General features: G+C 42.2%; 1 protein-coding gene across 7 annotated transcripts; it reads left to right on the top strand.

Annotated features, from left to right (window-relative positions):
* Positions 1–54,943: 54,943 nt before the first annotated feature.
* Positions 54,944–132,288, top strand: LOC109889749 (tyrosine-protein phosphatase non-receptor type 20). 7 transcript variants are annotated; one of them, XM_020481417.2, is made up of 42 exons: positions 54,944–55,299; positions 64,175–64,279; positions 64,408–64,483; positions 67,363–67,516; positions 68,210–68,281; positions 68,481–68,655; positions 69,008–69,143; positions 69,263–69,401; positions 77,833–77,985; positions 78,398–78,583; positions 80,126–80,288; positions 80,381–80,639; positions 80,998–81,074; positions 81,232–81,309; positions 81,467–81,574; positions 82,877–82,993; positions 89,188–89,390; positions 99,975–100,076; positions 100,521–100,614; positions 101,098–101,183; positions 101,664–101,826; positions 102,248–102,462; positions 103,342–103,440; positions 103,580–104,010; positions 104,220–105,048; positions 105,657–105,827; positions 105,923–106,097; positions 106,619–106,829; positions 106,931–106,968; positions 108,086–108,150; positions 108,608–108,769; positions 110,801–111,209; positions 112,477–112,613; positions 112,715–112,800; positions 123,730–123,866; positions 124,099–124,247; positions 124,390–124,480; positions 125,982–126,138; positions 126,396–126,573; positions 126,922–127,137; positions 130,147–130,209; positions 130,716–132,003. In XM_020481417.2, the coding sequence occupies exons 2-42, from the start codon at positions 64,255–64,257 to the stop codon at positions 130,884–130,886; spliced, it is 6,756 nt and encodes a 2,251-aa protein (XP_020337006.1). In that variant the 5' UTR covers positions 54,944–55,299; positions 64,175–64,254; the 3' UTR covers positions 130,887–132,003. The 7 variants fall into 7 exon arrangements, with proteins under 7 accessions (XP_020337006.1, XP_020337002.1, XP_020337003.1 ...); XM_020481413.2 differs by lacking the exon at positions 64,175–64,279 and having other exon boundaries at positions 130,716–132,288; XM_020481414.2 differs by lacking the exon at positions 64,175–64,279 and having other exon boundaries at positions 81,235–81,309.
* The last annotated feature ends 11,891 nt before the right edge of the window (positions 132,289–144,179 follow it).

The following is a 144,179-nucleotide window of genomic DNA, read 5'->3' as shown; positions in this document are numbered from 1 at the left end:
CTGGTAGGCATATCACAGTTCCTATCTTATGAAAGAGAAGCCAAACATCCCCATGACCTGCCATGACTTGCCTGTCCAATAAAGATCCTTTTTCTGTTGCTAAGAGGAGAGTAACGGGGGAGGATGAATATGAATCAATACTGCCACCTCCTGGATATTAAGTCTAATAACTCACAAACCTTTGAATACTCCTGGGGCTTTCTCAATTCTCTTCTCTAACCTCCTCTCCTTTTGTCTTCACTGATTTGAAATCACAGTAGAGGTGAAAGAAATAAAGTCACCTTCTCAGTGCAGAATCAGATTAAGGAAAGGAAACGGGGACTGCTGAGAAAGTTATCAGTAGTACTACTGAGAATCAATCAGTTCTTCCATTTTGTTTTACAAGGCAAGTCAGTTAAGAACAAATTCTTATTTACAATGACGGACTACCCCAGCCAAACTATTAACCCAGTCAATGCTGGGCCAATTGTGCGGCCAGTTGTGATACAGCCTGGAATCGAACCAGGGTCTTTAGTGATGCCTCTAGTACTGAGATGCAGTGCCTTAGACCGCTGTGCCACTCGGGAGCCCCATCCTTCTCTCATAAATGAGAAAAATCCATACAATTCTCAGGCTTTTAACTGATCTGAAGCTGGGACTGGAATAGCACCATGTTGACCCTGCTCTGTCCTGAAGATGGCTGTTAGGGCTATTGATAGCTGCATTGTGTGCATGAACATAGCAATGCACAGTCAGAACCCAGAGTAGACAGACAAACCTCAATCAAACTCTAAGATATCGCTTTAAGAACAGTTCGAATGGTTACAGATCGTGGAGGCCGATAGGAGAATTGGACAATGTCGACTGTAGAGATACAAAGTCTTTCTGTGCGTCATGCTGTGGCAATCATTATAGGCATTTCACAAGACTCTAGTGATAATATAAACAATGGTGGTGAAATCTACTTTGGCTGGCCCTAAACTGAACTGTGTTTTCTTTCAATACTACCAAAATTATCTCAGCAACCATTCAATCTTGGTATTGTTGCTCTGGATTTTATACTAGTGTTACTGTAATTTAATTATACCAATGTGTTTTCATTAATTGAATTCCCTTAATCTATTTTATGAGAATTTGTAAGATTCTTGTTTGCATAAAATAGACGGAGACCAGTCCTTTCAATGATAGGTAACAGAATTTATTCTCGGAACGCGCTCCCACGTTACCATGAGCAACAGTTTATATACAATAACATGACGTCATTTCATTGCTTAAAAAATTAATCTCCTCCTCTTGACCGAGACAAAGGGAACTTTAAAAGTTAATTCAAAGTTCATTCTGACCCCCTAGCACATACACAGGACACACAACAAAACTGAATTAACTTTTGACTCCTCACCATTATCGATCACCACTTAGCTGACAGTTCTAACTAACAGAAAACCTAGGAATGCACTCACTGTCTTATCTTAAACACCCCAGAGCTCAGTTTCGTCGGTTCAACCATAGGGTCGTTAACCTATCTGCTTACTTAACCCACAACCCATTCCTTTCTCCCTAGTTCATTAACTTTAATTACTCCTTGTCCGTGTCACACAATCCCTTCTTATGAACTCATATTGTTAATCAGATATAATAAAACAGAGTATAAGTTTACTTAGTTACAGTTCTATTTAAAATGAGGATATTTTTTATTCATTTATTCATAATATTTCTAACAACTAGGTTCTTAGGGACAAAGTCACAGATCATCTCTACCTCTCCCACTCTTTCACACCCTCTGTCTCTCACTCTCTCTCTCTCTCTCTCTACCGAACCCCGATATAGCTCCTGTCTTCATCATAAGAGCTCCCTGCCTGCTGTTGTTGTGGTGTGTTGTGGGCAGTGTCAATTCCAGAGTAGACTGCCTAATAAGGTAATTTGACCCAGATGATAACAGCTTTTTCCTTCTTATAGGAACTGATTGTGCTATTGGTATCACAAGCATGGCTCTCTAGGGATATGTTGTCGGAGTCGGTACAGCCACCGGGTTTCTTCATGTGTCGCGCTGACAGAAACAAACCTTATCTCTCTGGTAAGAAGATGCTCAAGTTCTTTTGTTAACCTGACGTAAAATTCCTTACAATCAAATGCCGACCACATTATCTCCCAAGAGAATTCTCTTCGATTACAGTCACAGTCGTATATACCCCCCCCCCCCCCCCCCCCAAGCTGATACCTCAACAGCACTCAAGGAACTTCACTTGACTCTATGTAAACTGGAAACTATATATCCTGAGGCAGCGTTTATTGTAGCTGGGTCTTTTAACAAAGCTAATTTGAGAACAAGGCTACTTAAATTCTACCAGCATATTGACTGTAGCACCCGCGCGGGCAATACACTGGACCACTGCTACTCTAACTTCTGCGATGCATACAAGACCCTCCCACGCCCTCCCTTCGGCAAATCCGACCATGACTCCATCTTGCTTCTACAGTCATGACTAGAACGTGACTAGAACCATTCAACGCTGGTCTGACCAATTGGAATCCACGCTTCAAGATTGTTTTAATCACGCGGACTGGGAAATGTTCCTGGAAGCCTCAGAGAATAACATTGATTTATACACTAACTCAGTGAGTGAGTTTATAAGTAAGTGCATTAGATATGTTGTACCCACTGTGACCATTAAAACCTACCCTAACCAGAAACCGTAGATAGATGGCGGAATTTGCGCAAAACTGAAAGCATGATCCACTGCATTCAACCATGGAAAGATTTTGGGGAATATGGCCAAATATAAACAGTGTAGTAATTCCCTCTGCAAAGCAAATGATGGGGGTCACCTTGGGGTCATGATAGGGGCTGCACCAAATGATTGATGTATTATAATAATTGATTATGCTTATGTTGTATTAATAGAAGGGGAAGGCTATAAGACCCTCCTCCACTACATTTATAGGGTCCTGGACCACAGATTAGCAGTATATGCATTATAAGGTTTAATACCGTTCCACAGTTATTTTCTAGTCTCTGCCTCTTATAAGAAACGGTCTGAGCAGATGTGTGAGCCACTGGAGTCAAAACAGGGTGTCTGTGAGAAAGCACCTCAAGGCTAAAAGAGATACATAGACACAGACCCCTGCATGGCAGATAAGAGACAAGTCAGACGTGAATGGAATGGAAAATGGAAAACTACTGCTGAGCCCTTAGAAAACACTGGACTATTGTTCTCTCCTGTAAGTTTGTATAACTGTATATGCATGGGCTTGGTCTGATGAGTAGAAGGTGTTGATGTAGGCAATTACATCACTAGGGGTTGAATGCAAGTATATTAAAGCAACTTTGACCGTTTTTATATTGCAGAACTTACTCTGAAACATACGTGCTGTGTTTCCGTTGTCAACTTCTGTCTGCAATTGCATTAATAAAGGTTTGATTTACTTAAAGAAGATATTGTCTGATTGCTGATTTCACCCATAAGCCAATGATTGACAAGGAACAAGGAACCTACCCCAACACAATCAAACAAGCTAAATTCTCCAGGGTATGTTGTAGCATTTAGCTAGTGTGCTGTTAGCTTGCATCTCCCTATCTAGCATAGTGTTAGTTAGGACCGTTAGGACACATGGCCGAATCTGGACATGTGCTGGTTAGTTAAAATGCATTTAGTCAGCATGGAATTAGATAGCACGTGGTCGGAATTGCATATGTGCTGATAAAAGCTGCTTGTTGGCTGGCTTGGAAATAGTTTGATAACCTGCATAATAGTACAAAGGAAATATGTTTGCTAGCCATGCTTCTAATTAGTATTGGTTTTTAAACCCTTATTTTTTCCAAAATATATGATTTAAAAATGTAAGAATATTCTAAAGATGAATTAGCCTAATATGGCAAGTAGTAATGTTAGTATATATTTAGTTTTTTCACAATTGTTAGTTTGGGTTTAATTAGATTTTATGTTAAACAAACCATGTTATAAAAATGAATTTCGCAGTTAGTAAACAGGTTTACCTAGTCAGCCCTTATATCTTGAATTTTTTATTAATTTCAGAATCATTTCTTAATAATTAACATATTAACTAATGTGAATAAAAAATGTTTATGCAAACATAATTTTTTAGATTCTTGGAAATCCAAAAGCATTATTCCTTCAATGGATGAAGTGGAACTATAAGTACTGCAGATTTGACACATAAAGTCAACGCATCCTTATTTTTTATTTTACCTTTATTTAACTAGGCAAGTCAGTTAAGAACAAATTCTTATTTTCAATGACGGCCTAGGAACAGTGGGTTAACTGCCTGTTCGGGGGCAGAACGACAGATTTGTACCTTGTCAGCTCGAGGATTTGAACTTACAACCTTTCGGTTACTAGTCCAACACTCTAACCACAAGGCTACCCTGTCGCCCCTGGTTTATTAGACATTACAAATTGAAACATGGACATTATGCAAGAACCTGCTCATTAACATGTAACCATCAAGACTGTCTGTGCACCTTTAAAACCGAAATAGCACTCAAGAAGCATTTGACTCAACACCGAAGAAATGTTCATGAAACAGTTACTGCTTGAATAAAATGTGACCTCTGTAATTTTTCTGAGCCCTGTAATGTTAACCAGTACTTTTCTCGTTTCGAGAAGTCGTTTCAACAATAAGGATTATATGCAAGAAGAGATTCAGTAAATAAGTCCTGAGTGGGTAACTGTTGATGCAGCAATGGGGACTACTTTCTCATTAAGAAGAAAGGAGATTGTGGAAGATGAGCCCCTTGTGATTGACATCAAATCTAGATGGCCAGCGCTGTTCACAGACAGACAAGTAAGTGCTTATTAAAATCTGCAAAAGATCCAATTAAATTTTCTGTGATTGTTGAAAAGAATAATATACCTCGTTTTTCATACAGTACCTCAAGAGCTTGTCTCCCTTCCGACCTTTGTGCATTTTGAGATGAAGGCGATTAGAGGACACAAGGAACTACATAACTTATTAATGTAATACGCTTTCCAAAAGTGTATTCCTTTTATCTGTAGTGCTCTTAGGCTGGCTGTAAAAATCATAACTCTGACTGTTTATAGGTCACAAAAATGCAGGTCTCTATACAGTCTAAGCGTTTCACTCACATTTTCTGATGTCAATTATAGCTATAAACCATTGTTGTTTTCAAAGTATTTCTGTCATTTAGTTTCATAGCTTGACTCTGAATCCCTTAACTTGATTTAACAATGAGCGCAGTGGCGGTCACAGGCTGTCATAGATACATTTTAAATGATCCCAAATGAGACTTAGCCAGTTTTCATGTTTCTTAGCTATGTATATATTCATTAACAATGGTGTAAAACAGTCAATTGTGCTTTTGTTGTTAGAGTTCCAATCAAAGGAAGAGAGAAGCTGTGCTCCAAGGCTTGCCATACTTGAGGTATACAACCCTACAACATAACCTTATGCTTTCTCCCAGGAGTGACATTTCCTGTGAATCATGATGCATTGTAACGTTCAATGGAGTCAAGTTGAATGTCTGTCGCCATCTGAAGTGATTTTAACACACAGGCCAAATCAAATATACAGTATATAAGGAAATCTCTTCCACCATTGTTTTATTTGTTTTTGCTTTTGCTCAACCTTTCGCCCTTGCTAGACATTCAGTTGAGAATAGTGATTTAGCATTTTGTCCAGAAGAAACAAAATCTTGGACTGCAAAGTAAAAATCAGGACCATACATTAAACACAATACTAGGTTTGGGCGATAATACCTAACTACCATGTAAACAACTATTGATAGCTGTTGTTGACAGTTGTGAAATGTAAGTATGCTCAAGTTTGAGCATATTTGAACGTATCACACATCCCTGGTGTATGGCAGCACACAATACTGCAGTGCCCTTAGTGATGTGTCTAATTCCCTATTGTTAGACAATTAACATAATTAAATTGGCAGTGTGAGGAATTCCAAATTCTATACAAAAGCTGTAAAAAATCATATATATTTATTGTTTTTTAAAAAATGTTAAAGCGATTTTGACAGGACAATTAATCCCTACACCATGCAGTGCTGATTTTTCCATTTGAACAGGAATTGCAATCAGCTTTGCTGTTTCAACATTGTTCGTCAGTGGGCTCGTGCCAGTCCATCTTCAATATAAACTTTGCATTTAGGCTGTGCTTTTGTGTAACAACTTAATTGCTTATTGTAGGGTATCATTGTCCTATCTAAACGGTTGATATATTTTTTAATATCTAGAAATATAGTTTTGACAGCTTTTGTAAGCTGGCCATATAAAAAGAAAGTAGTAGAGGCGGAATTCTACACAGGGCAACTTTAATATAATGAATGTTGATTTCCCCCTCATTTTCAGTGTTGGATGACTATGGGCCTTTGCGGCACTATAGCAATACATTTTTGCAATCAATTTTTGTTTAGACTTCTTTATTGTCTGAACATGAATTTCGCTCGCATGCCCAGGGATCCATGAACTTCACAATGTCCCATATGCCTTTACCACTTTGATTGTTCTTCTTTATTGTCTGAGTATGAATTTCGCTCGCACGCCCAGAGATCTCACCTTGCCTTCGAGTCAACCCGGATGCCTCCGGCAGTCTCGTTGCCGAGGGGACCCGAGGCTTCCTGACCTGCCCCGAGGGCTGCTGAAGACGGCTGAGACATTGATTCCTGAGACTATGCCACTAGGCAGAGCTGGGCTGTCGCCAGCAGAACAGCAATACAGGATCGACACAGAGTTGTCTGTATTGCAGGACTCTTGGTCATTTCTTGTCCTTGTGGTGGAGGCCGATGCTTCAGAAGTCGGAGTGGGGCTGTCCTGTCTCAGCTTTCTGCCTGTGACCTCAAGGTACATCCCTGTGCCTTCTTCTCCCATCGACCTGATAACTGGATGTTTGTTCCCGACACTGTCTGCTCCTATGGGCCCACTCCTCCAGGCTGGCCTGCCACCTCGGCACCTGCCGGACACTGGCCTTTGTGCGACAGTGCTTATGGTGGCCTTCCATGGTCCCGGATGTGTCCACATTTTTTGCCGCTTGCACAGTTTGTGAACAGAACAAGACTCCTCGGCGAGCTCCTGCTGGTCTCCTCCAACCACTGCCTGTCCCCCACTGTCCCTGGTCTCACATCTCCCTAGACTTTGTCACTGGTCTTCCCCCGTCTGATGGCAACACCGCCATCCTGAACATGGTGGATCGGTTCTCCAGAGCTGACCACTTCATTCCTCTCCCCAAACTACCTTCTGCCAAAGAGACGGCCCAGCTCATGGTGCAGTACGTCTTCCAGATTCATGGACTGCCCGTGGACATGGTCTCCGACCCGGGGTCCTCAGTTCTCATCCTAGTTCTGGAAGGCGCTCTGCATCCTGATTGGGTTGTTGGCCAGCCTGTCCTCCGGGGTCCACCCCCAGTCCAACGGCCAGTCGGAGCGAGCTAACCAGGACCTCAAGACCACCCTTCGCTGTCTGGTCTCCACCAACCCCACCACTTGGAGCCAGCAGCTTGTCCGGGTCAAATATGCACGCAACACCCTTCCCTGCTCAGCCACGGGCCTATCTCCCTTCGAGTGTTCCCTGGTGTATCAGCTCCCGCTCTTCCCTGAGCAGGAAGAGGAGGTTGGCATACCTTCTGCCCAGATGTTTGTCCGTCGCTGTCATCATACCTGGAGGAGAGCACAGTCGGCCCTGAAGAACACCTCCAGGTATCCACGACAAGCGGATCGCCATCGGACCCCGGCTCCCTGGTATCATCTCGGACAGAAGATATGACTCTCCAAATTCAAATGCCCCTCCGGATGGACTCTTGCAAACTCTCCCCCCGGTTTATAGGCTCTTTCCCCATCCCCAAGGTCAATAGTCCCTCTGCTGTTCGTCTTCTGTTGCCCCGTACCCTTAGTATTCATCCTACATTCCATGTGTCTAGAATTAAGCCTGTCTCACAACCCTTTTGTCTTCTTTTTCCAGGCCCACCCCTCCTTGGAACAGTGGTTCTCAACTCCCAGGAATCCCGGTTCCACAATAAATGTTTGTTTTGTTCAATAAAGTCCATAATTTATGTCCAAATACCTCCTTTTTGTTCACGTGTTTAGTTCACAAATCCAAACTCAGGAGGTGCAGGCAAGTCCAGGCGAAAGTTCAGAAGTAAAGTTATATTACAGTTCGTAGAAACATGTCAAACGATGTATAGAATCAATCTTTAGGGTGTTTTTAATCATAAATCTTCAATAACGTTTCAACCGGAGAATTCCTTTGTCTTTAGAAATGCAATGGAACGCAGCTAACTCTCACGGGCGCGCGCGAGACTGAGCTCATGGCACTCTGCCAGACCTCTGGTTGAAACAGATCTCATTCTCTCCTCCCTCACAGTAGAAGCCTCAAACAAGGTTCTAAAGACTGTTGACATCTAGTGGAAGCCTTGGGAAGTGCAATGTGACCCCATAGACACTGTATATTCGATAGGCAATGACTTGAAAAACCACAAACCTCAAATTTCCCACTTCCTGGTTGGATTTTTTCTCAGGTTTTTGCCTGCCATATGAGTTCTGTTATACTCACAGACATCATTCAAACGTTTTAGAAACTTCAGTGTTTTCTATCCAAATCTACTAATTATATGCATATTCTAGCTTTTGGGCCTGAGTAGCAGGCAGTTGCGCAAGTCCAGAGCACTTAACATGTCATGTTATCCTAACTTACACAATTTTGTTATGTAAACTTTAACTGTGTTACTACTTATGATAACTTTATTAAAAGTTGACATAACAAAATTGGAAAAAGACTAAACTTAGAGTAGTAAGTTATAATGGCAAATGTTTAACTCTTTTATAAATTGAAGTAACTGGCTTTAGTTCTCTTTAAGGTTTAAGCTTTAAGGTTGTTTCAACTTGTTATTTCCAGTCATCTAGTTGCGTGGCCTTTTCCAGCTCAGAGCATTTAACATGTCATGTTATCAAGTTATCCTTGCATAGACCATTTTGTTATGTAAACTTTAAATGTAGTTATGATAGCTGTATTACTAGTTAAAATAACTTAATTGAAAGTTGACTTAAAACTTCTTTGGGACAGGGGGCAGTATTTTCACGTCTGGATGAAAAGCGTGTCCAAAGTAAATGGCCTGCTTCTCAAACCCAGAAGCTAAGATATGGATAGTATTAGTATATTTGGATAGAAAACACTCTGAGGTTTCTAAAACAGTTTGAATCATGTCTGTGAGTGTAACAGAACTTATTTGGCAGGCGAAACCCTGAGGACAAAACCCAGAGGACCATTCAGATTTTTTGTTTTTGAGGTCACTCTCTTTTCAATGAGGTTTCATTGGGAATCCAGATTTCTAATCGACTTTCCTGCCGTTCCTGTCGCTTCCACTGGATGTCAACAGTCTTTAGAAATTGGTTGAGGTTTTTCCTTTGAGAAATGAAGAAGTAACACTGTTCAGGATGAGGCTCGAGGGAATTGTACTCTTTGTTAGAGGCGCGTGACCTGAAAGCACGCTCCACTTTGTTTTCCTCCGGTATTGAACACAGTATATCCCGTCTTCAATTTTATTGATAGTTTATGTTAAAAAATACCGAAAGGTTTATTACATAAGTAGTTTGAAATGTTTGGACAATGCTTACAGGTAACTTTTTAGATATTTTGTAGTCAATTTTGAACTGGTGTTTTTCTGGATCAAACGCGCCAAATAAAGGGACATTTTGGATATGTATAGAAAAGGACCATTTGTGATGTTTATGGGACATATTGGAGTGCCAACAGAAGAAGCTCGTCAAAGGTAAGGCATGAATTATATTTTTATTTCTGCGTTTTGTGTCGCGCCTGCAGGGTTGAAATATGCTTTTCTCTCTTTGTTTACTGGGGCGCTATCCTCAGATAATAGCATAATTTGCTTTCGCCGTTAAGCATTTATGAAATCTGACACGTTGGCTGAATTCTCAACAAGTGTAGCTTTAATTTGGTATATTTAATGTGTGATTTCATCAAAGTTGAATTTTTATAGTAATTTATTTGAATTTGGCGCTCTGCATTTTCACTGGATGTTGGCCAGGTGGGACGCCACCATCCCACATATCCCAGAGAGGTTTTAACAAAGTGAAATTAATTCACCTAAAAATGGTTGGTTACACTGACATGATGATCTGGAATTAAATTTAAAAAATATTTGTCAACATAAATGTTTCTTTAGCTATGATAACTCAACATTTATTGTTGACGTAATAAATATTTAAGTTGAATCAAATGAGAATAGTACGTTACACTGAAAAATGATGCAGTGGACTTAACTGTCACTTATTTGTCAACAATAATGTAGCTTTAGTTGGTAGAACTCCACATTTATTGTTAACATAACAAAGGTGAAAGTTGATTCAAATACTAATATCAAGTTAAATTAACAAACATCAAATTAACTGTCTATTGTTCGTCAAAATACATTTTATAAAAGCTAGGATAACGTGAAATGTGAAGTACTCTGAGCTTGAAAAAGGCCACGCAACTAGATCCCTGGAAATAATAAGTTGAAACAGCACATTGTTTTTTTTGCAGTGTAGGGGTAATGTAAGTGAAATGTTAAAAATAATATAATGTATAATGTTAATGTACGCATTAAACTGCAGTAAACCTTTTTAATACAATCAAAGGGAAAATTCACAATGTAGAATAAATGGTTTTACAGCACCTGTAAGTGTAATTACACTGTACTTTCAATGCAATTACATTTCACAGGATATATCAAAATGTCAGTTATGTTATAAAGAAAAGTATCCTAACTACAATGTTCCTACACAGGAACAAGCAACTGAATGTAAAGTGAAGCACATTGATTACTCATGTGATTACTATGTTGCAACAATGGCAGACACCCAATACATTATTTGTGATCAATGGAAGTCCATCTCAATCTAGGAAGAATGTTGGGACAGCACCTTTAAGTGTAATTACTATCTACTTTCAATATTATTAACCATTTTGCATGGTATACCACTATTTCAATTTTTACAATGTCATTATAAAGAAAACTATTTCTACACAGGAACAAGCAACTTAATGTACAATTAAACGCATTGTGAATTACTCAAGTAATTACTATGCAGTTGCAACTTAGGCAGACACCCAACATAGTACTTGTAGTTGTGATCAATGGGAATCCATCTCAATCTAGGAAAAACATTGTTTACAGCACCTTTAAGTGTAATTACTTTGTACTTTCAATATTATACACTTTTGCAGGGTATATAAAAATTTCAGCTACTACAATGTTTCTACACAGCAACTTAATGTAAAGTGAAACGTACTGTAAATTACTATGTAGCTACTATGTTACAGCTATGGCAGACACCCTATACAGTACTTGTAGTTGTGATCAAAGGGCATCCAACTCAATTTAAGAAAAAATGTTGTTACAGCACATTTAAGTGTAATTACTATATACTTTCAACATCATTCAATATTTTGCAGGGTATATCAACACTTGTTATTACAATGTCATTTTAAAGAAAAGCATCATAACTACAATGTTTCTATACAGGAACGAGCAACTTAACGTAAAGTGAAACACATTTTATTTACTCATGTAATTATGTAGTTACCACGTTACAAAGTGTTTTTGATTGTAGTAGGTGAAGATTGGTAATACACATGCTTGAGGGTTGGTGCATAGCCTGTTGATCAGACAGTGTCTTTTGTGTTTGACCTCCATCATTCCAAACACCCAACACTGTCTTCTCCACGTTGGCCCCGTCCTTCCACGACTGTACTGAAAGATAGGAACAAGTGCATATTGTTATTTTGTGACAGGGAGTTGGCCAGTGGTTAGTCACGCCTTGGAATGGCGGGGATCAGTAAATCCATGGGAACTAGTGTAATGTCACTTATGACACAAGCTAAGGTCTGATGGGAAAGGTTGTATAATGTTGAAAGACCCGAAACATGATCCTAAGAAACATCACTGATTACGTGTCCGAGAGCACATTCATCAAATAATTCAGTATATGAAATGGGTAAGGCCTCTATTTTTTTTTATCCATATCATTATATCTGCTGAGGAGTACTTTAAAAGGCAACTGATTACTTTAAGTGAAATATATCAACAAATGATCTCTCAGTTACCAAGCCCAGATAATGAATGTTACTATAAAAAAAATGTATAATGCTGTACCTTTCTCTTGTGAGAGAACTTTGATTAATCTATCACCACCAATCTCCGTAGAGAACTTGATCCAATTTGGAAACCCGTCCTCCTCTTGAACCTCCTCAGTGTTTTATTGCAGACAAATGATAGTGATATGAGAAGACTTGAGTGCCCCAGGGAGGCATGGCCATCAACACCTATAGGAGGGGCACCGAAATGAAATCTCACTTAGGGTTCTAAATCGTCTTGAGCTGAAACTGTGCCTGTCTCATGTGGAAATAAACTTTATTGGATGTTGTCACAAAATAACAGAGTTTGAGTTTGTCTGTTGTTGCTACTTGCACTTTGATGCACTGTAAACATTTTAATATTTGATAAAACACTCAGGCTATATTCAGTCAGCAAAACAGGCTTTTTAAAAATTAAAACAAATTGAGTAATAACTGACATATAGATTATCGGAATAGTTGTTAGTTGCAGCTCTAAAAACAGTACTCAAAACACATTTGTAACAGCTTTTACTTCATTTGCCTGAATAGTGTAGGCTCACAAGAATAATAAATTAGGGCAGCAACAGTGGTGCAAGACACCCCAGTCGAGCCTTTCCACAGAGGGTTCTACATGGAACTCAAAATGTCTCTACCTGGAACCAAAAAGGGTTATACTATGGGGACAGCTGAAGATCCCTTTTGGAACTCCTTTTTTCTAAGAGTGTATCTAGTTGTTGTTCTAATGCAATGTCCATATTACAGCCACAACATGATGAGCATGTAGTCAAGCATCTGAAGACCATCGAGGATTGGAAAGCCTGCTTTGGATGAGCAAGCTAGAACAACAACAACTAGCTACAGTGCTTTGCGAAAGTATTCGGCCCCCTTGAACTTTGCGACCTTTTGCCACATTTCAGGTTTCAAACATAAAGATATAAAACTGTATTTTTTTGTGAAGAATCAACAACAAGTGGGACACAATCATGAAGTGGAACGACATTTATTGGATATTTCAAACTTTTTTAACAAATCAAAAACTGAAATGGGCGTTCAATAAATGTCGTTCCACTTCATGATTGTGTCCCACTTGTTGTTGATTCTTCACAAAAAAATACAGTTTTATATCTTTATATTTGAAGCCTGAAATGTGGCAAAAGGTCGCAAAGTTCAAGGGGGCCGAATACTTTCGCAAGGCACTGTACCTTAGGGTGCTTTTTTAGTCAATTAATTTTAAATTGTTATTCTTTTGTTGTTTCTTGTGTAGTAAATAATTATGTTTTTATTTTCATAGTTTTTTCCTGTGACGTGCATTGTGTTCACATTCATGTCTGAAAAGTGCTATATAAATAAAACCTGATTTGATTATTTACTTTGTTCCAGAATAAATGGGCTTTGGAATGACCTAGGTTCTTTTTCCACTGCAGCTTCCTCATCAGTTTATTAATTCCTTTGTAGAAACAATCTTTTCATCCAGGCTTTGTGTCTTGGAATTTGTTTTCACATGGACTTATAGCTTGTTACTTCAGAGGCAAAAGTTTTGATGTATATAAATTAAAAAGATCAACTGAATTCGTGGCATTGAGCTCCAGAACAGTTGAAGTCGTAAGTTTACAAACACCTTAGCCAAATACATTTAAACTCAGTTTTCACAGTTCCTGACATTTAATCCTAGTAAAAAATCCCTGTCTTAGGTCAGTTAGGATCCCCACTTTATTTTAAGAATGAAATGAAATGTCAGAATAATAGTAGAGTGATTTATTTCAGCTTTAATTTCTTTCATCACATTCCCAGTGGGTGAGAAGTTTATATAGACTCACTTAGTATTTGGTAGCATTTTCTTTCAATTGTATAAGTTGGATCAAACGTTTTGGGTAGCCTTCCACAAGCTTCCACATCATTTTCCTCCCTCATGATGCCATCTATTTTGTGAAGTGCACCAGTCCCTCCTGCAGCAAAGCACCCACACAACATGATGCTGCCACCCCCGTGCTTCACAGTTGGGATGGTGTTCGTCAGCTTGCAAGCCTCCCCCTTTTTTCTCCAAACACAACGACTGTCATTATGGCTAAAACGTTATATTTTTGTTTCATCTGACCAGAGAACATTTCTCCAAAAAGTATGATCTTCTTCCCCATGTGCAGTTGCAAACCGTAGTCTGGCTTTTCTATGGTGGTTTCGGAGCAGTGGCTTCTTCCTTGCTGAGCGGCCTTTCAGGTTATGACGATATAGGACTCGTTTTACTGTGGATGTAGATACTTTTGTACCTGTTTCCTCCAGCATCTTCACAAGGTCCTTTGCTGTTGTTCTGGGATTGATTTGCACTTTTCGCACCAAAGTACGTTCATCTCTAAAGAGACAGAACGCGTCTCCTTCCTGAGTGGTATGATGGCTATGTGGTCCCATGTTGTTTATACTTGCGTGCTATTGTTTGTACAGATGAACATGGTACCTTCAAGCATTTGGAAATTGCTCCCAAGGATGAACCAGATTTGTGAAGGTCTACAATTTTTTTTCTGAAGTCTTGGCTGATTTCTTTTGATTTTTCCATGTCAAGCAGAGGCACTGAGTTTGAAGGTAGGCCTTGACATACATCCACAGGCACACCTCCAATTGACTCAAATGATGCCAATTAGCCTATCAGAATCCATGACATAATTTTCTGTAGTTTTCCAAGCTGTTTAAAGGCACAGCCCTCAGCCCTCTCACCTCATCTCCCTGGTGCAGGGAGCTGGCTGGATGTACTGGTGCCCCCTGGTGGCCGTGGGTAGAGGTTGGCACCCCTCTCCGGGGGTCGTGCCCCCCTCCCTGGGTCAGCCTCAGCCCTCTCTGGCCCCTCCCCCATATCCCCTCTGGATCGAGATTCTAGACAGAGTCTCTGAGTTAGAGCATTAACATCACCTGTTAATGCACACTGAACAGGTGCAATGAATGCTTATAAAAATGACCATAACAAGCATCCTAATCACCTGTAAATGCACACTAAACAGGTGTAATGAGCGTGTGTACAAATGATCATAACAAGCGTTCTAATCACCTGTGAATGCACACTGAACGCGTGTAATTAATGCGTGTATAAATTACCATAACAAGCATTCTAATTGCCTGTAAATGCACACTGAACAGGTGTAAAGAACACGTGTACAAAAAAATGAGGTTTGACACTTGAAAAAAGCAATTGAAAAATTATAATTACAATTGTTAAGACGTGTTCCGGTTACGACGATTTGAACCTTTTGGCCTTCCATACTGTTGCCTGTAAAACTGTGCTGTGTGTAATCCAATTGAGTTCTTAGTGCCAGGGCGGGCTAATAATAGTGGTAATTTACAGAAAGAAAAAAATGTTTCGAAACACCGTAACATTCCAAGGCTGGATTGAGGCACTGGCAGGGAGTACAGTTTGGTGTCTGTAGCTCCTATTTACAGAGAGGACACCAATATAACATCCAATGATCACAAGGATTATATTGGAGCGTTGTCGAAGAGGGTGAGGACATTACTAAAGGTTCGAGTTCTTCACATATCGAATACGACCAGGTAATACGCTGCCAGCATAAACATAATGTTTGTCTTTCCTTTTAATTCCTGAAGTGTAATTCGGCCTTTGACTATCCCAATAATGGACTAAAGGGAGCTCCTTATAGTCCAAGGACATTACATGTTCTGTTTAAAGGCGAACTGGCTCTGGAAGCCAAAATAGCCAAATACTCCATCTAAACGTGAATCGATTCTCAATTGTGGTATTGTTCTAGAAATATAAATCCCTGAACTTCCATATCACATAAAAATAAAAGCAAAATACACACTTAATGTACAATGTTTTAACTGGGTTTAACACGGTTGCAGCCAACAGTACTTTTCCGTGACACTTTTGTTGCTTCTGTCTTCCATTTACACGCAGGTGTTCTTCTTCTTTGGAGTTTAACGGCAGTTGGCATCCAATATGTTGCATTACCGCCCCCAACTGGACTATAATATGAATCCATTATACCTTGTGATACAAAATGGAATCCCAGGTGTTCGTAGACGCATATAGCACAAGCAGACCACTCTGTCTTCCGTCTGTTTTCTGTAAACTAGCGCAGTAACATGGCAATAAGTCTGTGTGGGAACACTAACCCTACAAAGGTGTGTCAATTGAACCTTTTGTTTTTTGAAAATTATTTATCGCTGATATGAAAGATAACCCACTGGGCGTACACTGGTTGAATCCACGTCATTTCAATAAAATGTTGACCCAACTTGGAATAGACGTTGTGCCCACTGTGCCCAGTGGGAAGGTCCTTATTCTTCCAAAACCACACCACAAGCGTTGCGTGTTGATGTTCAGACCGAGCGTCGGGGCTCTTAATAAAAACCCCCGTGCAGAAGACGCCTTTGTCCAATGACTCTTATGTGTAATGTAATGGAACTGAGAGTCATGATCAAGGGCTAGTCCAGCATTTCCCAAACTCAGTCCTGGAGACCCCAAGGTGTGCACATTTAGTTTTCTTCCCCCTAGCACTACACAGCCGATTCAAATAATCCAAACTTGATGCTGAGTTGGTTTCAGCTGAATCAGCTGTGAGGTGCACCCCTTGGGGTCCCGAGGACAGAGTTTGGAGAACACTGGGCTTGTCTATCCCCTGCTAATACAATTAGATAATTGGATAGTTAGGGCCTGTTCTGTATCTCCGGTTGTAAGCCCACTGTATCTCATTTTTAGATAAAAGTACTCCTAAACATTATAAGCTATATGTTGCCATGTCCATGTAGGCTACTTGCCAAATAAAATACCAAAAGGTAGGCTTACAGTTATGGGCTTATGGAGGCTACTCTACAACTACATACTGACTAGTGATGTTCAGTTCAGGAACGATTTGTTCTTTTTGAACAACTCTTCTTACTGACTTGAGAGTCGTGATTTGTTTTTCTGAGTGACTCGTTCATTTCAGTACTTTGTTGTTCTGACCTGCTGGCCACAATGAGTCCTACTGCAGTATTGATACACGCTCTTCCGGCTCAGCGGGTCCAGAGACGTGCTCCGACCAACAAAAGTCTGTCATATTCATTAGCGCAGGAAAATAGATAGTTCTGCAGGCGGCATAAAGAAGAAAAAGACATTCTTAGAACTGATCATTGATCGCATGGTGCAAGAATGAATTAAATGAATTGATTATTGAATGTTTTGATGGACAGCTTTATAGAACCAGCACATACACAGCCTCTGCTCAACAAACTCAAACTGCAATTCGCAAACTAGATTGTGCGTACCACCCTCACGAGAGTCAAGCAATGCATTCTGCCAAATGCCGTTCACAATCTAGTCCGGTTGCGGCTACAACTAGACCTTGACCTTATTTGTATTCCTAGCAATCAACAAATGTACATAGATTAAAGCACACAAGTCTGTTACAAATGAGAGCTTCAATAAGCCAATATGTCTTGTAGAATCATGACTCTTTTGAGTTTTCAGTTCATTGTTCTAAGGTGGTCCTGGACATTACTAACTTGAACGAACAAAATAAATCAAAAGATTTGTTCTATTGGCTGAACGAGTCAAAAGGATCTGAGTCGGTAAAAAGGGCCAAACTTCCCATCACTAATACTTACTTCCAGTATTTGCCTTTGTAGGTTATCCAGATACTCACCCTAAAGTGTTGAAAGTATGCACGAAAGTACATTTCTGCGTCTGACTGCAATTTGATATTCCTCCTAATTTCTGACACACTAATTGAAAATATAATTCAAAGCGTGTCTTTGTTATGCACATGAGGTACAGTCAGTGTCACTCTGCTACAGTGAGAAGAGCATGGGTCATCTTCCCTGCTCCAAGAAGTTTATACAGCAGCCATTACTTTATGTCATTGTTTGTCATGATATGTGAGATTGTTGGCATGTATAGTGCCTTCTGAAAATTTTCTGACGCCTTGACTTTTTCCACATTTTTTTATGTTACAGCCTTAATCTAAAATATATCACTTTTTTAAAAATCCTCTGCAATCTATACACAATACCCCATAATGACGACGCAAAAACAGGTTTTTAGAAATTTTTCACATTTACAAAAAATGTAAACAGAAATGCCTTTATTTAAATAAGCATTAAGACCCTTTGCTAGGAGACTCGAAATTCCCAATCAGAGACAACGATAAACAGCTGCCTCTAATTGAGAACCAATCTAGGCAATCATAGACATACATAAACACCTAAATGGTAAACAACCCCATAAACCTACAAAACCCATAGACAGTACAAAAACACATACATCACCCATGTCACACCCTGACCTAACGAAAATATAAAAAGAAAACAAAGATTACTCAGGTCAGGGCATGACAGTACCCCCCACAAAGGTGCAGACTCCGGCCGCAAAAACCTAATCTAAAGGGGAGGGTCCGGGTGGGCCTCTTTCACAGCGGCGGCTCGGGTGCGGGTTGTGGTCCCCGCTCTACCTAGTCTTTGCCCACATAGGTGGCGCCTCAGGAGCGGGGACCCTCGCAGCGGGCCCTGGACTGAAGATCATCGTAGAGAGCGGAACAGAAAGGCGCCTCTGGACTGAGGAGCGACTCTGGCAGCTCCAGACAGGAGGGAGATGGCTCAGGACAGACGGGAGACTCTGGCGGCTCAGGACAGACGGGAGACTCTGGCGGCTCAGGACAGACGGGAGACTCTGGCGGCTCAGGACAGACGGGAGACTCTGGCGGCTCAGGACAGACGGGAGACTCTGGCGGCTCAGGACAGACGGGAGACTCTGGCGGCTCAGGACAGACGGGAGACTCTGGCGGCTCAGGACAGACGGGAGACTCTGGCGGCTCAGGACAGACGGGAGACTCTGGCGGCTCAGGTCAGACAGAAGGCTCTGGCAGCGCTGGGCAGAAGGAAGGCTCTGGCAGTGCTGGACAGGCGGGAGCAGCTGTAGGGATGAGACGGAGAGACAGCCTGGTGCGGGGGGCTGCCACCGGAGGGCTGGTGCGTGTAGGTGGCACCAGATAGACTGGACCGTGAAGGCGCACTGGAGATCTTGAGCACCAAGCCTGCCCAGCCTTACCTGGTTGAATGCTCCCCGTAGCCAGGCCAGTGCAGCGAGGTGGAATAGCCCGCACTGGGCTGTGCTGGCGAACCGGGGACACCATGCGTAAGGCTGGTGACATGTATGCCGGCCCGAGGAGACGCTCTGGAGACCAGATGCGTAGAGCCGGCTTCATGGCACCTGGCTCGATGCCCACTCTAGCCTGGGCGATACGAGGTGCTGGAATGTACCGAACCGGGCTATGCACACGCACCGGAGACACAGTGCGCTCCACCGCATAACACGGTGCCTGCCCGGTTCTTCTCTCTCTCCAGTAAGGTCTCCTACCTGGCTTCGCCACACTCCCTGTGTTCCCCTCCCCACAATACATTTTTGGGGCTGCCTCTCAGGCTTCCAGCCACGCTGCTGCGCTGTCTCCTCATACCGGCGCCTCTCTGCTTTCGCTGCCTCCAGCTCTGCTTTGGGGCGGCGATATTCCCCTGACTGTGCCCAGGGTCCTTCGCCGTCCAGAATCTCCTCCCAAGTCCATGAGTCCTGCGTTTTTTGTCGCTGCTGCTGCTGTCCGTTACCACAGTGCTTGGTCCATTGTTGGTGGGTTATTCTGTCACGATCGTCGTAGTGAGGAGACCAAAGCGCAGCGTGATGTGAAAGACGGACAAACGCGAAGTACACTAAACAAACAAACAAACGAAATGACTAGATGAACGTGACCGCGATCAAAACTGAGTGCAAACATGCAACATCACATAGACAATAACCCACGAAATACCCAAAGAAGATGGCTGCCTAAATATGATTCCCAATCAGAGACAACGATAAACAGCTGCCTCTAATTGAGAACCAATCTAGGCAACCATAGACATACATAAACACCTAGATGGTAAACAACCCCATAATCCTACAAAACCCCTAGACAGTACAAAAACACATACATCACCCATGTCACACCCTGACCTAACCAAAATATATAAAGAAAACAAAGAATACTCAGGTCAGGGCGTGACAATCCTTGAGATGTTTTTACAACTTGGAGTCCACCTGTGTTGAATTCAATTGATTGGACCTGCTTTGGAAAGGCACACACCTGTCTATTTAAGGTCCCACAGTTGACAGTGCATGTCAGAGCAAAAACCAAGCCATGAGGTCGAAGGAATTGTCCCTAGAGCTCTGAGACAGGATTGTGTCGAAGCACAGATCTGGGGAAGGGTAGCAACAAATGTCTGCAGCATTGAAGGTCCCCAAAAACCCGGTGGCCTCCATCATTCTTAAAGTGAAGATGTTTGGAACTAAGAAGGCTCTTCCTGGAGCTGGCTTCCCGGCCAAACTGAGCAATCCGGGGAGTTTGGAGTTTGTCAAAAGGCACCTAAAGACTCTCAAACCATGAGAAAAAGATTGGCCTGAAGAAACCAAGATTGAACTCTTTGGTCTGAAAGCCAAGGGTCACGCGTGGAGGAAACCTGGCACCATCCCTACGGTGAATCATGGTGGTGGCAGCGTCATGCTGTGGGGATGTTTTTCAGCGGTAGAGACTGGGAGACTAGTCAGGATCGAGGCAAAGATGAACGGAACAAAGTACAGAGAGATCCTTGATGAAAACCTGATCCAGGACCTCAGACTGGGTTGAAGGTTCACCTTCCAACAGGACAATGACCCTAACAGAGCTTGAAAGGATCTGTAGAGAGAAACTTTCCAAATACAGGTGTGCCAAGTTTGTAGTGTCATACCTGTCGTGACCTGACTACCATTTATGCAATGATGGCTATTCATCGAATAATTACATACCACGTTCAATTATTATGCAAATAAATTAATCATAAAACAATGAATTAAGCACCAGTCATTTGCTCCTATTTCAGTCTCATTCTGAACGTCAGAATATCCTAGTCTCCATGATGAATTAGCTTACACAAATTTGCTTAATTATTTACTTACTATCTAATGAAATAATCACACAGAAATACATAAACGCACACACAGTATAGTATTGCATATTAACATAATGCAATGAAAAATCGCTAGTGGACTAACCCTATATAACAGCTGGTTACATAATGAAAGGGGGTGGGGAATGAAAGAACGTGAGAAGGAGAGACATGCAAATTATTTGACATGATTGTTGTTTAGAGCCCCACCAATCATTTCCTACATTATTTACATTAGAAATATTGTTTCAATCTCCAACCTTTGGATGTTAATGTCCAACCTTTTGATGACATTCCATATTCAATACTACAGAGCCCAAAGACAGAGTTTCTGCAAGGTATTTACGATCCAGTTATTTACTTCATCCCACTCCCCCTCTGCGGGAGAGAGGGTGCTGTAGAGCTGACCCACAGTAACCCAATCCTTCAGATCCTCACAGAAGTCTCATGACATACCCAAGAAGCCTCAATGCTGTAATCGCTGCAAAAGGTGTTTCAACAAAGTACTGAGTAAAGGGTCTTTTTGCTTTCTCATTATGTGCTATTGTGTGTAAACTGATAAGGGAAAAAATAATGTAATAAGACTGTAACGTTAAAAAATACTTTCCTACGGCATTGTATATCCACCAGTGCACGGTTTGAATCTGACACACTACTATTCTATCACATCTTCTCCTTCTACTTTTCCTGCCAGTCTTTCACTCTATTCCTTACACATGACTGTGAATACAGATATGCATCTGTTGGTCACAGATACCTTAAAAAACTATTTAGGGGCATGGATCAGAAAACCAGTGAGTAACTGATGTGACCACCATTTGCCTTATGCAGCGCAACACATTTCCTTCGCATAGAGTTGATCAGTCTGTTTATTGTGGCCTGTGGAATGTTGTCCAAGTCTTCCATGGCTGTGCGAAGTTGCTGGATATTGTTGGGAACTGGAACACGCTGTTGTTCACGTTGATCTAGAGCATCCCAAACATGCTCAATGATTGACATGTCTGTGAATATGCAGGTCATTTTCAGCTTCCATGAATTGTGTACAGATCCCCGCAACACGGAGCTGTGCATTATCATGCTTAAACATGAGGTGATGGTGGCGGATGAATGGCACGACAATGCGCCTTAGGATCTCATTGCAGTATCTCTGTGCTTTCAAATTGCCATTGATAAAATGCAATTGTGTTCATTGTTTGTAGCATATGCCTGTCCATACCATAACCCCATCGCCACTATGCGGCCTCTTTTCACAACGTTGACATCAGCAAAACCGCTCGCCCACACAATGCCACGCACTTCTCCAGCATGCCAGTGGCCATCAAAGGTGAGCATTTACCCACTGAAGTTGGTTACAATGCTGAACTGCAGTCAGGTCAAGATCCTGGTGAGGATGATGAGCACGCAGATGAGCTTCCCTGAAACGTTTCTGACGGTTTGTGCAGAAAATCTTTGGTTTTGCAAACCCACAGTTTCATCAGCTGTCCGGTTGGCTGGTCTCAGACAATCTGCAGGTCAAGAAGCTGGATGTGGAGATCCTGGGCTGGCGTGGTTACACTTGTTCTGAGGCCGGTTGGACATACTGACAAATTCTCTAAAACAACATTGGAGGCTGCTTATGGTAGAGAAATTAACATTGAATTTGCTGCCAACTGCTCTGGTTGACATTCTTGCAGTCGGCATGCCAATTTCACACTCCCTTAAAACTTAAGATATCTGTGGCATTGTGTTGTCACACATTTTAGTGTAATGACTATGCTGTTTATTCAGCTTCTTAATATGCCACATCTGTCAGGTGGATGGACTATCTTTGCAAAGGAGAAATGCTCACTAACAGGGAAGAAAACACATTTGTGCACTCAATTTGAGAGAAGTGTGATTCATCACCTGGATTCGGGCTTATGTACCAAAATTTGAATAGGTGTTTTTTACATTGGATAAAAGTAGAGACTCACGGCTACAAAATGGTATATCGTACACTGCATTTTTGAGGAACAAAGGGAAAGTAATTCTGCTTTGAAAGTTGATAAACTTGTAAACTCACTTTTGAGAAAATGGCCTTTGAATGTTTTGGTATGGAGTGAAGAGCTCCTCTTTCTCTAAACGCATTCAGCATCGTTCAAACCCTCTTAAGATTTAGCCCCTCAAATGTAGTTTCGCTCTCGCAGCGTTCAGAGCGCACACTTGACTCTCTGGCCAATGATTTGTTTACCACTGGATAACATAAACAGCCTAACCAGGTCTGCTGGCAACAATTTCATTCCCTTTTTAGCCGACGTTTACTGACACCGGCCATATTCAATAAGTGTTGTACACTTTAACTTAAGACATGTAGCTAGCTAGGTAAATAATGAACCTAGCTAGGTAAAAAATGTGTCATGTAACTTTAGCTAATGAGCCAGCCAGCTAACATTAGCTAATTAAACAACAATGAACACAGTGCAAATCATGTCATGCCTACCTTACATGAATCTGCAGGGAGTCAACTAACCAGGTTCAATGTTAGGTAGCTAACATTAGCCTCTAACTAGCAAAGCAAATGGCTCTGGGATATGAATAATAACGTCATACACGTAACGTTAGCTAGGGAGCCAGCCAGCTAACGTTAGCTAGCAAGCTGACAATACACTTTAGCTTGAAACGAACCCACTTTCTGTCAAAATTAGAAATGTGTAAAATATGAAAATGTATCTAGCTATCTTACCCATACATCATCATGCATGATGGAAGCATCTCCTTGTCACGGGTGCCATGCCACGGTTGCGCTTAGTTTGAAGACGTAATCCGAAGATACTGTTGAAGTTGAAAGTTTACATACATGAAGGGCACTTTTTGGCATTTACTGTATGATCGATGAGAAACTCCATATTGCAAATGTACAGTCCCTTGATAGACGTCCGCAAATGTTTTAAAATTTGCAGACGGCGGCGGGCCGTGCACCGGGGCCAGATATTCCGGGAAGTCATTGAACGAAGTCTCTCGGTTTCCGTTTTATAAAATGTTCAAATTCTGGTCATTTTTCCGCTGTCCCAGTAAATTCCACCAGATGGCGAATGGAATCTTATTGCAAATGTACAACGCATCACCAATCACGACATGGCCATTTCTCCTGAACGGAAAAGACATCGAAGACGAAACTTGGTAAGCATAGGTTTGGACTAATCGGTGGTTAGCCCCGAAAAAGATGGAGTTTTTGAGTTAAGGCCATTTTTCTGTAATTAAAGGTAAAAAATGAAAACAGAGCGCTAATTTGACTGCTTCAACGCAAGGTACATGAACCTATGGTGTCAGGATAAAAAGAACCAGACATGTGTCTATCGTAATTTAAGAGAAATCGTACAATGTGATGGTGATGCTTTTTTTTTTAAAGTTACGAATACGTTAATCTTAGGGATATTGAGACGCTAGCATCTCATGTGGCCAATAGCCTCGGGAAATGCATAGCGATAAAACTCAAACTTTCATTAAATCACACATGCAGGGTACTCAATTAAAACTACACTCGTTGTGAATCCAGCCAACATGTCAGATTTTAAAAATGCTTTTCGGCGAAAGCATGAGAAGCTATTATCTGATAGCATGCACACCCCTGAACCAGCTGATCCAGTTGTAAACAAAAGAACTAGTGTTAGCAGGCGCTACACAAAACGCTGAAATAAAATATAAAACATGCATTACCTTTGACCAGCTTCTTTGTTGGCACTCCAATATGTCCCATAAACATCACAATTGGTCCTTTTTTTTCGATTAATTCCGTCCATGTATACCCAAAATGTCCATTTATAAAGCAGGTTTGATCCGGAAAAAAACAGCTTTCCAAAACACAACGTCATTACAAAACATTTCAAAAGTTGCCCATAAACTTTGCCAAAATATTTCAAACTACTTTGTAATACAACTTTAGGTATTTTTAAACGAAAATAATCGATCGAATTGTTGACGGGCGATCTGTATTCAATAACAGCAAGTAAACAATACATGCACCATTTTCCCTCTTGCGTAACTATCAACAGTGTAACGTTCTTCCAGGAAGTGCCTCTTCTTCATTTCACCAATGATTAACTTCAACCCAATTCCAAAGACTGGTGACATCCTGTGGAAGTTGTAGGAACTGTAAAATGGGCGCTATCTAATTTCCCTTGACAAAGACAAATCAGGGAACTGTCAGAGGGATTTTTTTTTCTTTTTCTGAACATTTTTTCCAAGGGGTTTTGCCTGCTACATAAGTTCTGTTATAGTCACAGACATGATTGAACCAGTTTTAGAAACTTCAGAGTGTTTTCTATCCACACCTACTAATCATATGAATATACTATATTCCTGGCATGAGTAGCAGGAAGTTGAAATTGTGCACGCTATTTATCAAAAAGTAGAAATGCTGCCCCCTATCCTTTAAGAGGTTTTAAGGTGGGTTTCGGAAGCTCTGCGAGATTTCTGTGATTTTCTGAAATCACACACTCTTTCAACCCTCTGTAAATCAGTCAGTTCTTAACGTAAAGACTTAGAACTCAGAATTCTGTAAGAGACTACCCCGAGGAGGATATGTGTTCTCTTTCAGCTTCCTGTGTCAACCGGAAGGGCCTGAAATTGGGGTCATAGGGGCTGTTTCGAAGGGTTAAAAAGGTCAGATCTTTTCAAAACTTCCTATGTGTGATTAGGCAACCCTCGAACTGGAAATCAGTCATTTCTCCCAACAGATGTCAAAGAAAAGCTCTCTCTCACACACATACACACACACACACACACACACACACACACACACACACACACACACACACACACACACACACACACAAACACACACAAACAAACAGCAGGGATGGAGTGACACAGTGCAGGGCTTAAAGACACACAGAGCCTGCAATGGCATTACCATAATCTCTAGGCTGTGCCGAGTTCAACGAGATGCCCCGCTTGACCGTAGCTCGCTCCGTGAAAGAAAGTAGGCTCATAATGAAGCCTGGCCCTAAATTTCAGGTGCTTTTGGGTGACAGTGGGCGAGCCGTTAGGGTTAGAAGCACAAGTCCTCCCGATCTGTGCAAGCCTAACCTTGACCATGTGGCATTAACCCTTAACAGTGAAAAAAGGTGTTTACATCAAACCATTTGCAATGACTTCTCTCCCCATAGGAATACATTGCCTGCTCCCCTAAATTCAACCTGAAGCCTATGTGGGTTAAGAATGACTTATGAACCTGTCTTCAATGACAAGTCATCATTCCACTATGAGGTCTACCTGTGTTGATTCTAAGCTTCCTGGAGCAACCAAAAGTGGTTAAATTCACCCTAAAGGTGTTTTGATGTACCAAACCTGCAGTTTGTGAAAATCACTGCATTCAACCCTGTGTAAATCAGTCAATTCTTAACGTAAAGACTTTAAACTCAGGATTCTGTAAAAGCCTACCCCAATGAGGATATGTGTTTACTTTCAGCTTCCTGTGCCAACCGGAAGTCTCTTAAATTGGGGTCATAGGGGCTGTTTCAAATGGTTAAAGGAGTCAGATCTTTCCAAAACTTCATATGTGTGAATGGGCAACCCTCATGAACTGTAAAACAGTCATTTCTCCCATCAGATTTCCAAGAAAAACTCACACACACAGCAAGGATGGAGTGACAGAGTGTGGGGCTTACAGCCACACAGAGCCTGGAATAGTTACCTTCGTTCGAACTATCAAAGAACCGTCAGACCTAGAGCTCTGAAACTTTGGAAACTTGTTCTAGAGCTCAAGTCGATAGTGCGTGGTGAGTTATGTGGCTCTAGATGGTTCTCAGACCGAGAAACAGCCCTGTACATACTTAAATTCATTTTGACCATCACAAAAATGACGACATTTAGATAAGTCCCAGAGTCGCAAGATTGGGTGCATTGAAACCGCCTCGGAGCATAGAGACGGACCCCAAAGTTTGTGTCCGATAGCTCATTCAAGGACCCCGTAGTAACGCCCAGAAAAAGTAGATTTTCAGCACCAATTAAGGTCATTGATCGGGCACCGAATGACCTATCGAGCCGAAACTCGGGATTCGGGGTCGCCTCAGCTAGGCCTACATATAATGTCAGAACTGGATCCACAGCTAGAACGTAACTACGTGTTTTATGTTTTTGTTATGGTTTAAACCAAAGACACTGAATTTTGGGCCTGCTCTGAAATATGTGATAGTTAGCTTCTAAACGAGTTGGAAAAAGTGGGTGTGGTGTCAGTTTGTATCAGTTTGGTGTCAGACTGATATCTAATTGACTGATGGACGATGAGTTGCTGGCTGACTTTTGTCCATTTGCAATATGTTTAAACAGTGATAGACCATCACCAAATTGACATTCTGAAATCAACACCAATGAGCGATGGAGAGAAACCAGAATCACTGCCCAGCCATCCCGAGTTCATTGGGCCAGTCAATTTCAATTTTGAGCATGTCAAATTTGTGATGGTAAATCCCCATTGAAACATATTACAAATGGACAGCCGGGCGCCTGGTGATTGGAACGGGTTACCAGGAGCGCATTTTTAAAATGGTTGTAATACCGTTAGGGGGGTGCAAGGGGTCCACGGTTGGGTAGGGAAAACTTTTCAAAACCCCCACCCGTACCTATCCAATAGGGGGTGCCACTGGTCATTTTGGACATTTTTTAAAAAATGGTTAAAAAACAACAGAATCCCACATCTCTCATGTCAACATCGAGTGATGGAGAGGAACCACTATCACTGCCTGGCCATCCCAAGGTCATCGGGCCAGTTTAGAATTTCTGCAGTATTTTGGAGCATGTCAAATTCATGATGGTAAATGCCCATTGAAACATATCGAAAATGGACAGCCTGGTGATTGGAATGGGTTACCAGCAGCACATTTAAAAAAAAAAAAAATGTAATGCCTTTATGGGGGTGCAAGGGGTCTACGGTTGGGTAGGGAGCACCCACCACCTGTGCCATTCCAATTCCCTGGTAATTTTTTTACGTTTTTAAAAAAATCATTAAAAACAACTTCTCCCTCGTCATGCATGACAAATAGACCATCTAGATGGATTCATGGCTTAACATAGTGCTACATATAATTTGGGCAGTATAAATGCCATTTTGACTTTTGGGTTTGGAAACTGACTTCCTATGATCGTACATGGTAAATGGCCATAACATCCTGATTTGGCACTTTCAATACTTTCATATTGCATTTGGACATTTCTTATGGCATTTGGCAATGGTTCACTGACTTCTGACTTCCTATGAAATCATATTGCAAATGGAAAAAAAACATATGCCATATGGACAATTAAACAAATATGTCAATACAATATGACAAAAGTATGTTCTTATACATGTATAATTGACAAAGAAAATCTAAAGAATTTCAAAAAAAACGGTCCAGAGAGCACTCTTTTAAGGAGGTAAAAAGTTTTTGCATTTTGTTTTTAAATCTTCAAAATTTGACCCTTGGGTCTTGACTTGATGAGCGCTTGCCATCTATTGGATTTTTGCTGTGTGACACTTGGCATTTGACATATGGTATTTGCAATAAGTTTTGAATGAAACAACGTACATTTGAGTGGTATTGTACATCGTGTTTATGTTTCGTATGGTGCCAATAAGTTCCCATTAATTTTTGTATTCCCTTACATACACTTAGGTTGGAGTCATTAAAACTCGTTTTTCAACCACTACACAAACTTCTTTTTAACAAACTATAGTTTTGGCAAATCAGTTAGGAAATCTACTTTGTGCATGACACAAGTAATTTTTCCCAACAATTGTTATCAGACAGATTATTCCCCTTATAATTCACTGTATCACAATTCCAATGGGTCAGAGGTTTTCATACACTAAGTTGACTGTGCCTTTTAATAACAGCTTGGAAAATTCCAGAAAATTATGTCATGGCTGTAGAAGCTTCTGATAGGCTAATTGACAACATTTGAGTCAATTGGAGGTGTACCTGTGAATGTATTTCAAGTCCTTCCTTCAAACTCAGTGCCTCTTTGCTTGACATCATGGGAAAATCAAAAGAAAAAAATTGTAGACCTCCACAAGTCTGGTTCATCCTTGGGAGCAATTTACAAACGCCTGAAGGTACCACGTTCATCGGTTCAAACAATAGTATGCAAGTGTAAACACCATGGGACCACGCAGCTGTCATACTGCTCAGGAAGGAGACACGTTCTGTTCTGAGATTAACGTACTTTGGTGCAAAAAGTGCAAATCAATCCCAGAACAACAGCAAAGGACCTTGTGAAGATGCTGGAGGAAACAGGTACAAAGGTATCTATATCCACAGTAAAACGAGTCCTATATATTGACATAACCTGAAAGGCCGCTCAGCAAGGAAGAAGCCACCGCTCCAAAACCGCCATAAACAATCCAGACAAAGGTTTGCAACTGCACATGGGGACAAAGATCATACTTTTTGGAGAAATGTCCTCTGGTTTGATGAAACAAAATAGAAATGTTTGGCCATAATGACCGTTGTTATGTTTGGAGGAAAAAGGGGGAGGCTTGTAAGCCGAAGAAGACCATCACAACCGTGAAGCTCAGGGGTGGCAGCATCATGTTGTGTGGGTGCTTTGCTGCAGGAGGGACTGGTGCACTAAACAAAATAGATGGCATCATGAAGTTGGAAAATTATGTGGATATATTGAAGCAACATCAAGACATCAGTCAGGAAGTTAAAGCTTGGTCGCAAATTGGTCTTCCAAATGGACAATGACCCCAAGCATACTTCCAAAGTTGCGGCAAAATGGCTTAAGGACAACAAAGTCAAGGTATTGGAGTGGCCATCACAAAGCCCTGACCTCAATCCTATAGAAAAATTGTGGGCAGAACTGAAAAAGCGTGTGCGGTCAAGGAGTCCTACAAACCTGACTCAGTTACACCAGCTCTGTCAGCAGGAATGGCCCAAAATTCACACAAATTATTGTGGGAAGCTTGTGGAAGGCTACCCAAAACGTTTGACCCAAGTTAAACAATTTAAAGGCAATGCTACCAAATAATAATTGAGTGTATGTAAACTTCTGATCCACTGGGAATGTGATTAAATAAATAAAAGCTGAAATAAATCATTCTCTCTACTATTATTCTGACATTTCACATTCTTAAAATAAAGTGGTGATCCTAGCTGACGTTAGACAGGGAATTTGTACTAGGATTAAATGTCAGGAATTGTGAAAAACTGAGTTTAAATGTATTTGGCTAAGGTGTATTTAAACTTCAACTGTAGCCGTTTTCTCAATCTCTTTAGCTATCATACTTTAATTCCACAGATTTCAAAACTCGACCCTCAAAGTGGAGAGCAACACTTATGCAGCTCCACTACACAATACATTTTTTAAAGAGCCGCGTTCGATAGGATTACCAACACAGACTGACCAGCTCAAATAGACAGTAGCCTTCTACTGTATATGGCAGACCAATCCGAACTCCTTTCTCGGCATGTTCCAGAAAACTCATTATCTCAGCCAATCATGGCTAGTTAGAAGGTTGCTGACTTTTTCTGTGGCTTAACCAACAAAGCTCGTAATTTAACAATTTTATTCGTATTTACAGATGGCCTACAAGTTTGTTATTAAGGCACATGATAGTTCAAATGTTCCAGAAGGCATTTCTGCCAAGAAGTCGCAACATATGCCTAGTTTCCTGAAACGAGCCACAAATAAGCTTTTTGTGCATATGGAACATTTCTGGGATCTTTTATTTCAGCTCATGAAACATGGGACCACACTTTACATGTTGTGTTTTTTTTGTTCGGTGTAATAAACATATGGGTAGGAAGATGGTTCAGAGGTGTCACCCTCTGTTATCATATTCTCTATCAATATTTTCTCTCTCCCTTTCGTCCATCCTTCTCAGTCAATCAGTCCATCGAAATGTACAAAGCTATTCAGTTGAAGTCGAAAATTGGCAGTACGTCCAACTGGCTTTACAACTGCCAACCACTATGCAACCACACCAGCCCAGGACCTCCACATCAAGCCTTTTTACCTGCGGGATCATCTTAGACCAGCCACCTGGAAAGCTGATGAAACTGTCTGTAATAAAGACCTTTTGTAGGGAAAAACGAATTATGATTGGCTGGGCATAGCTCCCCAGGGAGTGGGCCTGGCTCCCAAGTGGGTGAGCCTATGCCCTCCCAGTCCCATCCATGTGAAATCCATAGATTAGGGCCTAATGAATTTATTTCAATTGACTGGCAAGAAGACCACATTCAATGAGCTGTATATGGGCATAAGCAAACAAGAAAATGCTCATCCAGAGGCGGCGCTCCTAGTGGCCGGGGACTTTAATGCAAGGAAACTCAAATCCGTTTTACCTCATTTTTATCAGATTGTTAAATGTGCAACCAAAGGGAAAAAACTCTAGACCACCTTTGCTCCACACACAGAGACGCATACAAAGCTCTCCCTCCATTTGGAAAATCGGACCATAATTCTATCCTCCTGTTACCTGCTAACAAGCAAAAACTAAAGCAGGAAGCATCAATGAATTGGTCAATAAGAAAGTGGTCAGATGAAGCAAATGCTAAGCTACAGGAAAGTTTTGTTAGCACAGACTGGAATATGTTCAGGGACTCTTCCGATGGCATTGAGGAGAACACCACATCAGTCACTGGCTTCATCAATAAGTGCATTTATGATGTCGTCCCCACAGTGACCGTACGTACATACGCCAACCGGAAGCCATGGATTACATACAGGCAACATCCGCACTGAGATAAAGGGTAGAGCTCCCGCTTTCAAGGAGCGGGACTCTAACCCGGAAGCTTACAAGAAATCCCGTTTTGCCCTCCAACGAACCATCAAACAGGCAGAGCTTCAATACAGGACTAAGATCAAATAATGTTACACCGGCTCTGACACTCGTCGGATGTGCCAGGGATTGCAAACCATTACAGACTACAAAGTGAAGCACAGCCGAGAGCTGCCCAGTGACACAAACCTACCAGACGAGCTAAACTACTTCTATGCTCACTTCGAGGCAAATGATGCTTGACAGCACCAGCTGTTCCGGAAGACTGAGTGATAATGCTCTCCGCAACCAATGTAAGACCTTTAAACAGGTCAACATTCACAAGGCCGCAGGGCCAGACGGATTACCAGGATGTGTACTGCTAGCATGGGCTGACCAACTGGCAAGTGTCTTAACTGACATTTTCAACCTCTCCCTATCGGAGTCCGTATGTTTTAAGCAGACCACCATAGTGCTTGTGCCCAGGAACACTAAGGTAACCTGCCTAAATGACTACCGACCTGTAGCACTCACATCTGCAGCCATGAAGTGCTTTGAAAGGCTGGTCATGGCTCACATCAACACCATTATCCCAGAAACCCTAGACCCAATTCAATTTGCATACTGCCCCAACAGATCCACAGATGATGCAATCTCTATTGCACTCCACACTGCCCTCTCCCACCTGAACAAAAGGAACAGCTATGTGAGAATGATATTCATTGACTACAGCTCAGCGTTCAACACCGTAGTGCCCTCAAAGCTCATTAATAAGCTAAGGACCCTGGGATTAAACATCTCCCTCTGCAACTGGATCCTGGACTTCCTGACGGGCCGCCCCCAGGTGGTAAGGGTAGGTAACAACACATCCGCCACGCTGATCCTCAACACAAGGGCACCTCAGGGGTGCTCAGCCCCCTCCTGTACTCCCTGTTCACTCATGACTGCATGGCCAGGCACAACTCCAACACCATCATTAAGTTTGAGATGAAACAACAATGGTACGACGAGACAGCATATAGGGAGGAGGTCAGAGACATGGCCGTGTGGTGCCAGGACAACAACCTCTCCCTCAACGTGATCAAGACAAAGGAGATGATTGTGGACTACAGGAAAAGGAGGACTGAGCACACCCCCATTCTCATCAAAGGAGCTGTAGTGGAGCAGGTTGAGATCTTCCAGTTCCTTGGTGGCCACATCACCAACAAACTGACATGGTCCAAGTACACCAAGACAGTCGTGAAGAGGGCACGACAAAACCTACTCCCCCTCAGGAGACTGAAAAGATTTGGCATGGGTACTCAGATCCTCAAAAGCTTCTACAGCTGCACCATCGAGAGCATCCTGATTGGTTGCATCATTACCTGGAATGGCACCTGCTCGGCCTCCAACTGCGAGGCACTACAGAAGGTAGTGCGAACGGCCCCGTACATCACTGGGGCCAAGCTCCCTGCCATCTAAGACCTCTATAACAGGTGGTGTCAGAGGAAGGCCCTGAAAATTGTCAAGGACTCCAGCCACCTAAGCCATAGACTGTTCTCTCTGCTACCGCACAGCAAGCGATACCGGATACCTCTGTTATCATCTATGCATAGTCACTTTAATAACTCTATCTACATGTACATATTACCTCAACGAACCGGTGCCCCCCCACATTGATCCTGTACCGGTACCCCCCTGTATATAGTCTCGCTATTGTTAATTTACTGCTGCTCTGTTATGATATTGTGTTTAGAGGTAGGTGAAGGAGTGAAGCGCAGGAGAGCAGAGATGTCAGAGTAGTGTTTTTTAATAGCCAAGTCCACAAACATATAGGTCAGGTACAATACCAAAATAAACGCCCTCAACAAAAGAGAAACCAGTTACTCACAGAAGGAGGAAAACAACGCTCCTAAACTTATACACACACTCGGTATAATACGGGAAATTAAATAAAGCGCAACCTCAACGAGCAACATGACACAAATAATTCCGCACAAACCTAAGCAGGCAACAGGAGTACACACAGAAATTAAAGCAAATGAAACCAGGTGTGAAAAAACCAAAGACAAAACAAACGGAAAAGGACAAAAGGATCAGTGATGGCTAGTAGGCCGGCGATGCCGACCGCCGAGCACCACCCGTACAGGGAGAGGTGTTGACATCATACAAGGCATTCTGGTTGTTACATAAGCGTCTGTCAGACCAAAGATTTTATAATAAAACGAGATGAAGGGACAACTTCTACTTCTTTGTGGACAACTTGGAACTCGGTCAAATCATGAGGTCGGAAAGTTGAATCTCTAGAAAGAGGCCCAGGGTTCCTGAGTTTGAATTCCGAGTTGGATGACCGTTCAAAACGATTTTTCCCAGTCGGAGCTAGTTTTTTTCCCAGAGTTCCCAGTTGTCTTGAACGTGGCATCAGATTGTAACTATGGTACTTCAGGGTAGCCAGCTCAGACCCCCCTTTCCAGAGGTTTTATTTTTATTTAGCTTACAAACTTGTTTTCCCCCCATTTAGTGATAAATCCCCCATCATAGTAATATTTCCTGCATATCCCTCAACGATACCTTCCCCCATTTCTTCATCCCATGGACTTGAAAACCACCCATAAATGAAATATTATTTAGACTGGTTTATGGAATTAGTTTTTTTGTGGATGTGTTCTGTGTGATGTTTGGATAATCTTTTACAATTAAAGGTTGAATTAAGAAATAAAGTTGTAAATACCTTTATTTACTATCAGCACAAAACATTGTTTAGATGCTTTTCAGACAACAATGCTGTTTTAGACATGTTTGTTTCTTCATACGTTCTGTTGCTATTGTTCCAATCACATTTGCGATGGTACGCTGCAGGGAACACTCCACAATGATACCCTCAAACACCAAGTTAGGCATACCGAATTTCAAAATAGACCATCATCACTGTCAATCGTGACTGATATTTCTTAACGTTTTACCAGTGAAACTGAATCTGCATGCCAATAATTTGTGTGATTGGCATACCAAGAAGGAGAGTGATGGAGTGCTGCATCAGATAACTTGGCCTCTACAATCACCCGACCCAATTGAGATGGTTTGGGATGAGTTGGACCGCAGAGTAAAGGAAAGCAGCCAAGAAGTGCTTTTCAGTCAACAAGTGCTTTTCCAGGTGAAGCTGGTTGAGAGAATGCCAATAGGGTGCAAAGCTGTCATCAAGGTAAAAGGTGGCTACTTAGAAGAATCTCAAATATAAAATATATTTTAATTTGTTTAAAACTTTCTTTGTTACTACATGATTCCATATGTGTTATTTCATAGTTTTGATGTCTTTACTATTATTCTAAAATGTAGAAAATAGTATGAATAAAGAAAAACCCAGCAATGAGTAGGTGTGTCTAAACTTTTGACTGGTACTGTATACAGTATATCAATCAATCAATCATTTGTTTGTATGTATTTTTAGATATAGGAATATTGTAAATGTGTATTAGTTTCGTCACCATCATTGTTGCAAAAATAAATACAAGTACAAACATAACTTTAAGCCACATATTATTTTGACAAAGGTAATGACCTGTCCATTGACCAGCACAGCAATTGATAAAACAGGACCATGCTTGAAACACAAGTGGTTCTGAGCTTAATTCAATATTACACAGGTAAGATAACAGCTACAGAAATCAGAAATGCATACAGGCTCTAGCTAACTGAGCTTCTGGGTCCAATACACCACCACCTGTTGTTCTGTTGGGCACCTACTTAACACATTTATTTGGTATGTTTTTTGGGGGCTAAAATAAAGGTTTAAGGAAATGCAGGCATGCACCACATTACTACAAGACGAAACAGCCCAATCAAGCCTGATGGTGTTGTAAGTATAAAAGCAAAGCTTGCATTGATTTAATTTTAAAAAGCATGAAAGGGTAGCATAATGGGAGAATGTCTTATTGTGGTGTGTGAGGAATCCAATACTTGGCCTTGAATGCGGTACAAATCACATTATTGTGGAAGCACCTCTAAGACTATGAATTAGGTTGTTTGAGAAGGTTTGAATCCTAAGCAACCTGCCTACACATACTTTGAAGTACAATACCAACATAGCAACTACAGTAAGTCAAAGCTGTGTGCTTGAAAACCTTGGTAGTGCATGGGTGGAATTTGTGGCGCTTGAGAATTTCCTTTCTTTTTCGGCCTCTGATCAATGCCTATTCTCCCTTAAAACATACTTTGTTTTGTTTTCAATAGTCTTTTAGAGTCCAGTCCACCTGATCTGTGTGGCTCAAGGAAAGCTCATTATGTCCAGACAAACTGATTGTGGGCCACTGAGAGGATGATCTGTCACAGATCTGAACAGCTAACAACATCTAACTGATGAAATCCAATCACACTTCACTAAACACTAGTACTGGAAATGCTGTTTGGATGAGCTGGCACTAGGATGAGCGGGCTCTGTTTCTGAGCATTGGCTCAGGGACAGACCGTACAGTAAAAGGCTCAAAGGAGAGAGTGTGGCTGAGATTTCAAATTAACAATTGGAGAGGTTTATTTTTGTTTAGTTGCAAATTCTTCCCTGTTATTTACAATGGTAAAATATATATATATATATATGTATATATATATATATATATATATATATACATATATATATATATTGAATATCCTGGTTCGGACTTCCTTGTTTTATCTCCATCCCTGGATTTATTTATTATCTCAGTGGGGTGACTGCACATCAAACAGTTGTTCTTCACTGTCCTGTGCTGCTAAACTGCAGAGGTCTGCTTCAGTGGTGCTGAATCACTGCTATTGGCTGTTTGTTTACTTTCGCACCATCAGACCTCAGTGACAAAATCACCACAGATAGAGGGAACCCTAATTGTTAAAACTTACTGGAGGAACTGTGGAAACTCAGGATACTAACTGTAATGGCTAAAATGTTAATGTTATATGGAGGGTATGCAGTAAACAGACATGAGGCCAGAGATGAATAAATATGTTGAGCAGTGCAAATTAAATCAGTCTTAAAGGCATTCGTTTTCTAGACTGATCCCTAGTTGATCACCTGCTCAGTTGTGTGTGTAGTGTGACAGACTGATTGATTGTTTGTTTGATTGATGTGTCTGTCTCCCGGTGTGTATGTGTGTGGTGTGTGTGCAGGATGAGCAGCACGTTTGTGACGCTAGCGGAAGTGTTGGAGTGTCGAGGAGGCCCTCTTCTGGAGGACGAGGTGTGGTCCCTCCTCCTGGGCACTGCAGAGTCCCTGGTCGACGTCTCATACAAAGGTACAGTAATACTACTGATGTACTTACTAATGTAGTAACTCAATATACACTGCTCAAAAAAATAAAGGGAACACTTAAACAACACAATGTAACTCCAAGTCAATCACACTTCTGTGAAATCAAACTGTCCAATAAAGTTCACATGCTGTTGTGCAAATGGAATAGACAACAGGTGGAAATTATAGGCAATTAGCAAGACACCCCCAATAAAGGAGTGGTTCTGCAGGTGGTGACCACAGACCACTTCTCAGTTCCTATGCTTCCTGGCTGATGTTTTGGTCACTTTTGAGTGCTGGCGGTGCTTTCACTCATGGTAGCATGAGACGGAGTCTACAACTCACACAAGTGGCTCAGGTAGTGCAGCTCATCCAGGATGGGACATCAATGCGAGCTGTGGCAAGAAGGTTTGCTGTGTCTGTCAGCGTAGTGTCCAGAGCATGGAGGCGCTACCAGGAGACAGGCCAGTACATCAGGAGACGTGGAGGTGGCCGTAAGGAGGGCAACAACCCAGCAGCAGGACCGCTACCTCTGCCTTTGTGCAAGGAGGAGCAGGAGGAGCACTGCCAGAGCCCTGCAAAATGACCTCTAGCAGGCCACAAATGTGCATGTGTCTGCTCAAACGGTCAGAAACAGACTCCATGAGTGTGGTATGAGGGTCCGACGTCCACAGGTGGGGGTTGTGCTTACAGCCCAACACAGTGCAGGATGTTTGGCATTTGCCAGTGAACACCAAGATTGGCAAATTCGCCACTGGCGCCCTGTGCTCTTCACAGATGAAAGCAGGTTCACACTGAGCACGTGACAGACGTGACAGAGTCTGGAGACGCAGTGGAGAACGTTCTGCTGCCTGCAACATCCTCCAGCATGACCGGATTGGCGGTGGGTCAGTCATGGTGTGGGGTGGCATTTCTTTGGGGGGGCCGCACAGCTCTCCATGTGCTCGCCAGAGGTAGCCTGATTGCCATTAGGTACCGAGATGAGATCCTCAGACCCCTTGTGAGACCATATGCTGGTGCGGTTGGCCCTGGGTTCCTCCTAATGCAAGACAATGCTAGACCTCATGTGGCTGGAGTGTGTCAGCAGTTCCTGCAAGAGGAAGGCATTGATGCTATGGACTGGCCCGCCCGTTCCCCAGACCTGAATCCAATTGAGCACATCTGGGACATCATGCCTCGCTCCGTCCACCAACGCCACGTTGCACCACAGACTGTCCAGGAGTTGGCGGATGCTTTAGTCCAGGTCTGGGAGGAGTTCCCTCAGGAGACCATCCGCCACCTCATCAGGAGCATGCCCAGGCGTTGTAGGTAGGTCATACAGGCACGTGGAGGACACACACTACTGAGCCTCATTTTGACTTGTTTTAAGGACATTACATCCTTAAAATGGATCAGCCTGTACTGTGGTTTTCCACTTTAATTTTGAGTGTGACTCCAAATCCAGACCTCCATGGGTTGATAAATTTGATTTCCATTGATAATTTTTGTGTGATTTTGTTGTCAGCACATTCAACTATGTAAAGAAAAAAGTATTTAATAAGAATATTTCATTCATTCAGATCTAGGATGTGTTATTTTAGTGTTCCCTTTATTTTTTTGAGCAGTATACTATACATACTACTTCTTAATATTAATAATATACTAAGGGGATATGGATTTGTGGAGACACATGACTTATTTAGAGACATTTATCAGGTATTACATGTAATTTCCACAGTATGTATTTCTATTCACTTTTCAGGACATAACAGTATGTGTAGCATCATAAGCCCCACCTCCCTGCTGCTCTCGGCCACTGGAACACTGGCGTTTAAGAACTGCACACTATCAGATGAGGCATGCACCTTCACCGCGCCAGAGATGCTGCAAGGCCGTGCCTCCTCAACCAAACCTGCTATAGAGAAGGTTAGCATACACACATTGTGCCCAAGCCCCAACTCCAATTAGACATTTCGTAGGCAAAGTCCTAAGGTCAGCTTACCCTCAACAAATCCTATCTATATATATCAGGTGTAAATGTAAACCTGACATTAGATTTGCCTCTATCACGATGTGGTTTCTGATGTTGACATTAGTAGCAGTTCTGCTGTTGAGCGGTGTAAGTGTGGATTATCTTGGTTCACTACAGACAGAGAGAGGATTTATGATGTAATCCATCTCTCACATGGCCTTGGGCCAGCACCACTAACTAAAAGCATTAACACTGCTGCAGTAAGCTAAGTCCCTGCACTGAAGCTAATACACAAGGGGGCAGCACTAACATGCTGTGTGTGTGGGGGGGGGGAGCACTAACACAGCAATGAGCCTCAAGTAACTTGAAGCAAAGATAACACACATATCGCCATCCAGTGGTGCTAGAGAGGAAATACATTTTCGTAAGTGCTGCCCTTGTGTAGACAATGCTTTGCCTGTGTAAACCAAACCACAATACACAAAGATACACCATCTGTGGTGTTAATGTGAATTGTTTTGGCATGCAGGTTTTTTTCCCAGAAGGATTTAATGTCTGACTCATATTGAGTGTCACACTCTAATCTCTCTGTCTTCTACCAGATGCTGGTGTATTCACTTGGCATGACTCTCTACTGGTCTGTCGATTATCATCTACCTCAGAATCAGGTGGGTCCATACATTACCGTGGCCTTCAACATTAATTGACATCAAAATTGAGAAACTTGTTGAACAAAAAAAACTTGTTGAACAACAACTCGTTCTCTCAAGACTTTCTCTCAAGCATGTTCAGTCCTTCAGTGATTCCGGGCAACCCCATCACACTTCTCTTTTTCCCTCCGTTGATATTGATACCTGGAGAGATATTGATACCCGGTCTTTCATCTTTATTCTTGTCTCTCCCAGCCGGTCCAGTTGAGTGACCACCTTAACAGCCTGCTACTGAGCATGTGCGAGGACCTGGCCCACCGCAGGGTCAATCTCAACAGTATCTTGGAATCCTGTGAGTCTCAGCACAAAGCCTCTCTCCTGCCTCCGCCCAACAGAGTCATAGGACAACTGGTGGAGGATGTCTTTCACAAAGCTGTGAGTGTGTGTTGGGGGTGGCGGGGTGGCAGTGTGTGGGTGTGTCTGTCTTTTACCAGTGGAATGCTTTTCTCTCAGGTGGACCATGGCTCTGTGCCAGAGCCCTTTGCCCCGCTGAGTGGGAGGAGTCAGATGGTCAGAGAGAGGCTTCATGGTAAGGACTGCCTCTAAACGGCCTCTATATCCCTCACAGCAAACCAGGAACATTCCCCAGGACATTAGGCAACATTCCCCTTAAGTTGTAGGTAGTATGAAGAAAAAAATAATTAGTATAAATAACATCCCACAAACATTCAAAGAATGCTTTGATCACCCGACATTTTTTTGAAGAAAATGTTTGAAATTAAATATCCTTGGAATGTTCTCGTAACATTCACTAAAATGTTGTTGACAACCTTTTTTAAAAACTGCCACAGAACGTTCCCCTAAGAATCTTATTAGGATGCCATGGAATGTAATAACACAATATTCCGGTAATGTTCTGCCACAATATAATGTGGGAGCAATAGAAGTGGTTCTGAGGAAACATTACACGAACGTTCTGCTAATGTTGATGGATATGTTATTGTAAACACCCATACTAACAAGCAGGGACTATTACTTCAATGGTCCCAAAAAGCTATAGTGTTACGTTATGACATGATGATGTAAAAACATTCCCAGAACATACTTCAGCAAATATATCTGGATTCAATTCAATTGGTTCTGAGAAAACATTACAGGAACGTTCTGCTAATGTTTATGGAGACATCATCCAAAACAACATGCATGGAACATTCCCGCAAGATTTTGTAATGTTATGACAGGATGTTCTAAAAACTCACTTTAAAAATAATGGAATCAGTTATGAAAACATTGCTTTAATGTTCTGCTAATATTAATCGTAGTGTAACCAGGGCTCTAAATAAAATGTAAAAAAAAATCTATGGTAACATTGGTGTGCCTGACCGAAAGTAAGGAGCTCAACATAAATTCTTGGAGCACAAGATACAGTATGTATATTTTTACATTGACTGAGATATATAGCATTTTTTAAGCACATGTGGTGCTCTAGAAACTAATATTTTACCCTGTAAAACATCTGTTTATTATAAAAAGCTAAAATGTTGATACAAAACTCTGTCATTGAAATTAGTCGGTTGTGGAATATTAGTGCTTTTACACAATGTAGAAACCTAACTTTGAGATGCATTACATTGAAAGTGCTACACTGTTTCTTTAAGAGCACCACCGTTTGTGAGTGATGACCATGAAGCCTATCATGCAAGAGATCAGTCATTCATTCATCACTATGATCACTGATTTTCTAAATAAGGTATCCCATTTTCTTTCGTTCTGCCTAACAACCTGGTAAAGTAACCAGGTTGCTAGCTAGCTAGCTAGCTAATGATGTAACATGACTGAACAATGTGTAAACAAATACCTGTGAGGGGTTTTGGAATGACCCATGACATGGTTTATGAACAGTGCCTAAAAATGTACTTTTTGGTCTACCAGCCACTGTAGCAGGTAGATGAAAAAAGTATACGAGCCACTCAGAATTCTTACCAGCCAATACATTTATTCGCCATAATGAAACACACATAAAAAAATAGTGTTTTTGTTTTTCCAGGTTTTGGATTTCTCCCAGTTGTTTTCTCAGATTTTCACTATTATTCAGACTTTTGTAATAGAAAAACAACTCAATTTGATCTTCTAAATCCTCAACAATGCTTAAACCACATCAGTAGACCACTTTTGAGGTTTGGGGAAGATAATTGAGTATCATTTGAGCATGTCAAGAGACTGGTGTTTGTCTGGCTGTGTTTCTGTAATGCATGCACAAAAGCAGAGTTTGCCTAAACAAAATACCACCCGATTGATACAAATCATCACGATACCAGTTAACTTTGCAGTTAACATTTAATTTGGAACATTTTATGGGAAAGCCTTTAGAAATGACTGTTTGGACATCACCAACTGGCTACACAAAGTAGTAGACACAGGCATTCCCATGCAGTTACGTCCTCACAAAGTTGAAAGAAATTCAAATCACTAATGTATTCTTTACACGTCGACTTTGGATTGAACTAATCTGCGCTAACTTTGTTCTCTAAGGCACTCAGAAGCAACTACACAGGGAAGCCTATCATTACATCAATTATTATCTGGGTGTTTTTTTTCCCTGGTCGCACTGGTTGCTCCCAAAATAAAATGTCAGGTTGCACAGCAAAATATCTAGTAGCATACGTGACCAAAATGGTCTCACTTTAGAGCCCTGAGTGTAACATTATTATAGGAACTTGCCAAACTTTTGAACAATTTTCATTTCAATCTTCTTACATCATGATATTTTATTAGACTATTGACAAAACATCATTTTTTTTTTAAGAAAGTCAAATCAAGTAGATTTAAACCTGCGATCTGACATCTTCCAGCCCTTTAGGCTGCTTAGTGTGCAGCGCCAACAGGATCCTAATGCTTCCAGTAGATTTCTCTTTACAATGAAATTGATAGAGGGGCTGATCTTACCGATTCTGCCTGGGCTTTTCTGCTGCTCATTAAGAAACATTTGAATTGCATCTTGGGGGTGTGGTTCGATGTAGGTGTGTTCGCTACATCGTACCCTGACAGTTATTTGGGGTTCACAGCAAATTTAAATTTACATTTTTTGATTCCTTAACATGGTAAAATAAGTCAAGTATTGGTAACTTTATTTTCTAATTTGGCACACAAACTAGATGCATGAGTAACTTGGCCAAAAAGAATGGCACCAATGGCCTAAAGGGGGTTCTGTTATAAGCAGTTTCACTTAAACCTCATATCCATCACCTGTTTGACCTAGAGATATGAATTTTATTAAATGTTTTTCAATTCATTTTTTTAAAGGACCCATAAGGTACATTTTTTGAAAACCTTTCAAAAACATATTGTGAACCACAAGTCCAAATAACACTTCGGTATATAGACCCATGGTACATGTTTTAACTTCTCAAACTAAGGGATTGGATAAGAGATATTATTATTGATCAGGAAATAGGATTTTACATGTCCATTTAAATCCTTTGTAAATCCACTTCACAAAAGCCTATCAATGTGCAACTTTTTAGGGTCATCAATGACATTAAGTTTGGCATCGATATCTTTAAAAACACGGAAATGATTAACAATTCACTTTGACTATGTAACGCTATTGCTTAAAATAACCAGGATAAATCTTCTCATAGCCTACAAGTCAGATGCACTCCAAATGTGTTATTTTGACTCATCACAATACTCCCTAATGAGTTTGAGAAAGCAGCATTGATGCAATTGAAGATGGCCACACTAAAGCAGTAGATGCATATTAGCACATATGCTAATACGCTAAAATATGTTGGCCCATGATACATGTCTTAACAAAAATCAAACCACTGTAAATCCACTCCACATTGGCCTATTACTTGAAACGTGTCATTGTTATCATGGACCTCAATGAACCACAATAAATGTGGTTTTAAAAAACAAGGAAACTATTAACAACTGAATGATTACCTACTGCATTCAAAGATAACCAACCTACAGCACTAGACTAAACTTTGTCAACTATGAAACATTTGATCCCATTAGTTTTCTGTTCCCAAAACTAGAATCAGTTACAGAGTGGACCAAGTTTTGTAGACTTTACCCTTTGACAAAGTAATTAAAAAAAATATTGTGCAAGGGCAAATTTTGTTATTGCAGATTAGGCATTACCTAATGGAACTATGCAAATATATGCTAGAAAGTGCCAATAGCTTCTCCCTAGCTCGTGCTTGGCTCTGCCCTCCTTGCTTGTTTGATTGATTTGCTCCCATTACAAACGACATGCTGTGGTCTAGTTTGAGTTAGTTAAAATAATCGTGTGCTTTATTTACAATAGCAAAGCTACACGCTGTTTATCAATGCCCAAATTCACTAGCTAGTAAGGCCAGGACAATACCAGTATTACGATACTTTTTTATTTTTGTGTAAACAAAAAACTACGCGAATGTATCTTCTTTAGGAGAACAGCCCTATCATTATGTTGTCATCTATTTATCATCTATCTCGTTGCATTTATTAATTTTCCAAGCTATAGCACATAATCATTTACCTGGATTTTGTTTTGCGATTCTAGTATTGCCCCTGTTATGTTTTAAATGAACCGAGTAAAATCTCACGGACGATTATTCCCAAACTTCTGGGAGATATGTCAAGTGTTTTCTGTCTGTTATAAATGGGGGAGAGATTAGTGGCGTTGAAAGCGTATCCAGCATAACAACACTCTGAGTCACATGTTGGTTAATCACTCTCTGCAGTAGATGTGATGCTATTATTACAGCAGACCTCCCTTCCGGTGACATGGCCTCCTTTATACAGGGATCTGTGGCTATTCTTTCAAACGTTGTGCCTACTTTGATAAACCCATCACTGAAAAGTGGACACTATCTCTGCCAATCGCCATGATCTGGGCATGTGTGACGTTCAATTTAACGTCATGGTAGTCCCTATATTGTGCATAATTCGCTACATTCCCTCTCCTACGAGCAATCCCCTGTAACAATAAACATACATGATTGGTATCATTCCCCAGAGATTCTATTGCCATTTCCTTAATTTATTAGCCACACAGATCTCAGCCCCAGTCACATTCCAATCCATCTAACCCATAACACGTTAGTCACTACCACTAATCCACTTCTATAGTTATAAACATACTAAAACATTTTCAAATCAATTAGTCAATTTCCACCAATCCCTCCTCTGGAACAAACATCACACTTATGTTCCACGACGCTTAGAAACGTATCGACTTGAACAGGGAAGAGAGAAAATACATGTTTATTCATTTTACACCACCCTTGATGCGATTGAGATTGGGGATGCTAATGGGATGCTGGTCTCCATGCCAGTCTCCTTCATCCTCAGGTGTTAAACGCAAGACACAGACTATGGGTTTGAATGTAATTAATTGTACTGTATCATCCAGCAATCCATATGTATTAATGCGCTTTAACATTAGGATTCTGATGACATGGTAAAACAAAAACCCCTTCATGGATGACCCAAGTGGGTTCTCTAATAACCTCCCTCTCGGAGGACACTAAAATCTAAGGTTTCTAGGGAGAAAACCACTCCCTAGACCCAATAGATTTGAGCAGTGCACCCTCCCCTCATGTTGTGCTCTCCTCACAGCATTGGAGCTCTCTCTCTCTCTGTCTTTGTCCACTTTCCGAATCATAATTAAAACATTTGATGAATTATCCAACCAACATTTTGAAATGACAGTCCTTAGTGCTTTACGTTGAGTCTATCACTCGAATTCAAGCCCCTCAACTCAGCACACATTGTCATGGTTAGAGTGTACATTTACAAATGGGACCATATATTACCAGTATTAAATGTTCTCATTATGGCCTTTGTTTGTCCCCGTTTACCTGTCGCGAGTGGCATATTTATGACAGATCTGTATCTCAATACATTTATTACCTAAATTACCATGAATTTCCTAGTGTGTAGACCTCCAAAAGCAACCTGATACTCCAAATAAACAGTTTAGGGCAACCCTAAATCAATGTACGGGCACAGTTGAACCTGCCCCCCACACATCTTCCCGGCACTCATCTTCTGGCGTATCTTCATTTTCTTCTTCAGATAGCGTTACAGTTCATCTTCCCAACGGCACATATGTAACTCATGCCTGTCACAGTTGATGGCCCATGATAATGTCCCGGTTTCAATATCTGGGAAATAATCACATTTTCCCAAGCTCACAATTCTCTCACCTGAGCCACCACCACTACCATGTTCTTGGTCAAATGATCCCTTCCATGCATCAAGACACCATCTGTGTTCACCTTTGCATTACTCGAGAGAGGACAGAGAAAAAACAACAGTTTAAGACATTTCTGATTCTGGAAATCCAGACCATCTATTCATCACATGACAATGTATTACATTCCCAATATTCTTAATACCAAAATGTATCAGACAAATGTCAAAGACCATTACAACACACTGCTGAAACAATTTTCCAAATTGGCTTATACTCCCTTATCATACTGGCGACCTCACCACAGAGTTACCAGGTCAAGGAGTTAGAGCGCTAACCCTTAGGGAGAAATCCCGACAATACAGCAGACCCAAGCTGATGAGATTTGTATCGAAACAAACTAAATGAACGAAAACAACAACAGTACACATATCACCCAAGGTGGGGAAACCCTCAATCCATTTGGAGTAGCTGTCAACCATTATCCACATATATTTTATTTTTATGTTCTCTTTGCATATTTACCAAGGCCAGGGCCCCAAGGAACTGGTAATTGCCCCTTTGAACATATGACTCACATCGTGATTCAAAAACAAACACTGCCTATTAATTAAAAAATAAACAAAATTAGAATAACACATCAAATTAGAATTACAACTCTTGATAACTCCATAAGGAAATAATTGTGTCCCATAAGGTAATGGTAAAATAGAGACAAGTGTCCCTCATTCATATTATACTTAAATCTCAGTTAACGTCTCGATCATTTCTAGTGAGGTTGATCGAGCTTCACCAGAAAGTCAGGACAAAGGTAATTCAACACCATCAAGTATGTTCTTTCCTTTTTCTTCAGAAACCATTTAACAACATTTCAAACATTTCCATAATTCGGCATACCCAGTTTAAAACCAAATTAAAAAGACCCCACACACAATAAATCAAACACGGTATTAACACCACTAACACATATTCATAACTGGTGAATTGTGTGTGCATGCGTGCTGGTGTGTGTGGTAAACCGTTGTGCAAAAACACACAAATGGCCAGGCCTTACTTATCTGGGAGCTCCCTTATGGCTGTATGCGGAAACCTTGTACTTTATAAAACTGCAGAATTTCACTAACTGCTCTCTGAAGACAGTCTTGGGAAACATTTCAAAGAGAGATAATGACACCCCATCCACTCCTGGAAGAGAAAGTGCACATTTTGTTAGTATTCACTATTCTAATCTTAATCAGCAAACCAAAAGTTTTAATTACAAACAAAACATGATAAGTCCACTGTCTCCCCTCCAATCGTTAATTTTAATCTACACAAACATTTATGTATCCTTTACTTAGCATTTATCTTGCCACCAAGTCTAACGTATATGACTGGTCTTTCTTTTCCCCATGATTTTCAGTATCCGACGCACCTCAATGCCCATCATGTTCATGAACAAAAATGTTAAGTTAATTTTGGGTTTGGTAACCCAATGCTGTCGCTTGACAGAATTGCTTAATTAAAACTCCACCAACACTTACTCAATATATTAACTCCAATCTGATTTCTCGTGACCCCTCCTCCCTTTCGTCACTTCTATAAATCTATTTCAGAATAAGACTACATCAAATGTAAATAATAAGACTATATTAAAATGTCTCACAAGATTAAACCCCCCCCCCAAACATTTTCTAAGTTTGTAAGGAGTGTTTGGCCTGGTAATTTTAAACCTTTTAGAATCTAATCCCTTGGCATTTCGCATAGATTCTACAACCCCAAAATCGGCTTCACTTTCATCGCCATGTAAAATGATCTGGATATTGTTATTGGTGCTATGTTTAAAGACAGGTAGCAGTCGTATCCCTCTTGATGCTGCCCCTGTTACCTTGCTAAATGTAACACTTTTCCCTGTCGTAAATGTAGCCTATTTCTCATCGTAAGGAATCAGTGATATTTGATCCCAGGCATCTATTAGAAAGTTGAGTGAGACTGGCCTCCTACGTCTCCCATCACATAGAAACTGTCATCTATATGAACCACTATCGATCGAACCGAGGCCATACAACGCTATGTGAGAGTTTCCTGCCACGTTGCGCTCAAGATTGTTTGCTGCTGGGGTTTTTTCAAAGATGCAAACGCTTACATCACCGCATTCTCTCCGAATGCAGCGGGTGCAGTAGGCTCCATTACCATTTATCTGACCAACTGCCCCACATCTAACAGGGCTTTGATGATTTGCCCTTTCCTCCGTTTCTTTGTCTTGGGCCATTAAAACCACTGATAGTGACTTTCACTGTAGAGGCATTAACCCCTCGTTCGGCTGCAAAGTAATCGGAAGTCGATTTCACTCTCAAAGAATTGTGCTCTATTTCATCCCAATGAAAATGTTGGTCCACTACCTCCGCAACTGCCGTTTTGATAACAGGTTTCTAACCTGCCATCAAAACAGATGTACACATTCTATCAATGTACCCAGTCTTTTTGCAGCGGAGTACATCTACGAATTTTGGGTTTATCGGTTTGTCTTTTTTGTATTGAGCTTTTGCTTTTATTTTATGTTATTGTCACAATTGCATCTCAGAATTCTTCATTAGATTGGAATTTTCCGTCAGTTTGGCAGTACTTCCAGCCAGCCTCACATCCACAGACTGTGTGTAACCATGCAAGCCCAGGACCTCCACATCCGGCTTATTCACCTGCGGGATAGTCTGAGAACGGCCACCCTGACAGCTGATGAAACTGTGGGTTTCTACAACCAAATCATTTCTGCACAAACTGTCATAAACCGTCTCAGGGAAGCTCATCTGCATGCTCGTCGTCCTCATCAGGGTCTGCAGTTCAGCGTCGTAACCAACTTCAGTTGGCAAATTGTCCCCTTCAATGGCCACTGGCACAATGGAGAAGAAGTGTGCGCTTCATGGATGAATGCCAGTTTCAGCTATACCGGGCAGATGGTGTCGTTTTGGTGAGATGTTTGCTGATGTCAACAGAGTGCCCCATGGTGGCGGTGGGGTTATGGTATAGGCAGGCATAAGTAACGGACAGAGAACACAATTGCATTTTATTGACGGCAATTTGAATGCACAGACCTACCGTGACAAGATCCTGAGGCCCATTGCCATGCCATTCATCCACTGCCATCACCTCATGTTTCAGCATGATAATGCACAGCCCCTGGTAGCTGAAAATGTCCCAGTACTTCCATGGCCTGCATAATCAGACATGTCACCCATTGAGCATGTTTGGGATGCTCTGGATTAGAGGTCAAACGATTATGATTTTTCAATGTCGATACCAATACCGATTTTTGGAGGACCAAAAAAAGCTGATACCGATTTAAAGATATATATATATATATATATATATTATATATATACCCATACAGTTGTCGGACATTTACATAGACCTTATCCAAATACATTTAAACTCAGTTTTTCACAATTCCTGATATTTAATCAGAGTAAAAATTCCCTGTTTTACATCAGTTCGGATCACCACTTTATTTTAAGAATGTGAAATGTCAGAATAATAGCAGAGAGAATGATTTATTGCAGCTTTTATTTCTTTCATCACATTCCCAGTAGGTCAGAAGCTTACATGCACTCAATTAGTATTTGTTAGCATTGCCTTTAAATTGTTTAACTTAGGTAAAATGTATCGGGTAGCCTTCCACAAGCTTCCCACAATAAGTTGGGTGGATTTTGGCCCATTCCTTCTGACAGAGCTGGTGTAACTGAGTCAGGTTTGTAGGCCTCCTTGCTCGTGCATGCTTTTTCAGTTCTGACCAGACATTTTCTATAGGATTGAGGTCAGGCTTTTGTGATGGCCACTCCAATTCCTTGACGTTGTTGTCCTTAAGCCATTTTGCCACAACTTTGGAAGTATGCTTGGGGTCATTGTCCATTTGGAAGACCCATTTGCGACCAAGCTTTAACTTCATGACTGATGTCTTGAGATGTTGCTTCAATATATCCACAATTTTCCTTCCTCATGATGCCATCTATTTTGTGAAGTGCCCCAGTCCCTCTGGCAGTAAAGCACCCCCACAACATGATGCTGCCACCCCCGCATGCTTCACTGTTGGTATGGTGTTCTTCGGCTTGCAAGCCTCCCCCTTTTTCCTCCAAACACAACAATGGTCATTATGGCCAAACAGTTCTATTTTTGTTCATCAGACCAGAGGACATTTCTCCAAAAAGTATGATCTTTGTCCCCATGTGCAGTTTCAAATCATAGTCAGGATTTTTTATGGCGGTTTTGGAGCAGTGGCTTCTTCCTTGCTGAGCTGCCTTTCAAGTTATGTCGATATAGGACTAGTTTTACTGTGGATATAGATACCTTTGTACCCGTTACCTCCAGCAACTTACAAGGTCCTTTGCTGTTGTTCTGGGATTGATTTGTAATTTTCGCACCAAAGTACATTCATCTCTAGGAGACAGAACGCGTCTCCTTCCTGAGCGGTATGACGGCTGCGTGGTCTGATGGTGTATATACTTGCGTGTACAGATGAACGTGGTACCTTCAGGCGTTTGCTCCCAAGGAGGAATCAGACTTGTGGAGGTCTACAATGTTTTTCTGAGGTCATGGCTGACTTCTTTTGATTTTCCCATCATGTCAAGCAAAGAGGGACTGAGATTGAAGGTAGGCCTTGAAATACATACACAGGTACACCTCCAATTGACTCAAATGATGTCAACTAGCCTATCAGAAGCTTCTAAAGCCATGATATCATTCACTGGAATTGTGATACAGTGAATGAAAGTGAAATAATCTGTCTGTAAACAATTGTTGGAAAAATGTCTTGTGTCGCACAAAGTAGATGTCCTAACCGACTTGTCAAAACTATAGTTCGTTAACAAGAAATGTGTGGAGTGGTTGAAAAACAAGTTTTAATGACTCCAACCTTAGTGTATGTAAACTTCCAACTTCAACTGTACATTCTATACATTGTCAAGCTAAGCTTTTCTAGCTATAATATTCAGCTATCTAGCTTTTCAAACATTTGCCTAGCTAGCATCACATTTAGGTGATAGAAAAGGGATCTTTGGTTTTAAAATGGGGGGGTGTAAGGTCCTGTAAGGAGTCATGACAGGGGGACATAAAATGGGAGGACCCCCACCAAGTTTGGGGGCATCTAAAGCTCATTACCTGCATTTCTACACAATATAATATGACCCATAGCACTTTTAGCCGTCTCTATTAAGAACAACATAAGGTAAGCAAAAATGCCCAGTCATCAAGCTAGGTGACTGTAGTAGCTTTAGTTTAGAAGACAGATGTTTATTTTTTACAGGATAAATACTGTTAAATTACTTTTGATGCACTCGTAGTTATAACTAGCGAAAAACTGGAAACAGTACATCCCATAAAATCCCCCCTAATTTAGACCCCCACACACCCCTCCTCGCCATGAGATACAGGCCTCTGAGTCTGGATCTGATCACCTCCCTGATGATTTTTAGAATACAAAGACATTAACTGTTCTGGTCTGTCCCAGAAACCGATGGGATGGGCCTGAGCAGGAACACACATGGGTAAAACAGTGTTTTGAAATTTAGTCATGCGCCTTGATACTCTCAATGGTTAGAAATGATACAATTGCTGATTACTTTGTTTTGTTCAATACCACTCATTTTGACATCACCTCAAACTACTTCAATGATGGAAGTCTCAGATTTCAGTACAGTATGCAGTGAACAATAGAGCAGCGGAATAATTCAGTTTGAGTCATCAGGCAAGGTAAGAAGCTTCAACATTGCCAACATGTCGTAGGCTATTAAATAAGGACCTACCTGATGATACAGTGAGGAGAACAAGTATTTGATACACTGCCGATTTTGCAGGTTTTCCTACTTACAAAGCATGTAGAGGTCTGTCACTTTTATCATAGGTACACTTCAACTGTGAGAGACGGAATCTAAAACAAACATCCAGAAAATCACATTGTATGATTTTTAAGTAATTCATTTGCATTTTATTGCATGACATTAGTATTTGATCACCTACCAACCAGTAAGAATTCCGGCTCTCACAGACCTGTTAGTTTTTCTTTAAGAATCCCTGTTCTACACTCATTACCTGTATTAACTGCACCTGTTTGAACTCGTTACCTGTATAAAAGACACCTGTCCACACACTCAATCAAACAGACTCCAACCTCTCCACAATGGCCAAGAGCAGAAAGCTGTGTAACGACATCAGGGATAAAATTGCAGACCTGCACAAGGCTGGGATGGGCTACAGGACAATAGGCAAGCAGCTTGGTGAGAATGCAACAACTGTTGGCGCAATTATTAGAAAATGGAAGAAGTTCAAGATGACGGTCAATCACCATCAGTCTGGGGTTCCATGCAAGATCTCACCTTGTGGGGCATCAATGATCATGAGGAAGGTGAGGGATCAGCCCAGAACTACACGACAGGACCTGGTCAATGACCTGAAGAGAGCTGGGACCACAGTCTCAGAGAAAACCATTAGTAACACAGTACGCTGTCATGGATTAAAATCCTGCAGCGCACGCAAAGTCCCCCTGCTCAAGCCAGCGCATGTCCAGGCCCGTCTGAAGTTTGCCAATGACCATCTGGATGATCCAGAGGAGGAATGGGAGAAGGTCATGTGGTCTGATGAGACAAATCAAGCTTTTTGGTCTAAACTCCACTCGCCGTGTTTGGAGGAAGAAGAAGGATGAGTACAACCCCAAGAACACCATCCCAACCGTGAAGCATGGAGGTGGAAACTTCATTCTTTGGGGATGCTTTTCTGCAAAGGGGACAGGATGACTGCACCGTATTGAGGGGAGGATGGATGGGGCCCATGTATCGCGAGATCTTGGCCAACAACCTCCTTCCCTCAGTAAGAGGATTGAAGATGGGTCGTGGCTGGGTCTTCCAGCATGACAACGACCCGAAACACACAGCCAGGGCAACTAAGGAGTGGCTCCATAAGAAGCATCTCAAGGTCCTGGAGTGGCCTAGCCAGTCTCCAGACCTGAACCCAATAGAAAATCTTTGGAGGGAGCTGAAAGTCCTTATTGCCCAGCGACAGCCCCGAAACCTGAAGGATCTGGAGAAGGGCTGTATGGAGGAGTGGGCCAAAATCCCTGCTGCAGTGTGTGCACATCTGGTCAAGAACTACAGGAAACATATGATCTCTGTAATTGCAAACAAAGGTTTCTGTACCAAATATTAAGGTCTGCTTTTCTGATGTATCAAATACTTATGTCATGCAATAAAATGCAAATTAATTACTTAAAAATCATACAATGTGATTTTTCTGGATTTTTGTTTTAGATTCCGTCTCTCACAGTTGAAGTGTACCTATGATAAAAATGACAGACCTCTACATGCTTTGTAAGTAGGAAAACCTGCAAAATCGGCAGGGTATCAAATACTTGTTCTCCCTACTGTATGTGACCACTGTGTTGAAAAACAACCAGCTTTTTCTCTAATCTATTGATGATCAGATACTTCAGTTGTAACTGTGGCTCTGTAGTGCTCATGTTTTACAGTTGATAGACAACTTTTCCACTTTTTCAAACATGAACTCTTTCAAATTTTTACATTAGCCTATAAAAATCAAAAGCTGTTGCTGCATGGGCTCATTCCTTGTCTTGCTGTCAATTACACAGGCTGTGTGACCAATATCTTGGTCGACTCATGTCGGCATCTCTGTGCATCAGTGATGGGTTAGGCTAAATAAATACAACAGAATACAGTGCATTCCGAAAGTATTCAGACCCCTTGACTTTTCCCCCCAAAACGTATGTTAGTTTTATTCTAAAATGTATTAAATCGTTTTTCCCCCCTCAATCTACACACAATACCCCATAATGATGACACAAAACAGGATATTTGAATATTTTGCAAATTAAAAACTTAAATTACATTTACATAAGTATTCAGACCCTTTACTCAGTACTTACCACCTCGAGTCTTCTTGGGTATGACGCTACAAGCTTGGCACACCTGTATTTGAGGAGTTTCTCCCATTTATTCTCTACAGATCTTCTCAAGCTCTGTCAGGTTGGATGGGGAGCATTGGTGCACAGCTATTTTCAGATCTCTCCAGCGATGTTAGATTGGGTTCAAGTCCGATCTAGACAAAGACTCCTCCCCAGTCTGAGGTCCTGAGCGCTCTGGAGCAGGTTTCCATCAAGTATCCCTGTGTACTTTGCTCCATTCATCTCCTCCCAGTCCCTGCCAATGAAAAACATCCCCACAGCATGATGCTGCCACCACCATGCTTCACTGTAGAGATGGTGCCAGGTTTCCACCAGGTGTGACGCTTGGCATTCAGGCCAAAGAGTTCAATCTTGGTTGCATCAGACCAGAGAATCTTGTTTCTTGGTCTGAGAGTCCTTTAGGTGCCTTTTGGTAAACTCCAAGCGGGCTTCCATGTGCCTTTTACTGAGGAGTGGTTTCAGTTTGGCCACTACCATAAAGGCCTGATTGGTGAAGTTCTGCAGATGGTTGTCCTTCTGGAAGGTCCTCCCATCACCACAGAGGAACCCTGGAGCTCTGTCCGAGTGACCATCAGGTTCTTAGTCACCTCCCTGACCAAGGCCCTTCTTCCCCAATTGCTCAGTTTAGCTGGGTGGCCAGCTCTAGGGAAAGGTTTGGTGGATCCAAACTTTTTCCATTTAAGAATGATGGAGGCCCCTGTGTTTATGGGACCTTCAATGCTGCAGACATTTTTTTGGTACCCTTCCCCAGATCTGTGCCTTGACACAATCCTGTTTCGGCGCTAACGGGCAAATTCCTTCAACCTCATGGCTTGGTTTTTGCGCTGACATGCACTGTCAACTGTGGGACCTTTATATAGACAGGTGTGTGCCTTTTCAAATCATGTCCAATCAATTGAATTTACCACTGGAGGACTCTAATCAAATTGTAAAAACAGCTCAAGGATGATCAATGGAAACAGGATGAACCGGAGCTCAATTTCGAGTCTCATAGCAAATGGTCTGAATAATTATGTAATTAAGGTATGTTTTTTATATTTAGTTTATCAATTTGCCAAAAAATTGAAACTCGTTTTCGCTTCGTCATTATGGGGTATTATTTGTTGCTGATGAGGAAAACAATGTATTTAATCCATTTTAGAATAAGGCTGTAACATAACAAAATGTGGAAAAAGTCTAGGGGCCTGAACGCTTTCCGAATGCGCTTGTATGGCGAATTAAAAGAACAGTGACGAAGGAAACAAAAAAATCCTGGGCAGAGCATGCTCTGAGCACTTGGCAGAGCGGGACTGGAGCGAGAGAGAAAGCAGACGTGCCAATATTTGTTCAATCCGCTCCACGCTCCAGCCAAATTCTGCTCCTCTCCAGCTCCAGTACTCCACTCACATCCTCTGATTCACATGGCACCAACGGAAACCCTTGTTTTTGTCTTCTGTTGCAAAACCTTTTGCTATGTATTAATGAACTGTCTTCATCTGGTGTTCTACCTGGTTTCACCTGGTATTGTGCTTGGTATTTCACCTGGTGTTGTACCAGGTAAGCGTGATCGGTATCCTGACTACAGTGAGGGCAGCGCGGCTGGAGCGGAGAGCAGACGGTACTCTAACGACTCCACCAAGTCAGGTAAAATGCACGTGTTAAATGTTGAATCATGTTTGGTTGGAACAAAATAGTTTTTTGGTAGCACTTTAGTTTACAGTGCTGAAATAACAGGAATTGGTCCGGAAAGTAACAGTAAACAGGGAAATAAGATGGCAACATCCAGGTAAGAATGCAGGAATAACACAAAGTTAGTATGTAGCTGCTAAATACTGATAAAGTGTGATGTATTTTCCTTATGCAGAAAATGTGTTTCTGAAAACTATCAATAAGAGGCAAAAAAGCAGAAGTAGAGGCCATTTCCCCTCTTCTTGCCAGCACCGTCCAAACGTATTAATCTACTTGAAACGATTACGAGGCGCATTCGTGTACCGATAGGATGCATAGGGTGTGTGAGTAGCTCCGTTTTGTACCTACAAAACTTTGGTTTATATGTAGAAACTAGACAAAAGTTTAAAATCAAGCCTCTAAACGTGACCAATCAATATATCCGGAAGCAACTGGGAGAGTGTGAGCGATTAGGTTTGTACAGCAGTGAAGCAAACAGTTGGTAAAACACCTCAGCCGCACGAATCTAACAGAACATGGCCTCCTTCAAAAGAAAAGGAAAAGACAAAGGGCAACTTTGCCCTTTTCCTTGTGGAAACTTTTCCACTCGAAGGCCTACAAACATTAAGCGTAATGGAGACCTCCACGGACAGAGTGGAGCCCCCTGCACTGAGAAGACGGAGTGGGAAGAAGCGATCTACGCAGGCTACATACAGTGATACTTAAGACGTGCTTATCGTACATTGTGACAATATTATTGTCCCCTCCCCAAACACAATCTATAATCTACTTTCCCCAAGTAACTGTTCATCTCTGTGACGTAATGATGGAAGTAGCCGATGCCAACAGGCTACATGGACACTGATAAGAAAATTAAAAGGGGGAAATATAGCATGACATAGACTGATCAGGGGAAAGCTATGATCCCTTATTGATTTCACCTGTTAAATCCACTTCAATCATTGTAGATGAGGGGGCGGAGACAGGTTAAATAAGTCTTGAGGCAATTGAGACATAGATTGTGTATGTGTGCCATTCAGAGGGTGAATGGGCAAGATAAAATATTTAAGTGCCTTTGAACTGGATATGGTAGTAGGTGCCAGGCGCACCGATTTGTCAAGATAGACTGCAACGCTGCTGGGAATTCTCACACTCAAAAGTTCCCCATGTGTATCAAGAATGGTCCACCACCCAAAGGACATCCAGCTAACTTGAAACAACCGTAGGAAGCGTTGGAGTCAACATGGGCCAGCATCCCTGTGGAACGCTTTCGACACCTTGTAGAGTCTGGCTGTTCTGAGGGCATGTCAATAGGTGTTCCTAATGTTTGGTATGCTCAGTGCATGTCAATAGCTGTTCTATGGATGGGTGTGTGTGTGTGCCCATGAGCGTGCATGCTCGTGTATATGAATGGATGTGTGAGGAAGGGTGAATATGTATCTGAAGGCAGGATAGAATGGGTGTGTGGATGCATAAGGTATATGTTGTATGTGAATTAATGAGAATGGACAGGTAAGTGGATGTATGAATGTGTGTAAATGTTTCTGAGAAGAGGGGAGGGTGGAAACAAGGGGGGAAGCTTGGCTTGGGAAAGATGGAAGGATTTATCTATACTACAATGTAATTTTATTTATTTTGCAAACCTGCTGTAAAATTAGTAAATTCTGGCCAAATTAGGACAGATTGTCAAGCCATTATTATTCCTTGTGTGTTGTTATAGCTAAAATCCAATGGTGGTTATTGGTGAGAGTGGCGATGGGCTTTATGCCAGGGATCGGGGGGGCAGGGAGCTGGTTGGGTATCAGACACTTCGTGAAGTATGTGTGGTGCCTCCACTCATTTCACTTAGTTTTTTCGGTGGACACACTCTCCCTAAGTAGAGCCCCACCAGCCACTATACTTTAATTTAATTCACAAAGTATTATAAACTGACCGCACTAGTTAAGTGGCAGTCTTTCATGTATTTACAATTACATAATCCACAAAATGTTGGTACATTAGGAGAGGAGTTGGCGCTTAAAAGCCCTAAAAAGGAAAAGTGTCTCAAAGTACAAACTAGTACTTGATTTATGTTTTTTTGTGTGTTCTTTGTCAAATGTTTACTCAGCCTACATTCTATACAGTACCAGTTAAAGGTTTGGACATACCTACTCATTCAAGGGTTTTTCTTTCTTTTTTTCTTTTTTTTACATTGTACAATAATAATGAAGACATCAAAACTAAGACATGGTGATTGGAACTAATAAGCTCAAATTTGGACTCATCAGACCAAGGACAGATTTCCACCAGTATAATGTCCATTGCCTGTGTTTCTTGGCCCAAGAAAGTCTTCTTCTTATTGGTGTCCTTTAGTAGTGGTTTCTTTGCAGCAATTTGACCATGAAGACCTGATTCACACAGTTGATGTTGAGATGTGTCTGTTACTTGAACTCTGTCAAGCATTTATTTGGGCTACAATTTCTGAGGCTGGTAACTCTAATAAACTAATCCACTTCAGCAGAGGTAACTCTGGGTCTTCCTTTCCTGTGGCGGTCCTCATTAGAGTCAGTTTCATCATAGCGCTTGATGGTGTTTGCGACTGCAGCTGAAGAAATGTTAAAAGTTCTTGAAATGTTCCGTATTGACTGACCTTCATGTTTTAAAGTAATAATGGACTGTTGTTTATCTTTGATTATTTGAGCTGTTCTGGACTTGGCCTTTTACCAAATAGGGCTATCTTCTGTATACCACCTCTACCTTGTCACAACACAACTGATTGGCTCAAATGCATTAAGAAGGAAAGAAATTCCACACATTAACTTTTAACAAGGCACATCTGTTAATTGAAATGCATTCCAGGTGACTACCTCATGAAGCTGGTTGAGAGAATGCCAAGAGTGTGCAAAGCTGTCATCAAGGCAAAGGGTGGCTACTTTGAAGAATCTCAAATATAAAATATGTTTTGATTTGTTTAACACTTTGTTGGTTACTACATGATTCCATGTGTTATTTCATAGTTTTAATGTCTTCTTCTATTATTCTACAATGTAGAAAATGGTAAAAATAAAGAAAAACCCTTGAATGAGTAGGTGTGTCCAAACTTTCGACTGGTACTATTTGAATTAAACCAAAAATACTGCAAAGACACAAGATGTAACACCGATCAATCCAAACTCATCTCTCGGCATGTCCAGCCCATTCATTATCTCAGCCAATCATGGCTAGCGGGAAGGTTGCTGACTTTTTTTGCTGTGGCTAAACCAACTAGACTCGTAATTTAACAATTTTATTTGTATTTACAGATGACAAAGAAGTTTGATATTAAGGCACATGAAAGTTCAGATGTTCGAGAAGGCATTTCTGCCAAAAAACACATTTTGATAAAAAATATATATTTTTACGTTCAAAAGGATCTCCTGTGAAGTCGTAACTTGCGACATACACCTAGTTTCCTGAATCGGGTCACATTTATGTAGTGATAAAATAAATGGATCCAAGTATGTTGGTAATTCATGTCATGTCCGACTACGGCTTGTCATGTGCTAGCTAACAGCAACAAACCCAGATGAGCTAAATGAAAACTTCCAGTAGAGATCAGCTACTCATTAGCTAGCTAACGTTGGCTATATTATAGTGCTAATGCATAATGTTTACTGTTAATGTTTTGGAATAAGATATATTTATTTGATTGTACAGTTGTAGTCGGAGGTTTACATACACTTAGGTTGGAGTCATTAAAACTCATTTTTCAACCACTCCACAAATGTATTGTTAACGAACTATAGTTTTAGGACATCCACTTTGCATGACACAAGCAATTTTTCCAACAATTGTTTACAGACAGATTATTTCACTTATAATTCACTGTATCACAATTCCAATGAGTCAGAAGTTTACATACACTAAGTAGACTGTGCCTTTAAACAACTTGGAAACTTCCAGAAAATTATATCATGGCTTAAGAAGCTTCTGATAGGCATAATTTGAATCAATTGGAGGTGTACATGTGGATGTATTTCAAGGCCTACCTTCAAACTAAAAGCGTCTTTGCTTGACATCATGGGAAAATCAAAGAAAATCAGCCAAGACCTTGGAAAGATAATTGTAGACCTCCACAAGTCTGGTTCATCCTTGGGAGCAATTTCCAAACACCTGAAGGTACCACATTTATCCGTGCAAACAAAAGTACGCAAGTATAAACACCATGGGACCACGCAGCCGTCATACGGCTCAGGAAGGAGACGCGTTCTGTCTCCTAGAGATGAACGTACTTTGGTGCAAAAAGTGCAAATCAATCCGAGAACAACAGCAAAGGACCTTGTGAAGATGCTGGAGGAAACGGGTACAAAGGTATCTATATCCACAGTAAAACAAGTCCTATATTGACATAACCTGAAAGGCCACTTAGCAAGGAAGAAGCCACTGCTTCAAAACTGCCATAAAAAGCCAGACTAAGGTTTGCAACTGGACATGGGGACAAAGATCGTACTTTTTGGAGAAATGTCCTCTGGTCTGATGAAACAAAAATAGAACTGTTTAGCCTTAATGACCATTGTTATGTTTGGAGGGAAAAGGGGGAGGCTTGCAAGCCGAAGAACACCATCCCAACTGTGAAGCATGGGGTGGCAGCATCATGTTCGTGGGGTGCTTTGCTGCAGGAGGGACTGGTGTACATAACAAAATAGACGGCATCATGAGAAGGAAAATGATGTGGATATATTGAAGCAACATCTCAAGACATCAGTCAGGAAGTTAAAGCTTGGTCACAAATGGGTCTTCCAAATGGACAATGACCCCAAGCATACCTCCAAAGTTGTGGAAAAATGGCTTAAGGACAACAAAGTCAAGGTATTGGAGTGGCCTTTTTATTTATTTTTTACCTTTATTTTACCTTTATTTTACTAGGCAAGTCAGTTAAGAACAAATTCTTATTTTCAATGACGGCCTAGGAACAGTGGGTTAACTGCCTGTTCAGGGGCAGAACGACAGATTTGTACCTTGTCAGCTCAGGGATTCGAACTTGCAACCTTTCGGTTACTAGTCCAACGCTCTAACCACTAGGCTACCCTGCCGCCTTGACAAAGTTCTGACCTCAACCCTATAGAACATTTGTGGGCAGAATTGAAAAAGCGTGTGCAGGTATTGGAGTGGCCTTGACAAAGCTCTGACCTCAATCCTATAGAACATTTGTGGGCAGAATTGAAAAATCGTTGGATTCTTTGATTCTATACAACAAAGACCAACAAAATCCAGTTCATTACATAGATTAAGGTTATTGAACATTTAAAGAGATTGTCAGCAGATGTGGATTTTCTGCAAGAGTTACGTCAGAAAAGCAGAAATGTAATATTTAAGGAGGAGCTCGGTTGGAGAGGCCTATGCTGCCACCTACTGTAGTAACTGTAGGTGTAGGTAGTCTGATAAACAATACACCCTTTTCCCTTATGTCCCAGCACACGGACCAAGAAGGATGTTTTCTAAATTTGTATTGTACCTTAACATGGCGAAAAATATACATTGATTTCATTGTATATCCTCTAGTGTTTTTAGATATTATTCAAGCTATATACGATCAAACACAGACTGGAACTAATATTTTAGCAGGTGACCTAAATCACACATTCAGCAAGTTAAACAGACATAGCAATAAAAAAAAGGCAAATTCAAGGAGCCTCCAAAGAGGCTGAAAAATTTAATCTCTACAAATATTTTACAGGACACCTAGAGGTTGACTTTTTACAACTACAAAAGACTGCTCCTTTTTTCTCAAAGTAAGAAAAGCTCTTTTAAAATGGAGTACATTTTTTTAAAATCTCCAACAATATACTGGGTTAAAAAATATATCATATCATTTGGACATCAGAGCAATGTTGAGGGAATTTTATTTGTGTCCGAAAAGGATACCCCGTATGAACTTAAGATATACAAAGCCTATCCAACTGCCAATCTCTTACAAAACATATAAATTATTCTAACCAAGACATCAAAAGAACTGATATTGGCACAAGATGGAAGGGATTATTGGAACCTAGGTAATGAATATATCAAAATGCACAAATTCTATAGCACAAGGCAGAGTAATGTCTTAAGTGTCAAGCTAACAGGACTCAATGATTCATGCTTTCTGTGATTGCTATTAAGTTCAAAAGTTATGGGCGGAATTAGAAAGTTTGCTGTCAGAAGTTTTACTGTAGAAATGTACTTTTAATCCGTCTACTTGCATCTTTCAAGACTTGTCAAATGAGGGTGCGGTGAGATACCCAATGAGTTGGTCTGTACTTTTTCTCGTCAATCATTTTGAAAAAACATTTGCTTAAAAACTAGAAATCAATTGACCCTCCATCATTAAGACTGTGGATGAATCAAATGCATTATTATTTAAATATGTCTTTTTTTAAATGGGCTACAGAGAGAAAAAGAATAGTGCAACTGGATGTCATATGGCATAGAGAAGTGGTCACCAACCGTTCCTGAGTCAAGATCACTTTCTGAGTCAAAATGCTCAGATTATTTTTTATACATAACTTAAAAAAGACAAGTTGTTTGCAACATTAACCAATTAAATCCAGTTCTGTAGCAATGAGGTTTGTGCAGTAGGCTATAGGCACAAGAAATTATCACTTCAGAATGGCTGTGCTTAAATTACCCTGCCAATGTTGTTCTTCCCAGAACATTCTGAAAGTATATTTCAACATTTTAGGTATATGATCACACTGGTTATATATAGTTGGTAGTATTACTCGTGAGGCACCTTTACTAGACTGATGGCCTGCAACTGATGGTCAGTCTAAGGGGAGGGAGCAGCGGTGAGATTGCCTCTCATGAAACTCACAGACCCTCCTCTCTCTCTCCCTCTCCTCTGAGAAAAAGGGACACAGTCTTCCAGCTGATGGCGAAACTAAAGCTGCACTATTTCTACCTCATGCACCAATTCATGTTACCCCTATGACCAGAGAAGGTGAAATATTCCTCGATATTAATAATAATAATAATAATACCGAAAGTTTGACGAAACATTTTGCTATACTCACTCGTAGCAGCTGCAGTTCTGGTTGTAGTGTGAGTGGAAGTAGGGAGAACGCGCATTTTATGCATTATAAAAGTGTTGAACAAAGTGTTGACAGTGCTGAATAACAACTTAAACATGAACTCACTCATAAAAACAGCAGCTCTTTCCTGTATTCGCTGAATCTGTTTAGTCATGGTTTTAATCTCACATTAAGAACTTTGCTGTGCGTTCAAGGCTTATTTTTAGTCTATGGTGCGAGGAGGAAACTGTGCAGACACGGTGATCTGAGCATTCTGATTGGCCAACAGTAGGCCTATAAGTGCACTTGATTTGCTCTTTGGGCCTGCCGAGTAGGCGGAGCATGAAATGGTTCAAATGGGAACACTTTGCCTTCCCGGCGCTAGGGCTTCTGAATCAAACGCACCTACTTAAATAAAACAGCTTTATCGTTGGATTTGTTTAACAGAAATGTTTGTTGATCAACTAGGAATGCCTGTCAACCAGTTATAGATCACTGGCATAGTCTTACAACCATTAGAAATTGAATGGGTGGAAACATGTGGGTCTGAGCACGCATTGTCTTTTGTCTATGTATGGTTTGTATTGTTAGATTTTATTTTTATCTAAAAAATGGAAGAATGTACTTGGAACTTTTGTAGAAGCCCCAGAACCCCAGAACTCATGCTGCACAACATTTCTATTGGCTATACAATTGCGTGAGAAAACAACATAGTTTTGATGGCCTGTATTAAAAAAGGGAAGGATCCCTCCGCTCTCGATAGGCTAGGCCTAATGTATTTATTTCTCAACCTTCCATAATATTAAGTACATTGCTTCTCTTTACAAAAGGAGTAAAGCCTACATGGCTGGTAGGAAAATGAACCATGGGAAAGGCGTGATTCATTCGCTACTTAAGTGCATAGATGACATGTATATTTTTTCCCCTGCACCTGTTTTTTGAGACTGGTGCATGCTAGTGGTCCATTCTAAATCCAAACAAATTTCACACACAAAGTGCATTCGGAAAGTATTCAGACCTCTTGACTTGTTCCACGTTTTGTTACGTTACAACCTTATTTCTAAAATTGATTTTTTTTTAAAGTATCCTCATCAACCTACACACGATAAGTGAAAACAGGTTTGTAGAAATGTTTGCACAAAAAAAAAGATTACCTTTATTGACATTAGTATTCAGACCCTTTTTCTTAGTACTTTGCGGAAGCACCTTTGGAAGCGATTACAGCCTTGAGACGTCTTGGGTATGACGCTACAAGCTTGGCACACCTATATTTGGGGAGTTTCTCCCATTCTTCTCTGCAGATCCTCTCAAGCTTGGCTGTCTTGGCTGTGTGCTCAGGGTCATTGTCCTGTTGGAAGGTGAACCTTCGCCCCAGTCTGAGGTCCTGAGCACTCCAACATCTAGTGTGTTCCAACGTCTAGTGTAAAGCCTTCCCAGAATAGTGGAGGCTGTTCTAGCAGCAAAGGGGGAACCAACTCCATACTAATGGCTATAATTTTGGAATGGGATGTTCGAATAGCAGGAGTACTTTTGGTGATTAGTTTATCTTTAACAGGTTCTTACTACATTCTTACCTGGTCGTTGCAGTGTTATTTACTGTTTACTATTACTTTCTGGATGTTACCGTTATTTCAGCACTGTAAACTAAAGCGCTACATTTTTGGTTTTTCATGTTTAGTGACTCATGGGAAAAAAACTTATTTGTGTGACTTAATTCGGGATTTGCAGAGGAGTAGCTCGACAGCTCTGTGTTTTTCATGATATTTGTTAATCCTGTGTTTCATTTGTTGAAGGATGTTCTAGATGATCTTAAGCACTCCTAATGGTTAATTTGCTCTTTACAGTTAATGAGATAAATGTTGCTGTGGAATGTGGAAGCTGCTGACATGCATCCAGAGGGAAAGGTTCCTCTTCTTAGTGTAATATGTGTAAACTGTTGCTTGCAATAGGTATAACAGTATAATGTGTGGCATGTTTAAAATATTTAAGTATCTTTGAACTGAACAAATGTTTGTACTAGGCCTATTTATTCCTAAAGTATCTGTTCTATCAGTGTTGTTTGATATTTGTGTTACAGAAAGTTTACTTCACAAACCCTGGAGACAGAAAGCCAGGAGCTCGCCCACCCCTGCATACCCACCGAACATAGACCGGTATATATACCTGGAAATGTTGCGTACATGGCTAACGAAGCAGATGAATACACACACACACACAAACACACCTACCTGTGGGACTGACCTGTGTGTATCCTCAGACTTTAAACAACCAGATAGACTCTGGGAAATATGCACGCCCTCATCCGTTACTGTATCCTACAGTCTTTGGAAAAAAAGTGCTATCTAGAACCTAAAAGGGTTCTTCTCCTGACTCCATTGGAGAAATGTTTGACGAACCCTTTTTGCTAAGATTATACATGAAAATGGACACAAATTAATGATTTTATGTTGTCTACAACGAACTTGATAATGAGCAACTAATGCTGTAAAAGTATTGGAAAATGTAACAAAAAAAAGATTGTTTTGGAATAAGTCACAAGATTAAAGCCTGTTGTGAAGGAAATTTTACTTTGAAGAAACAGTCTTGAAAATATTAATTTTGTCTTTCCCTCGCGCTTCATAAAATGCGTCACCGCTTTTCCATGCAGATCCCCACTGGAAAGCTCCACAGGCAGAATCAAAGCAAGTAACGACAAGAGAATCATAAAAGATGCATATGGGGCAAGAAGAGAGCCCCTGCTCGCAGCACCAAGTGGAGTTTCTTACACAGGGACACAAAGTCCATCTTAAATGAATCATTGTTTATTATCAGCGAGCTGGAGAGGTTCCAACCAACTCAATGCACCAAGTACACATGTTGATCAGGAGCTCTAATGGGGCAGTCCCGTTAGTCCCCTTATATACTGGTTACAGACACGTTAAATAGGCATAGTTCATAGGGTTGGTTCTGGCATGTGTCTGGCACCGTCTCCTATCTTAACTTAACAAACATATTCTGGGTGTTCCACCAGATAGTCCTCAGGAGAAGGTCATGACTCCCCCCCCCCCCCCCCCCCCCCCTCTCTCCCCACCCCTCATATCCTCACCAGACTTAGGCAGAAACCAAGGATTGTTTTTGACACCAAAGACCAGATTAACATTTCAAGACTGTTTCTTCACAAAGTAAAATTTACTTCACACGCTCTTTCTGAACCTTCTATACACAGTGCCTTGCGAAAGTATTCGGCCCCCTTGAACTTTGCGACCTTTTGCCACATTTCAGGCTTCAAACATAAAGATATAAAACTGTATTTTTTTGTGAAGAATCAACAACAAGTGGGACACAATCATGACGTGGAACGACATTTATTGGATATTTCAAACTTTTTTAACAAATCAAAAACTGAAAAATTGGGCGTGCAAAATTATTCAGCCCCTTTACTTTCAGTGCAGCAAACTCTCTCCAGAAGTTCAGTGAGGATCTCTGAATGATCCAATGTTGACCTAAATGACTAATGAGGATAAATACAATCCACCTGTGTGTAATCAAGTCTCCGTATAAATGCACCTGCACTGTGATAGTCTCAGAGGTCTGTTAAAAGCTCAGAGAGCATCATGAAGAACAAGGAACACACCAGGCAGGTCCGAGATACTGTTGTGAAGAAGTTTAAAGCCGGATTTGGATACAAAAATAATTCCCAAGCTTTAAACATCCCAAGGAGCACTGTGCAAGCGATAATATTGAAATGGAAGGAGTATCAGACCACTGCAAATCTACCAAGACCTGGCCGTCCCTCTAAACTTTCAGCTCATACAAGGACAAGACTGATCAGAGATGCAGCCAAGAGGCCCATGATCACTCTGGATGAACTGCAGAGATCTACAGCTGAGGTGGGAGACTCTGTCCATAGGACAACAATCAGTCGTATATTGCACAAATCAGGCCTTTATGGAAGAGTGGCAAGAAGAAAGCCATTTCTTAAAGATATCCATAAAAAGTGTCGTTTAAAGTTTGCCACAAGCCACCTGGGAGACACACCAAACATGTGGAAGAAGGTGCTCTGGTCAGATGAAACCAAAATTGAACTTTTTGGCAACAATGCAAAACGTTATGTTTGGCGTAAAAGCAACACAGCTCATCAACCTGAACATACCATCCCCACTGTCAAACATGGTGGTGGCAGCATCATGGTTTGGGCCTGCTTTTCTTCAGCAGGGACAGGGAAGATGGTTAAAATTGATGGGAAGATGGATGGAGCCAAATACAGGACCATTCTGGAAGAAAACCTGATGGAGTCTGCAAAAGCCCTGAGACTGGGACGGAGATTTGTCTTCCAACAAGACAATGATCCAAAACATAAAGCAAAATCTACAATGGAATGGTTCAAAAATAAACATAGCCAGGTGTTAGAATGGCCAAGTCAAAGTCCAGACCTGAATCCAATCGAGAATCTGTGGAAAGAACTGAAAACTACTGTTCACAAATGCTCTCCGTCCAACCTCACTGAGCTCGAGCTGTTTTGCAAGGAGGAATGGGAAAACATTTCAGTCTCTCGATGTGCAAAACTGATAGAGACATACCCCAAGCGACTTATAGCTGTAATCGCAGCAAAAGGTGGCGCTACAAATTATTAACTTAAGGGGGCCGAATAATTTTGCACGCCCAATTTTTCAGTTTTTGATTTGTTAAAAAAGTTTGAAATATCCAATAAATGTCGTTCCACTTCATGATTGTGTCCCACTTGTTGTTGATTCTTCACAAAAAAATACAGTTTTATATCTTTATGTGTGAAGCCTGAAATGTGGCAAAAGGTCGCAAAGTTCAAGGGGGCCGAATACTTTTGCAAGGCACTGTATATCTCTCACTACTTGTTGTCTTTGACTCTGAGCAACAATGACACTGTGAGTGTCACTCATCTCCCCTGTCCCCTTCTGCAGATTGTCCTTGTTTATTTCTCTCTCTCGCTCTCTCTTTCTCTCCTTCCCTCTCTGACTATCTCTATTTCTTTGAATCTCTCCATCTCTCTCTGATTCTTTCTCCCCTGTCCTTCAAGACTGCCACAGGGTCTCAGACACAGAGAAAGTAGTAGTAGCTGGCTGTGCCAGAGCCCCTACATTGGCGTCCCCTCAAAGGGCGCACCCCAATCCCCCAGCCCCTCCATCACTTTCAGCGACTCCTCAGCCAGCCTCACCCAGAGGAAAGCCAAGGTAAGTCTGTCTGTCCATCCGTACCTACAGCCATACCTACATCCGTCCGTCCGTTTGTCTATGATCTATCTATGACACCCTGTGATGTTGGCTGAGACCCATGGAGTTATTTGCTGGGCTCTGGGGGGTAATAATACACATGCATGACTCTAAATCATAGATTCTATAGACTGTGTACTACTTATTATTCTCATAGTTTGTCCTATGAGGCATATGGCTCCTATACAGTTTAAGCTAGAATCCCAGTTTCTTAGATCATTTGGATTGATTTGTATGTTACTCAAAGTACATTCAAGGTTTTTTACAGGAAAAATAGTTTTTCTTTGATAACTAGGATGTGTACATGCAGCAAATTGTGTGTGGGGATGAAATGAAGATACAATAAACTAGGTTCAGTCAGCTTAGCCTTTGACGTCATGGCCCCAGTGAGATTGAGGTAGCTGTCACCTCCGATCCAGTTCTGGTTTATCAGTCTTGACTTCAGACTGCAGTGCTGCTGGAGCATAGTGACGGTCACAACCAGGGTTGGTGCATCCTACACACAGACTGGAGGGTGTACAGACTTGTGTTAGTGAGTGTGTGTGTGTGTGTCTGTGTATTGTGGTGTTAGTATTGTTTCTGTGTGTAGCAATGTTATCATGGTGCGATTGTGTATCCGCATTGCTGTGTTTACATCGTGTTGTGTCTTGTCAGGCTCTTGGTCCCGAGTTTATCAGAATGGCTGACGAACCCCAGGTAGTTCTGGAGCTACCCGGATCCATAGTGGTAAGAACATTTACCACAATATTCATGATTTTTGTCCTTGAGTGCATATTTCTGTTGACTACAGATTGATTATCTTTTTTTTACCCTCCTTTCTGTTTGTGTGTCTGTTTGTGTCTCTCTCTCCCTCTCTCTCTCTCTCTCTCTCGCACTCTCTCTCTTTTTCTCTCACTCCTGCGTCTCATCCCTCTCTTCCCACCAGTCTAAGAAGGGCAGGTCTTGTTCGTCTCAGAGGGAGGTCATTGTGGTGTTGCCCAGTGGTCAGTCTGTATTGGTCAGATGTGACATGAAGTCCAGAGGGAGGGACGTGTTCGACATGGTGGTGGCTCACGCTAACCTGGTGGAGCACTTCTACTTCGGACTGGCCTACACTGACGGTAAGAAACTGACGACAGCTTTGTGTCTCATAAACATACAGATGTAGGATCTTAATTTGATCACTCTTTTGTTGCTGAGAAGTTTGCAGGGCATGCAAACTTGTAGTGTATTTAAGTTTTAAAAAGGCATCTAAAGTTTGTCATTTCTACTTTCAAATGTCAGACTGGATTTTCCCTAACTAAAAATGTATCGACCACCTACAAATTTGTTTTAATTCATTGTAATCCACATAATAATTCACATTTCCTGTTGCGGCAGTATTATTTTCCTGCTGTAGCAAGCTGGCTCAAATTAAGATGCTACATCTGTAACGTTGATTTTATAATGTCATATATCTTTCCTTTCATTTAGATGATGAATATTTCTTCTTGGACCACGAGACGAAAATCTCTAAAGTTGCTCCTGACAGTTGGAAGAAAGTAGTGTCGACCTCTTTTCTTGTTTTTCTAAGGATCAAGTTTTTTGTTGATGATATCTCCTTCATATTGTGAGTCTGCAATACTTTTTTTATTTAAAGTATCTGGAGAATTGGTGTCATGAACTGTTAGTGAAATGCAGTTATCAGTTTTTTCGTTAAAGAAATGTACATTGTTGTGGTGTTCCTAGACACAGGGTGACGCTTCACCAGTACTACTTGCAGCTGCGGAAGGACATCCTAGAGGACAGGTTGTACTGCAACGAGGAGACAGGCATGTTCCTGGCAGCTCTCGCTCTACAGGCTGAGTTTGGGGACTACATGTCTGAGGTAAACTGAGTGAAGCACTGTCTCAGATATTTTATTTAAAAAAAAAAGAAGTTTTTTGAAGTACATAATGGATTACGTTCTCCATAAAACCCTGAGAGATTGTATGGCTCTTAATCAGTCTTCCAGCCAGAGCAGTAGGTTTATGAGTAAGTAGTACATCTCACTGACAGACCTGCAACCTTGGTGTTAAATGATGTGGTAAAGGGTATTGATAGGATGAAGCACTAAGTTCTCCTCTATTGACTTATTGAAGGCTTTCGATACTGTTGACCACTCTTTATTTATTCAAAGATTGACTGCAATTGGTATATTTCTTCAGGTGTCATGTAATTGGTTCGACAATTACTTGACACACGGGACACAGTTTTTTTCTGATGGTATTACGTCAGATTTCCTTGAATTTACGAAAGGTGTCCTACTAGGATACATTTAAGGTCCCGTACTTTTTACTGTCTTGTCACGCCCTGACCTCAGTATTCTTTGTTTTCTTTATTGTTTTGGTTAGGTCAGGGTGTGACATGGGTGATGTATGTGTTTCTGTACTGTCTAGCGGTTTTGTAGGTTTATGGGGTTGTTTATCATCTAGGTGTTTATAATGTCTATGGTTGCCTAGATTGGTTCTCAATTAGAGGCAGGTGTTTATCGTTGTCTCTGATTGGGAACATATTAAGGCAGCCATCTTCTTTGGGTATTTCGTGGGTTATTGTCTATGTCTAGTTGCCTGTGTCTGCACTAGTATTATTATAGCTTCACGGTCGGTTTGTTGTTTTTGTAGTTTGATCAGTGTCCGTCTTTATTGAAATATATAAGATGTATTTATATAACGCTGCGCCTTGGTCTCCTCAATACGACGATCGTGACATGTCTATATGAACTATATTGGTTTATCTACAGAAAATGTTAACATTCAGATGACACTTTTGTGTATGCTATTGCCCTCACGGTTGAGCAGGTTCTTTCAGAGCTTCAATCTGCCTACATTGCTTTACAGAAAGCCTTTGTTGAACTGAATTTGGTAGTCAATGCAGGTAAAATCAAGTAAAAATGTATCTGATGGTATATGCATATGTAAATTCGATGGTTCCCTCATTGATCGTTTCCCCACTTATAAATAGTAAATTGGGCTTATTTTATAGGAATAGGCCATGCCTTTCATTAAATGATAGAAAACAAATCAATCGGTCAACATTCATAGCCGTTATAGATTTTTGCAATATTGTCCTCATGAAAGCCACTGCCACTGTATGGAAGCCATTGGATGCAGTTTATCATAGTGCATTAAGCTTTATTACTGACAATAGGTTCAGTACACATCGCTGCATTTTGTATCAGAAAGTAGGCTGGCCCCTCTTTGTAGATCGACGCACTTCACTCTTTTTGTTTATAAAGCCCTGCTCCATAAACTTCTGCCGTACCTTACTTCATACGGATGTACAAGATACCAGACCGTCTCGGGGATGGCTAACTCTGGAGATCCCTTTGATCTCCACTGAGTTGGGTAAATCTGCTTTTAATTTTTTTTGCACCTTTAGACCCAGTGAGTAAGGGGGCAGTTGAAATCGGTGAAGGGGCAACATTTTGGGGGGTTCTTCCATTGGAATTATATTGAATTCTGCTTATATCAAGCTATGCTAGGGTTAAATATTTTCCGGTATTTTACAAATGTTTCATCCCGAGAATACAGCACTTTTCTCCCAAGTAACCCGATATTTCCTGACAAAACCGGAAGTGTCATTCAAAAGCATTATCAAGTATATAAATATGTCCGGCTTTGAATAGAGCTTCAATCAGCGTGAATATTGAAACCTGATGCTACCTGAGCCTGATGAGCTATATATTAAATATGTTTTATGAGCCCTAATTTAATGAGCCCAAACCCAAAAAAGCCAAAAACGATTATTCCATTATCTATATCGTATAGACTACTGCACATTACGCACGACAGAAAAACATAAAAGCTCATAGATGTAGCTAGCTAAATGTTCCCATTGGTAAAACAAAATAATGAAACTAGCCCCAATAGGCTAATCTTTTTGAGTGTGAACTGTATTACTGTATTGTATTATACTGTATTATATGGAATTGCGCACGCTGGTCAAACCATGATAAAGCAGAAGAGAACATGAGATTCTGGTGCAGCACATTTATCCTACAAAGTTACAAGTAGGCTATAGGCTTGCAAATTTGAAATATAGTAGGGCCTAATTCATTTTGAAATATAGTAGGGCCTATTAGTATAGGCTAATTAGTAGGCTGACGCATATATACCTTTCATAATATTTCCCCTAATGTTATTAGCCTACCTCTTTCTTTCTATTGTTACTTCATTCATTCCTCGTTTTCAACAGTTAAATGAAATACGTTTCGTTGTCCTTATCTTCATCATTCTAATGGCATCCGTGACTAGTTTATGACTGGAATTAGAATCTTCACGAAGATTAAATGGTTATTGGTTATTGGTCTGAATAAATAATTGCTATAGCCTACCGCCTTCGCACACTCTTTTACCTGTGAGTTCTATTGGCTCCTGTATTTAACATTCGGCAAAAAGAGCTTGTTTTCCTCTTTGAATAGTCTATTGGTATGTGACATGCTAAAAAAATGATGTCCAACAAGCTATTCTAGTCTACCTACTAAGGAGTGTTTTTTAAGGATAGGCCAGCGGAGCACAGGTGCTTGCATAGTGCGCAAGAGACATAAGTTAGAAGCTTATAATGCATAACCCATCATTAATTAGCTAAATATAAGGCTAATACTGCATTGAATGTATTGCCTAAAAGAGGCAGGCTAGGACATATATATATGATATATATCAATCTATAATAGGATGATCTATTTTGGATGCAATTTGAATGGAGTTGATGGAGAGGGAGAAAGACTGCAAGAGATGATTGGTCTACATGTATTTTGAACTGCGCTCCATACTGAACTGCGCTCCATACCGGCGCCGGAGTGGAACTTCCGGCGCCGACAGAGATGGCCGCCTCGCTTCGCGTTCCTAGGAAACTATGCAGTTTTTTGTTTTTTTACGTGTTATTTCTTACACTAGTACCCCAGGTCATCTTAGGTTTCATCACATACAGCCGAGAAGAACTACTGAATATAAGATCAGCGTCAACTCACCACCAGTACGACCAAGAATATGTTTTTCGCGATGCGGATCCTGTGTTCTGCCTTACAACCAGCGCCACGGGATGGTTCCCATGCAGCGACCCAAAAAAACGACTCAGAAAAAGAGGGAAACGAAGCGGTCTTCTGGTCAGACTCCGGAGACGGGCACATCGTGCACCACTCCCTAGCATTCTTCTTGCCAATGTCCAGTCTCTTGACAACAAGGTTGATGAAATCCGAGCAAGGGTAGCATTCCAGAGGGACATCAGAGACTGTAACGTTCTCTGTTTCACGGAAACGTGGCTCACTGGAGAGATGCAATCCGAAGCGGTGCAGCCAGCGGGTTTCTCCACGCATCGCGCGGACAGAAACGAACATCTTTCTGGTAAGAAGAGGGGCGGGGGCGTATGCCTTATGGCCAACGTGACATGGTGTGATGAAAGAAACATACAGGAACTCAAATCCTTCTGTTCACCTGATTTAGAATTCCTCACAATCAAATGTAGACCGCATTATCTACCAAGAGAATTCTCTTCGATTATAATCACAGCCGTATATATCCCCCCCCAAGCAGACACATCGATGGCTCTGAACGAACTTTATTTAACTCTCTGCAAACTGGAAACGATTTATCCGGAGGCTGCATTCATTGTAGCTGGGGATTTTAACAAGGCTAATCTGAAAACAAGACTCCCTAAATTTTATCAGCATATCGATTGCGCAACCAGGGGTGGAAAGACCCTGGATCATTGTTACTCTAACTTCCGCGACGCATATAAGGCCCTGCCCCGCCCCCCTTTCGGAAAAGCTGACCACGACTCCATTTTGTTGATCCCTGCCTACAGACAGAAACTAAAACAAGAAGCTCCCACGCTGAGGTCTGTCCAACGCTGGTCCGACCAAGCTGACTCCACACTCCAAGACTGCTTCCATCACGTGGACTGGGAGATGTTTCGTATTGCGTCAGCCAACAACATTGACGAATACGCTGATTCGGTGTGCGAGTTCATTAGAACGTGCGTTGAAGATGTCGTTCCCATAGCAACGATTAAAACATTCCCCAACCAGAAACCGTGGATTCATGGCAGCATTCGTGTGGAACTGAAGGCGCGAACCACTGCTTTTAATCAGGGCAAGGTGTCTGGTAACATGACTGAATACAAACAGTGCAGCTATTCCCTCCGCAAGGCTATCAAACAAGCTAAGCGCCAGTACAGAGACAAAGTAGAATCTTAATTCAACGGCTCAGACACAAGAGGCATGTGTCAGGGTCTACAGTCAATCACGGACTACAGGAAGAAACCCAGCCCAGTCACGGACCAGGATGTCTTGCTCCCAGGCAGACTAAACAACTTTTTTGCCCGCTTTGAGGACAATACACTGCCACTGACACGGCCTGCAACGAAAACATGCGGTCTCTCCTTCACTGCAGCCGAAGTGAGTAAGACATTTAAACGTGTTAACCCTCGCAGGGCTGCAGGCCCAGACGGCATCCCCAGCCGCGCCCTCAGAGCATGCGCAGACCAGCTGGCCGGTGTGTTTACGGACATATTCAACCAATCCCTATACCAGTCTGCTGTTCCCACATGCTTCAAGAGGGCCACCATTGTTCCTGTTCCCAAGAAAGCTAAGGTAACTGAGCTAAACGACTACCGCCCCGTAGCACTCGCATCCGTCATCATGAAGTGCTTTGAGAGACTAGTCAAGGACCATATCACCTCCACCCTACCTGACACCCTTGACCCACTCCAATTTGCTTACCGCCCAAATAGGTCCACAGACGATGCAATCTCAACCACACTGCACACTGCCCTAACCCATCTGGACAAGAGGAATACCTATGTGAGAATGCTGTTCATCGACTACAGCTCGGCATTCAACACCATAGTACCCTCCAAGCTCGTCATCAAGCTCGAGACCCTGGGTCTCGACCCCGCCCTGTGCAACTGGGTACTGGACTTCCTGACGGGCCACCCCCAGGTGGTGAGGGTAGGCAACAACATCTCCTCCCCGCTGATCCTCAACACTGGGGCCCCACAAGGGTGCGTTCTGAGCCCTCTCCTGTACTCCCTGTTCACCCACGACTGCGTGGCCACGCACGCCTCCAACTCAATCATCAAGTTTGCGGACTGAAGGCTGAAGAAATTCGGCTTGTCACCAAAAGCACTCACAAACTTCTACAGATGCACAATCGAGAGCATCCTGGCGGGCTGTATCACCGCCTGGTATGGCAACTGCACCGCCCTCAACCGTAAGGCTCTCCAGAGGGTAGTGAGGTCTGCACAACGCATCACCGGGGGCAAACTACCTGCCCTCCAGGACACCTACACCACCCGATGCTACAGGAAGGCCATAAAGATCATCAAGGACATCAACCACCCGAGCCACTGCCTGTTCACCCCGCTGTCATCCAGAAGGCGAGGTCAGTACAGGTGCATCAAAGCTGGGACCGAGAGACTGAAAAACTGCTTCTATCTCAAGGCCATCAGACTGTTAAACAGCCACCACTAACATTGAGTGGCTACTGCCAACACACTGTCAATGCCACTGACTCTACTCCAGCCACTTTAATCATGGGAATTGATGGGAAATGATGTAAATATATCACTAGCCACTTTAAACAATGCTACCTTATATAATGTTACTTACCCTACATTATTCATCTCATATGCATACGTAGATACTGTACTCTATATCATCGATTGCATCCTTATGTAATACATGTATCACTAGCCACTTTAACTATGCCACTTGGTTTACATACTCATCTCATATGTATATACTGTACTCGATATCATCTACTGTATCTTGCCTATGCTGCTCTGTACCATCACTCATTCATATATCCTTATGTACATATTCTTTATCCCCTTACACTGTGTATAAGACAGTAGTTTTTTTTGGAATTGTTAGTTAGATTACTTGTTCGTTATTACTGCATTGTCGGAACTAGAAGCACAAGCATTTCGCTACACTCGCATTAACATCTGCTAACCATGTGTATGTGACAAATAAATTTGATTTGATTTTGATTTGATTTGAGATGGGCTGTCTGTCCCCACCCTGAGCGTTAATTCATCATGCAGAGACCGTAGAGAAGACAGATTTAGACACCGCATATAATTTAACAGTTCCATTTCACGCCATGCTGTTCATATAAATGATTTATTATAATTTATCGGTTCCTTGCAGTGATTCATCCCTGGAAAAGGGAGTGGTTTTGGGGGGTAAATCTTGGTAAACGGGTTCCCGTCATTCAACTCTGTTCAACAATAAACATAAAGTTAAAATGCAGAGACTCTGAGACCATTGAGTGCTTTTGAAGTGACGGGTTGGTGTGAAATCTGTAGCCCATCTCCACTTCGCTGTATCAACACAATGGATCGCGCCCTACATCCTAAATCAAGGCCTATTTGGCAATGAACATAGGCTACAAGATACTATCGATAAGATAATTCACCTATTACAAACCGCCTATGTGAATGCAGCCGTACACACAGCTGTCTTACCAAAATGATGCAAACTATATGCTGAAAGTAGTAGCCTAACAAAAATAAGGAATAGCAGTTTAGCTTATAATACAGACGAATGCGAACGAATGAAAGCGAACAGAACAAAATAGCGGTAGGCCTACTAATATGCCTATAAGCAAAATATCAGATCAATAAAGGCATGACACAATCTATATTTAGGCTAGTAAACAAACACAATAAACAAAAGGGGAACGCCTACACCTACCCAAACAGCCTACAGCCTACTACAGTGAGATACAACTCAACCATCAAGTTTGCAGATGACACAACAGTAGTAAGCTTGATTACCAACGATGACGAGACAGCCTACAGGGAGGAGGTGAGGGCTCTGGGAGTGTGGTGCCTGGAAAACGACCTCTCACTCAACGTCAACAAAACAAAGGAGATGATCGTGGACTTCAGGAAACAGCAGAGGGTACACCCCCTATCTACATCAACGGGACCGCAGTGGAGAAGCTTCAAGTTCCTTGGCGTACACATCACTGACAAACTGAAATGGACCACCCACACAGACAGTGTGGTGAAGAAGGCGCAACAGAGCCTCTTCAACCTACAGATGCACAATTGAAAACATCCTGTCGGGCTGTATCACCGCCTGGTACGGCAACTGCACCACCCACAAGTGCAAGGCTCTCCAGAGGGTAGTGCGGTCTGCCCAAGGCATTACCGGGGGGCAAACTACCCGCCCTCCAGGACACCTACAGCACCCGATGTCACAGGAAGCCGAAAAGATAATCAAGGACATCAACCACCCGAGCCACTGCCTGTTCACCCCACTATCATCCAGAAGGCAAGGTCAGTACAGGTGCAGCAAAGCTGGGACCGAGAGACTGTTAAACAGCCATCACTAGCACATTAAAGGGTGCTGCCTATAGGCATAGACTAGAAATCACTGTCCACTTTAAGGAATGGAACACTAGTCACTTTAGTTATGTGTATATACTGTTTGCTATAGTATTCTACGGTATCTTAGTCACTTAATAATGTTTACATATCTTGCATTACTCATCTCATATGTATATACTGTATTCTATACTATTCTACTGTATCTTAGTCCATTCCGATCATATAGTCTTAATTCATTCCTACTTAGATTTCTGTGTATTGGGTATATGTTGTGTAATTTGTTAGATATTACTTGTTAGGTATTACTGCACTGTCGGAGCAAGAAGCGCAAGCATTTCGCTACATCCGCAATAACATCTGCTAATCACCTGTATGTGACCGATTTGATACACACAAACACACACACTCCGAGGCGCGCTCTGTCCGTGGTGCTGATACAGCGCAGCGGAGATACAGATTTCACGCCAACCTGTCACTCAATCATTTGAACTTTTTAGTTAATTTTATATAGGGGCATAAAAACTGAGGTGGCACAAGTTTCAACTGAGGGGTCTATGCCCCCTTTTCCAGCCTCGCGGAACTGGGTCTGTGCACCTTACTTGTGGAATAATCTCCTAGGCTTTTCAAAATTTTTATTAATTGGTCTAGAGCAATTCAAAAGGCTGGTTGAGGACCTTTTTACTGGAGAATGTGTTTGTTTTTATGATTGTGTTTAGCTTTTCGTGTATTGCTGTGAATAGTGATGTGTATATTGATGATAATACAGGGCTCATCTGTAAAAGAGACCTTTGTCTCCGCATGACAAAAATGAGCATTTCTTATTGGACAAGTCAAGGTAGTCCCTTCCTTGTTTCAGTGACTTTTCTTCCGTTTGGTACCTATGGAACACTACTACACTAGTGGCAGTACATGTCATTGACAGGCCTGTTATCTCTGTTCAGTTGTATGGCAGGAACTACTACCAGCTAGAGCAGTTTGTGTCTAAGAGGATGCTGGAGAAGATGGCTCTGCCCAATCTAAAGGAGGAGTTGCCACGGTTACATGCCAACAATGCCCAGATGCTGCCAGAGGAGGCAGAAACCGAGTACCTAAAAGTAGGCAAGAGGAGAGACAACACACATAAATATAGTATACAGTACTGTTTGCATGCATTTGCACACACACTCAGTAAATTTACTGAATTGAAATAACCCCTTTTTTATAGAACTTTTATTTGACTTATAGGTGTCGAACATCTTCATCTGAACCTTGTTTAACCTCTTTCAAACCTTGTTTAGCCCTGCAACATGAAAAAATGACCCGCTCTCACACTTGATTATTACTTGCAATAATATAAGCATTGTCAATTTAAAGGCAATTAAAATCAAGCTTGTGTTTTTTTAATTTGATCTATTTTGGTTTCAAGCACTCTGTTTACTTGTCTACATAATAATATTTTGAGTTGAGCACATTCTTCTCCTTTACTACGAACAACCTTGCAGCGTACTTGTTCTATCTCCCCGTCAGATCGCCCAGCAGCTTCCAGAGTATGGGATGGTTTTCCATCGGGTAGGCCGGGAGAAGAAGCCGGTGGTAGGGGAGCTGGTGCTGGGAGTCTGTGCCACAGGAATCATAGTCTATGAGCTGAAGAACCACCTCCGCACTGTCACACGGCGATTCCTCTGGAGGGAGACCGATACCATCTCCGCCAACGTGAGTACTACTGGAATACTAGGGCTGTACTACAACTACTATAGTACTTTACTAGTTCCACTGTAGACCAGATAGTAGATTTTCCACAAGAAATAAGGGTTTGTTGCAGAGGGATTGGGTTCTACCAAGAATCTTTTTCATCTGAAGAACCATTTTTGGAAGAAGAGGGTTCTTTGAAAAGTCAAAGGGTTCTACTTAGAACCTTTATCATCCGAAGAACCGTTTTTTCAAAATTTCATAATTAATAAACATGATTTAAAATCAAATTAAAGTATTTTTCTGTGATGTATATAAAATGTAATATTGGAATGCAAACTCAAAATGTAATACATTTCAACTCTATATCTAACATGGTACAGGTGTTTATTTTAAATTCTCTAAGACCATAACCATGTGTTTAAGGTGAATACTTTTGTTTCAACGTAGATTTGTTTAAGGCTACCAAGAATACACTGTATGACCCTGATTTAGCCCACTGCAGTAAAAGGTTAAACTTTAGCCTTCTAGAGTTTAAAAAGATGTGACAATGTTTTAAACTGTACCTAATATGAGAACATTTGTGCACAGCAAATTGGCCAGTATTACCTAGTGTTGATTTTTCAGTGTAACAGAGGTAAATTAACACTCGGTGGTGTAAAATAACCCCAGTGTTGGTGTGAAAACCAGAAGTGAGTGTGATTTGTGTAATTTTTTACTTTGTGTAGAGTAAAACACTCAGCCACACCCATCATTATTATATTTCCCAGCATGCTCTAAAGCATGCTCTACAGTTTGTTTCAATATCTGTGTTTTTGCATGCGCATTGGTTGATTGCTTGATCTGATGCAAAGATAAATAGCATACTTATTCTAAACTAATTGAATCTGTTAGTAGTTGACTTATTGCCCTCATTACGGAGATGGTTGTTCCAGTCAAGATGGTTTAGGTAGTCTCATTTATCAATCTTCCCCACCCTGGCAGTCATTCTGAATGCAGGTTGCGGGTGATTAAAAGGTTCAATTGTTGGATATCCTCACTCTGGCTGGATGCCAATAAGAATTACACATCGTTTTGCAAGCTTGCATAACGTGACTAGAAGGTTTGGTGTGGCCTGTAAACTAGGATTTTCAATATTAGGACAGTGTTCTTAATGTTTTGTACAATAAGTGAATGTCTATTGTCATAAAGAGTTCAATTTTAAAGCCTGGTTGAACCTTTTATAGACGGTTCTAGGAAGAACCCTTTCAAGATTAAAGGGTTCTCTGTAGAACCCTTCATAGAGGGTTCTAGGAAGAACCCTTCATAGAGGGTTCTAGGAAGAACCAATTACAGGGGTTCTAAGAAGAAACGAACAGAGGGTTCTATGCAGAACCTTCTGCAAAAGGTTCTACCTAGCATTAAAAAGGGTTCCCCCATGGGGACAAACCCAAAACCCCAACATGGTTCTACGTAACACCTTTTTTTTGTAAGGGTGGACTGTGCTTTCAGAAGGGTTTGCCATTAACAGCTCCAATGCTCTTGATTTAAAAGACAACCCCCTGACAGTTGTCTCTCCTCCCCCAGCATCGTAAGCTGACCATAGAGTGTGGTGGTCCCAGTGGTAAGAAGCACAGCTTTGTAACAGAGAGTTCTAAGATTGCGCAGTACCTCCTTAGTCTCTGCTCCGGGCAGCACAAGTTCCACAGCGAGATGAGTTCCAGGCAACTCAGCCACAGCATCGCTCAAGGTACGGGGCTCTTAGAGCACACACGCAAACACACACACACACACACACACACACAATTGCTTATTCATTATGATTATTTGTTGTCTTTCCAGATGAGAACATTGACAAGTACCAGTCTATTTGTCGGACCAGTGACTCCCGTATGAAGCGTCTTTCATGTTCTGAGGTTGTCCTGAACAGCGTAGAGTTACCATCCAACCTCGGCCACCGCGAGTCATTAAGTAAGTCGTGTGATGACATCACGGCGAAGGTGGAGGCGCGTCTAAGGCAACAGAGAGAGTTGAGGGAAATGAGCAGAGATCTACCCGAGCCATGCCCACTGTCAGAGATGAAGGAACAGCAGGCCTGGAGGTAACAGTACATAACACGGTGTAACCCTACATACCACTGCATGCACTAAATAACACTACATAACAATGAACCTCATCATCAATAACATGATTTTCACTTGAGCTCAAAGGGTCCTACATTCCATGGGGGTAACGCACCTCTGCCTCACCTCACCTCACCTCCACTGCAATTTGTTTATTCATCCACAAAGGGAGAGACCCTCTGCTTATTTACGTTGACTTTATCCCTTGACAATGATGACAATATTTGTGGTGACAAACTATGTGTCGTTGAGTTCTAGTACTCTAAAATGATTTCCAACAGTACAGATTGTTAGTGTAATGATGAACTTTGCAAACCCACGACTGTTGTGTTCCAGTACTCCAGAGCCCATCCCCAGAATCATGTCCAATCCCATGCTACAGAAACATGACTCCACAACCTCCTCTATACAAGGTGAGGACTGAGTACGCTATATACTCTTGTCTGAAGCATTTACTATAACACTGCATATGCTTAACTCTCTGCATTAACTTAACTCTTAACTCCTAGCTTTTTTTTATGAAAGCACTTGGGATTATGTTTAACCCCTGACCTGTGGGTTATTTTACAGTAGACACTCCAACCAGGGGTTCTCCAGAGAGAGAGATCATCAGTCTGGTCCTAAGGAAAGACCCTAAACTGGGCTTTGGTGAGTAACAGGGTTTTAGGGGTGATTAGGAATTGAAGGGTGCATTTGTAGATTTTTATTTTTTTTCTCCATAGAAATACAATGACTCTGGTCCTCTGTCTTTCTCTTGTCTCTCTCTCTCTCTCTCTATTTTGTATCTATATCTCTTTTTTCTCAGGGTTTGTGATAGTGGGGGAGAACAACACAGGGAAACTGGACCTGGGAATCTTCATAGCCTCCATCGTACCTGACGGACCAGCAGACAGAGATGGCAGAATCAGACCAGGTACTGAACAGGGAGCAAAAACAAGTCTTCGGGTGTCAGACAAGATTACGTATCAAGTGAACATAGTTGTCACGTCCTGACCTTAGTTCCTTTGTTATGTTTCTTGTTTAAGTTGGTCAGGGCGTGAGTTGGGGTGGGCATTCTATGTGTTGTTCTAGTTTTGGTTTTCTATGTGTTTGGCCTGGTATGGTTCTCAATCAGAGACAGCTGTCAATCCTTGTCTCTGAGAACCATATTTAGGTAGCCTGTTTTTCCCACTTGATTTGTGGGTAGTTGATTTGTGGGTAGTTGTTTTCTGTTTAGTGTATGTCACCTTACAGAACTGTTTCATTTCATTCGCCGTTGTTATTTTGTTTAGTGTTCTCTGTTTAATAAATATGAACATGGACACGTACCACGCTGTATATTGGTCCGATCTCTCCTACTCCTTCCTCAGACGAGGATGACGAACGTTACAATAGTTCAAACACACACACACCTACACTGCCTTCAGGAAGTATTTTATTGTAATTTTTTTGTCAACGATCTACACTAAATATTCTGTAATGTTAAAGTGGAAGAAAAATTTGAACATTTGTTGAAATGTCCTGAAAAATAAAACACTAATATATTTTGATTAGATAAGTATTCAACCCCCTGAGTCAATACATGTTAGAATCACCTTTGGTTGCGATTACAGCTGTGAGTCTTTCTGGGTAATTCTCTTAAGAGCTTTCCACACCTGGATTGTGCAACATTTGCCCATTATTCTTAACCAAATACTTCAAGCGCTGTCAAATTGGTTGTTGATCATTGCAAAGACAACCATTTTCCGGTCTTGCCATAGATTTTCAAGCAGATTTAAGTCTATACTGTAATTCGGCCACTCAGGAACATTCACTGTCTTCTTGGTAAACAACTCACAGTGTCTGGTGGAAAGCAGACTGGGCAAGGTTTTCCTCTTTCCTTTTGCCTGTGCTTAGCTCCATTCCATTTATTTTTTATCCTGAAACTCCCCCCTCCTTAACAATTATAAACATACCCATAACATGATGCAGCCACCACTATGCTTGAAAATATGAGTGGTACTCAGTAATGTGTTGTATTGGATTTGCCCCAAACATACAGTAACACTTTGTGTTCAGGACAAAAGGTGAATTGTTTTGCCACACTCCAGATACAGACTGTAACACAACAAAATATGGAAAGAATCTTTGGGGTGTGAATAGTTTCTGAAGGCACTGTACATATCATACTAGTCTTTTCTTTTATCTCTGGTTGATGCTCAGACTGATATTGTGCTTTGATTGGTTGATTATGCAGGTGGTCGTCTGATTTCTCTAAATAAGATCAGTCTGGAGGGCGTGACGTTCACTGACGCAGCAGTCATCCTCCAGAACAGCCCTGATGAAGTGGAGCTCATCGTCTCACAGCCCAAATGTACGTGGAAAATATTACAACCCTTATACAACCCCACCCAAATATACTCTTCATACTCTGTCATTGTCAAATCAAATGTTCAAATCAAATTTTATTCGTCACATGCGGCAAATACAACAGGTACATACAGCAGACCTTACAGTGAAATGCTTACCTACGAGACCCTGATCAACAATGCAGTTAAAAAATATATGAGTAAGAAATGAAAGTAACAAGTAATTAAAGAGCAGCAGTTAAATAACAATAGCGAAACTATACACAGGGGGTGCCGGTACAGAGTCAATGTGCTGGAGCACTGGTTAGTTGAGGTAATATGTACATGTAGGTAGAGTTATTAAAGTGAGATGCTAACAACAGAGAGTAGCAGCGGTGCTAAAAAAAAGGGGGGGGGGCAGCAATGCAAGTAGTCTGGGTAGCCGTTTGATAAGATGTTCAGGAGTCTTATGGCTTGGTCCTGGAGGGCAGGAAGCTTGGCCCCAGTGATGTACTGGGCCGTACGCACTACCCTCTGTAGTGCCTTGCAGTCGCAGGCCGAGCAGTTGCCATACCAGGCAGTGATGCAACCATGCTCTCGATGGTGCAGCTGTAGAACCTTTTGAGGATCTGAGGACCCATGCCAAATCTTTTCAGTCTCCTGTTGGGGAATTAGGTTTTGTCGTGTCCTCTTCACAGCTCTCTTCGTCATTTATTTTTATTTCTAGACCTTATCTGGAAGATTGCTGCTTTTCTCACTCGTCTTTTGTGGTACTCAGCATAATTATATATATTTTTATTTGGTTGATTAGCTTTTTTCACCCTCTTCCATTTGTCTATGTGTGTATTTCTGTGAAACGGTAAGGGGGATACCTAGTCAGTTGTACAACAGAATGGATTCAACTGAAATGTGTCTTCCGCATTTAACCCCTCTGAATGTGCCTGAAGCTAGGTTTCCATCCAATTGGCAACAAATTTGAATCTGCATAAAAACATAATGCATAAAGGTCGCAGTGGTGGGTAATATGTGGGGCTTTGGTGACAAAACGGATGGCACTGTGATAGACTGCATCCAATTTGCTGACTAGAGTGTTTTGTAAATGACATCGCCAAAGTCAAGGATTGGCAGGATAGTCAGTTTTACGAGTGTATGTTTGGCAGCATGAGTGAAGGAGGCTTTATTGCAAAATAAGAAGCCGATTTCTAGATTAAATTTTCGATGGGAGGTGCTTAATATGAGTCTGGAAGGAGAGTTTACAGTCTAGCCAGACACCTAGGTATTTATAGTTGTTCACATATTCTAAGTCAGAAACGTCCAGAGTAGTGATGTTAGTCATGCGGGTGGGTGCGGGCAGCGATCGGTTGAAGAGCATGCATTTAGTTTTACTAGCGTTTTAAGAGCAGTTGGAGGCCACGGAAGGAGTGTTGTATGGCATTGAAGCTCGTTTGGAGGTTTGTTAACACAGTGTCCAAATAAGGGCCAGATGTATACAGAATGGTGTCGTCTGCGTAGAGTTGGATCAAAGAATCACCCGCAGCAAGAGCGACATCCTTGATATGGCGATGTGGGTGCCGGCTTTTGCTCCATTCGTATTTGGGGAAACCATTGATGGCAAAGAAACCCCTCTTGACCTCAACCTGTTGGGCGATGGTGTATGGAAATGGAATGTTACAGTTTATTTAGCTGATAATTGCATCCAAAACATTGGTTCATCAAGGGCTGGGTGATGCCGATCGGCAAGCTTCACTTGAAAAGTGCCCTTTGTGGATAGCAGTTGGATGTGCACAGGAATGGCATGTGTTTGCCTTTTTAAAGTAAGTCTTAAATCCTCACAACTCCTATAACAGTTTTGGGAAACAATGTCTGATGTACATCTGTACAATCTGTACTTTTTGCAAAAACATTCCCAACTTATATTCACTTTCACAGTACCTATAATTTAACAAATGACTACTTTATATGGATTTTTATCATAACAAATGTACTCCTGTGGTGAAATGATATGGCTGTCAAGATATGCTGCATGAATTCATGATGGAAATACAATGAAATCGAAATGATTTAATTATTACTCCCACAATTTGACATTTTCAACATATAGTATATTTTCTCTCTCTCTCTCTCTCTCTCTCTCTTTCTCTCTTTCTTTCTTTCTCTCTTTCTTTCTTTCTTTCTTTCTTTCTTTCTTTCTTTCTTTCTTTCTTTCTTTCTTTCTCTCTCTCTCTTTCTTTCTTTCTTTCTTTCTTTCTCTTTCTTTCTTTCTTTCTTTCTCTCTCTCTCTCTTTCTCTCCTTTCTTTCTTTCTTTCTTTCTTTCTTTCTTTCTTTCTTTCTTTCTTTCTACAGTAACTGTATATAGTACCAGTTGAAAGTTTGGACACACCTACTCATTTTTATAAATTATTTAAAACTATTTTCTACATTGTAGAATAATAGTGAAGACATCAAAACTATGAAATACATATGGAATCATGTAGGAACCAAAAAAGTGTTAAACAAAACAAAATATATTTTAGATTTGAGATTCTTCAGAGTAGATCCATTGCCTTGATGACAGCATTGCACACGCTTGGCATTCTCTCAACCAGCTTCATGAGGTAGTCACCTGGAATCCATTTTAATTAACAGGTGTGCCTTGTTAAAAGTTCATGTGTGGAATGTATTTCCTTCTTAATGCATTTGAGACAATGAGTTGTGTTGTGACAAGGTAGGGGTGGTATGCAGAAGATAGCCCTATTTGGTAAAAGACCAAGTCCATATTACATATTAAAAAATCAAAGATAAACGACAGTCCATCATTACTTTAAGACATGAAGGTCAGTCAATACAGAACATTACAAGAACTTTGAACGTTTCTTCAAGTGCAGTCACAAAAACCATCAAGCGCTATGATGAAACTGACTCTCATCAGGACCGCCACAGGAAAGGCAGACCCAGAGTTACCCCTGCTGCAGAGGATTAGTTCATTAGAGTTACCAGCTTCAGAAATTGCAGCGCAAATAAATCCTTCACAGAATTTAAATGAACAGACACATCTCAACATTAACTGTTCAGAGAAGACTGTGTGAATCAGGCCTTCATGGTTGAATTGATGCAAAGAAACCACTACTAAAGGACACCAATAATAAGAAGAGACTTGCTTGGGCCAAGAAACATGAGCAATAGACATTAGACTGGTGGAAATCTGTCCTTTGGTCTGATTCCAAATGGTCTTAGTCCAAATTTGAGATTTTTGGTTCTAACCGCAGTGTCTTTGTGAGATGCATAGTATGTGAACGGATGATCTCCGCATGTGTGGTTCCGACCGTGATGCATGGAGGAGGAGGTGTGATGATGATGTGAGCTTATCGAGAGAATGCCAAGAGTGTGCAAAAGCTGTCATCAAGGCAAAGGGTGGCTACGTTGAAGAATGTCAAATTCAAATGGCACTCGCACATCTGAGCTATCTTTTTTTGCAGGTGCATGGTAACAGTTGAATAAAATGAGAAAGCAGAAGAAACCCGCACACTGCTCTTGGTAGTAACACTGCTCTTTAATAATAAGCTTCAGATTCATTCCAAGATGGCGTAGCAGTCAGACGTATTTGTCCTTCGTCTTGTCGTGTCCCATGTATACATATTTTTATATATTTTTCTTCACATATCTTTTTATATTTTTCTAAACCCTTACTTCAGTATACTCACCTGCAACCCGCCTCACCCAATGTGGTGTGGACCTGCTTTTTCTCTAAAGTATTTTTCTTTGCCTTTTATTACTGGAATCTCTCCAACATAAACCAGCCAGCTAACGGTCATCAGCTAACGTCTAGCTCGGAAAGCTCTCGCCAGTTTGTACAACGCGATTCAACCAGAGCATACCGGACCTATTTTTCTCTCCATATCCCCAGATTCCTATCGCAAGCTCTGAACCTTCTCAGCTTCCGACCTTCGCAGCTAACGTCCCCTGAATGCTCGCTGTCTAGAGAACAACGGACTGTTGGCTTACGAGGCCCATCGAATACATTCCGAAGCCACTAGCTAGCAGTCAGCTATCCTTTGCTAGCAGTCATCAGCTACCTTTATCCCAGACAACTCTCGACCAGTCTGTACAGCGCGACTCAAACCAGAGCTAATCAGACTTATTCTTCTCCATATCTCCGGATTCCTACCGCAAGCTCTGAACCTATTTTTTTAGATAAAAAATATAAAAATCCACCTGCCATTATCACAGCTAACGATCCCTGAACGCACAGCCGCTAATCTGCGGCCTGCTACCTATCTAAAGCACATTGGACTGCTGGCTTAAGAGGTCCTTCGGACATATTTCTTCGGCCACTATACATATTTTGCCAATTGGCCTGGTTTACCACACGGAGCCCTGCTGATCCGTCCGCTGATGTAACTGCACGAGGGGCCCACAACAGACTTTCCTTCGTCGCGTCATACTCTAAGGCCTTTCTGTTAGCCTGCTAGCCCCGTGCCGCTAGCTCAAGCCACACACTGGACTTGTATGATCACCCGGCTACGCATGCCTTTCCCTAACGTCACCATGCTGTGTCGATTGCTGTTCTGTTTTGTAACTATTGTTTTATTTCACTGTAGAGCCTCTAGCACTGCTCAACACGCCTCAGCTAACAATTTAGTTACACCTCCCACACACGCAGTGACATCACCTGGTTTAAATGCTATTTCTATAGACAATATCTCTTTCATGATCACTATATGCACAGGTTTACCCCCACTGTATTCACATCCTACTATTCCTTTGTCTGTACATTATGCCTTGAATATATTCTACCTTGCCCAGAAATCTGCTCCTTTTACTCTCTGTTCTGAACGTACTATGCGTCCAGTTCTGTTAGCCTTTAGCCGTACCCTTATCCTACTCCTTCTCTGTTCCTCTGGTGATGTAGAGGTTAATCCAGGCCCTGCAGTGTCTACCTCCACTCCCATCCCCCAGGCTCTCTCATTTGTTGACTTCTGCAACCGTAAAAGCCTTTGTTTCATGCATGTTAACATTAGAAGCCTCCTCCCTAAGTTTGTTTTATTCACTGCCCTAGCACACTCCACCAATCCGGATGTCCTAGCCGTGTCTGAATCCTGGCTTAGGAAGACCACCAAAAACCTTGAAATTTCCATTCCTAACAATAACATTTTCTGACAAGATAGAACTGCCAAAGGGGGCGGTGTTGCAATTTACTGCAAAGATAACCTGCAGAGTTCTGTCTTACTATCCAGGTCTGTACCCAAACAATTTGAGCTTCTACTTCTAAAAATGAACCTTTCCAGAAACAAGTCTCTCACCGTTGCCGCTTGCTATAGACCACCCTCTGCAACCAGCTGTGCCCTCGGCACCATATGTGATTTGATTGCCCCCCATCCATCTTCTGAGCTCGTGCTGCTAGGTGACTTAAACTGAGACATGCTTAACACCACGGCCATCCTACAATCTAAGCTTGATATCCTCAATCTCACACAACTTATTAATGAACCTACCAGATATAACCCCAAATCCGTAAACACAGGCATCCTCAAAGATATCATCCTAACTAACTCACCCTCCAAATACACCTCTGCTGTTTTCAACCAGAATCTGGACCCCTACAAATCAGCCGGGCTAGACAATCTGGACCCTCTCTTTCTAAAATGATCTGCCCAAATTGTTGCAACCCCTATTACTAGCCTGTTCAACCTCTCTTTCGTATCGTCTGAGATTCCCAAAGATTGGAAAGCTGCCGCGGTCATCCCCCTCTTCAAAGAGGGAGACACTCTAGACCCAAACTGCTACAGACCTATATCTATCCTACCCTGCATCTCTAAGGTCTAAGATTACTGGCCATTTTGAATCACATCGTACCTTCTCCGCTATGCAATCTGGTTTCCGAGCTGGTCATGGGTGCACTTCAGCCACGCCCAAGGTCCTTAACAATATCATAACCGCCATCGATAAGAGACATTACTGTGCAGCTGTAGTCATCGACCTGGCCAAGGCTTTCGACTCTGTCAATCACCACATTCTTATTTGCAGACTCAGCAGCCTTCGTTTCTCAAATGATTGCCACGCCTGGTTCACCAACTACTTCTCTGATAGAGCTCAGTGTGTCAAATCGGAGGGCCTGTTGTCCGCACCTCTGGCAGTCTCTATGGGTGTGCCACAGGGTTAAATTCTACGGCTTGGTTTGGCATGGCTCGTTACTGCTCATTAGTGTAAAAAGCACCTCTTTGTCCCTTCTCTACCATGCAGATTCTCTGAGAGACAGTAAGACTTCTCTGGCCCCCATGAGTCTGATGTTGGAGAGGGGCATTGGGTGCCAGACCACCCTGAGTGGAACAGAATTCCAACCAGCCATGGAGGAGCTGGAGGAAGCACTGGCTCTGTCCAACCTGGCCACACCTAAACATGGAAAGAGACTCCACATCCCTGTGGTCCGGATCCTGGATGCTCAGGTAATGCTGGTATATTAATACATTTTTGTTATGGTGTTAAAGGCCCAATTCAGCCATTTTTATCTCAGTATAAAATAATTTATTGGTAACAATTAAGTAATCGTTTTTTTTTTGTTTTTTTTTTAGCAAAACAATGTTTCTCAGGCAGTAATTTAGCTAGGACTGTCTGGGAGTGGTCTGAGTGGGGAGGGACCTAATAGGAGGGATATGTAATCAGAAAACTAGCTGGTATTGGAGAGAGAGATTTGGATCTTTTTTTGTTATTGGTCTATTTACAGTGCCTTCAGAAAGGTTGATTTATTCCACATTTTGTTGTGTTATAGCCTGATTCTAAATGAATAAAAATAATACTCCATAATGATAAAGTGAAAACATGTTTTTAGCAAATTTATTGAAAATGAAATACAGATATACGCTATATATACAAAGGTACACTACCGTTCAAAAGTTTAGGGTCACTTGGAAATGTCCTTGTTTTTGAAAGAAAAGCACTTTTTTTTGTCCATTTAAAATAACATCAAATTGATCAGAAATACAGTGTAGACACTGTTAATGTTGTAACTGACTATTGAGCTGGAAACGGCTGATTTTTATGGAATATCTATATAGGTGTACATTAGAATATCTACATAGGCATACAGGCGACTCCGGGATGCTGGCCTTCTAGGCAGAGTTGCAAAGAAAAAGCCATATCTCAGTCCAGTGTCTGTGTAATTTTGCCAGTCTGAGATATGGCATTATCTTTGCAACTCTGCCAAGAACGTCAGAGTCGCCTCTTCACTGTTGACGTTGAGGCTGGTGTTTTGCGGGTACAATTTAATGAAGCTGCCAGTTGAGGACTTGTGAGACGTCTGTTTCTCAAACCAGACACTTTAATGTACTTGTCCTCTTGCTCAGTTGTGCACCGGGGCATCCCACGCCTCTTTCTATTCTGGTTAGAGCCAGTTTGCACTATTTTGTGTAGGGAGTATTACACAGCTTTGTACGAGATCTTCAGTTTCTTGGCAACTTCTCGTATGGAATAGCCTTCATTTCTCAGAACAAGAATAGACTGAGTTTCAGAAGAAAGTTATTTGTTTCTGGCCATTTTGAGCCTGTCAAACCCACAAATGCTGATGTGCCAGATACTCAACTAGTCTAAATGTAAGGTTCTGCTTTTCTTTTCTTAGTCAACCTTGTGTTCTTTTTCTTTGTGTTCTGGAACGTAGCCCTGTCTTTAATTTTTGTTCATTGATTTGACCTGTGTTCATTTCTCACCTGGTCTCATCAACTCCCTATTTAGTTCAGTTCTTTCTGTTTGAATGGTTGTGAGGCATTGTTTGTTTTTGCCTACCTGTGTTTGACTATTGCCAGCGACCACGATTCCTACCATCTGCGAAGGCTTAATAAACATCTGCTGCGCTCTGCGTGTGAACCTACACCTTTTTCTCCCTGAGTATTCATTACAGAATACCTTACCTAAAAACGGAATAGGTTTCAGCAGAGCTACAGTGGCGCCTAACCCAGCAAGAGGAGCTTATGGAGGAAATTTGCCATCTTCTCCGCCAGCCTATCCCTACTCCTCCGATGCCAGATATCGTAACCCATAGCCCTCCTTCGTTGATACCCTTGCCTGGAAATTATGACGGTTCGCCTGGGAAATGTCAGGGATTTCTGATGCAATGCAGCAAATACATTGAGCACAACCCCACTAACTTTGCCATACCAGGGGCACCTGCTCCTGCTGACTCCATATTCGGGTGTGGTATTCTGTAAGGGGTGCGTAACTGGTGGCAGGGAAGTCAGACGCAGGAGAGCAGAACTAGGTAATAGCCGGAGCAGTTTAATTCCAAAACCAACGGCATCAAGAAAATAACAACTTGGGTACAAAACCCGATGCGCACCAGTCAACATGTACACAAGCACTTACAAACAAACAATACCAAAAAAAGACATGGGGGGGGGGAACAGAGCATTAAATACACAACACGTAATGAGGGAATGAAAACCAGGTGTGTGGGAAAACAAGACAAAACAAATGAAAAATGGAACGGCGATGACTAGAAGATCGGTGACGTTGATCGCCGAACACCGCCCAAACAAGGAGAGGAACTGACCTCGGCAGAAGTCGTGACATTCTCTGTTAAAACCGGTCCCCTACAGCCCTCTTCATCCTCCAGTCTCTACCCGCAGTGCGCCCCCCACCGTTGGGCGTCGAAGGGGAACCTACCTACGCCATACGGGCCATCCTTGATTCCAAATGCCTGAGGTCACATCCAGTCCACTCCCTAGTGGACTGGGAAGGTTATGGGCCTGACGACCGGTCCTGGGTCCTTGACCAAGACATCCTCGACCCAAATATGATTCAGGCATTTCACCATGATTGTCCCGCTCCCCGACCTCGGGGTCAACCCCTGAACAGACCCATTGGACATCAGCCTCGACGCAGAACGTCGGGTCAGTCCACGACCTCGTCAAACCAGCCTGCCGGAACTCGCCCCCGAGGTAGGCGTTCTCCTCTGCTCCCCCGCCTGCTCCATCCTCCTGTGCCGTTGGGTCGTCAGGAGCCTCCCTTGTAGCCCTGTTTCTTTGTGTTCTGGAACGTAGCTCTGTCTTTCATTTTTGTTCATTGTTTTCACCTGTGTAAAGATTTAAATAAAGGTTTTAAAAAATCGGCCAAATCGGTGTCCAAAAATACAGATTTCCGATTGTTATGAAAACTTGAAATCGGTCCTAATTAATCGGCCATTCCGATTAATCGGTCGACCTCTAATCAATTCCAAATTGCCTCTAGAAGCAACGTCAGCACAAGAACTTAATGAAATGGGTTTCCATGGTCGAGTAGCCGCAAACAAGCCTAAGATCACAATGCCAAGCGTCAGCTGGAGTGGTGTAAAGCTTGGCGTAATTGGACTCTGGAGTAGTGGAAATGCGTTCTCTGGAGCGATGAATCATGCTTCACCATCTGGTTGTCCAATGGACAAATCTGTGTTTAGCAGATGCCAGAAGAAAGCTACCTGCCCAAATGCGTAGTGCCAACTGTAAAGCTTGGTGTAGGAGGAATAATTGTCTGGGATTTAGTTCCGGTGAAGTGAAATCTTAACGCTATTGCATACAATTACATTCTAAATGATTCTAGGCTTCCAACTTGGTGGCAACAGTTCAGGGAAGGCCCTTTACGGTTTCTGTTAGACAATGCCCAAGTGCACAAAGCGAGGTCCATACAGAAATGGTTTGTCAAGATCGGTGTGGAAGAACTTGACTGGCCTGCACAGAGACCTGAACGCAACCATATCGAACACCTTTGGGATGAATTGGAATGCCAACTGGGAGCCAGGCCTAATCATTTCCCGACCTCACTAATGCTCTTGTGGCTGCTCTCGGAGCAATTTCCAACTTCTAGTGGAAAGCCTCCCCAGAAGAGTAGCAGAGAAGGGGGACCAACTCCATATTAATGCCCATGATTTTGGAAGGAGATGTTCAAACAAGCAGGTGTCCACATACTTTTGGTCATGTAGTGTATCTTATTTACATAAGTATTCACACCCCTGAGTCAATACGTGTCAGAATCACCTTTGGCAGTGATTACAGCTGTGAGTCTTTCTGGGTAAGTCTTTAAGAGCTTTGTTATTTTTCAAATTCTTCAAGCTCTGTCATTGTTGATCATTGCTAGCCAGCCACTTTCAAGTCTTGCCATAGATTTTCTAGCTAATTTAAGTCAAAATTCTTCTAAAATGGAATAAATAGTTTTTCCCCCTCATCAATCTACACACAATACTCCATAATGTCAAAGCAAAAACAGGTTTTTATAAATGTTTGCAAATGTATAAAAATGTTTAACTGATATCAAATTTACATACGTATTCAGACCCTTTACTCAGTTCTTTGTTGAAGCATCTTTGGCAGCGATTACAGCTTCGAGTCTTCTTGGGTATGACGCTACAAACTTGGCACACATGTATTTGGGGAGTTTCTCCCATTCTTCTCTGCAGATCCTCTCAAGCTCTGTCAGGTTGGATGGGGTGCGTTGCAACAAAGCTATTTTCAGATCTCCAGAGATGTTCGATCGGGTTAAAGTCCGGGCTCTTGCTGGTCCAGTCTAGGACATTCAGAGACTTGTCCCAAAGCCACTCCAGTGTTGTCTTGGCTGTGTGATTAGGGTCGTTGTCCTGTTGAAAAGTGAACCTTTGCCCAAGTCTGAGGTTCTAAACTTCTTCCATTTAAGAATGGTGGCCACTGTGTACTTGGGGATCTTCAATGCTGCAGAAATGTTCTCATACCCTTTCCCAGATCTGCGCCTCGACACAGTCCTGTCTCGGAGCTCTACGGACAATTCCTTCGACCTCATAGCTTGGTTTTAGCTCTGAAGTGCACTGGCCTCTGTGTTCTCAGTTCTTAACCTTCTAACAGTATTAAGCATGTGTTTGTAGGACTTATAGTTTTGAAACTGAAATGTACTTAATGAGGGTAGTATAAAATGTTATGCGTTGTTTAGAAAATGCCACCAGAGGGCGTCAGAGTTTGATGTTAAAGAGTCTGTGCACACTTTAATGGCATTTGACATGGTTATGATGCCAATAATTTCATTTAATTGTAATATTGTGACGCAGAGGTTGGTAAATTACATAACACCTGTTATAGCACCTGGTATGTAGACTCTTACGTAGCATGTAATATCATATTTGTCATGCAGACTGTGTAATAGCAGTTGTTATTAACATTTGACATTCAATCAATAGACAACAGGATGAACAGTCATCTAGAACACCCATTATGACTAGTTTTATATCATCTTATGCTGTTACTCATAACAATTCAAAACTGCTTATGACAAATGCTATAATGTGTTATGTAGCTGTTATAAAGGCTTTATGCCTGGTTCCTCTAGGTTTCTTCCTAGATTCTGGCCTTTCTAGGGAGTTTTTCCTAGCCACTGTGCTTCTACATCTGCATTGCTTGCTGTTTGGGGTTTTGGCTGGGTTTCTGTACAGCACTTTGTGACATCGGCTGATGTAAAAAGGGCTTTATAAATACATTTGATTGATTGATATGCATTCATAAGGACACCTAAAGTAAAGTGTTACAAAGTTCATCATACTGACCAGGCAGTGTGCCATGGAACAGTTCTGTCGGCTGCCAAACTGCGTAGGATCTAGTTTCGGTGTGATGTCCCTCAGGATCCAGTGTGCAGAAAACTGTTCACAGTTGAGATGTTAATGCGATCGGCCTCAGTTCTTCAATGTTTTGTGGGGTATATTTCGTATTGTGGACAACAGTAGTCTCTTTCCATTGTCCAGGGATGATAACTTATGGACCTGTTGATGATGTCACAGAGAGGAACGCTGATCTCGCATGCAAACGCCTTCAATATTCTTGGAGGAATCATGGCCAGGGGATTTATGACAGTTGATGGAGGCCAGTCTACTATACAGATCCCCCAATGAAATGGTGGGCAGTGAGGGGGCTGGCAGGAAAGGAGATAGAGCTAAATGTTTGAGGAGTGGATGACTCGGACATCTTGACAAACTTTGTGTTGATGGCGTTTGTGATTGCCGACAAGTGCTGGCGATGGATTCCAGGAAAGTTCTTTTTAAAGTTCTTTCGGTCAGCTTATTTTGCTGTGTTGCACATGGATTTTACTCTACAGTCAAAAAAATGTTTTTTTTGGCCAAAAGTTTTGAGAATGACAGACATTAATTTCCACAAAGTTTGCTGCTTCAGTGTCTTTTGATATTTTTGTCAATGTTACTATGGAATACTGAAGTATAATTACAAACATTTTATAAGTGTCAAAGGCTTTTATTGACAATTACATGAAGTTTGATGCATAGAGTCAATATTTTCTTTTTCAAGACTGTTAGGAATTTTATGAATAATGACTAAACAATATCTACATTTAAATATAACTATAATTAATTAAACTCTACCCTGTTTTACAATATCTGATTCATAATGTTAGTTCCTAGGAAAGAGGTTATGTAGCATGGATAAGGGGTAATTGGAAATGATAACCATTGTGTAGGAAGGAATGTGTGTGTGTGTGTCTTAAGTAAGCAAAGATAGGTTAATGACTATGTTTGAACCGACTCAACTATAACTCTGTGGCGATCAAATAAGACAGTGAGAGCCTCTCCAGGTTTTCCGTATCTGGAACTGTCTGCTAAGTAGTGCTAAATTATGGTGAGACTTCAGGAGTTAATCCATTTATAGCGTGTGTCATGAGTATGCGCTAGTAGGTTGGAATGAACTTTTGAACCTGCTTTGTCCTGGTCGAGAGGAGGAGATACATTTTAAAACCTATGACGTCATATGTGATATATAAGCTGTTGTACATGGTTCTATGGGCAGCGCGCTCCTAGAATAAATGCTATTGACTAATTTTTGATAGACTGGTCTCTGTCTATTTTATGCAAATAAGGATCTTACAAATTCTTAGAAACAGACAGAGTGATTTTAATTGAATTGGTTAATGAACACATTTAGGAATTGTAAAATTCCCATGACAAAGACCTCTGCAATCCTCCCTGGCATGCTGTCAATTAACTTCTGGGCCACATCCTGACTGATGGCAGCCCATTCTTGCATAATCAATGCATTTGTGGGGTTTTGTTTGTCCACCTGCCTCTTGAGGATTGACCACAAGTTCTCAATGGGATTAAGGTCTGATTAAGGTCTGGGGAGTTTCCTGGCCATCGACCCAAAATATCTATGTTTTGTTCCCCGAGACACTTAGTTATCACTTTTGCCTTATGGCAAGGTGCTCCATCATGCTGGAAAAGGCATTGTTCGTCACCAAACTGTTCCTGGATTGTTGGGAGAAGTTGCTCTCAGAGGATATGTTGGTACAAATTCTTTATTCATGGCTGTGTTCTTAGGCAAAATTGTGAGTGAGCCCACTCCCTCGGCTGAGAAGCAACCCCACACATGAATGGTCTCAGGATGCTTTACTGTTGGCATGACACAGGACTGATGGTAGCACTCACCTTGTCTTCTCCAGACAATCGGAAAGGGGTCCAATCCCAGCAGTCCAATCCCTGTACCTTTTGCAGAATATCAGTCTGTCCCTGATGTTTTTTCTGGAGAGAAGTGGCTTATTGCTGCCCTTCTTGACACCAGGCCATCCTCCAAAAGTCTTCACCTCACTGTGCGTGCAGATGCACTCACCCTGCCTGCTGCCATTCCTGAGCAAGCTCTGTACTGGTGGTGCCCCGATTCCGCAGCTGAATCAACTTTAGGAGACGGTCCTGGCGCTTGCTGGACTTTCTTGGGCGCCCTGAAGCCTTCGTCACAACAATTGAACCTCTCTCCTTGAAGTTCTTGATGATCTGATAAATGGTTGATTTAGGTGCAATCTTACTGCCAGCAATATCCTTGCCTGTAAAGCCCTTTTTGTGCAAAGCAATGATGATGGCTTGTGTTTCCTTGCAGGTAACCATGTTTGACAGAGGAAGAACAATGATTCCAAGCACCACCCTCCTTTTGAAGCTTCCAGTCTGTTATTCGAACTCAATCAGCATGACAGTGATCTCCAGCCTTGTCCTCGTCAACACTCACACCTGTGTTAACGAGAGAATCACTGACATGATGTCAGCTGGTCCTTTTGTGGCAGGGCTGGAATGCATTGGAAATGTTTTTTGGGGATTCAGTTCATTTGCAAGGCAAAGAAGGACTTTGCAATTTATTGCAATTCATCTGATCACTAATCATAACATTCTGGAGTACATGTAAATTGCCATCATACAAACTGAGGCAGCAGACATTGTGAAAATTAATCTATATGTCATTCTCAAAACTTTTAACCAGGTAGGCTAGTTGAGAACAAGTTCTCATTTACAACTGCGACCTGGCCAAGATAAAGCATAGCAGTGTGAACAGACAACAACACAGAGTTACACATGGAGTAAACAATAAACAAGTCAATAACACAGTAGAAAAAAAGGAGTCTATATACATTGTGTGCAAAAGGCACGAGGAGGTAGGCGAATAATTACAATTTTAGCAGATTAACACTGGAGTGATAAATGATCAGATGGTCATGTGCAGCTAGAGATACTGGTGTGCAAAAGAGCAGAAAAGTAAATAAATAAAAACAGTATGTGGATGAGGTAGGTAAATTGGGTGGGCTATTTACCGATGGACTATGTACAGCTGCAGTGATCGGTTAGCTGCTCAGATAGCAGATGTTTAAAGTTGGTGAGGGAGATAAAAGTCTCCAACTTCAGCGATTTTTGCAATTTGTTCCAGTCACAGGCAGCAGAGAACTGGAAGGAAAGGCGGCCAAATGAGGTGTTGGCTTTAGGGATGATCAGTGAGATACACCTGCTGGAGCGCGTGCTACGGGTGGGTGTTGCCATCGTGACCAGTGAACTGAGATAAGGCGGAGCTTTACCTAGACTTGTAGATGACCTGGAGACAGTGAGATTGGCGACAAATATGTAGCGAGGGCCAGCCGACTAGAGCATACAGGTCGCAGTGGTGGGTGGTATATGGTGCTTTAGTAACAAAGCGGATGGCACTGTGATAAACTGCATCCAGTTTGCTGAGTAGAGTATTGGAAGCTATTTTGTAGATGACATCGCCGAAGTCGAGGATTGGTAGGATAGTCAGGTAGGATAGTCAAGGAGGCTTTGTTGCGAAATAGAAAGCCAATTCTGGATTTGATTTTGGATTTGAGATGTTTGATATGAGTCTGGAAGGAGAGTTTACAGTCTAGCCAGACACCTAGGTACTTATAGATGTCCACATATTCTAGGTCGGAACCATCCAGGGTGGTGATGCTAGTCAGGCGTGCGGGTGCAGGCAGCGAACGGTTGAAAAGCATGCATTTGGTTTTACTAGCGTTTAAGAGCAGTTGGAGGCCACGGTAGGAGTGTTATGGCGTTGAGGCTCGATTGGAGGTTCGATGGCACAGTGTCCAAGGAAGGGACAGAAGTATACAGAATGGTGTCGTCTGTGTCGTGGGGGTGGATCAGGGAATCGCCCGCAGCAAGAGCAACATCATTGATATATACAGAGAAAAGAATCGGCACGAGAATTGAACCCTGTGGCACCCCCATAGAGACTGCCAGAGGACCGGACAGCATGCCCTCCGATTTGACACACTGAACTCTGTCTGCAAAGTAGTTGGTGAACCAGGCAAGGCAGTCATCAGAAAAACCGAGGCTACTGAGTCTGCCGATAAGAATATGGTGATTGACAGAGTCGAAAGCCTTGGCAAGGTCTGCACAGTACTGTCTTCTATCGATGGCGGTTATGATATCGTTTAGTACCTTGAGCGTGGCTGAGATGTAACCGGCCGTAACCGGCTCGGAAACCAGATTGCACAGCGGAGAAGGTACGGTGGGATTCGAGATGGTCAGTGACCTGTTTGTTGACTTGGCTTTTGAAGACCTTAGATAGGCAGGGCAGGATGGCTGACTAAAAAGTATTTAGTCAGCCACCAATTGTGCAAGTTCTCCCACTTAAAAAGATGAGAGAGGCCTGTAATTTTCATCATAGGTACACTTCAACTATGACAGACAAAATGAAAAAAAAAAATCCAGAAAATCACATTGTAGGATTTTTAATGAATTTATTTGCAAATTATGGTGGAAAATAAGTATTTGGTCAATAACAAAAGTTTAGCTCAATACTTTGTTATATACCCTTTGTTGGCAATGACAGAGGTCAAACGTTTTCTGTAAGACTTATTTCTGAAGAGATTCATTTTTAAAATTAGAAGTTCGAACTGTTTTGGTATGGACCTGGAAAGTATGACATTACTTTGCAGGCTATCTCTGCAGTAGACTGCAACTCCTCCCCCTTTGGCAGTTCTCTCTTGACGGAAAATGTTATAGTTGGGTATGGAAATCTCAGAATTTTTGGTGGCCTTCCTAAGCCAGGATTCAGACACAGCAAGGACATCAGGGAATACGGTAGCAACGGAGTGCGAGTGCAATATCAAATGTAGTATTTGATGCTTTCTCCGCACTCTCGTCCCCACAAGAACGTACTCAATAGAACACTCGTGGAGAACAAACTCTGAGCATGAAAGTGTAGAAGCACGGTTGTATGAGAAACACCCTTAAGTACACACGGCCGGTACAGTGAAACTGCGAATGGCTCATTAAGTCCATGATATAGCTATAGCATAGCAGCTGTCGAAAGCTGTGTATGCTGGAAACCCTTGGGTGAAGAGGTCAAGTGAAGGGTTGTGTTGTTCATATGAATTTTGTGTGTTTTAACGCTATTGACAACCTTAACAGAATGGTTGTGTGGTATAGGATGTGATTTTTTTTTTTGTCCCTGAGGGGAAATACTTGGAAAATGCTACTTGTTCAAGAGACTTAATGAGATAATAGGTTAGCCGGTCATGTTCGTGGCTAATGGATAACTGGATTAAGGCTGGAGTTCAGGAAATTTGGAATACGTTTAGTTGTAAGGCGTTATTGTAAACGAGCTGTAGAATTCACGACGTGATAGCATTCTTGGCATTCGTTCATATTCTCTCTCTTTCTCTCACACACCCCCCTACCCCTTATCACCTCCCCTATCTCTCTCTCTGTCCCTCTCACTGTCTCCCCATTTCCCCCTCCTGTCTCCCTCTTTCTCTCCCTCCCCCTCCAGGAGGTGTGTTCCAGGTCTCCCTCTCTCTGCAGTCTGAGAGCCAGGGAACAGCTTGTGGTGGAGCTGAAGAAGGCCAACGGCAGCCTGGGTATAAGTGTAGCTGTGAGTAAATCTATATATGTTACAGTAGTGCTTCCCAACTCCACACCTTAGCCATGCCATAGAAACAGAATAACTAGAACGTGTACCCATGAGTGTTCCAGTCAAATTGCTTTGTCGCTTCTAGTAATTATATTCCTCATTTCCACCTATAATACTACTACTGTCTCAGTCACACCAATCTACAGTACACATTCTTCTATAGGGTGGAGGTTAGGGGTCATGCTAGGGTTTAGGTTTAGGGGTCATGATCAAAACAATCCCTAGGTGCCTTTGCCTAGCCCCTACTTGCAGGCTCCTATACCTAATGCAGTATGTTATATGTTCTCTATAGGGGAGTCAACACCCGTGTTAGTTTTAGAGGCAGTAGTCTGAGGCTAGGGCCAGGGGTAGAAGATATAATATATACAGTACAGTATGCGATACAGTATGTGTTGTAACCTACAGGGTGGAATGAACACCTGTGTTCGTTACGAGGGGATATACATCAAGAGTCTGGTGCCAGGGGCCGCTGCTGAGCAGGACGGGCGCATTCAGATAGGTAACCAAACATCACTCCTCAACCAATACCTGACTCGCTTCACACATTCAAATAGGTAACCAGACATCACTAATCAACCAATACCAGACTAGCTTCACACATTCAAATAGGTAACCAAACATCACTACTCAACCAATACCAAACTAGCTTCAAACATTCAAATAGGTAACCAGACATCACTAATCAACCAATACCAGACTAGCTTCACACATTCAAATAGGTAAACAAACATCACTCCTCAACCAATACCTGACTAGCTTCACACATTCAAATAGGTAACCAAACATCACTCCTCAACCAATACCTGACTAGCTTCACACATTCAAATAGGTAACCAAACATCACTAATCAACCAATACCAGACTAGCTTCGCACATTCAAATAGGTAACCAGACATCACTAATCAACCAATACCAGACTAGCTTCACACGTTCAAATAGGTAACCAGACATCACTAATCAATCATGTGCGTATGTATGACAGGTGACCGACTGCTGGAAGTTGATGGGTCCAACCTACGAGGTGTAACACACAAACAGGCCGTGGAGTGCCTGAAGAAGACTGGAGAGGTACGATGCACGCACACACACTACATCTTTCTCTCGCTCTTTAGTCTCGCTTCTCTTTAGTTCTCACTCCTTCTCTCTTGGCATTGGCAGGGCAAACCATATGTTTACAGCTGTTGTTATTTTAGCCTTTGCTAATGAGCTTTAGCCACAGCCTTTAGGCTTGCTGACGTTAGCATGCTCTACACTGACACCTGGGCCACATCTCTAACATAGTGTTGACAGACAGCTTAGCTTAGCCCAGTCACCCCCTGTCCAATCATTGGGTTACGTAACTCGCAGATTCCAGGACAAAAACAAATAACATAACAAATCTAGCTATTTTCTCACATGACTTCACTAGCATAATGAGTCTCTAAACAGCACTGTCTTAACCCTTTCTCCCTATTGTCGGACAGAATTCTGTGATTTTAGCTGTTTTGTTTTTTCTGTGTGCATGATCATTGTGTGTGTATGAACGCTGTGTGTGTGTGTGTGTGTTAGGTGGTGAGTCTGCTTTTAGAGAGGGAGCCCCAGGTGGTGTTGGGGGCGGGAGCGAATCGCCCCCGCTCAGCTTCACAGAGCCAATCAGGAAGTCTCAGGAGAGACAGCTCCATGGAGATGACCTTGAGTGGCAAGACCAAGGACTACAGCTTTGTCACTGATGGTGAGAGGAGAGGGCACACACACAAACACAAAGGCACACAACCAGGCAGACACACACAGACTCCCCCGAGGTGGCTGTGACTTATCTGACAGCTACATTGTGTTGGCTGTCACAGACAGCCCCGACACACCCCCAGTCCCCTGAGAGCTGACACACTGATGCCTTATAGCTCAGTGTGTGTCTGCACGTGCGTGTGTGTCAGCACTGTGCATATGCGTGCGTCCGTACATATGTACAGACCTCGGTCTTGGTTTTACTGTTTTACACACATTCCAGTCTGGTGGAGGGCTACAATGAAATGGAATGAGTTTAACAGCAGAAAATGCTTGTTGGTGCATGTAAATAATGATGTGAAGCTGAATCACCCTCCCCCTCTCTCAAACACTCTGAAAATAATGATGACCCTTTGCGCTCTTCTCAGACAACACTCTGGAGGTGCTGTTGAAGAAGAGCCTGTGTGGTTTGGGCTTCAGCTTCTACATCAGTGAGTTGAACAGTGGTTGTGACCAGGGCAGCAGTGTGGTGCGGATCAAAACCCTTTTCCAGGGTCAACCAGCCAAGGAGTCAGGACAGATCAGAGAAGGAGACGTCATATTGGCTGTTAATGGACAATGGGTTAAAGGCCTCAGCTACCAGGTACACAATGTCTTTCTTGTACAAATCTCTTTATCTTTGTCCTTCAAGCTAGATATGAAGAATTGTGTCCTGTTGGTGAGTGTGAATGAGGTGGTTAGAGTTAGCGTTGTATTGAGATTAGGTTGTGAATGTCAGGGTTCGGTGTTAAATATTTTCATATGTTGGCGTGCCTTGCTGAATCTGAGAGAGGGGGGGGGGGGGGGGGTCTACCGATGAGGCGCAAGAGCATCACCAATGGCGTTCTTTGTCTTTTTATATGTTCTTTTAACGAATTATGATATGTTGCACCGGCACCACCGATTATTTTGACGAGTGATGATTTCGTGGAGGCTTAAGAGGAGGCGAGCGATTTTTAACCAGAGAGTTTGGGTAGTTCCATTCGTGTCATCTAGGTATCTAGCTAGTGCATGCAATATTTGGTTGTCGTTTCTGAAAAGAGGTTTAGTTTAGTGTTAGAATGCAGTGCGTATATCTCTGTATGTTAGCTCCATGCTTTATTCAGCATTCACTCTCTCCCTCCTTTGCTCTCTGTGCCACATCACAGTTAATCCCCTAATCTGATCTATCGGAAATGAACTCTGCACGTCTCACCTATGGCTCTGAACTATGGATTACACAGCGGTCGGACTGAGACGGCAGTGGCGTTAACATGCAAATTAGCTGTTGTCATGGGAATGCTTGGTGGCAAAGGGGTATTGCATGTGTCTGTGGCCCGCCAAAATAACCATACATATTTACGTCAGTGCACAAAGTACGTTGACAAATAAATGCAGCAGATACAGAGAACTCCCGACCAATATGCCCCTGCCCTCCCCAGCAGACTGAACCACACACATACCAAAAAATTCCTTGTACTGACCCTTGACCGCTCATCCACAGAGGGTGTTGTTCCTGCTCCGTGGGCCTCCGTCTGAGGTCCACCTGACTCTCTGCAGACCTGCTTCTGGAGTACTGTCTCAACTGGATGCTGACACACTGGTGAGTACACACACACACACACACACACTCTCACACACAGAGAAAAACAGGCTCACAGATAAATAGACACATGCACACACACCTACACACACTGAGCACTGAGAATTGAGCACTGAGTGGTATCTCTCTCTTCAAATAGGTTCCTTTCTTGTCTCCAACCCGTGGGGTGAGGTCCAAGTCTCTAGACATCAGGCTAGGGGAAGATTATAGCCAGCTGCTCAAGCTACAGGCATACCAGAACCCTCAGGAAAACCAGTCCCAGAAGGAGCCAATGCAGACATCACAAGCCCAGGACCAAGCCTCCAGGCAGGCCAGACAAACAGACAAATCCCCTGAGCCCTCTGGAGGTCCGAAGACTCAACAGAGTCAGGATAGTCAAGACAGTGAGATGGACGCAGCCGAGAACCAGCCTTCCTCACCCTCTCCCTCACCCCCTTCCCCCATCTCCCTCGCCAGCAGAAGTGATGCAGGAGACAGTGAAGAGTTGTCGGTTGTGGACGAGGAAGGTTCCGAAGAAATGAGCTCGGCATCTGTTGGGGCCAAGACCAGTACTAGTCCCGTGTATACCAGGTAACGTTGATGTAACATTTTAAGTACAGAACAAATTATTGATTGCTGCCTTTTAGAAACAGGTCGCTCTTGTAAAATACATGTTTATTTTCAATGCGATTTACCTGTGTAATTAAAGGATCAATTAAATGCAAATAAATACAAACGCAAACACACACACACACACACACACACACACAACTGTTAATGAACCCTGTATGTACTTCCAGTGGCATCAGAGAAGAGGCGGACGGCAGTTTAACATACTGCCTTATGGGTGATGGAATAACCATTCTGGCTGATAAAGAGTACTTGACCATCAGTTCGACTTCGGACAGGCCCTCTAGCCTTACCTCAAACACCTCATGTACCCCCAGTGTGGCTCCACACACTACTTCTCATACCTCCAGGACCAGATCCACCCCCCCTACTAGGGTCCGATCCACCACCCCCAAAAGTACTTCCATCCCCCACAGCTTGTCCTCGAAAACCACAAGCTCAACAAACCCCAATTTGTCATTGCAAACCACCTCTGTCCAGCAGACACCAGCTCAGCCCTCCTCTAGGCCTACATCCAGCATTTCCTCTAGGATGTCTGACCTCAACATCAGCCACTCGGTGCATCCTCTCCAGCCCCAGCATGCTACACCTCCTCTTCCCAGCCTCTCCTCCTATACCTCCAACCCCAACTCCAGGATCTCTGATTGCAAACACAGCATCACCTCCGATCGTAAACACAGCATCACCTCCGATCGTAAACACAGCATCACCTTCGATCGTAAGCACAACATCACCTCCGATCGTAAACACAGCATCACATTCAAGACTACCAATGCCTCCAACATCACTCGTTCAGTCATCCAATACAATCCCCAGCCCCCTGACACATTGCCCCCCTCGCAACCCCCCGCACGCCACCCCTCTCCCCAGCCTCCCTTGTCCTCACTCTCTCCCCCCATTCAGGCTGCACCTCTCCCACACACACACCCTACCTGGAGACAGGAGACAGAAGGGGAGGAGGACGAAGATGAGGATGAGAATGAGGAGGATCCCAGAAAAGTGAGACTTAATGTCAATGACAATACTTTTTAATTTGTTTAATCACATCCATAAAATCACTTTCCTAGATGCTGGATTAAAGAGGATAATGTAGAACAAAAAATACATCTGTCAGTATTATTTTCCTGACGCAGCCCTAGTTTTGGGTTGAAATGTTGTCCGATTAAACAACACTTTGGGAGGATATACCAGTGTGCAGATGAATTTTTTGTTCTAGTGACATTTGATTGAACTTTATTCATAGGGATCCCGAGTGGCACAGCGGTCTGAATCTTGAACCAGGGACTGTAGAGTCACTACAGCCCCTAGTTCTAATCCAGGTTGTATCACATCTGGCCGTGATTGGGAGTCCCATAGGGAATCACAATTGGCCCCGCGTCGCCGGTGTAGGCCGTCATTGTAAATCATATTTTTTTTATTAACTCACTTTCCTAGTTAAATGAAGTTGAATTTTAATTTAAAAATTATAAAAACAATAAAAAAAAAAAAATGAAATAGCACTTTTCACAACTGCGTTCACAAAAACCCAAGCCTAAACACTAAAGAAAACAACAGAGATAGAAAATAGAACAAAGGCCTGGACACTGTCTTTTGTGTTTTCCATCCAGGGCATGATGAAGGAATTTGAGATGTGTGTGGTTCTGACCAAGTCGTGGAGCGGTAGTTTTGGGTTCACCATCACACGCAGCAAACTGGATGCCTGCTACTACATTCAGGACATACTGGACAACCCTGCTAAGACGGACGGACGGCTCAGACCAGGGGACAGACTAGTCACGGTATGCACACACACATGGGCACACACACATGGACAAACATATACACATAGGCACACATTATCTTTATCTGTCTCTCCCATATTCCCCACTCCCAGGTCAATGGCCAGGATATGACGAATGTGACGGATGAGGTTGCCATGTCGATCCTGAGGTCGTCTCCTAGGAGACTGAGTTTGATCCTGGGGAGGGCGGTGACCAACCTGATCGCTCCACCTTTTCCAGACAACCTGCAAGACATCATACTGCACAAGACACCGACTGGACAGCTTGGTAAAACACTGAATGGGAGCGTGACTATTAGTATTTATCAGATGGGAGAACTATATTATAGGAAGCCAGTGTGAGGGTCTGCGCGTGGGAGAAAAAAAATCTGTGTAGAACTACGTAGGTACTCAAACCATGAAAAGGGAAAACCAACGAGGTCGAGATGCAAAAATATACTTAAATTGAATCCATGCTCAAACGGATATTAAAAGATCCTCGTTGCGAAGTGCTAAACAAAGAAAGGAGCGTACGTTTCGGCTTCGTCGGTGCTGTACAAACTCATTAAGGAGGCACGGACTTAAGAAGACACACCTGCTGTGCGTAACAGATGCACAGGTGCAGGGAAAAGGTGCTCTGTTACAATTTCAACCTTTCTGTCTGTATTATATCTGTAATATCTGGATGGTGCTCATTAGGGCACGCCGTAGCAAACACTTTGCAATGGAAAATATTCCGTTGTTTAGGTCGTGTATCCTCTGGTCACTCTGTTTTCTTCTGTTTTTGTCCCTAATGAACACATCTCTCAGGTATAAAGCTGACGGGTGGTATAGGCAGCAAATGGCAGGGGATCTACTGTCTGGAGGTGGTTCCTGGTTCACCTGCCTGTGAGGAAGGCAGCGTCCAACCAAACGACAGGATCCTGTACATCTGTGGCCGATGCACCATGGGAATGACTCTGGAGGACGCTGTCAAGGCCTGCGAGACTGCTCCGCGCAAAGTGAAACTTAAGGCCACCAGGTGTGTGGCGTTGCCTGAGTGTGTGTGTGTGTTTTGTAGGAATGCATACATTTTTTTTGTTAAATGATCCGTCTGTTTGCTTTCTTTCTTGTTTCTTGTAGAGATGACCAGCCTGTGACTCCCAAAGCCAAGAGTCATGGTGCGTATAAGATCATGTACTGAGGTGCTTTAACCTCCCGGTGACCACTATGTTCAGTTCAGGACTCTCAGTGTATATGACTGCTGGTTCACATAGAAACAGACACGAACTGAAACACTGGAATGTTGGCTAAGTGTTGCAATGGGTTAAGTTGATGTAATGAGAAGTTTGTAACCAGGCAGGTTGATGCCTCATTGACGAAGTAGATGCTATTCTCAGATCAATCATTACCTGGTTAGATAACCATATTACCTGAGACAGAAGCTTCATGCTTTGGTCTTTCAACATTACGGTGTGTGATTCTGTGTCCTGTCTGTCTGTGTCCAGGTCTCAGTGACCTGAGAGAGTGGAAGAAGGAGGAGCAAAGGGAGTATTTCAGTGGGACCTCTCTCTCGCTAATATTTGTTATTGGTCTCTCTCCTCTCTCATCTCTTTGTCTGTGTTTGTAGCCGTAGCCCGGTGCTGACAGACAGTGTGTGTGTGTTTGTTGACGGACAGGGCCTGTGCTGCCACTGCAGGATTAATTATTACAGAGCATCTAAACCTCCACTGGGGTATTAGACCACACACACACACACACTAGTTGTTTGTTGACAGTGAGGGGTGAGGTAGAGGGAAAGAGAGGGGCAGTCTGAAAGGCCAGTGTTGTCTACCTGTTCGAGAGGACACCTACGCACCAAAATGGCCACAGAGGAGAGAGGTCAACGTGAGTTCCTGTCCTGTTCTGAATATATCATCACCAGGGGGAATGTTTTACTTTTGTTTGACGTGGACAGCTTTTGCAGAGGCTTTTTTTTTGTGACTGGAGGGATAGAACATTATCCAAGGTCAAACAGGAATGAATATGTGTTAGATTGATCTTGTTTGATCATACGTCTGTATTGGTTGTGGTACCTTTGCTTATGAATTATTGATGATGTATGTTTCTAATACTTGCAAGTTTTTTTTTTTTTATCTCTCAGTAGATTAAGTTACATTGAGCAGGATTCAGGAACATTGAGCAGGAGCTATCATTTACCTTACCTGCCACACTGGCCTTTTGGTTACATAATATAGCAAACCTTTTTTGTCCGTTGAAATGGAAATATTTTGTTCTGTCTCTCTGTTTGTCCTGTAGCTAAAGCCGTGCCCGAAACCACTGGGAAATTCAGACCACTTCTCTCTGTCACCTCCGATCAAGACGTAAGTGTTAGCTCTCACTGTCTCTCTGTCTCTCTATCTCTCTATCTACCTATCACTCTCTCTCTTTTGCTGTCTCTCTTTCTCCAACTTTTCTTTCTCTATATATTTCTCTCTCTCTCTCTCTATCTATCTCTCTCTCTCTCTCTCTCTCTCTGATGACACAGGTTGAAACTAGAGTCATCTGTTCTCTCGGCTTGGGGCCTGTGTGGGCTTTCTCACCTGATTCATGCATTAATATTTTACTGCTCAAACACTGCTTACCTCAGCCTGTGGCAGAGAATTGGGAATGCTCTTATAGCAGTCTGGATAAAAGTGTCTACTTAATGGATAAATTGTAATTGCAAGTATCGCGAGATAAGGGCTTCCTAACTAGAATTCTCACAGTAATTTGACTTAAGTGGAAGTTGGCATTCACCCCGATGACTGGATTTGTAACTTCCACCTTTCCCTCTCTCAGAGCTGTATCTTGCAAATATATGTGTGTAAACCAGAGAGAGGGGGTCTGGGCTTTGCTCTGATTGGAGGATGCAACGGAAGTACGCTCAGAGTGAAGGAGATATGCGCTGGAGGCATGGCGCAGCAGGATGGACAGCTCAGAGTGGGAGACATACTGCTCGAGGTACACACACGCTAAAGCCCTGCACAGGCATGCATTTTAAGCCCAAGGCCTACCCATGCCTGCGACATTCAGAAACTCTAAATCAGAAATAACTTAGTACAGTAAATCCATTAGTTGCTCCTCTCTGTCTGTCACTCGCTCACTGGGCACAGCTCGCTCTGCATGCGCTCTACTCATGGCTGCTTTGAGTCTGTGAGTATCCATAGCAACGGCTCCACTTGGGCTGCTCTGCTCAATGAAGAGACATAAGTGAGCATTTAGCTGTTAGCTATTTTTTGTCACTCTAAACATTTTCTGTGAAATAATCTCTCCTGTCTTCTATTTGACGAGGTTGAAGCACTTCGTTATGATCTTAGTCAGATATGACTGTACTGTCCGGCAGAGCACACACAAAGGGTTCAGCTTCAAAATATTAGTGATAGACGAGCCCTGCCTGTACCCTAGTTATTCGGGCTCTGGTCGGGTAGCAGAGCTCTTACGCACACATGTGACTTATCAATGACTGATCCATCCATGACTGATGATGTGTCCAAACATGACTTTTAATACAGTTGAAGTCGGCCGTTTACATATACCTTAGCCAAATACATTTAAACTCAGTTTTTCACAATTCCTGACATTTAATCCTAGTAAAATTCCCTGTTTTAGGACAGTTAGGATCACCACTTAATTTTAAGAATGTGAAATGTCAGAATAATAGTAGAGAGTGATTTATTTCAGCTTTCATTTCTTTCATCACACTCCCAGTGGGTCAGAAGTTTACATCCACTCAATTAGTATTTGGTAGCTTTGCCTTTTTAAATCCCACAATAAATTTGGTGAATTTTGGCCCATTCCTCCTGACATAGCTGGTGTAACTGAGTCAGGTTTGTAGAATGCCTTGCTCGCACACGCTTTTTCAGTTCTGCCCACAAATATTCTATAGGATTGAGGTCAGGGCTTTGTGATGGCCACTCCAATACCTTGACTTTGTTGTCCTTATACCATTCTGCCACAACTTTGGAAGTATGCTTGGGATCGTTATCCACCCCCACAACATGATGCTCCCACCCCCGTGCTTCACAGTTGGGATGGTGTTCTTCGGCTTGCAAGCCTCCCCCTTTTTCCTCCAAACATAACGATGGTCATTATGGCCAATCAGTTCTATTTTGTTCATCAGACCAGAGGATATTTCTCCAAAAAGTACGAACTTTGTCCCCATGTGCAGTTGCAAACCATAGTCTGGCTTTTTTATGGCAGTTTTGGCGCAGTGGCTTCTTCCTTGCTAAACGGCCTTTCAGGTTATGTCGATATAGGACTCGTTTTACTGTGGATATGGATACTTTTGTACCCGTTTCCTCCAGCATCTTCACAAGGTCCTTTGCTGTTGTTCTGGGAATGATTTGCACTTTTTAGCACCAAAGTACATTCATCTCTAGGAGACAGAACGCATCTCCTTCCCGTATGACGGCTGCGTGGTCCCATGGTGTTTATACTTGCGTGTTATTGTTTGTACAGATGAAAATGGTACCTTCAGGCGTTTGGAAATTGCTCCCAAGGTTGAACCAGACTTGTGGAGGTCTATAATTTCTTTTCTGAGGTCTTGGCTGATTTACCCATGATGTTAAGCAAAGAGGCACAAAGTTTGAAGGTAGGCCTTGAAATACATCCATAGGTACACCTCCAATTGACTCAAATGATGTCAATTAGCCTATCAGAAGCTTCTAAAGCCATGACATAATTTTCTGTATTTTTCCAAGCTGTTTAAAGGCACAGTCAAGTTAGTGTATGCAAAATTCTGACCCACTGGAATTGTGATACAGTGAATTATAAGTGAAATAATCTCTCTGTAAACAATTATTGGAAAAAAGACTTGTGTCGTGCACAAAGTAGATGTCCTAACCTACTTGCCAGAACTATAGTTTGTTTTAACAATACATTTTTGGAGTGGTTGAAAAAAAAGTTTTAATGACCTAAGTGTATTTAAACTTCCGACTTCAACTGTATATTTGTACTAAATATGTGTCATTGTTGTATTCAAATGTGTTCTAGGTGAATGGTATAATAGTATCAGGTCTGAGCCACTGTAAGGTGGTGGATATCCTCCGTCAGGCTGAGGGAAACATCCAACTCACAATCTGTAGAGACATACCAAGGGCCAACACAGCACCCTGCACTGATGTACCCTTCTCTATGGCCTTCCCTGGAGACAACATGGCCGTCTGTCCTGGATCAAATATGGCCTCTTATCCTGGATCAAATATGGCACCTTGTCCTGGATCAAATACGGCCTCCTGCCCTGAAGTCAACATGGCTACCAGCAATCGATCCAACATGGCATCCTGCACTGGATCAAATGTGTCAGTCTTCATCGAAGCCCGTATGTCGGACAATGCCGAGCCATTCTCCAACCCTTCTGCATGTTCCTCACCTTATTTCCAGCAGGAGGACCTTCCCTCTGGTGAGATAGGGATAGTTAATCCAAAAGTAATATTTGTTTTGGGGTTTCATACTTAAAAAGTGTTATTTTTAGCTATGTTTAGCGAAGTAAATATTTCAATCTGCAGGCCTAAATCCTAAACAAAATGTACTTAAATGCCCAATGCAGCCATTTTTATCTCAATGTCAAATCATTTCTGGGTAACAATTAAGTACCTTACTATGATTACTTTTGACCATTTTAATTGAAAACGAACAAAATCGCTTTTTAACAAGAGCAATTTCTCAAGATAAAATTGCTCGGACTTTCAGGGAGTGGTCTGAGTGGGGAGGGGAAAACTGGAAACTAGTTGTTATTGGCAGATAGGTTTGTAACTCTTTCTTATCAAATTTTATTGGTCACATACACATGTTTAGCAGATATTATTGCAAGTGTAGCGAAATGCTTGTGTTTCTAGCTTCCAACAGTGCAGTAATATCTAACAAGTAATATCTAATGTTTTCACAACAATACACAAAGTAAAGGAATGGAATTAAGAATTTACAAATATTTGGTCGAGCAATGTCGGAGCGGCATAGACTAAAATACAGTAGAATACAGTATGAGTAGTGCAAAATATGTAAACATTATTAAAGTGACTAGTGACTTCCAAATTATTAAAGTGGCCATTGATTTCAAGTCTATGTATATAGGGCAGTAGCCTCTAATATATTAACAAATTTACCGTCTGGTGATTTCACCAGGCAGGCCAAAACTGTATCCCACCAAAACAGGCTTAAATTTCAGGCGGCCTTTTCAAACGGCTCTTACACTAAAAGGGCATTAAAAAACTAAAACGATATTTGTCCTCCGAAGAGGGGTGGTGGTGGGCGGGTAAATTATTATTTTTTTAAATAAAGAATAGGAGCAGGGTAAATTTTATACCGATGGCCATCAGGCTGCTGAACAGTGGAACATAGTAGGACAGATGTAGAATGTTGAACAGTGGGACATAGGACAAATGTACGGACCAATACATGGTCGGGCAGTAGACTGCAGAGACAGAATAATTATGTTTCCATATTGAATGTATAATAGTGTATTATTTTTTTGTATTTGTATGCTGGCTTCACAAAAATAATTTTCATGTAAAAAAAAAGTAGGGCATTACATTTGTACAATTTCACAGTATTATTCCAACCTCATACTGTGGAAATATATGTCTAAAACCCAGGAAAATAACATTTTTCATTGCACTGGGCCTTCTAAATAATTGAGTCATAATTGAGTCATATATAATTTTTTCCAGTGTATTTGATTACAGAGGGAACTTCAGATCCAGTACCTGATGTAGAGGAGGACATTACCCCACTTTCACCCCCCGATGCCTCCTATCACCCCTCACTCCGCCTGCGAGCCCTCACAGAAGAGGACATGGCTGGACAGGTAACACACAACACTGTAGCATTGCAGTCTATTGTGAAAATAGGAGCCCCCATACTCACCTGTCACTTCTCTCTCTCTTTCTCTTTCTGGTGCGTGTGTAGGAGAGCTGTAACAGTAAACCCTCTCATCAAGCTTGCTGCCTGTCCAGCAAAAGTATGACTAACTTGCTCCATGAAGCCTCGGACAGGTAAGACTGATCTTATCATCCTCTCCTCTTTTACTCCTCTCCATTTGTCTCTCATTAACAATCACACATTGTTGCCAGTAGGGGAGAGCGGGGTAAGTGGAACCAAAATAAAAAAAATATATACAGTGCCTTCAGAAAGTATTCAGAACCCTTGACTTTTTCCACATTTTTTACATTACAGCCTTATTCTTAACCAGATTAAATATTTTTTCCCATCAATCTACACTCAATACCCCATAATGACAAAGCAAAAACAGGTTACCGAATTGAGGACGCATTTCCTATGGTTCATATTCATACCAGCCAGGTAGACTATACTCCTGTTGTAAAGAGAAGCAATGTGCTTAATATTAGGCAAGTTAAGTTAAGAAATAAATATAGTAAGCCTAAAGAAAGGTGATGGGATTCTCCTATTTTTATTAGAGGCCATCACTCTGTTTTCTCACACAATTGCATAGCCTATAGAAATGTTGCGCAACATGAGCTCATGGTCTCTCATGGAGTGTTTGATCAAATGTTTCATTACATTTGCATTGATGTCCGAGTGATTAGAAGGACAATAGTGTGCTGAGTAGCAGGCAGTTAGCAAGTTTGCTCGGCTACTACCAGACGGCGGTTTCAGACGACTGTGTGATCACTCTCTACGTAGCCAATGTGAGTAAGACTTTTAAACAGGTCAACATTCACAAGGCCGTAGGGCCAGACGGATTACCAAGACGTGTACTCCGAGCATGCGCTGATCAACTGGCAAGTGTCTTCACTGACATATTCAACCTCTCCCTGACTGAGTCTGTAATACCAACATGTTTCAAGCAGACCACCATAGTCCCTCTCTCCAAGAACACTAAGGTAACCTGTCTAAATGTCTACCTACCTGTACTTCTCACATCTATAGCCATGAAGTGCTTTGAAAGGCTGGTCATGGCTCACATCAACACCATTATCCCAGAAACTCTAGACCCACTCCAATTTGCCTACCGCCCCAACATATCCACAGATGATGTAATCTCTATTGCACTCCATACTGCCCTTTCTCACTTGGACAAAAGGAACACCTATGTGAGAATGCTATTTATTGACTACAGCTCAGCGTTTAACACCAGAGTGCCCTCAAAGCTCATCACTAAGCTAAGGACCCTGGGACTAAACATCTCCCTCTGCATCTGGATCCTGGACTTCCTGATGGGCCGCTCCCAGGTGGTAAGGGTAGGTAACAACACATCCGCCACGCTGATCCTCAAAACAGGGTCCCTTCGGGTGCGTGCTCAGTCCTGTCCTGTACTCCCTGTTCACTCATGACTGCATAGCCAGGCACGACAACCAAGCTGGTTGTTTGGTGCCAGGACAACAACCTCTCTCTCAACGTGAATAAGAGTAAACTAGATGATATGGACTACAGGAAAAGGAGGACCGAGCACACTCCCATTCTCATCGACGGGGCTACAGTGGAGCAGGTTTAGAACTTCAAATTCAAAATCTACATCACCAACAAACTATCACGGTCCAAACACTCTTAAGACAGTCATGAAGAGGGCACAACAAAGCCTATTCCCCCTCAGGAGACTGAAAAGATTTGGCATCCTCAGATCCTCAAAAGGTTTCAGCCACACACATTGCTGACAGATGTATAAAATTGAGTGCACTCTCATAGGATGACACCTTTCTAAATAGTCAGTTCATCAAATTGTTGTCCTGCTATAACTGACCCGGTCATCTGTAAGTGTTGTTATTGTGAAGTGGAAACAACAGCTCAGCCCGCGAAGAGGTAGGCCACACAAGTTCCCAGAATGGGACCACTAATTGCTGAAGCACGTAGCGCTTATAAATCGTCTGTTCTCGGTTGCAACACTCACTATCGATTTCCAAACTGCCTCTGGAAGCAACGTCAGCATAAAAACTGTTAGTCTGGAGGTTCATGAAATGGGTTTCCATGGCCACGCAGCCGCACACAAGCCTAAGATCACCAAGCGCAATGCCATGCACCGGCTGGAGTGGTGTTAAGCTCGCCGCCTTTGGACTCTGGAGCAGTGGAAACAAGTCCTCCTGGAGTGATGAATCACACTTTACCAGTCCGACGAATGAATCTGGGTTTGGCAGATGCCAGGAGAAGGGTACCTTCCCAAATGCATAGTGACAATTGTAAAGTTTGGTGGAGGAGGAATAATTGTCTGTTTTTCATGGTTTAGGCTAGGCCGTCTAGTGAAGGGAAATCTTAACACTACAGCATACAATAACATTCTAGTAAATTTTGTGCTTCCAACTTTGTGGCAACATTTTTGGGGAAGGTCCTTTCCTGTTTCAGCATGACAATGCCCCGCTCCACAAAGCGAGGTCCATACAGAAATGGTTTGTTGAGATCGGTGTGGAAGAACTTGACTGGCCTGCACAGAGCCCTGACCTCAAACCCATCGAACACCTTTGCGATGACTTGGAACGCCGACTGCGAGCCAGGCCTAATCGCCCAATATCAGTGCCTGACTTAACTAATGCTCTTCTGGCTGAATGGAAGCAAGTCCCTGCAGCAATGTTTCTACATTGAGTGGAACATTTTACCTGATGAGTGGAGGCTGTCATAGTAGCAAAGAGGGGACCAACACCATATTAATGCAATGATTTTGGAAGGAGATGTTCGGCGAGCAGGTGTCCATACACCACACCCCCATTTCATTGCACCTTCACAAACTGTCACTGGACAACATCGCCCACGTACCCCAAGGAAACTCAACTTACCCTGTCCCTATGTTCAACTTACCCCATACCCCTACGACCATGCTTCACCATAGGGATGGTGCCAGGTTTTCTCCAGATGTGACACTTGGCATTCAGGCCAAAGAGTTCAATCTTAGTTTCATCAGACCAGAGAATCTTGTTACTCGTGGCCTGAGAGTCTTTTAAGTGCCTTTTGGCAAACTCAAAGTGGACTGGCATGTGCCTTTTACTGTGGAGTGGCTTCTGTCTGGCCACTCTACCATAAAGGTCTGATTGGTGGAGTGCTGCAGAGATGGTTGTTCTTCTGGAATCTTCTACTTTCTCCACAGGGGATTTCTGGAGCTCTGTCAGTGACTATTGGGTTCTTGGTCACCTCCCTGACCAAGGCTCTTCTGAACCGAATGCTCAGTTTGGCTGGGCAGTCAGGGAAGAGTCTTGGTGGTTCCAAACCTCTTCCATTTAACCTCTACGGATCGGTGCATGTTTTTTTTCTTTATTGTCTTTTACCAGATTTAATGTGTTATATTATCCTACATTTCACATTTCCACAAACTGCAAAGTGTTTCCTTTCAGATGGTATCAGGAAGATGCATGTCCTTGCTTCAAGGCCTGAGCTAGAGGCAGTTAGATTTGGGTATGTCATTTCAGGCGACTTTAATTGAAAAAAAGGGTCCGATGGAGATGACTGATGGAGGCCACTGTGTTCTTGAGGACCTTCAATGCTGCATACATGTTTTAGTCCCTTCCCCAGATCTGTGCCTCAACCCATCTTGTTTCGGAACTCTACGGACAATTCCTTTCGACCTCGTGGCTTGTTTTTTTTTTCTCCTGACATGCGGAGTCAACTGTGGGACCTTATACAGACAGGTGTGTGCCTTTCCAAATCATGTACAATAAATTGAATTTACCACAGGTGGAATCCAATCAAGTTGTAGAAACATCTCAAGGATTCTCATAGCAAATGGTCTCATAGCAAATGGAATTTCATTTTTTTTTTTTTGTCATTATGAGGTATTGTGTAGATTGATGAGGATAATTTTTAATTTAATGAATTGCAAAATAAGGCTGTAATGTTGAAAAAGTCTAGGAGTCTGAATAGTTTCTGAATGCACTGTACAGTTGAAGTCAGAAGTTTACATACACTTAGGTTGGAGTCATTAAAACTCGTTTTTCAACCACTCCACAAATTTCTTGTTAAAAAACTATAGTTTTGGCGAGTCGGTTAGGTCGCTTTGTGCATGACACAAGTAATTTTTCCAACAATTGTTTACAGACAGATTATTTCACTTATAATTCACTGCATCACAATTCCAGAAGTTTACATAAAGTTGACTGTGCCTTTAAACAGCTTGGAAATTCCAGAAAATTACGTAATGGCTTTAGAAGCTTCTGATAGGCTAATTGACATAATTTGAGTGAATTGGAAGTGTACCTGTGGATGTATTTCAAGGCCTACCTTCAAACTCAGTGCCTCTTTGCTTGACATCATGGGAAAATCTAAAGAAATCATCATAGACCTCCACAAGTCTGGTTCATCCTTGGGAGCAATTTCCAAACGCCTGAATGTACCACGTTCATCTGTACAAACAGTACGCAAGTATAAACACTATGGGATCATGCAGCCGTTATACCGCTCAGGAAGGAGACGAGTTCTGTCTACTTGAGATGAACGTACTTTGGTGCGAAAAGTGCAAATCAATCCCAGAACAACAGCAAAGGACCTTGTGAAGATGCTGGAGGAAATAGGTACAAAAGTATCTATATCCACAGTAAAACGAGTCCTATATCGACATAACCTGAAAGGCAGCTCAGCAAGGAAGAAGCCTCTGCTCCATAACCGCCATAAAAAAGCCAGACTACGGTTTGCAACTGCACATGGGGACAAAGATTGTACTTTTTGGAGAAATGTCCTCTGGTCTGATGAACATAAATGTAACTGTTTGGCCATAATGACCCTTGTTATGTTTGGAGGAAAAAGGGGGAGGCTTGCAAGCTGAAGAACACCATCCCAACTGTGAAGCATGGGGGTGGCAGCATCATGTTGTGGGGGTGCTTTGCTGCAGGAGGGGCTGGTGGACTTCACAGAATAGATGGCATCATGAGGGGGGAAAATTATGTGAATATATTGAAGCAACATCTCAAGACATCAGTCAGGATGTTAAAGCTAGGTCGCAAATGGGTCTTCCAAATGGACATTGACCCCAAGCTTACTTCCAAAGTTGTGGCAAAATGGCTTAAGGACAAAGTCAAGGTATTGAAGTGGCCATCACAAAGCCCTGACCTCAATCTATGGGCAGAACTGAAAAAGCACGTGTGAGCAAGGAGGCCTACAAACCTGACTCAGTTACACCAGCTCTGTCAGGAGGAATGTGCCAACATTCACCTAACTTATTGTGGGAAGCTTGTGGAAGGTTACCTGGAACGTTTGACCCAAGTAAAACAATTTAAAGACAATGCTACCAAATACTAATTGAGTGTATGTAAACTTCTGACCCACTGGGAATGTTATTTTTTATTTATTTATTTATTTTACCTTTATTTAACCAGGTAGGCAAGTTGAGAACAAGTTCTCATTTACAATTGCGACCTATTAAAGAAATAACATCTGAATAAATCATTCTCTCTACTATTATTCTGACATTTCACATTCTGTGGTGATCGTAACTGGGATTTTTACTAGGATTAAATGTCAGGAATTGTGATAACTGAGTTTAAATGTATTTGGCCAAGGTGAATGTATAATTGTATAACTGTATAATTCCACCATCACTCTCCAGCAACTAGGTCACTGGCTTTGCTCTGCTACACCTCACTTGTTAAGCCCAATCCATTTGACTTCTTCTCAGCTATGGCTTCTTACCATAGCTATCAATAGCAAATTTATTTGGCGAGTTTCCGATGATATGCATGTATGTGGCGGTCATTCATTTTGGCTTGTTTACTGCATGCATGACTGGGTTCGAAGCATCAAACATCTCAAATTTGACAAATCACATTACATCATGTGTGTTTGGGTGCTACGTAACATTTCTTCTAAATATAATCAGCATAACAATTCGATTCACTTGACAACCGAATGTGATGAGTCAACAGAGTTAGTGCAAAAGGGTCAATGCAGATAGTTAAATAGTTAGCCAATATATATAAATGCAACATGTAAAGTGAAATAAAAGATCACAGAAATGTTCCATGCTCACAAACGGCTTATTTCTCACACATTTTGTGCACAAATGTGTTTACATCCCTGTTAGTGAGCAAGGTAATCCATCCATTTGACAGGTGTGGCATGTCATTAAATAGCATGGTCATTACACAGGTGCAACTTGTGCTGGGGACAAATAAAAGGCCACTCTAAAATCAGCAGTTTGTCACACAGCACAATGCCACAGATTCAACGTGTATGACAGTGTGTTCCGGTTCCCCAGCAATATCCAGCAGCTTCGCACAGCCATCGGAGACATGTCGGTAACATTCCACATGCCACAATCAACAGCCTGATGAACTCTAAGTGAGGGAAATGTGTTGCGCTGCACAAGGAAAATGGGGGTCACACCAGATACTGACTGCACATCCATTCTTTTTTTTTTATAAATGTACAGTATCTGTGACAAACAGTATGTGTCATGTCATGTGAAATCCGTAGGTTAGGGCCTAATGAATATTGTACATTTCAATTGACTGATTTCCTTATGTGAACTGCAACTTAGTGAAATCTCAGAAATTGTTGCATGTTGTGTTTATATTTTTTTGTTCAGTGTACGTAGCAGTCTTACGGCTTAGGGTAGAAGATGTTTGGGGTCCTGTTGGGCGGCAGGTAGCCTAGCATTTAAGAGTTGCAGTTGGGCCAGTAACCAAAAGGTTGCTGGTTTGAATCACTGAGCCAACTAGGTGAAAAATCTGTCTGTGACCTTGAGCAAAGCACTTAATCCTAATTGTTCTTGTAAATCTCTCTGGATAGATACGTCTGTTAAATGACTAAAATGTCATGTAAAATGTTCCAAGTGCATCGGTACGGCTTGCTGTGCAGTAGCACAGAGATTAGTCCATGACATGGGTGGCTTTGACAATTTTTAGGGCATTCCTCTGACGCCTCCTGGTATAGAGGTCCTGGATGTCAGGGAGCTCAGACCCAGGGATGTACTGGGCCATGCATACTACCTCGCTTTGCGGTCGGATGCCAAGCAGTTGCCATACCAAACGGCGAATCAGCCAGTCAAGATGCTCTCAATGTCGCAGCTGTAAAACGTTTTGAGCATCTTAGGGCCCATGTCAAATCTTTTCAGCCTCTTGATGGGGAAGAGGTATTGTTGTGCCTTCTTCACGGCCGTGTTAGTGTGTGTGGAACATGATCATTTCTTAGTTATGTGGACACTGAGGAATTTGAAGCTCTCGACCTGTTCCACTATGGTGCCGTCAATGTGGATGGGGACATGCTCAGCCCTTCGTTTGCTGCACTCCACAATCAGCTCCTTTGTCTTGCTGACGTTGATTGAGAGGTTGTTGTCCTGGCACCACACTGCCAGGTCCTCCCTATAGACTGTCTCAAAGTCGTCGGTGGTCAGGCCAACCACCGTTGTGTCGTCAGCTAACTTAATGATGGTGTCAGTCGTGGGTGAACAATCGAGTACAGAAAGGGCCTAAGCACGCACCCCTGAGGGGCCCCCGTGTTGATGATCAGTGTGGCGGATGTGTTGTTGCCTACCCACACCCCCTGGGGGTGGCTTGTCAGGAAGTCCAGGATCCAGTTGCAAAGGGAGTTTAATGATGAGCTTGGAGGTCACTATGGTGTTGAACACTGAGTTATAGTCAATGAACAGCATTCTCATGTAGGTGTTTGTCTTGTCCAGGTTGGAGAGGGCAGTGTGGAGTGCAATAGAGATTACGTCATCTGTGGATCTGTTGGGGCGATATGGAGTGGGTCTAGGGTGTCTGGGATGATGTTGATGTGAGCCATAACCAGCCTGTGTTTCATTGTTACAGATGTGAGTGTGTCGCGTAGAGTAGACCAGAAGGCTAAACTGAAATACCTCTATCAAATAAAACGATGGAGGAGCCGCAGAAGTACTTCTGTGATTCCAGAGGAAAACAGTACTGCCACCAAAAGTATACATTATGGGACAGCTAAAAACAATGCTGCCCCATCAACAGCTTGTAAGCAGGAATCCGGTGGATAGAGTAACGGTCAGATTTGCCAAATGGAGGGCGAGGGAGAGCTTTGTATGCATTTCTATGTGTGGAGTAAAGGTGATCTAGAGGTTTTTTGCCTTTAGTTGCACAAGTGAAATGCTGGTAAAAATGTGAAAAGGGATTTCAGTTTCCCTGCATTAAAACCATCGGCTACTAGGAGCGCCACCTCTGGATGTGCATTTTCTTGTTTGTTTGTTTAATGACTGCCTTGCCTGGTTCACCAACTACTTTGCAGACAGGTTCAGTGTGTCAAATCGGAGGGCATGTTGTCCGGTCCTCTGGCAGTCTCTATGGGGGTGCCACAGGGTTCAAATCTCGGGCCGACTCTTTTCTCCGTATATATCAATGATGTTGCTCTTGCTGCGGGCGATTCCCTGATCCACCTCTACGCAGACGACACCATTCTGTATACTTCTGGCCCTTCCTTGGACACTGTACTATCTAACCTCCAAACGAGCTTCAATGCCATACAACACTCCTTCCGTGGCCTCCAACTGCTCTTAAACACTAGTAAAACCAAATGCATGCTTTTCAACCGTTCGCTGCCTGCACCCGCATGCCCGACTAGCATCACCACCCTGGATGGTTCTGACCTAGAATATGTGGACATCTATAAGTACCTAGGTGTCTGGCTAGACTGTAAACTCTCCTTCCAGACTCATATCAAACATCTCCAATCTAAAATCTAATCTAGAGTCGGCTTTCTATTCCGCAACAAAGCCTCCTTCACTCACGCCGCCAAACTTACCCTAGTAAAATTGACTATCCTACCGATCCTCGACTTCGGCGATGTCATCTACAAAATAGCTTCCAATACTCTACTCATCAAACAGTGCCATCCGTTTTGTTACTAAAGCACCTTATACCACCCACCACTGCGACCTGTATGCTCTAGTCGGCTGGCCCTCGCCACATATTCGTCGCCAGACCCATTGGCTCCAGGTCATCTACAAGTCCATGCTTGGTAAAGCTCCGCCTTATCTCAGTTCACTGGTCACGATGGCAACACTCACCCGTGACACGCGCTCCAGCAGGTGTATCTCACTGATCATCCCTAAAGCCAACATGTCACGCCTTGGTCTTAGTATTTTGTGTTTTCTTTAATTATTTGTTCAGGCCAGGGTGTGACATGGGTTATTGTGTTGTCGTATTGGGGGTTTTTGTAGGCATTGGGATTGTGGTTGATTAGGGGTGTGTCGAGTGTAGGCTTGGCTGCCTGAGGCGGTTCTCGATCAGGGTCAGGTGCTTCTCGTTGCCTCTGATTGGGAACCGTATTTAGGTAGCCTGAGTTTCGCTTTGTCTTTCGTGGGTGATTGTTCCTGTTTCTGTGTAGTGTTCACCAGATAGGCTGTAATAAGTTTCACGTTCCGTTTGTTGTTTTTGTATTTATAAGTTATTTCATGTATCGCCGTTTTCTTCATTAAAGATCATGATTAACCACCACGCTGCATTTCGGTCCGACTCTCTTTCGACAAACGAAGAACGCCGTTACACAACACCTCATTTGGCCGCCTTTCCTTCCAGTTCTCTGCTGCCTGTGACTGGAACAAATTGCAAAAATCGTTGAAGTTGGAGACTTTTATCTCCCTCACCAACTTTAAACATCTGCTATCTGAGCAGCTAACCGATCGCTGCAGCTGTACATAGTCCATCGGTAAATAGCCCACCCAATTTACCTAACTCATCCCCATACTGTTTTTATTTAGTTACTTTTCTGCTCTTTTGCACACCAGTATCTCTACCTGCACATGACCATCTGCTCATTTATCCCTCCAGTGTTAATCTGCAAAATTGTTATTATTTGCCTACCTCCTCATGCCTTTTGCACACAATGTATATAGACTCTTTTTCAATTTTTTCTTTTTTTCTACTGTGTTATTGACTTGTTTATTGTTTACTCCATGTGTAACTCTGTTGTTGTCTGTTCACACTGCTATGCTTTATCTTATCTTCTCAACTAGCATACCTGGTTAAATAAAGGTGGAAAAAAAAGAAGAAAATAAATAAATAATAATAAATAAATAAATATGGCCCTATACAGTTCGTTGAATGCGATCTTAGTGCCAGCATCAGTTTGTGATGGTAAATAGACAGCTAATAGTAATATAGTTGAAAACTCTTGGTAAATCGTTTGGTCTGCAGCTTATCATGAGGCATTCTAATTTAGGCAAGAAAAAATACTTAAAGATTGCGAACTAGCTGTTGTTAAAAAAAAGACACACACACACCTCCCCCTTAACCTTACCTGAAGCTGCCGTTCGGTCTTGACGATGCATAGGAAACCAGCTCGATCAGTATAGGCCATGTCGTTCAGCCACGACTGAAAAACACAGGATATTGCAGTTCTTCAGGCGCCATTGATTGGATAGTCTTCAATTGAAGCTCGTCAAGTTTAGTGTACATTCATCATTAGAACGGAGCATAGAGGCAATTTTATTTACTCGCCGACGTAGACTCGTCAGGGAACCCTCTCGTCTGCCTCTCTTGTACCGTCGCTTTCAAACCCCATTAGGGCCTGGTCCAGAATGAGCAGTACATCCATAGACTCAAAATAGAAGATGTTTCCAAAATATGTTAACTGCACTGTAAGCACTCTGTGTTCATATTGAAGTCGTGTCTCACTTGTCCTCGGAGTACACTGTGTACATCTGGTGTGTCATACCACAGACTGTTACTCAACGTTTCTGGAGTGTAGACTAACTTTGACCACAAGGAGGCAGCAAAGAGTCACAGATGAAACACAAACTTGTGCTGCCTATGATGATACTGTATAACCATATCACAATGGGATCTCATGGTTGAATAGAGGTTGCCTTGATAGTTAGTATATCATTAATGATATATTATTGATAAATAATTTGATATCAGATACAGTATAGAAAACCTGCTATTGTATCTTAGGTGCAAAAGGTGCACGGAAAATAGACTGAGCATGATTTCAACCCCCTACGAAACACTATAAATGGTCTGGTCTGCCTCCCTACAGAAGAGTAGAAATGGTCTCATCCCTACTCACCCCCCCCCCCCCCCCAGGAACCAAATCCCTGTGATGCCATTGGACGAAACCATGATGGGCAGCAAGAACAGCCAATCAGACGGCTGGAGCAGCGAGGATGAGGATGATGAGACATTTGATGCTAAAGGTCAGGAGACCATGTCACCCTTCCCAGGTACAGGGGAGGGGGAGGGTGGCCAGTTCAAATCCTACTCTGACAGACAGGAAAATGTGTTTCCGTTGTGCCTTTGAGCAAGGCACTTACCCCTAAACTGCTCCAGAGCTCTGCACCATGGGCTATTATTATTATTTAACACTGTTAAATTGTTGGTTTTTGAAAACCTAACTACAGTGCATAGGTCCTATATTTATAATCATGAAGAACTTAATCCCCCTCCTCTTTCCAGGTCCACCTATAGTATCAGAAGAAGAGTTGGCCAGACTAGCCATGATCAGTCCAGCTAAGACCAGTCAATACGCTGGGTCCAGAGTGAAAGCCCTCATACAGATTCTACAACATCAACTAGACCAGCAAGAACTGGTCCGAGAGTTCATGGTGGGTAGACACTATGTGTTCCTCATTCATACACATGCGCAAACACACACACACTTTTGAAGTATGTTAACCGTGTCCTGTAACTTGGTCTGCCTTTTCAATAGCAGCAGGAAACATTTTCAGTTGGTGTTGTTTGTTTCAGGCCTTGGAGCATCTAAAGCCGTCTGATAACTGTCTAGTGGGGAAAGCTCCGGAGAACCGGGAGAAGAACCGCTATCGTGACATCCTGCCCTGTAAGTCACTGTTAAACCGGTTGAACTACAGTCCCTTTCATGCCTCTGTGTAGTCTGCACTAGAACCATCTAATCTGGGCTGGAGAGGACAGCTGCGGGAAAAATTGACACAAGACATTTTAATTACGTAATTTTCCGGTTGTAAGATTGCAACCTAACGGTCCCTGTTGCAACCAGATAATGACGGCTTTTTCATGACGGTATCGAGACGTCATATTTTGTTTGCTATCTGGTCATATAATAGTTAATACACAACCTAAAGGGTATACTACAAAGCAGATTCAATGAGTTAGCCAGTATTTCTGTATTTTTAAGTGGTATATCTTGAAAACTTTATTGCTGTCATGCAAAACATTTTGGGACTATATCAACAATGGAGTAATGAAACAAATACCAAAAGATAGTTTGGTATTATATCATTTTGGGACTATATCAACAATGGAGTAATGAAACAAATACCAAAAGATAGTTTGGTATTATATCATTTTGGGACTATATCAACAATGGAGTAATGAAACAAATACCTAAATATTGTTTTGGGGTGGAATTTTCCTTTTAAATTTGATAAACAACCAGAAATAACTATTTATTTGTGGATTTAACTCAGTGTCTCCACACTTACATCACAAGAAAGAGAGGAAAGTTCACTTTTATTTTAGTGGGTGTGGATTTTTTTTGTGCAATTGAAAAAAAAAGAAGAAGATTTAATACAGTTGAAATGTTTACAAATTAGATGTGCTGAAATGAAAGCATCCACACTCGGGTTATAGTGATATTATGTCTGCTCTCACAAACAATGTAAAGTATGTACAGATAAGTGTAATCTACAGTCAAGTGTTTAGATTTTAAATCTGTGGGCATCCTTCTCTTGACATGGTTGTTGTCACGTTCTCTTGCATAATTCAACAACAGTAATTCATTTGGCAGTCTAGACAGCGCAGGTGAGTGCAGATAGGGGTGTCGGCGGGAAAAGTCAGCGATGAGGGCCGCGTCTATGATGTCTTTAGCGGGGACCCAGCACCTATCGTCCGGGCCATAACCCATATGTCAATCAGGTACTGGAAACCCCTGCCCCGTGGTCGAACACTCAGGAGGCGTCTCACCTTGTACTTGCTTCTCGTTTTCCAGCGTCTGTCCTCACACCCTCTCTGTCATTATTAAAGTAATCACCAATCACTTTAATAATGCCCCTTTAATAATGTTTACATATCTTGCATTGCTCATCTCACATGTGTATATACTGTATTTTAAACCATGTATTGCATCTTGCTTATGCCTTCTCTGTCATTGCTCATCCATATATTTACATGTACATATTCTCATTCCAATTCTTAGAGTTGTCGGGTATTGGGTAGTTGGTGTGGAATTGTTCATGTTAGATATTGCTGCACTGTCGGGAACCAGAAGCACAAGCATTTCGCTACACTCGCAATAGCATCTGCTAACCATGTGTATGTGACCAATAAGATTGGATTTGATTCTCTCTACTCCTGCTCTCTAGACGATAAGACGCGTGTTCCAGTGGGTGATAACCAGGACTATATTAACGCCAGTTATATCCGTATGGAGGTTGGCAGTGAGGAGTTCATCTATATCTCCTGCCAGGGTCCTCTGCCCTCCACTGTGCCCGACTTCTGGCAGATGGTCTGGGAGAACAGGTCTGTGCTGATTACTGTGTTGTGAAGTTCACATACAGTGCATGACATTAGTGTATACACTATCGTTTTTCGCCGGGCATCGTTTAGACAGAAGACGTTTTGCAGGGGAAAATTAGAAGTTCTTATTGTCCCATGTAGTCCCTCCCTGTTTCAGTCCGTTTTCTTCTGTTTGGTGCCTAATGAACACGACCTGTAACTAAAGTCCTATGGCATGAATAGTACAACATGGTTAACAACCCTCCTTCCCTACTCCCCAGGTCTGATGTGATAGCCATGATGACCCAGGAGGTGGAGAGAGGCAGGGTGAAGTGTCACTGCTACTGGCCAGAGAGGGTGAGCTGTCCCCTAGACACAGGGCGCTTCCAGCTCAGCCTGGAGAACCAGCAGATCAAGGAATACTTCCACATCAAGATCATCCGCATGGTGGAGAAAGAGGTGAGGGGGAAGGAGGGACGATAGAAAGAGGGGACAGCTCAAATACAATCCACTCACAGATGTGACGGAGAGTATACTAAAAAGAAGGGGAAAAAATGTAAAGCATGAATTAGCATGAGTACAATGTGTCTATTTTTTGTGTCTACTAAATCCAGCGAAAGTCATTTTGAAGGATACACTATCTCTCATATCAATTACACTTTTCATCAGCCACTGTCATCTCTGCTGTCTCTTAGAGGGTTTAGGCACTGGTCTCCTTTATGACAAAAACACATTTGTAAAATTTTACAATTTGCAATTTGATTGGTTGATCAGTTGATTGACATCTGCTCCCTCCTCCTGTTCCAGTCTGGTGAGACCCACTTTGTCCGTCACCTGAAGTTTATCCGTTGGCCTGACCACGGTGTGCCGCGGAGTTCAGAGCAGCTGGTCAGATTTATCCGCTACCTCCGTGCAGTCCACCATAAAGGACCTGTCACTGTACACTGTAGTGCTGGGATAGGACGAACAGGAGTACTGATCTGCACCGATGTCATCCTGAGTCTCATAGAGAACGATCTCCCGGTGAGTTCGAACACACAGGTGCGCACCAATGATGTATAAACACTAGATTGCTGATACTATGTATTGGCCAATGAGAGTCTTTGAAGCCACCATATTGGTACTCCTCAGAAGGAGCCAGTCCTCCATAGGAATTAATAGAATCGGCAGTATTTCAATTTAATGTTTTAATTCAATGTATTTCTTTGTTGTAGTGGAGACGTTAAAAGTATGCATTAAGATGTCTGTAATATAATATATTAGCAAACATAAATGTAGTCACAGGATCGGACCCTTTAAAAAAAAACGTTTTTTCCTAAAAGGGCATACCCAAATCTAACTGCCTGTAGCTCACGACCTGGAGCAAGGCTATGCATATTCTTGATACCATTTGAAAGGAAACACTTTGAAGTTTGTGGAAATGTGAAATTAATGTAGGAGATTATAACACATTAGATCTGGTAGAAGATAATACAAAGAAACAAACATGCGTTTAAAAAAAAATAATCTTTGAAACGCAATAGAAAGGCCATTATATCGCTTAGGAGTCTAGGTACAATTTAGCTTTTGGTCACTAGATGGCAGCAGTGTATCTGCACAGTTTATACTGATCCAATGAACCATTGCATTACTGTTCAAATGTTGTATCAAGTCGGCCCAAATGTGCCGAATTGGTCAATTGATACATTTTCAAGTACATAACTATGGAGAACATACATTTTTTATTACCATATCATTTTTGTAAGTTTACACACTTCCAGGAATGATATAAATTATGGATAATTGGCTTCACTAACCTTCACGCATCTAGATGGGGGGGACACAGCAGGGGTTCAAACTGTAGAACCCAGTTCCTACATTTTAATATCAAAACGGATTTTATCAAGCAAAACTATGCTATGTTTTATTTCTGGGATCCTCAGGATAACAAATCAGAGCAAGACTACTGAATGTAAGAATAATATTTACCTTCAGAGGTGAATGTATCAAATCAGTTGCTGTGATAAATGTTTTTTGTTGTTGTTCACTCCTCAGACAAAAGCATGGTATTTTTTCACTGTAATAGCTACTGTAAATTGGACAGTGCAGTTAGATTAACAAGAATTTAAGCTTTCTGCCCATATAAGTCGTGTCTATGTCCTAGGAAATGTTCTTGTTACTTGCAATGTCATGCTAATCACATTAGCGCACGTTAGCCCAACAGTCCTGCAGGGGGGACACCGATCCCGCAGAGGTTAATATAAACTTTTTTTACAATGGCTTTCGAAACAGTGCCTCTGGTCAGTTATCTAGTGTTTATATACATAATTGGTGCACACCCAGACACAAACACATGCATGCACACGCTTACACACACTCCTTAACTCAAATAAGGATACAAACTATGCTCTTCACTTGGTGTTCTTAAAAGTCCTTATACAGTGGGGGGGGGGGGGGAGTATTTAGTCAGCCACCAATTGTGCAAGTTCTCCCAATTAAAAAGATGAGAGAGGCCTGTAATTTTCATCATAGGTAGAACTTCAACTATGACAGACAAAATGAGAAAAAAAATCCAGAAAATCACATTGTAGGATTTGTAATGAATTTGTTTGCAAATTATGGTGGAAAATAAGTATTTGGTCAATAACAAAAGTTTTTCTCAATACTTTGTTATATACCCTTTGTTGGCAATGACAGAGGTCGAACATTTTCTGTAAGTCTTCACAAGGTTTTCACACACTGTTGCTGGTATTTTGGCCCATTCCTCCATGCAGATCTCCTCTAGAGCAGTGATGTTTTGTGGCTGTTGCTGGGCAACACGGACTTTCAACTCCCTCCAAAGATTTTCTATGGGGTTGAGATCTGGAGACTGGCTAGGCCATTCCATGACCTTGAAATGCTGCTTACGAAGCCACTCCTTCGTTGCCCGGGCGGTGTGTTTGGGATCATTGTCATGCTGAAAGACCCAGCCACATTTCATCTTGCTGATGGAAGGAGGTTTTCACTCAAAATCTCACGATACATGGCCCCATTCATTCTTTCCTTTACAAGGATCAGTCGTCCTGGTCCTTTTGCAGAAAAACAGCCCCAAAGCATGATGTTTCCACCCCCATGCTTCACAGTAGGTATGGAGTTCTTTGGATGCAACTCAGCATTCTTTGTCCTCCAAACACAACAAGTTGAGTTTTTACCAAAAAGTTCTATTTTGGTTTCATCTGACCATATGACATTCTCCCAATCTTCTTCTGGATCATCCAAATGCTCTCTAGCAAACTTCAGACGGGCCTGGACATGTACTGGCTTAAGCAAGGGGACACGTCTGGCACTGCAGGATTTGAGTCCCTGGCGGCGTAGTGTGTTACTGATGGTAGGCTTTGTTACTTTGGTCCCAGCTCTCTGCAGGTCATTCACCTGGTCCCTGTGGACCTGTGGTTCTGGGATTTTTGCTCACCGTTGCGTGAAGCCCCAGATCGAGGGAGATTATCAGTGGTCTTGTATGTCTTCCATTTCCTAATAATTGCTCCCACAGTTGATTTCTTCAAACCAAGCTGCTTACTTATTCAGTCTTCTCAGGCTGTTGCAGGTCTACAATTTTGTTTCTGGTGTCCTTTGACAGCTCTTTGGTCTTGGCCATAGTGGAGTTTGGAGTGTGACTGTTTGAGGTTGTGGACAGGTGTCTTTTATACTGATAACAAGTTCAAACAGGTGCCATTAATACAGGTAACAAGTGGAGGACAGAGGAGCCTCTTGAAGAAGAAGTTACAGGGCTGTGAGAGCCAGAAATCTTGCTTGTTTGTAGGTGACCAAATACTTATTTTCCACCATAATTATTGCAATTGCAATAATTGCAAATAAATTCATAAAAAATCCTACAATGTGATTTTCTGGATTTTTTTTCTCATTTTGTCTGTCATAGTTGAAGTGTACCTATGATGAAAATTACAGGCCTCATCTTTTTAAGTGGGAGAACTTGCACAATTGGTGGCTGACTAAATACTTTTTTGCCCCACTGTATATATCAGAACCTAACTCCTTGTTCTTCTCTCTCCACAGATCAACGTTAGTAACATTGTGAGGGAGATGAGACTGCAGCGATATGGCATGATTCAGACTAAGGTCAGTACAGTAGGCCTACCCGTATGAGGTTAGTGTCACGTGTCACAGGTAAAACTTTTGATTGAACAGGCTACCATCAATCAGGCTACCATTGATTGTTTGTCTATGGCTTCCATAATCCTATCCACTATTTGTTTACTACATAATCAAAAATGAAATATTCCACAAACCCAGTTTGAGTGGTGGTTCTTTGGTTCTACTAACCTGTTGTGGGTTTCCCAAAGCCTTCATAGCTAATGTCTTGTCACTCAGCCACCGAGCCCTGAAAGAGTAACAATTATAAAAATCTATGTTTGACGGTCAATCATCTATGCATGAATCATATATCATTTGTAAAGTAAAGCACTTTGCGGTTCGAGTGGCACGAGTCTGGATGATCGAAAGAAAGTATGTTCGCTGCCACCCAGAGAGTTAGAGCTCTTTACTGCACTGTGTGTGTGCGTGCGACAGTGCATGAGCGTTTGGGGGTGTGTGTCGCAACATCTCTGTCTTGTCTCTGGTTATAGGAACAGTACCTGTTCTGCTACAAGGTATGGTTGGAGGTTCTACATCGCATCCTGCAGCTGCATGGTCAGCATTGGCAACCAGAGAGCCCCCGCGAACTTAATACAAGCCCTCGCACACACCGTAACCGATGGCAACCTGAGAGCCCCCATGAAGAGAATCAATTTGTTTGACCAGTTTTCTTTTCCCCCACCCGTTAGCTGATTTTGTTATGAACACTGTATATGTATGTGTTTTAGCCAATTCCTCTGTTCGTTTTATGTCATGCCAAAACATGACAGATGGGACGACCAGGCTACAGTATGTTTCTGCATGTTTTTGATATTTGGGTTCTAAATTTATTGATGGAGGTAGACATTTTTACTGTTGGTTCTTTTGTGTGGGGGGTTTTCGAGATGGCAGTGACTGATTAAAAACTTAATTGAAATGAGAGATACTGTGATTGCAGTATTGGTTTGAGTTAGATAAATTATTTGACAGCCTTTAGGGGTTTACTGACTTTGTCTTCTGTGTTAAGTTAGTCATGTGACTTTTAAAGGGTGTTACTATTTAAATTGTTCTATTTAATCATTCCACATTTTATTTTGAAATGAATGTGTATATTTTGCATGTTATAACCTAAATACATTTAATTGCACCACAGCACATCACTAATCAACGATGTCACTGCTCATTGCAATGCACAGGGTGAGGTGTATTATACCAAAATGTATATTAGAATATCTTTAAATATGTAGCTAATATATAGAGTTCATGAAATATTGTGTTTAAATATTGTGAAATAAGTGCATGTAAATCTTGTATGAGTTTTGTCAATGACTGAAACCAGAAGTGAATAGAATCAAGTGCCTTGGAAAGACTTTGTTTCACCTTCGGAAACCTGAAAGGTTTGATTGAACAGGACCCTGAGAACACGTGCTCTGTGTGATTCTGTAAGGAATCTCTGTCCGATACTTTCACCGTTTTTTTTTGTTCATGTTGTGTTGTCCCACAGCTTGGATTCACTGTATTGTGAATTAGTGGTGAAACCATCTTCATTTTGCAGTCTGTCTACAACCACTGAACAAGTGCTTCGGCGTTTTGAAATGTAATGGGCAGTCAAATGCACAAAAGACGTATTGGATTTCTGAAAGCATTTCTCATCATTGTACAGTAACATCACTATTGTAGCTGCAGTTTCAGTAGCATGATAGTATACCTCACTGTAACATACACTACCAGTACAGTGTAACCTTGGTCTGGTCACTATGTATTACCTCTGACTGTCATATAAAGCTGTTCTCAAATACATATTTGTTTCACATCGTGGTAAGAGACAGGATCAGGATTAGAAACAGATTTTCTTCATTTGATAGGTCATAGGTATTGTATATGACAAGGACTATTTACAAACTGACAGAACATGGAAAAGAGGGAGAGAAAGGAGAGATGTTTACAGTCAGGGCTAACTGACAGAACATGGAAAAGAAAGAACGAGAGAGAAGCTTAACTGTGACTACATGGAGCCCTTCTCTTGTACAGAGTAAGTTCTCTGTCCGAGTTTACTACATGATAAATAAATGTGTCTCACACGGGCTTTTGTGACTGCATGGAAAACCCACTGGGTACACACTAGTTGAATCAATGTTGTTTCCATACACACACACTTCTTAAAACCTGAGACTGGGGAAAGCCCTGCATCAATGTCTCCCTCTCCCACTGTCAGGACTCCATACTTCACTCCTTCACTAAGTCCCTTCCTCATTCCCTCTCTCACCCTCTCTCCCTCCTTCACTCTCTACCTCAGATGTTGTTATAGTTGTGCTTTATTGTGTAATAGGTCTGACATGGGTTATTCAGGGTCCAGTCACTTTTAGGTTTATAGAGTTATATACATCCTAATAGCCTTTTATAGTTTTGTATAAATAGTTATTTCCTTTTTTATAAAATGTGATCGCAGGAGTCTTGGCTGAATTAATGAAATATTGTAATTAATGAAATATTGTAATCCCTGGGCAGGGTCTGAGTGAGAGCTGGAACCTCTCTGGGAGGATCTCAATTGCATTGCCTTGATTCCTTGTGACCTCTGACCTCCAACGGGTTTTGAGAAGGAGACAAGGAGAGAGGAGGCAAGGAATTTAGGAAATGCAATTTAGATGATCCCCCCCCCCTGATCAAGTCTCACATCCTCCTTATCTGTCACCAGCCACCATTCTAAAGCACCACTGTGAATACTGCCCTCTCCTTTCTAACCACATGACACACGGGAGCGGATAAACACTGCTTTAGCTGTAAGGAGAAGAGAGGAGGAGGGGAGGAGAGACAGAGGTGAAAGAGAAGGAGTGGAGGAGAGGACGTACAGAGGTGATGGAGTGTGGAGGACATGGGGAGGTGGTAAAGTAATTAGTTGTGGTGTGTTCAGTGAGAGAACAGTAATTTATAGACCACGCGGGAATGTGTAGAAATGAACTCACTTGACTTCCAGTAAATCCTCATTCTCTCGGTTGGGTTCACACAGCAACACACACACACACGCCACCATGTTTTCTGTTAAGTAGATATATATATTTTTTTAATGGCACACACATGAGCTGCTGCATTACTCATCCCACACACATCTTGTTGGGCTTTAAAGAGCGTCTAACTGTTCTATGGGAAGGTTGGTCTCGGACTCATTACCTGCGGGACACTGGGAATTTGAATTTTCTCATGACTACTGTGGACTCCTCATGGACAGTTAAATGAGTGATATGAAGAACAGACAGACATAAACACTCAGGGAGGATAGAACACATCTTCCACATATCCTGGAGTTTGAGTGACCAGAGAGCTGTAATTGACACACACACACACAGAGAAGGTGCTGGAGGTTCGAAGGCAAGCAGCTGGATTTTCAATTAGACCTAGGGTCTAGGGAGAGCGTGAGGAGGGGGGGGTGTATTTTTGTCTCAGCGGAGGTGTTGTCGGCACCAGCCTGTTGTTGAATGGGGGCCGAAGGTTAGTGATGTTAGGGGCTCAATCGTCTTGGAGCATACAGTACGAGTCAGTACATACCTCACTGTCACCACCACAACTTAGCAGTAGTTGGTGCCTGTGTGGGTGTGTGTGCACCGATGTGTGTTTGTGTGTGTTATTCACATGCCTTGTGTGTGTAGACCCCATTGTCGTCTCTGGAGTGACAAAGTGACACTCACAGAACAACCATTCATGACAACACTGAATAAAACCACTTATTTTACAGACAGACTCAAAGGAACAAAGAAGTCAAGGGAAAATGATGAGAAGTCCCGCTTGTCGGTCGACTTATAATTGTCTTAGGACTGACTTAAGGGGGAGTAGCTGCTGTCATGTTCTGTGGTCATGTGGGGTTTTGAGTTACTGCCAGAAGTAAATAAAACACCATTTTATTTGTCACATGCTTCGCAGGTGAAACTGACAGTGAAATGCTTACATACAGGTCCATTTCAAACAATGCAGAGTTAAAGATAAAACAAAAATAAATAGAAATAGTGACCTGAAGAATAAATACACAGTGAATTACGAATACAAATAAAGAGTAAAAATACCATGGCTATATATAGGGGAGTAGAAAATAACGTGGCTATGTACAGGGAGTACCAGTACGGAGTCGATGTGCGGGGGTACGAGGTAATTGAGATAGCTATGTACTGTACATATAGGTAGGGGTAAAGTGACTAGGTAACAGGATAGATAATAAACAGTAGCAGTAGCGTGTGTGTGGCGTCACTATGTGTGTGTGTCAGTGTAAGTATGCGTGAGTATGTGGGTAGAGTCAAGTGTGTGTGCATACAATCAGTGCAAGAGAGTTAGTGAAAAAAAAGGGTCAATGCAGGTAGTCCGGGTAGCCATTTGTTTAGAAGTCTTATGGCTGTGTGAGGGTAGAAGCTGTTCATGGTCTTGTTGCTTCCAGACTTGTTGCATTGGTACTGCTTGCCGTGCAGTAGCAGAGAGAACAGTCTGTGGCTTGGGTGGATGGAGTCTTTGACAATTTTGGGGGCTTGGTATAGAGGTCCTGGATGGCTGGGAGTTCGGCCCTGTGATGTATTGGGGCGTACACACTCCCCTCATACCAAGCTGTGATGCAGCCAGTCAAGATGCTCTCGATTAGTGCAGCTGTAGAACTTTTTGAGGATCTGAGGGACCATGCCAAATCTTTTCAGCCTCCTGAGAGGGGAGAGGAGTTGTCAATGGCATTATGTACAAAGAAAGTTAACATTAGCGGATAAAAAACACACAATAATTGATTGATCTGTGAAACGGCTGCAATACACCCCAGCGCCATTCTCTCCTGCTCTCTGTGCATGCTCCTCTTTCTTTGAGTTGGTGAGTGTTTTGAGGCTGTCAGTTGGTGTTTTTCGCAAGAGTATTTTCTCATTGAGTGGTTGTTGTATTGTGAAAGCAGGAGTTACTATATCAGCAAAGGACAATTGCTGTCTTTGAGATCTACCTGTGAGATTGATGTAAATGAATACGTTCTTCAAAATGACAACGTTCTAAGAAATGGACAGGTGAAAGCATTACACCAGTGGGCCTTCACTTAATTGCTTCCACCTACATTATGTTTCCAGATCAGTGCAGATAAAGGAGATGAAACCAGTAGAGGATGCCACTGTAGACTATTGAGATGCAGCCCTGGATCTATGGAAGGAAAGGTCTAAGAAGCAGATGTGAAGTAGCTATTGTAGGGTTGGCTAGGCCATCATGCTGTGACATCATCTCCCCTGAGACTTGAGGTAGTGTGTCATTTCCTATCTACCAAAGCTGCTGTTTACCCAGGGATATAATCCCGGGTCAGGCATACAGGTAGTATCTGCTTTACATCTACACTAAAGATACTGGATCTGAATACACCACTAGCTGGGTTAAATACACCACTAGCAATCCGTTTCCACTAGCATTGCTACATGCTCCTGAAATGCTTCTACACAAACCATACTGGATCTAGGCAGGACTCAGCTTTCCCGTCCCCACTGATAGGCTCTTCTGTATCTGTTTGATTATAATTAGATGGCTGATATCTGAAGCGGACAGGGATACTGATGATGACGGACACTGATGAGGTAGAAACACTTATTGGGTTAACATGTGGTGCATTGACCCTGAAATAGAATACTAGTCAATGATGAGAAAATGTAGAGAATGGTCTGCACTCTTAATATTGAGCCAATGAAAAGATCAATTGCGCTCGTTCACTATTCAATTTCATCTCATTCTCCACAATGCACCTCTCCTTACCACGGTCTCTTCACAGACACTGATTAATCTAATATCTTCCCGCCCATAGGGTTATTCATGATCATCAATCCCTATTCCTTCATAGAATAAGAATTATATTTCCATGAATCTGGCTATTCACCTCATCAGTCAGTCTTCTTCCAGTAACCCTAACGCAGAGAGACCATCTATCCGTGTAATGACAGGGGTGGTATAAGGATGGTCTAGACATTAGTAGTGTGTGTGTGTGTGTGTAATTGCACACGTGTGTATGTGTGTGATTGAAAAGCAGACTGATTCCAACATCTGTCCTCCAGGTCTTCGATGTGTCCTAATTAAGGAGCACTGAGTATCTCAATGGATGGGTTAACTTTACTGTAAACTCTATGTCAGTCTCTGTTCAATTAGACTGCTAGTCCTATTACGGATCTCAGAGGTCCCTTCTCAGTTAAATAGATGGGATAACCATACTACCTCCCAAGATGGCGCCGACGGAGATGGCAGCGTCGCAACTAGCTCTTAGGAAACGTTGCAGTATTTCGTTTTTTTTATGTACTCTTTTTTACATTTAGCTCAGGAAATGTTTTTTGTCATTACATACAGCCGGGAAGAACTATTGGATATTAGAGCGGCGGTAACTCATCAAAAACTACCAGCATTACAAACAATAATATGAATTCCCTGGAGCAGATCCTTTGTTCACTCTCCCCAGAGCAATTGAACTTATTCCAGAGGCCGATCCAAAACATCGCCGGCGGAGGAGAGACACTCAAGGCGGCCTGCTGGTTCGATTTAGGAGACATGCACACCACCCACCGCTTTAGAGTATATTACTCGCTAATGTTCAGTCTTTGGATAACAAAGTTGATGAGCTTAGAGCAAGGACTTCTTTCCAGTTAGACATCAGGGCCTGTATAACATAGTTTATTTCACAGAAACGTGGCTCTATTGGGATACTCTGTCAGAGTCGGCAAAGCCAGCAGGATTCTGAGTACATCGTGCAGACAGGAATAAATATCTCTCCGGGAAGCAGAAGGGGCGGAGGGGTGTGTTTCATGAATAATGACTCATGGTGTAATTCTAGGAACATACAGGAACTCAAGTCAATTTGTTCAACCGACCTAGAATACCTCACAATTTAATGCCAAACATTAGATCCCAAAATAATTATCCTCCGTCATTTCCACGGCCGTTTACATCCCACCTCAAGCCGAACCCTCGACGGCCCTCAAAGAACTTCACTGGACTTTATGCAAACTGGAAACCACACATCCTGAGGCTGTATTTATTGTAGCTGGGGATTTCAACAAAGTAAATCTGGGGACTAGGCTGGCGAAGTTCTATCAACATATCGACTGTACTACTCGTGCTACTAAGACTCTCGACCATCGCTATTCAAACTTCTGGAATGCTTACAAGGCCCTCCCCTGCCCTCCTTTCAGCAAATCTGACCACGACTCCCATCTTGCTCTATTTGGCCTATAGGCAAAATCTCAAACAGGACGTGCCCGTGCTTCGTACTATTCAACGCTGGTCTGACCAATCCGAATCCACGCTTCAGGATTGTTATGATCACATGGACTGGAATATGTTCCGGGTATCTTGCGAAAATAATCTAGACGAATACACGGATACGGTGACTGAGTTTATAAGGGAGTGTATAGCAGATGTAGTACCCACTGTGACTATGAAAACCTACCCTAACCATAAACCGTGGATAGATAGTAGCAGTCGCGCGAAAATGAAAGCGAGAACCACAGCATTTAACCATTGCAAGACGATTGGTAATATGGCAGAATTTAAACAGTGTAGTTATTCACTCCGCAAGGCAATCAAACAAGCTAAACGTCAGTATAGAGAGAAAGTGGATTCGCAATTCAACGGCTCGGACACAAGACATATGTGGCAGGGACTACAGACAATCACAGACTTCAACAGAAAAACCAGCCACGTCTCAGAGACCAACGTTTTGCTTCAAGACAGGCTAAACACATTCTTTGCACTTTGAGGATAACACAGTGCCACTGACGTAGCCTGCTCCCAAGGACTGTGGACTCTCCTTCTCCGTGGCCGACATTTTAACCTGTTAACCCTCGCAAGGCCCAGACGGCATCCCTAGCAGCGTCCTCAGAGCATGCGCAGACCAGCTTCCTGGTGTGTTTATGGGCATATTCAATCTCTCCCTATCCCAGTCTGCTGTCCTCACATGCTTCTAGATGACACCATTGTTCCTCTACCCAAGAAGGCAAAGGTAACTGAACTTAATGACTATCGCCCCGTAGCACTCACCTCTGTCATCATGAAGTGCTTGGTGAGACTAGTCAAGGATCATATCATCTCTACCTTACCTGCCACCCTAGACCCACTTCAATTTGGTTACCGCCCCAATAGATCCCCAGACGATGCAATCGCCATCACTCTGCCCACTGCCCTATCCCATCTGGACAAGAGGAATACCGATGTAAGAATGCTGTTTATTGACTATAGCTCAGCATTCAACACCATAGTAGCCTCCAAGATCATCATTAAGCTTGAGGCCCTAGGTCTGAACACCGCCCTATGCAACTGGGTCCTGGACTTCCTGATGGGCCGCCCCAAGGTGGTGAAGGTAGGAAACATCACCTCCAGTCCGCTGATCTTCAACACTGGGGCCCCACAAGGGTGCGTGTTCAGCCCCCACTCATGACTGTGTGGCCGAGCACACTCAATCATCAAGTTTGCAGATGACACAACAATAGTAGGCTTGATTACCAATGATGATGAGACAGCCTACAGGGATGAGGTGAGGGCTCTGGGAGTGTGGTGCCTGGAAAACACCCTCTCACTCAACATCAACAAACAAAGGAGATGATCATGGACTTCAGGAAACAGCAGAGGGTTACCTACCTATCTACATTGACAGGACTGCAGTGAAGAAGGTGGAAAGCTTTAAGTTCCTTGGCATGCACATCACTGCCCAGCTGAAATGGACCACCCACACAGACAGTGTGCTGAAGAAGGCGCAACAGAGCCTCTTCAAACTCAAGAGGCTGAAGACATTTGACTTGTCACCTAAAACCCTCACAAACTTTTACAGATGCACAATTGAGAGCATCCTACCGGACTATATCACCACCTGGTATGGCCACTGCACCGCCCGCAACTGCAAGGCTCTCCAGCGGGTCATGCGGTCTACCCAACGCATTACCGGGAGAAAACTACCCACCCTCCAGGACACCTACAGCACCTGATGTCACAGGAAGGCCATCAACCACCTGATCCACTACCTGCTCACCCCGCTATCATCCATAAGCGAGGTCAGCACAGGTGCATCAAATCTGGGACCGATAGACTGAAAAACAGCTTCTATCTCAATGCCATCAGAATGTTAAACAGCCATCAGTAGCAAATTAGAGGTTGTTGCTTATAGGCATAGACTAGAAATCACTGGCCACTTTAAGGAATGGAACACTAGTCCCTTTAAATTATTTTGGGAGGTCGTTAAACCATTGCAATCACATTGCTGGACATGTTATGATACCCACCTTTGCTCCTTCTGGTAGGTCGTCCATTCATAAACAGGGGATAAGTCTGGCAGCCAACTGTGCACTTTGTCTTACAGAAAAACAGGGTCAACGATTGTCATCATCCCTGAATTATGAACATTGCTTTAGAAATAACGTAATCTTGTTTGGAAGCTAATTATATGCTTTACAATGTAGACTGACTAGGCTTCAGATTGGATTAGATACAGGCCGGTGACACCGTTACTCTATGCAACCAACTGTGACATGTTTTGCTATGGCCCTGGATTGGTTTGACTTTATTGCTGCTAGTTAGTACACTGTTGTAGTCAGACATGAGTTATCTAGCACCACCATAGCTGCATCCAATGTTTATTTGTGCCCTAGACATGGGTTGCACCTCAGAGGCTGATGTGCCTATTTAGTCTAAATTACACTAATTTATAGTGGACAGAAATACAATGACATTGCTAAAGTATGCAAATAATTCGTAGCAAACAACTTTGCCATATTATGACGTCGACAAATCTACTTGAAATGTACTGGGAGTGTTGCCATTTACTGTTACTAGCAAGTTTGTCAAAAATAGCGAGCAATGCTAATGTTAGCTAGCTAAAATACGGTGGTCCCCTCAATGTTAGTTAGCTGGATAAAGTTATAACGCATCTAAAGTCAATCTGGCAACATCACAATCATGACAAAAACAATTCCTACTAATTATTTTATTTCTTTTTAAATGTTATCGTGTTTCCAAGCCAAATCCAAGTTGTATTGAGGTAGGTTAATGTTAGCCATTTAGCTATCTAGCTAATGTCAGCTAGACTAGCGATGATAGTTGATCATGATTAGCAAAATATACATAACCAGATACAGTACATAACCAGCAGTTTATGGTCTAGCTACCGGTATATTCACCACCACTGGGGACCAACGAACTCCATCCACCTATTCCGCAGGGTCCTTTGGCAGGACATGCAAACCATAGTTGTTGGCTGTGCACCCTGCTGGATGCATTGCATGGTCAATCCGTATAGGGCTTAGACGAGATTGACTTCATGACTAAAATGAACCTATTTACACTTTCTGGTAAATTTGTCACTAGAATAAATGTTTGACTCATATTGATGCCACATGGTTTTTAGGTGCAGTCGCTCTTTAATTAATAGATTAATAAGACAACTCTTCAATGGATAATTATCAGGAAAGAGAGGTAATATTATTATAGGGCGAAGTGAAGATGATTTCTAACTAGTCTTTAGGAATGTTGAACAGTGAGTTTTATTAAGTATGTTTAGTCTCTCCCGGAATGTGTGTATGTGTGCATATGCATGTAGGTCTATTGGCCTATGACACGTGTATGCATGTGGTTATTTAATTGCTTTCCCGGAGCACTCTCCCCATCTCTCCTTTACGCAAATGCAGTGTCCATCAGAGCGGATGTCTCAACTGGAAGTAGACACAGATTGATGGCGCTAGACGGCAGTGAGGACTGTCGTCCTCCTCATCCATGGCACTACCGGTTAAGGGCAAATCTCTGAGCCAGTGACCCGAACCAGAGGTCTCATCAGCGGCTGTCTCCGCACTCGGCACCCCGCTGCCTGTTACAGTCACATTTTAATCACAAACCCTAATTAGAATTTACACTAATGAATACAAACGACTCCCAGGACTCCACAAGCTGAGAGTCATCAATTATCATCGCCCCTAAATAACATGGATTCGAAGCTCCGAAGCTGTTTTTCAATTACTTGCCCCTGCCGGAGCCGCTCAAGGATGGTCTGCCATAGATGAAGATAAACGACATTCCTAACCATGGAGTGTGTGTGTGTGTAAAATCGTTTTCTCATTTGGGGAGCATCTTCGATGTGGCGAGCCGCAGTTATTTATTTCAAACAACAGCTTGACGAAGAGGGTTGGCTAATTGGCAGCAGGTGTTAATCACAATATTCTGATGCGGCTGTTGAGGGTTGGGGGAGTTCGGAAGTGCGTGTGTGTGTGTGTGTGACAGAGAGAAGACTGTCCTTGACACTCACGTGACATGTTGTAGTTGTGAGAACAAAGTCCTTGAAGTCTGTAAGAGAGTAAAGAAAGTGGATAAAAGCGGTCTGACAAGGCTGCTAGGTCTCAGAAGATCATGACCCACATGATTTTGGATAAATGTCTTTCTGATACGATTTATGAAACAGCTTTTCATATGTGACCTATAGGAGTTTAAAGGGACATTACACCACAAAATCTAAGTTTGACAGATATTTTCATACCTTAAAAATTGGTCTTATGTTGATATGCATTCACATAACAGGCCATTGAATGGAAAAGATAAGCACCATGTAACATCCAGATTTGCAGTGCCGATGTTTTCCATTCATTTGGGTCGAGACGTGTAGCTGGATCTAAACCACCGATGGCAGGGAATGTTGACTCATCTTGATATAAGACTACTTTGAGGTCTGAAAACAGCTGACAAAACTAGATTTTTTTTAAGTGTAATGTCCCTTTACTGAGGGACCTTTTACTCAGTAAAGTCGTTTCCATTCCCAGAGTTGTGGTGGTGAAACCCTCAGTACTGTTGGTGACCGATGCCCATTCACATGTAGTCTGCTTCTCTCCTGCAGGGAGAGATAATCACAGAAATGGAGTGGAAACAGTGCGTGTGTGTGCTTGCGTGTGTGTCAGTGTTTCCAGAGCTCTGAAGATGGGCCCTGTCCAGGCTCTGTCCCCAAACACCTTTTGATTTACTCTCTCCAGACCAAACCTCTACAATGCTTCCCACATTTCACTTCATGGGAGTGAAGGAAGAGCTGTGTGTGTGTGTGTGTGTGTGTGTGTGTGTGTGTGTGTGTGTGTGTGTGTGTAATTATAACGGCCTTGTGTATGTAATAGGAGGATCAAAGGATGTGTTGTGACTGAGAAGGACTGGAAGTGGAGGTGTGTGTCTTTATGATTGATGTGTGTTGTGTTTTGTGGTTTGGGAGAGGCATGTTGTGTTGGAGGGTGGTGCATCTCTCCCTCTCTCTCTTGATCGGATGTTGGCAATCGGATCGAATTCATTCTTAGAATTTTGTATTTCAAAATTTATAATGAGATTCTCATCATTCAGATTGGGATTCAGATTTGGTACTCCAATCAAACTTTTATCAGGATTATATGTTCTTAAATGACTGATTTAATTATGGGATTGGGATTGTGTTGGTGCTGAATATCTGAATACTCTGGATTCAGGGTGGATTCAGAGAGTTGAAAAGCACCACAACCAATACATTTCAATGTAACTAAAATGGGAAGGTTTAAAACCTGTTTAATCTTACATCTGAAAACCAAAGTTTCATTACTTTAAATTGACTGCAGTAAAGGTATGTGGTCAGTTGTAACATAAACTGTCCAGTAGATGGCAAGGTGTAGGTCTAGTCAAAGCACTGGAAATCTGTATTGTGTGATATCTGGATCAGAACGATTCTATCCAAATATTTTCAGAAAGACTGGCTAAGAATCAGCCAGATTGATCTGATCCTGTATTGCAGAAAAGTTTTGAAAAACTGGGCCCAGAGCTGGCATCAGTGGGCTAATCTGAATTCATTGAGCTCAAGACAAGAGAAAGAGCGAGTTTCCTGTAGAAGACAGACAAAGTCATATCAATTTAAATCAAATGTTACTCATCACATACACGTGATTAGCAGATGTTATTGCGGATGTAGCGAAATGCTTGTGCTTCTAGCTCTGACAGTGCAGTAATATCTAACATATGGACGAGCAATGTCAGAGCGGAACGAACTAAGATAGAGTAGAATAGTATAGAATACAGTATATACATGAGATGAGTAATGCCAGATATGTAAACATTATTAATGTACTCTCAGGTAAGACCTCAGAAAAAAATGTAATGCAACATGTAGCATATATACTGGACAAAAATATAAATGCAACAATTTCAACAATTTTACTCAGTTACCGTTCACATATGGAAATCAGTCAACTGAAATAAATAAATTAGATCCTAATATATGGCGCAGTCATGGGAGGGCATAGGCCCACCCACTTGGAAGCCAGGCCCAGCCAAACATAATGAGTTTCCCCCACAAAAGGGCTTTATTACACACAGAAATAGTCTGCAGTTTCATCAGCTCTCCAGGTGGCCAGTCTCAGATGATCCCACAGGTGAAGAAGTCGGATCTGGAGGTCCTGGGCTGGCGTGGTTACACGTGGTCTGTAGTTGTGAGGCCGTTTGGACGTACTGCTAAATTCTCTAAAATAAAGTTGGAGGTGGCTTATGGTAGAGAAATGAACATGGAATTCTCTGACAACAGCTCTGGTGGACATTCCTGCAGTCAGTATGCCAATTGCATGCTCCCTCAAAATTTCAGACATCTGTTGTGTTGTTTTGTGTGACAAAACTGCACATTTTAGAGTGGCCATTTTTTAAACGTGGGCCCAACACTTCACAAGTTGCATTTCTATTTTTGTTCAGTATAGAAGACCTAGTAAGGGGGCTCTCATCAGCATCATGCAGACATGCACTAGCAGTGAGCATTCCAATTAATGGAACAGTCAGACACATGTTGGCAAGTAATCTTTGTGTGTGTGACCGAATATATTTTATGAGGGGCCAGGAGCTGATCTATGCTGCTATGTCCATCAATGGGGTTCTGGCAAAGACCTCACCTCCAGCCTCACCTCTTGCCTGCTCTTCAACGGTCATCAATGTGGTGAACAGGGTAGCCTAGTGGTTAGAGTGTTTGAAAGGTTGCAAGT

This window comes from Oncorhynchus kisutch, linkage group LG4, assembly GCF_002021735.2.
Source record: "Oncorhynchus kisutch isolate 150728-3 linkage group LG4, Okis_V2, whole genome shotgun sequence".
Lineage (NCBI taxonomy): Eukaryota > Metazoa > Chordata > Actinopteri > Salmoniformes > Salmonidae > Oncorhynchus > Oncorhynchus kisutch.
This window is presented reverse-complemented; position numbering and strand designations above follow the sequence as displayed.

What these genes read in the sequence shown, in the direction of transcription:
- LOC109889749 (XM_020481413.2), top strand. Translation starts at nt 55,077, where the DNA reads ATGGCACCAACGGAAACCCTTGTTTTTGTCTTCTGTTGCAAAACCTTT. An exon ending in TACCCACCGAACATAGACCG is followed by an intron (nt 64,484 to 67,362) that starts GTATATATACCT and finishes CTGTCCTTCAAG; the next exon opens with ACTGCCACAGGGTCTCAGAC. An exon ending in GCCTGGGTATAAGTGTAGCT is followed by an intron (nt 100,077 to 100,520) that starts GTGAGTAAATCT and finishes TGTAACCTACAG; the next exon opens with GGTGGAATGAACACCTGTGT.